Genomic DNA, 144,179 nt, shown 5'->3' on the forward strand with positions numbered 1-144,179 from the left:
GCATTTTATCTTCTTGTTTCTGTTTTGTCTAACTTCTGTGTCTGCATTCCTTTGGGGGTAAGGGCCTATTATCTGTTTGGCATGGACCTGCCACTGCACAGCACCATGGCAATATATATATATATAGCCCTATATAAGAGCAAGTCTTCATTTCTCACTCAGTCTTCCTGCAATCAGACTAGTAATGACTCCAGTTTGCATGAGTAAGAACAGTTTAGAAAGCTAAATAAAGACCCATGATTGTGCCTTAGATGATTAATTACCGCATGTGGGAGGAATGAGTTGGGTGTTCTGACACGATCTAGTGCTACTGAGCTGGTGAACAAATGGACAGGGTTACCTCAAGTAAGGAGAAGCATGCTGCACTATGCTCCTCTTCTGGAGTTTAGGAAAGGGGAGTTTTAAAACAGGGAAAATGTTTCTGTGAAGAAAAGTTGCCAAAAAAAATGGCAGATTACCAAGAAAACTTTCCAAACTGCTGGTTACCAGTGACTAAAGCTGCACACGGTACTCTGGAACCCATTAGTCAGATTCTGTTGGGTAAAGGTTTGAAATGGCTCCTCCTTAGACAGGCTTGCAAGTGTAAGAGGCCTTAAGGGCCTGAATTCACTTCAGTGGTTGCTAGTCTATGCTGGGCAGAAGTTCCTGGTCATGCAGATGACCCCTTTTGAGTTTTTTCAAAATAAGAAACTGAGCCAGGGTCTCCATCTACTTGGCCTTGAAGCTCACAAAGGCTGAAATAGTTTCTAAAGTGAAGATGACTCCATGTGTTGGACTCAGCAAGCCAGTAAAATAAATAAAAATGCAGAAGGACATTGGGAAGTTTTTGGCATAGGTGGACTCCCGCGGCAAAACTGTCCCCAAAATGGAGGGCTTAGTCATTACTTAAGTCTTGTGTTTAAGGATTTAAGCAGAAGATTGGGCCGTGTGCTGGGAGCAATTTCTCCCTTGAAGAGAGATTGAGGTAAGCAAGCATAAGCTTGATAGGGACTAACAGGACAAAAGAAAGGGTAGTCTTATTTTTAAAGTGGTGTATATCATGCTAAAACAATACTTTGCTTAAATTAGAAGAGGGCCATTGCAACTACCAGCAAAAGTCTCATTGATTTCCATGGAGCTGAATCAAGTCCTGTTGACTTAAACAAAAAAAATCGGAGTTGAACATCAAAATAAAAAATAAACAGGGGGAAGGGAGTAATATAGAGCCATCAAAGGGGTCAAACTAAAAATGAAACGACTCTGCCAGTAACAGTTGTAAGCTATTGTTTTGCTGTCAGGACAGAAGGGATGTGAAAATGAGTGAGGGAAGTTTCCCAGTGGGTCTCCCTGAAGATTTACATAACTGCTTCTAAGGAAGAGAGGCAGGGAGAAAACTACTCTGGGCCCATAGGAAGCTGAACAAACTGTAGGGGCACAAGTGAGTGTGCAGTGTAAAGAGAGGGAAATGCAGGAGTTTGGGGAATTAAGAGGTTTTTCCTAAAATTCTCAACTCTACATGCTAGCTGCAAACAATCCCTGCTCATACATACTACCCTGACATACTTACATAAGGGCAGGTTAATGCCCTAGGTAAATTATTGCCAGTCCTGCTTTACACTACCTGATTCACTTCTCCCTGGAACAGTTCATTACATCATTCCTAGGATTCTACCATGAGTCAAGTGACCATGCCTCCCAACCTATATTAACAACACAACCAATAGTTGAGTGAAGCAATAAGACATTCCCTCCCCCTCGCCTCCCCACTCCCACCAGCCAATATTGACTTGCTTGCTCTCCTTTGTCTCTTGCGGTATTACTATGTGGCGTCCATTCCTTGCTCTACTAGAGATCAAAGGGAATGAGAATAAACATCTCCATCTTTTCTTCTAACATTCTGTCTAATATCCATGGTATTTTTATTGTGGAGAGGAGCGATTTGTAAGAAGAAATGAAAATCTATAGTGTGTCAGCTCATAGAGGCTAATGATGTTTATACAGACATACCACACTGATGGAATAGTCCCAACATTCCCTACACTGTGTAGAAAAAAAGAGAAAGAGGAGTGACCCAATCCTCCCCTCCCCCGCCTCTTTCCTGCTCAGCAACCTGTACTTGACCCTCCCGAGCCTGGCTCTGCTCAGCCTCCATCCCGCCCAGCCGGAGCCAGAACACTGATACCAGGCAGCTGATGCTCTGCCTCATCCAAAACACACACTTCTTGAAAACACACACTCACTGCATACTTGGGGGGAGCGGGGGGAGGAGAAATACCCACCTTCTGTATTGCAACTTCAGTGAATTTTCACTTGCTCTTGGAAACAATTGGACAGGATGTTCTGTGCTGCTGCTGTTTGCCAAATGCTACAAGTGTTAGGAGAAACTGGTCCACTTCAGTGTGAATATTTTGAATGCCTGGGGCGGGGGGGGGAGGGGAAGGAGGATGTTTGGCCAAAAAATGTCAAGCCTAGATGTGTATGGTTAGGCACCCAAATGCCTGTTCAAGCACCTGGCCTTATTTTTCAAAGGCCCTGAGCCTTCCCAGTTCACTGAAGAAAATAGGAATTATAGGTGTTCGGCAACCTCTGAACGTCTGGCCATTGACACTATCTTCTATTATTAGACATTTGCATTACTGTAGCAGCTAGGAGCCCTAGTCATGGACTCAGGGGTGCTGGAACAATTTGTGTAGTTGGGGGTGCTGAGAGGCATTGAACCAAACTGTACACCCTGTCTATAATGGAATCAACTTCAAGCTGAGGGTGCTGCAGCACCCCCCACACCATTAGTTCCAGCACCTCTGCATGGACCATTGTGCTGGGTGCTGTACACATACAGAACAGAGATCGTTTCTTAGACTCGGGCCACAAAGAGGGCAACATTTTCACAGTTGGGTGCTTAAAGTTAGCTACAGATTTAAGTGCCTGACTTTAGGCACCTAAGTCTGAATAGGCTATCTTTTTGTTGAAGGTGTGAATGATAATGAAAAAACACTTTTATTGTGGTAGTGCCTATATGCCCACTGGCTTGGGGACCCACTGTGCTGTACAAAGATATAGTAAGTCACAGTCCCCACTCCAACGAGCTTGCAGACAACACAGTTACAGAGCAAGCAAAAGAACACGACAGCCTGCAACATGCTTTGTTCTTCTGTCAAGCAAAGGCGGCCTAGAAATCACGAGGAATTTGTGACCCTGCTTAATTTGAAGTATAAACATTTGCACCATGTTGTAATGGATGGCAATGGTCATTTTTCAGTCAACTGATATTTTTAAGCCGACCCATGCTTCCTTTCTCCTCGAATTTTCATGATGACCATCCTGAAGACTTCATACTGCTGTGTGCCCTCAACTCTCACCAATGCCAAAGGAAGCTAACAGCACCCAGCACCAGTAAAAATCGAATCTTTAATCATCAAAACTACTTTCCGAAAGCCTGGAGGCTTTTCCATGAAGATCTCCTATTCAGCTACAGATCAGGCCAGCCTCCTTAGTGTGTGAGGACTGATTAGATCACATCCAGTGATGAGAGAGCTCTCCAAGTCATGCACCAAATTCTTGAGACCCAAAATAGATTACAAGGATAATATAAAGATACTGATGTCTGCGAGAGCTTTGAAAAGCCCGCTTGTCAGGCAAGTTTTCATCTTTAAAACCAATAACGTAGCTTATTCAATGTGCTTATGATGTTTTCTAACCCCTGCTCATAGAACTACTTTTGGTATCAGAATTTAAAGTGCCTGATTACAATGGTACCTACAGTACACTGGTGATACCTTTATCCTCAACCCTTATAGTCAGAGATGTGATCATGTCACTCATGAGATATGGATTCCATTGTTTCCTGTATCTTTGAATGCAGCCATGACATAGCACTATGAGTATCTCGAGATATTTGCCAACTCTGATCTCTGAATATTTTTTATGAATTTAATGGAGAATCATCCTGCAAAACTTCATTTTTCTATGTCTGGTCCTTTCCTGCTTAGGGACTAGCTTTTAATCAACAAATACACAGTTTACACTGCTCTTCACTTGGGCCACTTTCTACATTTCTATTCAAAGTCCTCCAACATGGTCAATGCACCAGAAGAAATTTCATTCTGTACCTGAAATTGAAAGGATGAATAGAGACCTAAGTGCCAATTATTTTCTTCCCCTCCTCCCAATAAAAATGTGTTAAATCTCTGTAGACAGCTCCCCGATGTTATGATTGCACAGAAGATGGAGGACTTTCCTGCCATAAACAGATACTCTTTATTCAGTAAACCAGTCCAAGCCACTGCAAACTTGGAAGTCTCCATTAAGCTGACATCCCATAAGTTTCACCCTGTGTGAGTGGCAAACCAGTCTTTTTATGAAAGGCATTAATATGAGAGCTTTTGTGTGTGTGTGTTGGCTGGGGGGGGGGGGCGGGGGAGCATTGGACATTTACACAGAAAATTGTGGCAATGTCACCCAGACACCCTTTTTCACTCCTGTTCATTAGTTACCATGTGTCCGATTAAAATGGAGCTGCCTTCAAAATGTATTGTAACAATAATAATGTATTCCTGCTATAAGGGCTTTGATTCAAAGGGTAGCAGTCTTCTGCTTTTTCCATTCTTTTACATGTAAGTGTTAAAGATTGAAATGGTTTCCATGCGCCTGAGATAGTATAATGGTTATTTAATGTTTATCTTTCCTTCTGCTTTTGTTTAAAACAAAGGGTGCATCCTTTTTACTTTAGTTACCATTGCCCTAATGCATCTCATCATTTGAGATTCTATAGCCGACATAAGAAAGCACATTTCGCAGGCAGCACTAACCCCAGGTTGCTCTGTATATTGTTGCTGTGATGCCTGTGGTTTCCCCAGACCAGCTGTTCCGAAACTGGGGGTTCTCTAGCAACACTATATTGTTTAGTTTCTTTACAAAATTAAAAGGGAGGGAGGCAAAAATTATTCCCTGCAGGCTTTTATTGTTCTGTGTCCAAAAGAGAGAGTGGATGTCTTGAATCATATGGAAGGACAATTAAAATACTGTCGTTAAAGACTGTGCTTCCACGCAGCCACTGCTACAACCCATAGATTGAAGTATTATAGCAGTCACAGGCCACTGAATCTCAACCAAGCCAAGTATATAGCCATGAGATTTATGTAGCATCATGCATGTGGACTGCCACCTGTGTGCCTTTGTGGAGACTGCAATGCTCTGTGGCTGCTGGGGTAGAACCACCACTTTGGAATCATTGTCCTGTACCACAAAGCTACAGTAATTTCACTTCTGTGTCCATAGACTGAGCAGGATTCTGTACTGAGTGTTCAATTTGGGAATTGCAACCATTATTCACATGAGTTGTTGTCCACTGAACTCAGTGGACCTCTAGTGCCAGCACTACTTGGCCTGACTTCATGTTCTGGAGTTAGGCCCTACACTTATATTGATAATGGAAAACCTGTAAAATGTTTTGACATTTCAGGGTTGTACAGGTATCGCCCAAGTGTCAAATAACCCTATTCTAAAAACAGCCATTCATAAACTAGTTGACATTCAGCTAAGTTGAAGTACTCTGTACAAGGACTTAAAAATATATCAGTAAAGGTCCCAGTTCTTCAATCCTTACTCACATTGCGTAGCATCTACTTATATGATTAGTCCCACTGCAATCCCAAACAGGTCATAAATGAATAGTCTTGATTTTCTCACATCTATCAAACTTGATAAAATCTCTGTGCCTTTTTCCTATGTTGCAAGGCAAATTCATCCTGGACAAGGAATTAAACAAGCCACAGACACCAGACCAAAAACACCTTGTTAGAGAAAGACTCAAGTATTTCATTTCTCCCCATCCTAAAACCTTGTTAAGAAGCTGCATACTGCACAGGTTATTATGATGGCTGCATGCTCAGGTTGAGGAGAACATTATTTTTGGCCTCCCTTTCCACCCAGTTTTTCCTCATTATTACTTTTGTTTTCTCTTCCTCTCACTACAAGTTCAGAAGCTCGGTTGTAACTTACGTTGTTGACATACATTTGCCAAGTTTTGGTATTTCAGTGTTCATACGGCTCTTGTTTCATTCAGTTTCCCCCGTGTGCTTTATCCCTTTTACCTTTGGTCTTATTAATGTGATTGCCTTGTGACAGCATTTGCTGGAATACGTACAGGAGGTCTGGAACAGCTGCTGAATGCTTACTTCTGAACGATACCATAGCTCAGCAGGAGAGCGAAGAATCGCATGTTACCATCCTACTCTTACCGCATGCTCCCGAATCAGCTATTCTCCTCACCAGTGACACGGATACCTTCACCTGGACTAGCCCCAGGAATCGCCACAAAGAATTTTCGAGGTATCATAGTGAAACTGAACTCCCATCTCACTAAAGGGGTTCAAAATCCTTTTTCTTCTGTTTATTTCTCCTTTATACTACTGACAAGGAATTGTCAATGTACAGTCATGATCCAAATACACAGATAAATAGCACATCTGTAAAGATTCATTCAAACATAGGTTATGAATACACACATACCGTACTCAGGCACACTATGCTCTACATATACCCTATACTGTGGCAGACTCTTTCAAGGAGATTATAATAACTCTTTGAAATACTGCCTCTGGATTCTTCTTCCCCAACAGATTCCATCTCTAGCTTTGCACTGAGCCGTCTGCATTCTGCAAGAGAACTTGAGGAATTTAATCAGTATTGTTCTGAATACTCCTATACTGCAGCACTGATCAATAAAGCTCATACTTTATAGTGCTCTATACCTATATAGTTTTAATGCTTTGATTTAAGTAGGTCCTTGGTAACTTGGGAGATATAATTAATTATATCTGGCATAAGAGCTCAGACTCTGGGAGCCATTCAAGGCATTTCCTTTTCCACAGATTTGTTTCCTCTCAGAGAAACTTGCTGAAGTAATGCCTTCCTCCACCCCACTGCCCTCCACTTAATGTTAAAGGCGCTGTTAACCTGGGGATGCCCCTCTTAATCCTTACACGTGGAAACACAGCACAATATTAAGAAAGAGTTAAACAATTAATTTATAATTTTGAAAGTCTTCTCTAATCCAGCTTTCCAGTTTAACATCCATGTCCTCACACATTGTATACACCACTTTTCGTCCTTTATCTCTTCCCTTTCTAAATATTTTACTAGGGTTTTGTTTTATACAGCTGAGAGGAATGCTGCTTTGATAAAAAAAACAGCCACTATAATCTCCTCAGCCTGCATTTGCTGAGACCTCACTCTTCATCTGCCGCTTTTAAACAAAAATCTTTACTAGATGAAAATAAAGACGGTGAATTTCAATGGTACAATTTAATAATTCATAAATCAAATGAAGTTCAAACAGGTTCAAAGTTTAAAAGTTTAAAAGTTTTGCTGAAGCTTTAGAGTTTAAACTGTCAGACTTTGACAAAAAACTTTTCCTGTCTGGAATAGTTAAGATTGTTAAATTATATTACATACATAACTATTGCTACATCTTTCTGAACCAAAAAAAGCTGCCCAAGAAAGTCTTGGGATTATAGTTTTCCTTATACTTTATATTGCAAATGTAATATTTGTAACGTTTCAGCATAGTGGAGATCATAACTATGTAGCATGGATTTACTATAAAGGTTTTTAGAACCCAACTATATTTTCAGCAAGAAATAATGCCACTTATTACTGTTGCTATACACGGGGGGTAGGAAGGGTCTTTCTAATGGCTTGGACATTGTAAAAGAAGAGGTTTGAGGAAAACGTGGAAGAGTCTTGACTGGAGAGAGTAAGTTACATGCATTATGGTCTTTTGAAAACACCGAAGGCTTCATTCTATTCTCTGTTAGATCAACCTAAAAGTCAGGATTAACACAACTGAAGGCAATGGGTCCAAATCTGATCTCACTTACACTGATGTAATCCTGTTACCTTCATTTCAGCAACTCATGATTTACCCTGATGCAAGATCAGTCTCAAAAGACTAGAATATTTTAACTTTTCTAAATTAGATTAGTCTAATTTTTCCCCGGGGCATTAGCTAAAGAACATTGTAGCACAGAGCGATCTGATGCATACAAATAAATAGCACTTTATGCAGACTCATATCCAAATAGAGGGCCAGATCCCCAGGGGACTTCAATGAAGCTATGCCAATGTACATGAGTTGAGGATCTGGCCCGAAACGTTATATACACGCACCACAACTATTAACACAGAATTAGACACCTTCTCCTTGTCTGTCTAATACTGTCATTTTAACCAAGGTGGGTGCGGTGATACTTTCTCTCTCCAACAGAAGTTGGCCCAATAGACAAATGTTTGAGCTCATGCAGAGCTCTTCTTCAACCAGACCTGAAGAACAGGTCTGTGTAAGCTCAAACTTTTCTCTGTCTCCAACAGAACCTGGTCCAATAAAAGATTTACCTCACCCACTTTTATTTCTAATATCCTGGGACCAACACGGCTACAACACTGCATACAGTAATAGACATTACATTTGTCACTTCTAATCTTTAAAGTGACTTGTGAAAGATACTGTATTAACAGGTCTGGAAAGTTAAGTAAGCTATCTGTCATGGTATAATAATAAGTATTAATGGGTTTAAATGATGACTGTCTGTAGCATAGGTTAAGTGGAAATAGGTATTATATGTGCATTAATTCTTTGGTAAGATGGGGGTGGGATAAAGTGAAGCAGAAGAAAATGAGAGAGAATCTACACCTTTAATTATAGCATAGGCTGGAAATAAGAAGTGTAGCCATGAGTCTATTTCCATAGACATTTTTGGTTCTCAAATGAAATCTATTTTGTGGTAGTTAGAAGGCACTCTTCCACCCACAAAGAGTTCTCTGCCCCTTTGATATTGGGGTCTTGCCAATAGGTAATGGGAAGCTTTGTGCAGCTAAGTCACTTTTCTGCTATCTGGCTTACCCTAGATGAAGGCTGCAGTGCATCACAGCAAAGAACAGTTTGCTTCCATCCTACACTAGCAGAATTTTTTCCCCTGCAGGACCCATTCGAATAGCATGGAAATAAGCTGCAATATTGGCTTAAATTTTGTTGTGTTGGTGAACATTCCTGCCATTTGGAGAAAGTGAGCACAGTCAAATAAAGTCATTTAAAAAGGCAAATAGATATTGGTGGCAAATAAAAGTCATCACAATAACATTGGTTAGTAGCAAGACTTGCCTGTATTATAACCCTACCACATTTCTATGTAATTTAGCACAAGTTTCTTTTTTCTGAGTTAAAAACTTAACTCTAGCACCTTAATATTACAAGTTTCAGATGCACTAGTGGTCAAATAATAATTTTATGACAAGCTGTAGTCATCTCTGATTGAGACACAAAGCAGCCAACACAATAAGTCTATGGACCCTTTCTATCACTGGGTGCAGCCACTGCCAGATTTTCCTGTTGTTGGTTTAGTACTAAACAAACTGGCTAAACAAAAAAACAAAACAAAACCCAACCCCTTCTGGGGTAAACAGAAGTCCAATGAACTTCTAAAAACAAACGTGGCTTCCATCATGCTATTCGTTTTCCAGTCCCTCTGTAGGCCACACCTCTCCCTGGTTTGCTCCTCACCCTTCTATTTACCTGCTTCTTCATTGTCCTCTCAGTCTTTTTGTCTGGAGAGACAGAGCTTGCTGCTGCACAGGAGGAAGAGCACACAGGACTACTTAAGGAGAGGGTATGTATGTCCCCACAACAGGTCTTTACTCTTCGCAGGTCTTTCTAACCGGGGAAAAGGAAACTCACTCCTTTCCCAGCATACCTTGCTGCCCAGCCTACAGCTCTATGGTCAATCTGGATAACAAATCACAGAAAGCTTTGGTTCTTGACTGACTGGTCCAGAAAAGGTCCAGAGTTGGACTCTGAACCCCTCTTAAGGGGTCAGCTTGCCCTGTGATAGCCTAGTCCTACAAATACTTAAGCAAGTGAATAGCTTCACTTACATGAGGAGACCCAATGAAGTTACCCACATGAGGAGACCCACTTGCTTAATTGTTTGTGGCATTGGGACTGGCCCTATAACAGCATAGTAGTACCAATAAGCATAGGGTTAAATATAATCATGACAGATGGAACGCCTTCAAGAACAATAACATGAATGACTCCATCCCAACATGCAGAACTCAAAAAAACCCCAACACTATGATGGTGAGACTCATAAGAACACATTTTAAAAGAGCCTATTATGTGCTAGCCAACAGCCTGATACCAGATTAGAGAAAATAGAAAGCAAACCCCTGTCTTCTAGCCCTGGGAAGCATTTTGTTTCTTTGAAGAGTCAACTGCATCTATTGGAAGAGGATTTTGCACTCTGTGGGAGAAGGACATGACCTAGCAATAATATCGTGCTACTGTTTCAGACAACAAGGTAACCGTCAAACCTGGCAATATGAGCAGGTCCCTTTTTTTACAACATAACTATACACTTAACTCAGAGCTGTCATATTCAACCTGAACTTTAGGAGAGCTAGGAACTGAAGTGGCTCTTGAGGATAGTTGTCAGGAATTCTTCTCAGTGCTACTTTATTCAACATTGTTTCGACTGGAATGTTCTAGATACAAGGCAGGCAAAGCTTAGTTTTACTTTAGTGTCAACAAATTACACAGAGTGCTTTGAACAGAATTTAAGAGTTTAGGGTTGAGATTTTTCAAAGCTGCCTACCTAGTTTCGGCATCCAATTCCCATTCAAATCAATGCTTTCTCTTACTCTAATTTGGGACCAGACTGCTAGCTAGCACATAACTTTTTATACATGGTCTTCCAAGTCTCGTCTCATTAATGTCTATTCATACTGCACATCAGGGTGGAGTCATTCATGGGATTAAATCTATGGGAAATTAGTGTCTGAAACTCTTATCTTTGCAAAAATTTCAGCCTAGCTTTTAAAATATGCCAGTTGGATCCACTGGCTGATGAAGACAGTATCTCTCTAAGAGGCCATCAGACTTGAAGAACAACGTTGAGCTCTAAACCTTGTCTCTCTCACCAACAAAAGTTGGTCCAATAAAAGATATTAGTGCACCCACCTTGTCTGTCAAATATCTCTTCCCACATTTCTGTAATGCCCATTACTACTGGGTCTATGTACCAAATTAAAAAAAGCATCATTTCTGGGGGAGAAAAGATCACTATCATATTTACAAGATGGAGAAGAAAACCTTGGTAACATTTGTCTTATACTCATTAATACTGCACTGCAACAATATATTATTGCAGCTAAGACTTCTGGGGTGAAATCCCACATGGGAGACATGCTCAATGGGCCTGTGCAGCACATTATGGAGCGTATCAAGCTTTTGAATGAAAGGGGGCAAAGCAGTGGATTTTCCTCTCTGGATGGTACAGGCATTAGATGATAGTCAGGGAGCAGGAGGAGCTGGGGTGCAGTTCCCATTGCGTTCAAGCAGAGTTCCAAGTATAATACCCCCTAGGAGCCATTGCTGGTTTAACTGGAATCCAGTTCTGCCCATTTTAATAATCTATTGAAATCAGTGGGACTCCTTGCAAAGTAAAAGTACTATACAGCTTTAGTTAGGGTGGCAAAATCAAGCCCCATATGCAACTGCAAAACTCCTCCTGGGCATGCTAATAGCTTGGATCACATGGCTGTTCTGCTTTGAATATCAGATTTATTAGTGAAAGCCCAGATGCTCAAAGATCACTGTCCACTGATTTCAATAGACATTAGGAGCCTTAATATCTTTGAGAATCTAGGACAGTTCAAATTGCAAAGTTTTTCTGCCTTCAGTGGTGCTATGCAATGGGCTTCGGTAGGTGTTACTGAGGGCAGAATGTGAAGATAATGGATTGCACAAGTGTAAACAAAGGGAAGACTCTGGCCTGCAGAATCTTAATTATTTTTGTTGATATATATGAGCCAGAAAGAACCCAGCTTGACACTCAGATCAGGTTGAGTTTGCAGGGCTGGCAGCTAGTGGTGAGGAAAACAAAACAAAGACATCTTTTGGATTATTAGCTGAGAAAACTTTGTGGAGTTATTCCCAGTCTATCTCCACAGGGCCATTTTATAGGCCTCTCCCAGCCCACTACCCCACACTCCAGTGCCCTCCTGATTGCCGGACACAGAAGGCTTACCAGGGGTTGATTGTGAACTTGTTAATAATTAAACTATTAAAATTATATCGTTAACCATTTAACCAGGTACTTTTAAAAACCATATTTATATCCCTACTCTCCATCCTTGCAAATCACATAATTTTAAAGTGACTGAGCTGTTTTCCCACCCCCCACCTTTGGATCCAAATAGCAGATGCCCAAATCTGCAACTCTGGGTTGAGTAGTGCTGAATGCAAAATGTATCATGAGCTTTCGTAGTGCTAATGTGCATGCATAAATACTACTCATTGTAAGGGATACCTAAGGGTAGTGGTCCCCAAACTGTGGGGCATGCACCCCATAGGGGGATGTGGAGGAATGTTCAGGGGGGTGAAGCAAGGCCCAGCCCAGCCCCAAGAAGAGGTGGGGAGGGAGCACCACCCAGCCACACTCTGCCCCCAGCTCCACTCCAGCCCCCACCCACAACCCCACCCTAGCCACCACGCCACTCCCGGCCCCGCTCCCGGCTGCAGATCTGCTCCTAGCCGCAGCTCCAGGCCCCAGCCCTGACCTGCTCCTGGCCCCAAGAGTGGCCTTCCGACCATGGCTCTGGCCCCACTTCTGGCCTTGGCTCCTAACTCTGACTCCCGGGCAGAACAGGGACTGGGTAAGAGTGTGGGAGCACCACCGAAAAAGTTCAGAGACCACTGCCTATGGGTATGTCTACACTGCATCTGGGAGGGAGCCTCACATCCAAGGTCCAAAGACTTGTTAGTGGGGCTCATGCTAGTACTCTACAAGTAGCTGTGTAGACATTGCTTGGCGGTGGCATCGCAGGCTGGAGCTTGGGCTCTCAGACTAGTTCACTCCTGTTGTTTAGCTCATTTACTCAAATAGCTGTGTTAATCCAAACAAAACAAAAACCAGGAGTCTGTTAGTCCATAACTCCATTAGGTTTTGGTTTGTTGGGGTTTTTTGGCACCACAATGACAACGACTGAGCCAGCAGATGGAGCTCCTGTTAACTAATAAATGCTATTCCCAGAACTGTGCTTAGTCTGACACCAAAGATTAGCTTTATGCAGAGAAGTAAAAGGAAAAGCCATGTTGGCTTGTATTCCCCAAAGCAAAGCTCAGGTGAGGAAGTTATTCAGGGTTTGTTAGGTGGAAAGGAACAAAACTGATAGGAAATAAGTGCTATTGCCAAATCTGAGAGGATGATATGAACAATGGAAAGTATAAAGAGAAACCCTAGAGATCAGGCAGTTGAAATCCTGGCTTGAGTCCCAAGAGAAAGTGAATTTGTCAGTCTAATCTATTTCCTTCTTCTTAGGTTCTTATGTCTCCCATCACCATGACATCTAAGCAGCTTCCACTGATGCATGAAGTGACATGACTAGCCTCTTGTCTCCATTTTGCCAATTCAAAATGCCACAGACTATTTGGCATGAAGCTGCCAGTAAAAATTGGAGAGCCACCTGAGTTGTTTAATGGGTTTAATTATGTAATCAGGCCCACAAATTGAATGTGAGACAACGATGTGATGCAGTTGGGAAAGAAAGAAAAAAAGGCTAGTATCATTCTGGGCTGAATTAGCAGGAGTAGCATAAGATAGATATGGGAGGTAATTGTTCCACTCCACTCAGTCCTGGTGTGGCCTCAGCTGGAGTACTGTGTCCAGTGCTGGTTCCCACACTTTCAAGAAAGATGTGGACAAATTATAGAGTCCAGAGCAGAGCAACAAAAGTTATAAAAGGTTTAGGAAACCTGACCTATACGGAAAGATTAGAAGAACTGGACATGTTAGCCTTGGGGAGAGAAAAAAACCCCGATAACAGCAGGGGGGACCTAACATATTTGAAGACTGTCAAGGGCTGTTATAAAGAGGACAGTGATCACTTGTTCTCCATGTCCACTGAAAGTAGGAGAAGTAGTAATGGGCTTAATCTGAAGCAAGGGAGATTTAGGTTAAGATGTCAAGAAAAACTTTCTAATTGTAATGGTAGTTAAGTACCGGAATAAGTTACCAAGAAAGGTCGTATAACCCCATCCACTGGAGGTTTTAGGAACAAGTTGGACAAACCCCTGTCAGGAATGGTCTAGGTTTACTTGGTCCTTCCTCAATGCAGAGAGAATGAGGGTGGGAAGGATGGACTAGATGACCTCTCAAGGTCCCTACCACCTATGAATATTCATGTTTCTGTCCTGTATCTTTCAATGCTAGTTTGCTGGATGCACAAATAAAATTAAATAAATACATTAAATAAAATCCCTATGTTACTATGGGTAATGGGGGAAACTCCATAAAATCTTAATTCTTTGCTCTGGGTTGGCTTCATGCCTCACTACATAACGATACTGTTTTCTTCTGTGGCAACATTGCCCACACTTATTTGCCATGCAAAGCAATTTATAGAAGGTGGCAAGCTGTTGAGGTCATTAGCTGTATTTGCTTAAGAGACGCCCAGTACTGGAATTGCTCAGGGAGCATATTGCAGGTCAGGACTGTAGAGTATTGACAGAGCTGAGGGAGAACATTTGCACAGGGACATTAACCCAGTGCCATTAGCCCTACATATTTATAAGCCCCAAACTACCTCCCACAAATTTAGAAAAAGGAGAGGTGGAAAGCAAACCTATACAATGGTTACACTCAAAACAACTGGGAAAGGGGGTTGGGGAAAGATGGCTCCCGTTTCGTGGAGCCTAAATTATGCCAGCTGCTGTGCTCTCCTAGAGACAGTCATTAGTTGAAGATCAGCCAGAGCATTGCGTGCACTGGCCCAGCCTGCAAGATGCCTTCCAAGAAATGGGACAGTGAGGAACATGAAGCCAATGATGCTAGTTTTCTGCCCCTCCACTGCCCAAGAGGATTCCCTTACACCAGGGGAATCTCCAGGTGCTTCTCTAGCACAGCTCTCTGGCTGAGCAGCACAAAGTAGGATGTGAGGTTTGGGCCCGCTGCGCCCAGGTGAAAAATTATTAAAGTTGAAAGTCAGTGGAGGATTGGGCCCCTGAATCTTAAGGTCAAGGTACTAAACAGCAGACAATTGTTGTAAAATGAGTCTTCTATGAACCAGGGCCATGTCTCACAGCACATAGAGTGGACAATGGACTCGGCAAGGGGATTTTTCAGAATACTTAAGTCTCTTAAAAAGAAAAAAGAAAAGGAGTACTTGTGGCACCTTAGAGACTAACCAGTTTATTTGAGCATGAGCTTTCGTGAGCTAAAGCTCACTTCATGCATCCGATGAAGTGAGCTTTAGCTCACGAAAGCTCATGCTCAAATAAACTGGTTAGTCTCTAAGGTGCCACAAGTACTCCTTTTCTTTTTTCTTTTTACGAATACAGACTAACACGGCTGTTACTCTGAAACCTGTCATTAAGTCTCTTAGCAACACATTTCCTGGTATTTTTTTTAAAAAGGTGTGATGAATGCGGAGGGGATGAATCATATGAAAGTCCCTCTGTTTTGCTTTGACATTGCATACAGAATGCTGAGAGAATTCAGGATTTGCCTCTATTATGTTCATTGAGATCTTATATATTAATGGATTATGCAACTCTCCCCTCCCCACAAATGCATCATATGGCTGAAAAATTCTTCAAAAGAAGCCTTTGTCATCTATGTTACTTTGCTGACCCTTTTCCAGTGGTCAGGTAGTAATTTGCTGCCATAGATGCATCTTCCAAGAAACTATGTCCTGCCAAAAAAAAAAAAAATTAAGTTTAAATAAGATAGTGCACGAAAAACCAAAGAGTACAAGTGAGATTGGGGTAGAAATACCCACCTTTGTTCCCTATGAACACTATTTCATAGACAACTACATAATTAGCTTTACAAGGAAAAAAACCAAAGTATGATGATTTAAAGAGTATATTTCAATGAAAATAGAAAAGAATGAGGGAAGCTGTGCCTTAATGACAATTTGCTATTATTTTTAAGTTGCCTTTTCCCCTGCTTGTGTGACCTTTCATTTAGGAAGTGAGAGTCCTACAGCCAAAAACTTCTTAAAATCTGAGTTGGTATGGTTTTAAAGGTTCCATTTTGATGACAATTAGCATTTAATTGCAGGCGTGAGACTTTAATTGTCTTGAGCAAGGTGTACTATACAGGTCTGTCCATAACCATATGCAAATATTGTTCCACCTGTTTTGAAAGATATTTATTGACACTTAAGCAATTTAAGTGAGGTCATGGACCTTTAAAACAAGTCCCTTGCTTGAAAATTTTATTGTCCATGGTATACTGTTTGACTAAAAGAATTAGCTTCCTCTAACACCACTTAACTGACACTGTCAAATTAGCAATATCATCAAATTCTTTAAAAGAAAAAAATTCCTTCAAACTGATGAGCTGAAACAGAGCTTAATAGACAGCTAAATTAGATACTTGTATGGCCCCCACCCATCACCGTAGTATCTGAAAGCCTCACAATCCTTGATGTATTTATCTTCTATGAGATAGTATTGCCCCTTTATTCTCATTTTTCAGATAGGGAACAGGCAGAGAGACTAAGTAACATCCACAATCACACAGGAAGTCTAACAGAGCAGCAAATTGAACCCAGGTCTGCTATGTTTCAGACTAGCACCTTAACCACTGGACTATCCTTCCTCTCATGGCATAGGACTATACTAGACTACCCCAATAACCTATTCTGTGTTTCATTTATATTTCCTTTTCCTACTACATTAACTGAAAAAGAAATGTGTTTTGACACACAGCTTTGCCTGTCAGATATAATCAGCCTTCTCAGAATCCTGTGACATAATAGATGAAATGGTGGTGTCACAATCACTTGTTTGTGACATCACCCACTGGATAAACTGCTGCAAGCTAATAGGAATAGTCTACAGCAAGAAGTCAGTCAGGAGTTTTGGCTATCAGGAATGGAGAATAAATATGGTACATACACAAAAACAAGGTTGTGGAAATATATTTAAAATATGCCAACGTAAAGGTCAGTAGTCTTGAAGGAGGTCTGAAAATATTGTTCTCCCATTCCCAGCATAATAAGCCTACATCAATAAAGCTATACCTAAACTAGATTGTTATTTTAATTTTTTCATTTGTCATAACCATCTCAGCTGCATAATCCCAACCCACTCCAGTAAGAGGACTCACGCTTGGATGGTTCACCCACCATGAGTGCGCTCTGCTCCCCCTGACTTCAGTGGCATGGACATTGGAGTCACTAGGAGTTACAGGTAGCCCAGAACCATGCAAAAATTGTTCAACCATGACAGGATTGTGCTCTGATGATTACTGAGTAATAACATCCTCTCCCAATACTTCCATCAAGTTCAATTGTAGGCTTTGGACTCCTTGTCATAGATTTCGGCCATACGAGCTGGCATGTTCAATGATGATAGATGTCTTTCTATTGCACCCAGCTGACTCAGATAAAGTCATTCATTTCCGAGAAGCAAGATGAACCTGCTTGGAATTTAGTATCAATAAAGTGTACATATCTAAAATACACAGATTAATATTTGAACACAATGGCCCAAATTCTGTTATGTGTTACAGGGACTCCGGTTTGATTTCAGTGCGCTTATGTATGTGTTCCTGATAAAGAAAAGTTTACCCTAATTATTATTGAAAGTAGGCTTTGTCGTCTTCTTCTTGAAGCACGTGTGAATTTTGTCACCTTGTCCATACACATTCCCCCCCATGCTGTTGCAAGTACTTTGTCTAGGATATGTTCCTGGCTTCAGCCACTTTTAGTTTTGTCCATGTTCATAACCCTGAGAACTTTTACAAAGTGAATGTTGTTGCCTTTGACTGGACTGAAGGTTAGAGAGGATTAAATCCCAAATCAGAGGTGGACAAGAGCTCTGGCTTTAAAGTATGCTTATGAACAGGACCAAAAAATGGGGCAGTTCAGTAGATGTAAAAATGATTCCGGGGTATTCTTAGGAGGCTTCTTGCATCTCTTCCCTCCCCAGATTGTGTTCCCCTTATAATGGGAAGATTCCATCTGATGTGGATCATTTTTTTTTTTTTTGCAAAGATTGTATGTTTCCATATGCTATGTCCAAACCCTATTGAAGGAGTGCTTCGTTCAATGAATCCTGCAGAACATGTATGAGTATGTTTTCCACAGTTTTCTGTGATCAGTGTCACTTTGGCATCTGAAGTAGGTGGGGCTTTTTTGGTGGCAATGTTTGGAATAGTACCACTACCAGTTTTGTTTCTCCCATATGTAAACTCAGGGATCAAAATAAATATGAGCATAATAGTTCCCTTGTACCATTAAGCTCCTAGAGCAAATACTTGACCATTGCTTGTATTTGTGTGGGAGAAAAATTCACTTTCTCAAGGGCCTGTGCTCAATGTATGCAATTTTCCCCCCCATTCAATAAAAGAATTTTGAAGGATGAGGTTAAGGCATAAAATTATTGAACAATTTGTGTTTTGTTAAAGCCAAGGATATTAATACAAGCAGTGAGAGGGATGGCTGAAAGGGAGCTATAAGAATGTTTAATATCCTAAGGTTTTGAAGCTGAAGTGCTGATGCAGGCAAAACTCCCATTGATGACTATGGGATTTTTATCTTTGTGAGGACTGCATGATCAGGCCCTGAGTCTTGCCCAGAAACAAGTGACACTAGTTTAGCTGAGCAGCATATGCTAAAAGAGTGTCTGGCTGTCCTGACATTCAGCTGATATTTCTGCCTCAGATATCCTTACTCCTCCATAGTTCTCCAGGCATTCAGGGACAATCCTTCAAGGCGCTGAACAGCCTCAAATCACATTTAAACAGGCCCTAAAAGTGACATCAGTTCATAGGATCAGGCTCTAAGAAAAGCTCATTAGCATGTTCAAAGGACTCTAAAGGGTTAAGTGCCCCACTGCCATTGGAGTGCCTAACTGCGAGTATCTCAGCTTAATGAGACTGAGCAGAGGAAAAGCTGTGGGCTGACATTTTAATCCCTGGTATGCAACTGTATCTTTATGCTCCCCAGTGAGAGTTAGAAATTTGGCTTGTGTCAGGCTATTCCCTCATCAGGATTCTCAAGCTATATGAGACATCACATAAGACACTGAGCCAAGGACATCCCTGGTGTAATGTCACATCACAGATCAGTTTGGCCCCATTGGTTTAATTGGCCACAAAGCAAGCAAGTATATAATGCATTGGATTCTGATTGAAATATTGAGGATTTCCATGTAAGTTCATGGACTGACCTAAAGTAATAAAGTTATGACTCATGCAAGTGGCCTCTAGCCATTCAGCGAGAAGAGTACAGCATTCATAATAGCTCACTAATCGTATGCACCATGTTTTTCTTACTCCATATCACCTATACTCCCCCCCAAAGAAAATAATTTCTTGTTCAGTTTTAGTTTTGAATTAAGTCAGAAGGAGCTTGGAAGCCAATTAGCTAGGTTAGTAACTTCCTTCCGGTCTCAAGCTGTACGCACTACTGTGTAGAGTGAGGGTGTTGAGAGAATCCATCAGGCCAAGGTCACAGTGGGGAGTGATGAAGGCAGGAAAGGGGTAGCAAACTCTCTGTCCCTATGCATCCATGGGAATGTAGGAAGAGTTAATAGCTTTGAACCATTAACATATTGAAAAATAAATGTCACATAAGAACTAGCTAATACAAAGAGCATCCCAGGAGGTGCTGATTCTGTTGGAGTCTCTCAGGAGGTCTCTATGGCCCGGTTACCTCTGCCCAAGCAAGCAGCACCATTTCTTGATGTACAGAAAATAAAATTAGTTCAGTTTAGGGCACTAGTCCACATGTGATGATTATGCTCCAAGCTAACAATGCTCTGTCATATGTTAGCTCAGGAGAGTGGGGCTCTTCAGACATGGTGCTATAATGGATTAAAAATAAAAAGCAAGGGATAAAGGAGAAACCACAAAAAGATGTCTATTTCTTGGCAAGATTTTTCTTGGACAGTCACTCCTGCTTACCTAGGGTGACCACATGTCCTGAAATTAAGGGCTTTGTCATTATATATATAATTATATACACCTCCCCCACAATACCTCTCCCCTGCACCCTGAAAAAAAGTGTCCCAATTTCTCTCACTTGCTATCTGGTCACCCTATTCTTACCAGCTAGTACCCCTATTCTCTCTATCCATGGTTTAACATGGGGTCACATAGGTACAGTAAAATGAGAACCAACAAGGTTGTTGGTACAATGGATCATATGCAGTGCTACATGCATAACCAGTAGTTTCTTCATGAAGCCATAGTATCAATGTCCTACAGAAGCATGAAAATACATACCATAGTTTTGGTGGAAAGTTATTAGACTTCCAATGCTAGTATGTTAAAAAACATTGTCTACATTACTTCAAATATAAAAACTAAAGTTTTAAAAAAGGACAATGGGTCAAATCTGATAGGGTATGACTTACACCAGTTTGTCACTAGGCAGGATTCCAATATCCGTTTCATCAGCACAAATATTAAGAAAGTCCACTGAAATCAAAAGGAAATGGTTCACGTCCTGGTCCCATTGAATTCGCTGGGCCAGATTCTCATTTACACTGGGGCTGTGTGTACATTAAAAGCTGTACCATTTAAAAATGGTTTTCAAGGTAAAGATGAGGGAGAATCAAAGCAGTGGGTAGAAAGGACTAGAACAGCTTTTGGATGCCATCCCCAGGCAGTAATTTGGTTTGGGGGAGATGGAAGGGACTGAATAGCTTTTCTTCATGTATACGGTTCTCAGCTGGGATCTGAAACAATGGGAATTTTCACTTTAGGATAAATTCAGCCCCGTTGTAAGTGGGTAATTCCATTCAAGCCAACAGAGCTGCACCTGCTCATACAAGACTAACTTTGGCCTATTAGCCATACATTTGGCAATAACAATAGTGAACTTGGGCCTGCAGAATCATAGAAATGTAGGGCTGGAAGGGCCCTCGGGAGATCTAGTCCCCCCCCCCCAGGTTAATATCCCAGTATTTCATCTTGAATCTGACAAAACCCAAGATTATTTTACCAAATAGATTTACAACTTTACAGTATTTGATTCAGCTATCAAATCTCAAAAAATCTCCCTCCCCATACTCCCTCCCCTCACCAAGGTGAGCAACAGCCCTGCACTTGTTTATAATCGGCAGGGAACAATGCTAACAGTCCATCCCCTGTGGTCTCCAAAGTGGGCAAATAGATTGTTCCTGGTGAAGTGCCCTGCCACATTCGTCTTCCTGCTCATCCTCAGATAAGGATGTGGCTATACCAGGAGGAGAGATACTTCCTGTAACAGCACTACAGAGGATGGAGCTGATTATGTGAGAGCCTCTGTGTGACATAGCCTGGGAAGGAGGAAGTCTGGTTTCCTCTCAGTTACTAAAGAATTGGTGCAGTGGGCTGTGTAGAAAACATTGATGTATTTTTCAGCACATAAGCATACCCACCACATTTCTCTGTAGTACATGAATAAACATTTAAGCATTAAAACCAATATATGTACTTCTAAAAATGGGAAACCAAAAGGACATTTAAGATCAACCTACTCAGAAAGCCTGAATAAATAGATAGAGCCCATGTTTTTGACTTTTCTGGCATATTGCAAGGCCTATTTGACCAAGGGTCAGGTAGGAAGGAGAGCAAATAAGAGAGTCAAGGGCCCTCCACTGAGAACACCCTGCCCCCAGACGTACAGAACCGTGGGCTGTCAGTTTAAGCACCTGGCTTCTGAATTCAGCTTCTTGGGTTAAACTCGAACGAGAAGCAATCTGTAAAATATTCAGGACCCTAACCATAAATCGTTATGCAGAGCCAAACTGACTTGCGCTTGCAAATGAACTGTAAGACAACTTGTCTCTGGAGCACAGAAGTAGTATTAGTTGTATGACACGCTGCTATTTAAGTGCACCAGAGGAGGTCTGAGCGATCTACGGGCTTGTCTACGCTGGCAAGTTTTGTCCATGAAACTAATGTTGTCAAGGAAAAAAAAAAAACATCAACAAAAACAAAGTTGCCAAAGCATGTCTACATTTGCTCCCTCTGTCGACAGATTGTGACCACATTCAGGGCACCTTTGTGGACAGTGAGAGCAATGGACTGTGGGTATGTATCCCACAGTGCCTCGTGACACCATCCATCGCTAGGTGTTGTGGGAATGCGGAAACCGAGCACAGCACATTCTGGGATGTGCAAAATGTACCGTCGTGCACTGCTTTGTGTCCCAGCCCTCCAGTGGTTTCTGGCTTCCTTTTGTGCTATTTTTCCAACTGTCATTCTTTTGTAGTGTGCGCCAGCATCTGCAGAGAGGATGGATCCTGCACTTCTTGCCTATGTGCGGTTAGCCGTCGTGAGGACATCACGCATGGCAGCACATTTACTCAGAGCTACTCACAAAGTTAACAGAGAATGAATCGCAAGGACCCGAGTGTGATATGGATGGCAGCAACTTATCAGTGCGTTGTGCATTCACAGAGCAGCTGCTGATGGCAGACCGTTGCTTTTGGGCTAGCGAAACAAGCACTGATTGGTGGGATTGTATTGTCATGCAGGTGTGGGATGACGACCAGTGGGTACAGAACTTTAGGATGCATAAGCAACCTTCATGGAGCTACGTCCCCTGACAGCTGAGCTGTCCCCTGACCTGTGAGGCAAGGACACCAGATTGAGAGCTGCCCTTTTGGTACAGAAGTGTGTTGCAATTGTGTGGAAACTGGTGAATCCAGATTGCTACCAATCAGTTGCAAATCAATCTGGAGTAGGAAAGTCCACTATTGAGCCTGTATTACTCCATGTGTGCAGGGCAATAAATCACATCCTGCTACGGAGGACCATGACTCTGGGAAATGTGCATGAAATAGGGGATGGCTTTGCAGAGATGGGTTTCCCCTAACTGTGGCAGGGTGATTGATAGCACACACATTCCAATTTTAGTGCCAGACCACCTTGCCTCCGAATACATCAATAGGAAGGGATACTTCTCCATGGTGCTGCAGGTGCTTGTGGATCACTGGGGGCATTTCACAGACATCAATGCAGGCTGGTCTGGAAAGGTGCAGGACGCATGCATCTTCAGGAACAGTGGCTGCCACAGAAAGCGGCAGAAGGGGACTTTCTTTCCAGACCACAAGATCACAGTGGGGGATGTGGAAATGCCCATAGTAATCCTGGGAGACCCAGCTTACCCCTTACAGCCCTGGCTCATGAAACCTTACACAGGGCACCTGGACAGCAGCAAGGAGCATTTTAACAGGCTGAGCAGGTGCCGCATGGTAGTTGAATGTGCCTTTGGCTGTTTGAAAGCTCGCTGAAGGTATCTCAATGGCAGGCTAGACCTTACGGAGGATAATATTCCTGTGGTCATAGCTGTGTGCTGCACTTTGCATAATGTGTGTGAAGTTAAGGGTGAAATGTTTGTTCAGGTGTAGAGCACTGAGGCAGAGCACTTGTCTGCACAGTTTGAAGAGCCAGATGCAAGGGATGTCAGAGGACAGCTATTAATATCAGAGCAGCTTTGAGGAAGCACTTTGACAGTGAGAGGCAGTAACATGTCTGCTTTGGAGTTGGTGCATCCATGTACAATTTTGGGGCCCCAAGATCCATGCAAAAAAATGCTTTAGAAGCCTATTCCTGAGAGTGAAGGGATTGCTATACTCTTTTGTAGAACAGAATAAAAACGCTGTACCATTAAATACTTTACCCTTTTTAACAATAAATAAATGCTAAAACCTCACAACTGTGTGTAGCTCCAGCTATCGTTATGCAAGCTGTGAGACAGGGTGGAGTAATGGGGAAACTCAGGAGTGGTGTGAAGTGAAAAGGAATATGTGGGCAGAGAGGGAGGTGGGGTTGGCGAAGAACTGTGCATCTGCATGTTCTGCAGGGGAGGTCTACCAGGGATCTGCTCAGTCTGCAGCTGTATCAAAGACTTGATCATCTGTCTGATCCTCCATAACTTTTATCATCTGCTCTGTCGCTTGCCTAGCAAATGCAGCATTGGCTTCCCTGCACTCTTTGCGTTCCCTGGTCTGTCTCATCATGCTGCAGCACCTCCCGGAAGATGTCTTTGCTGCTCCTAGGGTTCTCCCTTATCTGCTGAAGCCGGTTTGCGGGGGTGCATGGTGTGTTCATCAAGGTCTGTGCTGAACAGAAGAGGGATTGTTACATTCCAGCAAATGATTGAAACATTTTAGTAACAAGGGCCTTTTGCTAGTAGAAATAACTCTGTCTGAGAGACTCTAGGCAGGCACACAGTTCTGCAAGCACCACAATTATGGTGAGTGTTGGGAGTTTGGGGGTGGGGGTGGGGGAAGGCGGTTGTGCATATGGACAAAAAGGTCACTGCTTGCAGGGAACTCATTCTAAAAAATCACACTTTTTCCCCACAGGCAGCCAACCTGCTGGCTGATATCTCACTGCTGCAGGTGACCAGAGAAACCAGAGCACAACTGCTGCATGCTTGCGACTTTCACCCTGATCTATATGCAGCTCAGCTATGTGCTGCTTTGGTCCCAGCTCCAGTGATTACTAAATGGCATGGTGTAGTTTCCTACAATGGGGGAAACTAACAAGGTTGCAATCCCTTGGAATCTGCCGCAGAGGATTAACAAGTACTTCTTGGAAGCTTTCCAGAGCCTCTCTGGAGGATTCCCTGCAGGTCTCTGTCCATCGACACCCTGCTTGGCCATGCAGATTAGCTACACAAGGCAATGTCCAGTTTACAGAAACCACTACCTGCCTCCCACTTTTCGATTCCCTACACAAGCCACAGCAATTTACCTGGTGTCTCATCTGCTTCCTGTTGACCACTTCTGGAGTGGAGAAAAGTTCCTGGCCGCCTGCCCCACTGGGAGGACCACATCCTCTTCTAGCTCAACTTCTTCATCCAGAATTTCAGCCTCCGGGTTACCCCTCTTTCTGCTGCCTGCGAAGTATCCATGGGGCTATCGGCGATCGAGGTGGGGTCACCACTGAGGATAGCGTTCCGCTCCTTATAGAAGCGGCGGATCTTAGGTGCACCACCAGCATGATGGTTCGCCTCCCGTGTCTTATGGTACGCCTGCCTCGGATCCTTTATCTTCGCTCTGCACTGCTCTTTTCGCACAAGCCTTGAGAAATTTGCTCATGTCCCAATTCCTATGGGTAACTCGCAACTGTGACTGAACAGACTCCTCTCCCCATATACTGATCAGATCCAACAACTCAGCGGTGGTCCAAGCAGGAGTGCGTTTGGTGCGATAGCCAGCCATGCTCACCTGGGAAGCCAGCAAGCATGATATGAGATTTAAAATTCCTGGGGCTTGCAAGAGCGAGGGGCCGGTTGGCTGCAGGGCAGTGGAGTTCAAACTGCTGGCCAGAGTGGCAGCATGGGAATTGTGGGACACTTTCTGGAGGCCAATTAAAAAAAAATCAAAAACAGTTGGGGTGTCTATATGGTTGTTTATGACAATAAAGGGAGGGGAAAAAGAGGGGAAAAGTCTCTCTCAGGGGTGGAAGTTTTTTGTCACCAAAACTAGGCGGTTTGTTCCCCCCCCGCCTCCCCCCCCAAAAAAGTCACATTGCAGTGTGTACCCTATTGCTGTTTTGTTGTCAAAAGGCAGTTTTTGGTGACAAAACTTGCCAGTGTAGACAAGCCCTAAGAGTAGCATCAAGATCACATTACCACAATCCAATATGGAGATTACCATAAGTAGGTAATGGAGGTAACGCTAAGGCCTGCAACCAATAGGAAAGTTACTCAGAAGATGGGGAAAAAAAAAATCAGTCTTGGCCATTGCTGACTTCTTCTGGATATTCAGGTAGCAAGGATCCAAGAGGGTTCCTAGATTGCAGACATGACTAACCAAAAGCAGCCATGCACCCTCCCCAGTTGAAGTGGTAGATATCAAATTCACAATTTCCTCTGGTTGCTTCTAACATCCAGTCAGAATTTCTTCACTCTTGTCAGAAATTAGCTAGCTGCTTAAAACTGTCATCTAAACCCTAATTTCAGCTAAACTGAACTTTAGAACCTGATTTGGAGAAACAAATGTGAAACCAAGCGCCAGTGTGATTATGGCACTGCAACAAACTGTCCTGTTTCCCTTTATGACCTTATATACATATTAGACAGGGCAGGTGGCTGAATAGATTCTTCTAGAACACAGATTTTCTGTCATGCGACCTCTGTCACCCAGTGCTACCTTCCAGATCTTTTCCAAGGAAAAGATAAGGATAGAGTTTTACTTGGTTAACATTAACAGGTCAACTATACCTCATGGTTGACAGAAGTAAGGAGGATTGACAGATCGAAGAGGATCACCTTTATCCATCACTAAAATGAGACGATAGACCATTACAATCAGCTATACCATACCCATATGCCTTGGCCTACCCAGGTCTAAAACCAGAATGAAAACGGTCAGAGAAATCAGGACTTTACTGCCAGAGCTGCCTTGCCATAAAAAACTTTTCTAAAAATTTTACTATAAAAATAAAGATAATTGGTGAGATTGCCCATATCAGAATGTGGTTTGCATAGCACAAACCTAACTGTCATTAATTTAAGAGATGCTGACCCTGTTTTGCTGAAGGAAGGCATCAACCTCCCTTAAAGTCCCAATGTTCTAACTACATTTTACAAACCAAGGGAGGCATGGTTCCAAGTCACAGGTCACAACTTAAAGCTACTGGATTATTTTCAGACATTGTACAATTAATAGAACTTGAAACAACAACTTGCTACTGAGAATTAGGAAGAAGTGGGTTATACAAATGCAGAAACAATTAAGAACCCTTTCACCAAAACACAGGGTGAAAATCTGTCTCCTTTGGCTTTTGCCATGGACTTCCAGTAGCCAGGATTTCACCCAGTTTCTAGAATTTAGATTAGTGAGATGTAAAAGGACATCTTGGTCATTTGGGAGACCACCTGTTAGCTAAATATGTATATACTACTCTTATTCAGGAATTTATCTTGCAGTCTTTTGGAGACGGACATGTTTTGATGTGAGCAAAGTTGGGGTTTATGACTCAGTCCAATCTGCACTGATCAGACCCTGAAATAAGATATTCTGAATTTACCTGTAAAGAGATGTTGGGATCCAGATCCAAACTGCAAAGCTGGCTACTCTTTCTTTGAGGATTAGGTCCATCTCACTCTTATTAGAATGATGACTGAACTCTTGAGTTATGCAGATTGTGAAAAATTGCACTGTGTACCAAGATATTAAGACTCCTTATACCCTATATTCTGCCTGCATCACTACCCACTTTTATAAGTAAGTCTCATACTCATCATACTTTTACTCTGTGCATGGAATATAGACCCCAGGCTGATCCCCCAGTAGCACAAATGTGTTTTAAAGCTGCCCAAAAGGGGCAGCTGGGGGTTCTCCTAATGGTCTAGGGAGTCAACAGGCACATGGACAAGGGGGAATCCAGTGGATATAGGTACTTAGATTTTCAGAAATCCTTTGACAAGGTCCCTCACCAAAGGGTCTTAAACAAAGTAAGCTGTCATGGGATAAGAGGGAAGGTCCCCTCATGATTGGGGACTGGTTAAAAGATGAGAAACAAAGAGCAGGAATAAATGGTCAGTTTTCAGAATGGAAAAAGGTAAATAGTGGTGTCCCCAGGGGTTTGTACTGGGACCAGTCCTATTCAACATATTCATAAATTATTGGCAAAAATTTGCTGATGATACAAACTACTCAAGATAGTTAAGTCCCAGGCAGACTGCAAAGAGCTACAAAAAGATCTCTCAAAACTGGTCAACAAAATAGCAGATGAAATTCAGTGTTGAGGGATGCAAAGTAATGCACTTTTGAAAAGATAATCCCAACTATACATATAAAATGAGGATCTAAATTGGCTGTTACCACTCAAGATAGATCTTGGAGTCATTGTGGATAGTTCTCTGAAAATATCCATTAAACGAGCAGTGGCAGTCAAAAAAGCAAACAGAATGTTGGGAATCATTAGGAAAGGGATTGATAAAGCCAAAAATATCATATTGCTCCTATACAAATCCATGGTACACCCACGTCTTGAATACTGCATGCAGATGTGGTCGCCCTATCTCAAAAAATATATATTCAAATTGGAAAACGTTCAGAAAAGGGCAACAAAAATTAGGGGTATGGAACAGCTTCCATATGAGAGATATTAATAAGACTTGGACTTTTCAGCCTGGAAAAGAGACAACTAAGAGGGGATAGGATAGAGGTCTATAAAATCCATGATTGGTGTGGAGAAAAAAAAAATAAGGAAGTGTTATTTAATCCTTCTCATAACACAAGAACTAGCGGTCAGCACATGAAATTAATAGGCAGCAGGTTTAAAAAACAAAAGGAAGTATTTCTTATACACACACACAATGCACAGTCAACCTGTGGAACTCCTTACCAGAGGCTGTTGTGAAGGCCAAGACTAACAGGCTTCAAAAAAGGACTAGATAAGTTAATGGAGGATAGGTCCATCAATGGCTATTAACCAGGATGGGCAGGGATGGTGTCCCTAGCCTCGGTTTGCCAGAAGCTGGGTATGGGTGACAGGGGTTGGATCACTTGATGATTTCCTGTTCTATTCATTCACTCTAAGGCATCTGGCACTGGCCACTTTGGTCTGACCCAGTATGGCCACACTTATGTTGTTTCCCCGATTCCTCCCGTATGTTCAAATCTTTACATATATCTGAAAATAAGTCTGCATAAAAAAATGGGAGAGCTTACATTTGTTATGGTTTGCCTTATGGAGAAAGATTAGGGTTGTTTGTCAGCCTGCATGCTTGGCTGCTCAGCAAGGAATTTTAAAACATGGAATCATATTCGCTCATTGATAAATCAATAAAACAATATGGAGCAACCACTTACCAGGTACTTTTATTCATCTTTCCAAGACACTGATCTTCCTCCCATCATGGGGATTGTCAAGATTGAATATAACTCATGGCAACATTTTATGATGGTAGGGATGCTTATTATATAAACCAATTCATGTCTTCATAATCTCATTTATTAGGATACAGAATCTAGAGAAGAATTACCTTCAGTTTATTTCCTGATGACTATTAGTCAGCTAGTGATCATTTTCATAACATGTATTTTGAGTTTAAAAATGTTTTTTCAAAATTATCTCACTAATATGGCAAATAGAACCTCAACGCTTCTGTTGATGTGGGATGTGATGGGAGTGACATTTGTCTTTTCTGAGCCTTATCAAAACATCAGAGAGAAGCTGGTCAATGTGTAATACTGTACACATGTGATTGTATGTACTTCTAAAAAGATGGACAATTCAACACCACCTCTTTCTGAGGCAAACTCACTTATGCTCCAGTGGATTGTTTCACAGGTGCAAACTATGTTAGCTGATTAACTTCCTTTGCACCATATCATTCAGAGAGACTATAAACAACTCTGCTTTGCAATACAAAATGCTACAAATGGGAAATAAAAACATAAGGGGTGGGGGGAGTAGTTTCATTTTACAACCACTTCTTCCAACCTGAAGCTATAATAAATGTGAAGGTTGTGACTGTGTGTGATGTTTTTATCTACACATCATATTTTAATATTGGTTTGTGACAGAAATACACATCAAAATTGATGGAGTGATGATGTGCCAGTAATTATGAGCAGAGTTACCACAAAGGTTTCAAGAAGTGGTTTCATAATAAATGATGAAATAAAGGGTAAAAGTACTTTTGTATAGCACACCTACTTCTCCCCTGCCAAAAGGCTAGGGCTAGCTGCTGTGCAGCAGAATAAAAACAGGTCCCATAATAAAAAAACTACACCACAATAAAGTATCATATTAGGGTTATAAATAACTTGTCTGTATAAAAAAAGGAATGTCTTTAATTTTAGACTGTGTTCCTTTCTTACAATTTTGTTCAATCCTGGGCAAAGTACAGTTTTATTGGAACAACCTTGTGCAGCAAACACACCTTTGCTCTGCTGTTTTACTGAAGCATTTATGATTAGTTTGCATTTGGGGGCAGAGGAAGGTAAGAACCCTTTAGTCTTTAGATTACGCTGCTCAAAAGATAATCTTGAAGTGACATCAATAATTCTATGAATTATTGTCAGAAGAGCTGCTAAATAAAAAAAAAATCAACTGAAGGTGATGAGGGAGAGAGGGTGTCCTCACACCTCCCACTGTAAGGGCCAGGCACTTGGATTTTGAGACCCACAAAGCCCAGTGGCTGCAAACAATACCTGTTTAAATGTAAAGAATGAAATAATGTGAATGCTGCTATTTCCCACCCCAAAATTCATCCTGATCCTAAAAAAAGGTTAAAAACCAATACAATATTTTTGTTCCTCTTTCTTTACAATGTACAGGTCAGCCCACCTTCTTTGTATGTCCACAGATGATATCCCCCGGTGTGGTGTTCAGGCTATCCCACTCCCCCTCTGTCACCATCCCTCCCTAAACAAACATGTCACACTTCAGAGACCTGAAGAAGAGCTCTGTGGAGCTCAAAAGCATCTCTTTCACCAACAGAAGTTGGTCCAATAAAAGATTACCTCACCCACCTTGTATTGAATATCTGGAACCAACCATGGCTACAACACAGCAAGTGTCACTTTTGAAATACATGTGTGTAATTGTCTTCCTGCTTTTCTCAGAGTCAGCCATGCACAAGCACTGTTTCTTTAGGGCTAGGTGTCTGGCTGATAAATACAAGAGCCCATGCAGACAGACACCTAGTCTATCTTTATACTTACTCATGGTGTCCATTTCCTTAAGTACCTTGGAACAGCAAAACAAGAAATGGACTTCAGTGGCAGATTGGCTGGATCACAGGCCAAAGTCCAGTGCTACAAGCATCGGGCCCAGTAGAGATTATTCATTCCCAGTGCAGATTTCCCTCATCAGCCTCTCAGTGCAGTCTTCTCCCGCTCCAAATTACCACTGGCCAGTCTGTACCTACTGCTGTATTAGCTTCACTGGGATTGCTTGTGTGATTAAGGAAAGCTCCATGTGAATACAGCCTTGCAGGATCAGGTCCATATATTGGAACCTGATAATAAAATGAGGAAACTAAACATATGCTTATGTACCTTGGACGAATGCCAATCTTAAATGCTTAACTGAGTTGTACCATTTTCAGACTGAACCTTTCACCTTCATTGTGTGACTGCCACAGGAGTTTAACAGTGTTAAATAACACTGCCCAACAGATGCCATATTGGTTTGAGATACCAAAAGGAAAAATATCTGTGCAACTTATATGCCAATATGATGTGGAATGATTGGAAGCATATTTGTAGGGTACCTAGTTTATAAGGCATTAGGATCACAGAAGCTAATGATGGAACAGACCAACCGGATCACTGAGTCTGTTCCCCCACAAGGGCAGGGATATCATCATGATCCTCTTAAAACGGGGAAAAAAAAAAAAAGGATGAAATCTGAGCCTTTAACTCCCTTCATATTTGTGTTACATTCAATTTCCAGCAATAAAAATCCCTCAAGGTCAGCTGCGTTATTTCGTAACACCTTATTATGGAAATTGAAACTAGCCAAAGGCGAAGGTCAGGAATCAACAGCTCTCAGCAGCACTATAGGCAAGAAAGCCAAGCACTCTGGACACTAGGATGATTTTTGTTAACAAAAGCAAAAATGTATAGCTTTACAGTGGGGCAGGCTAACCGTGGGGATGGTTGGGCCATTGCCTAGAGCCCCCAGAATGTGCTGAAACTGTACTCTGCCTAAGATTTCCACACAGAGTAATAGCCCATCAAAGATCAGATATTATGCCACAACAAATAAAGGCTCCTAAACCTCTGGGAATACCAGGGCCTCCCATTTCTTCAGTCTAGTCCTGATCATGCAACTTCAAGATACATTTTTCCTATTAAATTATGGTGCCGATTTCAAGTGCCTTGGCAGAGGCTGGAGCACCATTTATAGTTAAAGCTCCTCAGCTGGTCTCAACTCATGTATCTCCATTTAAGTCACTTTACCCCAGTTGAGAATTTTGCACCCCCCTCCTCCCAAAAAACAATTTAATGTTAGAGGCTAACTCATGTTTGATCCCATCATCACTGTGGGCTCTTTGAAAGGAGGCAAATGCAGAAGTATTTAGAGTTAGGAAAGGCCACTCGATCACAGGGATCATTATCCTCCAAGTAGAGGATACAGTCCCCTGACACAGGACACATCAGATATCAAATTGATGTTACATTTAGGGAGATGTCTGATAGTTCTTTCAGAGGCAAAACTCTTGCTGAAGTCAGTGGGAGTTTTGCCTAAGTGAAGAGTGCAGGATTTAGCCCTTGATTTTAGCCAGAAGGCTAATCTGGACAAAAGCTGCCAAGCTGATTTAAAGGCAGTGGTAGAAACCTGTGTAGTGGAAACAGTGGGCTGCTTTTCAAAGGAAAATCAGGTATATTTGTTTTACTGAAATACATGGGTTTGCACCAATCAAAAACAGAGGTTTGTTAAAAGATAATGCAGTGGCTAGGATTCTCAGGGGCAGAAGACCCGAAGAGGCAAAATAGTCAGATGCCTGCACTTGAATCACTCTAAACAATCCCTTCCATTTGTTTTCTTTAGCTACCACCTCTCCTCCCCGTAAAGTTGCCGCTCCCTCCTGCTCACAGAGGAAGAACATTAACAAGTTTTCAGCTATGTAGCATACTCATATTTCAAGATACTTTTCCTTGATCTGCTATTAACTTGACATGGGCCCAGGCCATGAAGTTTAGATCCAAAACCAGTCTTACTTTTATAGCCTGCAGATGTGCAGATCCAAGATGCGCAGATCCAAGATGCTGGCTGTGAATTTGAACTTCAAAGTTTGTGGGTGCTCAGATTGCAGGTGTTGCCATGGGGCTGTCTCTGTACGTTATGCCAATCTTATTGGTCTTTTACACTCATGGTCAAAACTCCACAATGAAAAGCAGCATTGAGATGATGCTACATTAATATAGGACAACCCTGTCTGAAGCAGCAACTGTCAGCGGCATTAGTACAAGGTCAGTGTCTAATTATTCCTTTCAGGAAAGGCCTCCTCTTACACACCCATATGCAAAACAAACACTCTTAAATACATACAGTGCAGTGTATTGCCATTTGCTGGCGTCATGAAGACTGGCAAAAATTGCCATGGCAGTAAGTGTTAGCGTGAGTTGTGAAACCAAGTCAAACTCCTAGTACAAGGGCAACTTCAAGATGACCTATCTGCCTTTTAGGTCTCCCTTCCCATGCAGGGTAGGGAAAGATCAGTGTAGGAACAGTTTTGAACGAATTTCTGACAATGCAAGAGGGCAGCAGAAATAACTGCATTAATCAGCAGCACAGAATTATTTTTGTTTCTTAACAACCTTATATATAATCTCTATTTTTCTGCAACAGAGACTTGTTTCAGAAACCAAAAGTGGTCCACGTGGTAGAACCTTCATTGTAATGCTTTATTTTAAAAAAAGTGATATTTTGAATCCTAGAAATGCAAAACAATGACACCTGAAATTCACTTTCCTTTTTCTACTTCTTTTCATCTCAAATGTTAACATTCATGACATTTGGGATGAAAGATAAGCTTCATTAAAAACACTAGCCATATCCACTAAAGATATATGGACAAATCCTGGTTCTTCTGTATGCATGCAAGACCCAAAGCAACCGGAAATCCTGAATCTCTGCTGCACTGAGTGGGAGAATAAAGGAGGCCGAGGAGAATCTCTAGAGAAGGATTTCACAAACTCTGATGTGCCAACAAGAGCTGCTCCATGAGGACTCACTAGTCTAGAGCGCAGAGAAAGCACTGCAGGCAGAGCAGGAAAAGGGCCAGCGTAGCCATATGCAGCACAGATCCACTGCACAGGGCTGTGGTTAAGGCTTCTACAGATAGGGGTCTAGTAGCCAGCTGGGCCTGGGGACTTCAGTTGTATCTTCAAGTTAGAGGGAGGATTCTGTCACCTCAACACCTACTTGATTTCCTCATGCAAAGTCCCAGCTATTCAGGCCACACCTGGGGGACCTGGAATAGTGACACTAACACCAGTACAAACCCAAGTTTTCTAATCTCACGGTACTATGAAAAGCAATACAAGACTTTTTTTATTTCCCAGGCTCAACATTCAGAGCAAGCTTATTGCTGTGATCTTTAGCAAATATGGTTTTGCTTGCACAATAATTCTGTTCCGAAATCACATATTTCCCTTCAAACACATGTACTAAGAAGTCACAGGTCAGACATATCTCCTTTGTGCCGACACTAGCATAGGCAGGGTATAACGTTCATTCATGCAAAACGCCCAGATTTTAATATCTGGGCTGTCTTATTCATCCAGATTTTATATAAGTTCCCCTTTCATTTCTTTACTGACTACATGGGAAACATGCCATAGTCTCACCCCCACCCAGGTGGTCCATGGAACAAGCTAACACTCACAACAGACTCCATGTCAGCTGAAGCAACATCGGGTGTTAGTCCAAGAGCACAGCACCTGGCAGGTAACGAGGCAGGCATCCATTGCACTGCACAGACTCCAATGAGGCCTCACTGAGTTCTTATATAGCTAGCATGGGTAGTCTCTGGTGGGCAATGACCAATAGGGGGTAAACTATACTAATTCAGTTATAAGCCCTGCGCAGGCTGCATGAATTCCTTACAAACGAGGTCAATGATAAGCCCTACACAGGTTGCATGAGTTCCTTACAATCTAGGGGCTCAGGCACTAGACTAGGACTTGGGAAGCCAGCATTCAGTTCTCTGCTCTACCACAGACTTTCTGCATGATCTTGGGCAAGTCACTTATCTTATCTGCATTGCAGTCCCCCATCTGTAAAACAAGACAATTGCTCTTCCCTACCACACCTTAAAGATAGTGAGGTGCTTATATACTACGATGACGGAGTTCGTATAAGTACCATAGACAAACACACTGGCTTTAATACATTTACATTGAAGTTTTAGTACAAATAAAGTGAGAATTTGATTTCATTGGTCTACTTGCATAAATAAGGTGCACTGGACTTGGATCCAAACTAGAATAATAGACACTGTATAATGCTTTAAATTATGAAGACAAAAGCAAGTAAGCTGTATTGGAAATGGCCACATTTAAAAAATACAGGAACATTCTATACAATTTGTGCCTGATCCTGTGCTGAAGTTCCTATTTGGCGCTTTGTTCTTATTTGCACAAATCTTTCTCTCTTCCCTGGCAGTTTTTATTAATGAAATGATGACCAGCTATTCTATTTTTATGTTTGATTTATTACTCTTATCTTAAATGATACCACTACCTGGACTCCAATAAAAAGAAGCTGCCATTTCCTTGTATTGAGGAACCTGACCGATGGAAGGGCAGAATGTCAGGAAATAGCTTTCCTCAGTGCTGTGGATTTACAGATTTACATGACCCTTTAACCTTCAAGAAATTCATGAAAGAAAGTATCCCACACTTGGGAGAAAAACAAAACAAAACAAAACACATTAGGATAGAAGAAAGAAAGAAAGAAAGAAAGAAAGAAAGAAAGAAAGAAAGAAAGAAAGAAAGAAAGAAAGAAAGAAAGAAAGAAAGAAAGGAGAGATTTAAATTCTACAACAAATGCTCTTCCATTTTCTCAGAAGCATACACAGGTCAGTACAGCATTTTGAAGCCTCTATCTTGTGAGGTGCTCAGCACCTTCAATTCCCTCTGACTTTAGTAGTTGAGGGATCTCAACACTTCGCAGGATTAATGTGTATATGTGCCTTCAATCCATTATTTAAAAAAAAATTAGCTACCAGTCATCCATGGTATCTGGCCCTCCCCACATACATACGTTCTGAGATTCCATAAAGCTACTTATTAGAATCCTCTGACTTCAAAACAAAAGGCTATATACCATTTGACCAGGGATTATAGGATCTACTAGGAGGTGAGAGGGAAGCAGGTTGGTGGCCAGACATTCACAGACAGATTTTTAAAAAACTCACAACCAGGGCCAGATTTTCAGTTAGGCTATTTTGGAGCAGGTTTTCCACAGAGCGTCCTCTGTGTAACGAGTCTGATTGAAATGCCCACACGTAGTGACTTTGCTTTCAGTAAATTTGATTTAGTCCTGTATTTCACTTTATAACTGCATGAATGACACTCATGCTGCATATGACCCACGAACATGGGAAACAATAAATATTATGGACCAGATCCTCAGCTGCTATAGATCGGCAAAGCTACCCCGAAGTCAATAGAGCTATACACCAAAATATCTAGCTTTCCACATGGAAGAGTTAACAGGAAAGACTGTTAAAAAATAATATTCCATGACATCAGTTAGTTTATGACATGCCCTTTAGTTACCCCTACCAGTATCAGAGTGTGCACTTTAGTACAACAAAATAGTGCACACATCGAAGTAAATAATGGCTTCATTAATTAGCCAATAAATGTGCTATCAGAGAATTTAAGCAGCTTTTGCTCTTACAGTTCATCTTACATAAAAAAAAAATACTGTCGGCTGTCTCAGTTCTTCTGGTGAATTTTTGGAACAATACGTGTTCTTCCACCTGCATTATTTTAATCATCTGCTAACTATTTATTAATAGAAACAAGTTGTCCTTTCCCTCAGTTGTTGTATTAATTAAGAGAAGCAGACTATACATGTACAGAAATAGAAATCCAAACATATCACTGCTCAGCCCCCCCGCCCCCTTTTGTTTCGTAAGGAGAATTGAGGAGGACTTCTCCGCTTCTTTCTTGAGAAACTCCAAGACCATCAAGAAGCAATTTAGGTGTTCATACAACAGCTGCCATTCAGGAGCAGGAAGACGGCACTGAGGAAGAAAAGAGACCTTGAGAGACAACAGCCCAGATTCTCCCCAGTGGTGTAGCTATATGGTGCCAAGCTGCCCGCTGATACGGGACTTACATTTGGTATAGTTGGCCACAGAAGGATCATCCCAATGTAATAAATACATACATACATACATAAATAATAATAACTAGCTCTTATGTAGCACTTTTCATCAGAATGTAGGAGGATCCTCTGGCACTGAAGAGGATAGCTGCTCCTACACACCTTCTCACTGAGGGAGTGTGTGATTAGACGAAAGGTGGCATGGCCAGGGATTTTGTGCACTCTGGCAATCCATGCTCCATGTTAGCCTTTTGGGGCTGTTGAAAGGCAGCACAAGTTAAAGCAGACCTCAGGCTGCCCTAACTTATGCTGGGGACTGATGTCGCACAGTGTCAGCTCAGGACTGGGGAAGCACAAAGGTGTCTTTAAAGGGCTTTGCTTTATTCTTAGCTATAGCTGAGAAGCTGGGCCACAGTGGCTGCAATTATTACATACTTTTGGACTGATGCTGCTATCAGTTACATCGCAGGCATCTCCTCCGAGGTCATTGGAGTTACATCTTTGCAGACCAGGGGCAATCAGATCAGAATTAGGCCCATTACTCTTTCTTGGATTTTTTAAAAAGTACAAGATTGCTCTTCCTGAATTCTGTAGTTCATTGTTCTCATTGTTCATCCTGAGCTAGACTGCGTCTGTTAGACACAGCCCAGCACTGGGGACAGGGCTCTCAGCCAGATAGTATTGCCAATCCCAAGCATTCAAATATCATGAGTCAAACCCTCCCCCCAGTCATGAGATCAATTTAAAACATTTTTTTTAAATAATAAATGTTGGGTTCTGTTATTTGTCTTAAGGTTTCAGAGCTTTTGGGTCGCACTCGGGTCATATTTCCAAGTTTTCCTCCTTAACTATGAGGCCTAGAAACTTTTTATTTTTATTCTAATGAAAGCCTCCACTCCTGCCATGGCCAAAAGGTCCTCTTCCCATCCCCATCTTAGGATGTAGCTACGCTGACCTGTTGCAGCCGTGACAGCTGCTCAGAAGTTGTTCACATGCCTATCTGAGTGGGCCAATCTATCCCAGGCAACAAGCACCTGCTTGGGGTAGACTAGGATGGAGGGAGAACAATAAGGCGAAAGAGGAAAAGAGACATGGGGAAGACTTTTTTTTAAAACAAACCTTTTCAACCATACATAATGTTGGAGGGAAACAAGATGAAGGAGGCCCTCTTACCAGAGGAGGGAGAGAACAAAAGATCAAGGCCCATAGGGGGCTGTAAAGACAGCATAACTGATTACCTAGGGATTTCCCACACACAGGGAAATCCCAGAGTAGTGTAGAGTTGGCATAGCCAGTCCTCCACCACCCCCAATCAGAACCTCAGTCTAGGGGTCATGGCCAGGGCAAAGAGGGTGTGGCCAGAATGCCTCTGCACTCCAGGGAGCCATGGCTGCCAGAAGAAGCAGGGCACAACTTAAGAGCAGTGTCAGGGGAGGGGGGCATAAAGTGTAGCTCAGCCAGACACTCAGATCTGGCCCCAAATGTCTTTTTACTTTGTCCTTGCCTGCTTTTTACCTTACTTGTACAAATTCTGTAGGGTGTTCAGTCAACATGGAGAGAGAGAGAGAGAGATGCTATTTTAAAACATATAGAAGACAACCAGATGGTAGCAAAGAACCGTACTTATACATGTCTTTAAAGTTAGGCACATGCTTAAGTACTTTGCTGAATTGGAGTCTGATAGCGGTACATAGTACAGTGGGTTTATATATACACAAGGACATCAGTTTTATCTCCAATCCAAAAGGCATAATTTCTACCTCTTCCCAAAGGTTCAGTGCTAACTCAAATAAAAGAGTGCCACCTACTGAATTACCATAACTATTTCCTTAAGTACATAGAGTTTCCTTTTTTTCCCCATCCAACTGCTGACAAGGCTAAAAGATGCTCAACTCATGAGATCTGGTGAACTCATAGGCCAAAGTGGCATTGCTACATTCCACATATTCCTTTACCTTATCTTCTCCCCACAAAATGAAAATCCCTCAGCTGTATGCAACTAATTTGCTGGAGAGCTACATTTTAAATAAATAATAATTCGTTGCACTTCTATACCCTCTTTCATCTGTGGGTCTCAAAGCATTTCACAGTTGCAGGACTCAAATTTGTCTTTTAGGCACAATCTGTGTTGGGGCCAACATGGAGTCATAATTCTCACGGGGCTGTCAAGTATGGATCGCCCCTTAAAATGTACCAGGATGTAGACAGAATGCTCTAGAAGTGCCACAACAATAAAGTGACCAGGAAACTATATTTTCCACAGTGGCAAAACCATCTTTTCTTTAGAGCTGGTGGAATTTTTTTCAGTCAATATGTATTTAATGAAAAATGAACATTTTTGTTTCTTTCCAAAATGTCTGTTTTTTTCCTAGCAAAAAACAGAAACTGAAAACTAGGAAATGTCCACAACTTATTTATTTATTTTGTCATTTTTGCATGGCCAACACTTACTTGTCTGACAACACTACATTTTCTGACCAGCTCTACTTTCCTTTCCTGCTGCTTCATGGAGCTGCTTTAGGTCCTCACAATTCAGATATACCCATTTTTTCCATTCTGTCAGTCCAATAATGTATTCTGTTGTTTGAACTCCATCCTCCCTTCACACTAGGAAGAAGTAGGATTAGCTTCCTCCAGGAGGTGCTGAGCATATAGGGTACGTTTCCTTTTCCAGTAAAACTACGTTGGTTCTCTTTTAAGTTGGCCGTTTTTGCTGAATAATGTCCAAACTTCCTCTGTGCATTTCTTGAGGGCTTATTTCCAATGAGTATGGTTTGGTCTAAGCAGCTACTTGAGGTGATCTCATCAATTCCAAAGGTGTCAAACATATAACTCCTTGCTCTTGTAGATAGTGCAGGCTTTAAATTGACCCATCTTATTTCTTCTGGTGAGTTACTGAGCACTACCCTAGCCTACCATCATTTAGGGCTAGGGTTCATCTCCTTAAAAGTCTCTATATAAATCAGAGTTCACCTCTTCTGCTAACTCACTGGGAGTTTTGCTCTTGGCTGCAGTGGAAGCAGCAGTGTCCCAATATCATTTGGATAAGGAAAGACCCTGTTGTAAAATTGCATAAATGGAAAAGGCAAAGTAAAAATTTCTCTGAATTTCCTGAACTTTGTGTGATTAAAATCACAGACTTAACCTTGTGGCAGCATAGCTTTGCCTGCCAATAACAAGCAATAAATTATTAGTGCACAATGCTCAGTCCATCATTTTAGTTGCTTTGAATAGGAAAAGCATTTCTTAAATAAATGTTCTACTACATTGTTTTGCACACAACGGGGCAAAATACAAATATCTTCCAACTTCATTTTTAAAATGTTTACATTGGTTTGTCCCAGAAATGCTAAACCTTTGTTTATATAATGTGATGTTTCTTAATATGATGTGTTTGACCCTGTCAGGCAGCCTTACACTAGCAGTCTTCTCTCGTGTGTGTTTCCACTGAAGTCAATGCAACTACCTGCATGAGAAATAATTACTCGCAGGAGTAGGGTCTGAAGGATCAGGACTGATTTATATTACCACAGTGGTGATATCAGCTACAGTAGAGCAGATGTGAGCATCCATGGACTTCCTCATTGCCTTAATCAGCTATGCAGAAATAATAAGATAGTGCTGTCTTGTTTACAGTGTGAGTTGGGTGGGAGCTGCACTCTAAGTTTCTTCCCTTTTGGCGAAAACTGATCACTAAGGGCTAAGCAAGACAAGCTGTTTTTCCTGAATTTCCTGCTTATACAAAGCTTTCATTTAGTCCTGTGAATTTCTTGTGATGATTAATTTGAAACCATTAGTGCTTATCACCATTCTGAGGAGAGCACAGGGTTGAGTAATAGGGCTGAAGCTATAATTTTAAAGACACCACTGGCCTGATTCCATCTAACGCTCGGTTATGCTTAACATTCCTTTGAAAGAAGCCACATTTTAAAGTTTTTAATAAGTTATCTAAATTAAAATTTGTCCAAACCATTCTGTCTGTAGGTGGAGTGCGATCTGAAAACTTGAAGGAATCAATGAATAATCAACCTGCAGTAAGTGATACTTTAAAGTTTCAAGGAGACAAAAGAGTAAACTTTATTTCCAGAACTCCTGGTTGAAGTCCTCAACTTGACCCGAAAAAACACAACTTTAGCAAATCAAAGCATATGGAAATTATGGGATGCCATTTCATTTATAAGATGTAAAAATGGCTCTCCAGGGGGGCCACATATCAGGCTACATGAAATGTTTCCTTATTCTACCTGTTAAAAACAAAAAAATGAATTGCAAAATATTTCACTTATTCAGTAAGAAAAACAGAGCATAACTGTTTTCGTCTACAGTCTACGGAAGATGCTAGGGTCAATTCTAGCCACCTTCTGGTCTTGGTATATACTCCTACAACCCTTCTTGACATGAATAACCCTTCATCAAGGCTCATTGATTTCAGTAATATTACTCACGTGTAAATGGTTACAGAAATAGACCCTTGCTTTATAATTCTACTATTTACTGTACATACACCCTTATTTTATATAAAGTCACAAATTGGCAAGGTGGCAGCTGCATTTACCAGCTTAACCAAGATTTTTGGTCATTGAAAATCTACACCTTAAAGACCAAACTACGAAGTTTCAACTCAAATATTATCTCCATCTTAACATATTTGTGTGAAAATGGAAATCTACCAATGGTACAGACATATGCCTAAATGCCTTTGAAACTAAATGCCTCAGAACAACACTAGGTATTAAATTGAATAAATGTATAACAAATGCCAAGATTCGCCAGAAAGTTCAACAACTTCTTATCTCTAACCTTTTACAGAAAAGAAGCTGGAAACATCTGGGATGTGTGTTAAGAATGAAGCCAGAGCAGGCATGCCATTGGGCAGCTGAAGGTACACGCAAAAGAGGCTGACCAAAAAGTCCCTCCATCAAACACTAGTCAGAGAGAGACTTAACAACACAAAGAACACGCAAAAAGTGGCCAAGAGCAGACAGAGATGGTGGAGCCTGGTTTGAACCCTAAACAAGGTCTGGTGGAGGGCAAAGATTCAGATTCAGAAACCTTTATTTAAGGGATTAATCATGCTCCCCTTTAAGTAAAATGGAACAAATACAGACACTGTGAAAAAGGAGCAGAGAAGAGGGAAAGCAGAAAAGTCTAATGAAAACTCTCTCTCTGTGGCAGATTCTACATCCTGACCCTGTGGGGCCAGTGGACACAGAGAGCCACTTTCAGCTCCCTGATCCTCAGCCACCCAGCCCCAGGTCAAGAGGAAGCTACACAGGAGCAGCTTTAATTTACACCACTGGCATATGGTCAGGCCAGGATGAGGTGTAGCAGAGCTCTGAGCTGCCAAGCCCCTTCCTTCCCTGCCCCCACCATGTCTCTGGAACACTCCCAGCACACCCCTTCCCTATCCTAATGCCAGGGCTAGTGCAGGGCACTGGTGTGGCAGAGCCTCCTCTGCCAGGTTTCTGCCAATGGAGAGGTCTCCTACACAGTGGGGATTCTCTCCTGGTTATCTCTGGCTGGTGTAAGGCCATTTTGTACTGCTTATGGACCAGAGCGTAGGGCACCCTCTCCTGTTGATGACCATGCTGCAGGATTGGACCTTAAGTAAACAGGAAAGCAATGGTCAAATTTTGCTTGCTTTCGTGTGGCGTACCATTGACTATAACAAGATTACTCCTGTGAACAAAGCAAGCAGGATGTGGCCCTGCCTCTGGATTTTGACACCCTAGTGCAGCCTACCCATTCTGAAGATTTCTGTTTTCAGAATCACCCAGAGCTCCCAGTTGCTCCATATCCCTCTGGTCATTCTTCACCGATTGCTCTTATATGGCACCTTCCATCCAGTAACATCCACACGCCTAACAGGCATTAATTAAGCCTCACAGCACTGCCCTGGAGCAGGTGAGGGATGTGATGTATTTGTTCACCCACCACTGAAATACATGCAACACAGGAACCATTTAACACAGCAACAGTTCACGCCCATTTTGGAGAGGGAGCAGGACATTTTAGGTAGGCAAACACTGAAGTTGAGCTGAAGTTTGGCCAGGACACTAGGCCAAGCAGTACTTTTAATAATCACCAGAATTCAGGACCTCAGTTTTAGGTCCCATCCGTGAGATTCATAGAGTTTAAGGCCACAAGGGGCCATTAGCTCTAGTCTGACCTCCTGTATATCACAGCCATTAAATTTCACCCAGTTACCCATGGATTGAGCATAATGACTGGTGTTTAACTGAAGCATGATTTTGTCTGGCTAAAGCAGATCTTCCAGAAAGGCATCCAGTTTTGATTTGAAGACATCAAAAGAGGGCGAATCCATGCCTCCCCTTTGTAGTTTGTTCCAATGATTAAGTGCCCTCATTAATTTGTGCCTTATTTCAAATTTCCATTGGTCTGGCTTCAGCTTCCAGCCAGTTGTTCTTATTAATCCTTTCTCCACTAGATTAAGCAGCCCTTTAGTACCCAGTATTTTCTCCACACTATAACCAAGTTCACGGCTCAGTTTTCTGTTTGCTAAAATAAAGAGATTGAGCTCTCTCTCACTAGAAGGCATTTTCCAGCCCTCAAATAATGTTTGTAGCTCTATACCCTCCCCAATTTTTCAGCTGCCTTTTTCATACCTGAACATCAGAACTGGATTCCAGTATCTGTCTCACCCATGTTGTATACAGAGGTAAACCCACCTTCTTACTGTGTTTATACAGCCAAAGATTGCATTAGCCCTTTTTGCAACAGCATCATACTCGCAGTTCATGCTCAGTTGCTTGTCCACTATGACTCCTAGACCCTTTTCAGAGTTACTGCTTTCCAGGATACAGTCCCCCACTCTCCATATTACCATACACTTAGAGCTTTTCAGTTGTCACTATGTGTCTTTAAGGCGGGTCAATCAGCCATACTATGATAATTTACATTTATAATGTACCTTTAACCTTCACTGATTCCAAAGTTCTTTATAAATATATAAGTGGGAGGACAGGATTAAAATTCAAAATGATCGGGACAAACTGTAGAAATGGTCTGAAGTAAATAGGATGAAATTCAATAAGGACAAACGCAAAGTACTCTAATTAGGAAGGAACAATCAGTTGCACACATACAAAATGGGAAATGACTTCCTAGGAAGGAGTCCTGTGGAGAGGAATCTGTGGGGGGCATAGTGGATCACAGGCTGAATATGAGTCAGCAGTGTAACATTGTTGCAAACATCATTCTAGGATGTATTAGCAGGAGTGTTGTAAGTAAGACACGAGAAGTAATTCTTCCGCTCTACTCCATGCTGATTAGGCCTCAACTGGAGTATTGTGTCCAGTTCTGGGAGCCACATTTCAGGAAAGATGTGGACAAATTGGAGAAAGTCCAGAGAAGAGCAACAAAAATGATTAAAGGTTTAGAAAATATGACCTCTGAGGAAAGAGTGAAAAAATTGGGTTTGTTTAGTCTGGAGAAGAAAAGATTGAGAGGGGACATGATAACAGTTTTCAGGTACATAAGAGCTTGTTCTACTAGCCATCTTCTTCCCTTAGTTACACCAGTGCCACCCCCTACCTACAACGGAGAGATGCAGGCGCAACGGAGGGAAGAATTTGGACCAGTTTGTTATCCATTCTGTTGATGTGTGAGTCAGAATAAAACCCAGCTCTCATTCCCATAGTTGTGCTGACTCTGCAGTACCAACAGAGACAAAAAGCAGTAAACTTTTATTTTGTCACAAGACAGCAGGGCTGCCAAGGCATACACACAGGGAGTGGCTCTAGGGTGTAAGAAGCTGCCATTTTACAGAGTCACTTTTCTGAATAAAACCAGACTATTGTGTTAACACAAAACCTGGTTTATATTGTCTCACCCTAAAGACACACACACAGAGTAAACTACTGTTCTATCTACCTATCTCAGCAGGAGAAAGGGATGAGTTCATGCAACCGTTGCTCCAGGGAATCAAAGTGTTTCATAAATGATGCTTTTTCCACTAAGGAATAAAGGGAGACATTCTCCCCTGTGCTATAGCCGATTTATGATGTTGTGACAGCATTTCAACTAATAAAGATTTCACATTAAAAACCTCTTTTCCATACGCAATTTCCTTTGCTTTCTCAACCCTGAATCCTATGAGACAGCCCTTTCTGCTTACTTAGAACTTGTACAGTGCTTTCACTATCATTGTACCAACATTAACTAATTCACTCATCAATCCTCACAGCATCCCTGAGAGCTAGGAAGAGAAACTTTATTAACCCCATTTTATGTGGCACGGAAAAATAGAGGCGCAGAGTTTCAGCTGGTGCAAACTGGCATAGCTTCATTGACATCAGTGGAGTTATGCCACGTCACACCAAATGAAAGTCTGGGCCCGCGGCCAAGACTCATCCAAGATCGTACAGCATATTGATAGCAGAGCTACGATTACCATTCAGGAGCTCCTGCTTCCCCGTCCCACACTACTGCTAATAGTACTGGAAGTCATATGAAATATTAGCTCCTGTTTTCATCAGCAATGTTTGGGCCCAATCCTGTAGTCTTCATACCCTTGAAACTCCAGGTGACGTCAAAAGGATTTTTAGGTGTGCAAGGGAGAATCAGGCCACTTATGGAAAGAATGTCATCACTATCTTGAGATGTGATATGAGCAAGAGAGTAATATTAAAAACTTGAGGAGTGGGTAGGGGTTCAATCTTACCGATTTTTCATCAGGTATATCTCCCTGTTTTTACATGCTACTGGGTATTACGGTGATAGGAGCTATAGAAATTTTATATATTCTATACGTAAGATACATAGACAGAATGATTAGACAGCTAGATTAGACAGCTAAATAAGAAGACATCACTGAGTTCTTCAAACACTGCAGCTGCATCATACACATTTCTATAGCTTTTAATACTGCTAAATATTTTGTAATATACCAGAGTGAAACAAAGGAGAAGTCTCATTGTACAGAAAAAAACAATACCCTTTTATTTGTAAAGCTCTGATGAAAGAACAACTTTCCAAATGACATCCCATTTAAAAAACAATGTAAACCAACCTAACTATGGGTCAGTCACACTATACAGATTGCATCCTAAATCTTAAAGATGCCTCAATATCTTATGGAGTATTTACATATGTATCAGTTAGGTAGTAACGTTTCATTGCAATTTGTATCTTTCCAGCACATACTTATTCAATGGCAAAACACTGGGGATGCGTTTGCTTTTCTGCACAAAACTTATGAGTAAATGGATAAGGGTGTTTTTCCTGAGAGAAGGTTTGTTCTTGAAAACTGTGTTTTAACAACTGGAAATACAGAAAGTGGGATGTTTTTGCTGCAATAAAAAAAAAGCATAAGGATGCCTAGTTAACTTTTTTCTTTTAAATTATTTACGTACCATTAAGTTAAAATGTTTACATTCATTCATTCATATAAAAACTGTTGTTAAATCTTATGCAAATGATTTAACACTGATTGCTGCAACGCAAATTGCACTTCTTTTTTTTAAAAAAATTATTTTATATATGGAAGAAAAATATCTGATTGCTACCCTGTTTACAAATTCTGACTGACTATATAGAGTTCAGTCACAAAATATTAACTTTCATAAACCTCAGTCACAGTGTACATTAAAAGTTATAATGCAGTCTTGCAAAGTGAGTAAATATTTTAAAACAAAAGATCTCATTAACGGACTCGACCTTGAGAGACTTGTACCAAACATTGTGATTTCCTCCATGGGTGTACTTGAACTCTGATGCAGGAAAATGACAGAGTAATGGAGGCATACTGGATACGGACAGTGCTAACAAGAGAACTGACCTGTGAGAGGGCATCAAAGGTTTAGTTCAAGATGTGTGCATTGGCACAAGCAATACGCACATTAGCGGTTTCTTAAATTTATCTCACTATCCCTTATCATCAAAGGCTTCCCTTATCTCCCTCCCAAAAGATGACTACACCAATCAAATTCTTTGGAGAAGTGAGAGAGTGAAAACAAACATACAATCAAAAAGGCAGCGTTGCTGGATTTCTTGAAGATGTATTTCTGGAACCTAACAAAAGCTCTAGGGTGCTCTTTTTGGCTGTATTCATTTTACCCTGGGAGAGATTCACTTTCCCTTGTTTTTCTTGCATAGATGAAGAGCTGGATGCTAAGGCAGAACCTCTTTGGAAAAAACACCTCTATCATTAAGGCACAAAAACAACATCAGAGGAATGTTCTAGCCAGCACTCTCCCTGCTGCTCAGACTTCCTGATAAAACAGAACAAAACAAAAACAAGTGTGGACGTCTAAAGGCTGCAGCCCAGTGCAGGTATCCAGATTCATCTTCTCTGAATCATGCTAAAGCTAGGGCACACCAGGAATCCTGTCTCACCGATGCTGTAACTTCAGCTGTGGAGGTCAGGCTGACTCCTGTGTACAGCCCTTCTTGACCTGAATACTTGAGCGTGCTGCCTTCAGGGCTGGTGCTCTCTCCTTGGCCAGACATCACTGAAGAACCCGCCTGGAGAACAGGAAAAAAAACATAAGTGTGCTTTAACTCAGTCCTATCAATTAAACAAATCGGGAGTCTGGAGAGCTGAAAAGAATTTGCCTTTGTGAAAAATGGAGCCAGAGCTCCATGAAAGCTACTAGAAGTAAGTGTTCTATGTGCAATGCTTCTAAAGCCAAGAATTCTGCAGAAATGTTATTGTCCACTGGGTGCACCAGACTCCAAGCAGAGCCGATTTGCTTGGCCTTTGTATGAAGGATCAGGATTTGACCCCATTCTGCCGCTCTTGTACCTCAAAACCTCTGATTGAAAAAAAAACCCATCAGGACAGCCAGCGCATTCTCCCCAGTATATAACGGACCCTTCTGTTGGCATCGTCCCACCTCAAGAGCTATCAGTATTTGGGAAATATTACATGATTATCTTTCAAAAGATGGAAATAATCTACCAGAAAAAGGGAGAGCTGGACAAGCCGAAAGAAATGGAAATTAGTATGATTAGATTGTAATGTGCTAGTGCGTGGGTGGGTGTGCTCTAGTGCCCCCTACTGGATGGAATCATGGGTCAAGATTTTCAAAAATGGCTACTGATTTCGGGTGCCTACATTTTTGGGTGCCTAGTTTGAGACAATTTAAGTGGCCTAACTTTCACAAAGTGGGTATTCAGAACTTTCTGAAAATTAAACTCATTTTAGATGCCTCAAAAAGTGGGCACCCAAAAACAGAGGTAGCCAAAATAATTAGTCACTTCTCACAGTCTTGGCCAGAACCACTCAAATGTATGACATCATCCCCATACTGCTGACAGCTAGCAAAGATTCATGTTTATCTCAAGTGGCAGAGGCCTATGCTTTTGAACCAAGACGGTCTTAGCTCCATCCTTGCTGTCACCATAAAGTTTGGATTGGTTATGGTGAGCTTGAACCACAAAGTTCTCAGTGGGCATGGATTTGTTACAACCCTCCTATCCACTGCAACCTACAAAGATCTAAATCAGTGAGACAAACCACAGGGAAGGTTTGGTGGATGTGACTCTGAAATCTAATAATAGTCCATTTATTTTAACAGAGAAGCTGAGAGTTCCAAAGATAAAAACAATCCACTTTTTCCATGTGACCTAGGAGATCTGCTGAAAAGGAAAACTTCAGTGCCAGATAGAGAAAGAGGCAACATTTCACCTAATAAAGGAAATGTTTAAGAGCTGACTTCATGAGAAATTAACTCTTGGATAAATTGACTTTAAAATCTTAATTTGCTTGTAAATGGATACTTGTTGGACCAAATTCCTATAAAAGGGAATAGCTGACAGTGTGACTGTGGAAATAGCCTGCCCATTATTTAAGTGGAAAGTACACATATTTAATCCAATCATTTCACACAAAAGGAAAACCTCCCTCAGGCCCATCTCTCAGATCTTCACCTGGAGCGGCGCCAAACTAGCAGTTCTCATATATAAAAAGCAGAGACTCGCCTAAATGTTTATGGAAATTTCCACTTTTGTTCAAGGGCGGCTTCCCACAATGCTTTGTGAGTCTTCATGGTGAAAGGTGGCAATATCCACCAGTAGAGATAAATTTGCCCCAGGTTAAATTTCTTTTTCCATTGAAAGAGGTATTTGTGGTCAGCTGATATTTTCTGCCTGTGGTAAACTAGGGTCCAGTTTCCCCCTCAGCAGAGCTCTTGAAAGTTAGTGAGGGTCCATTGGTGTAACCTGAAGAAGAATTGTCTCTGGAAGTACTTCAGAAAGTATCCATGTTAATAAAAAATAATTCAGAAGATCTGACTTTGACCACCAACCAGTTATATAGGTAACACAAGACAGTATGCTTATTTCTCCTGCTATCTTTATGTTTTATTTATTAGATATTATATTGCTATTCAGTAAAACAAAATTATATTACTGTTATAAATATTTGTAGGGTGATATAAATGTTATCTGATCAAAAACAGTGCACTTTATGATGCAGATTTATTGCTACTCCTGAAATTAAGTCCATTCTTAAAAGGTCCATTTACCCTGGCATCATTCAAATGTTTCACAATGTTTTATTTACATCAGAATCCCGTGCCCCCCTGAAAAGACATTTTACGGATAATTTGCAGAGCTGATCAGAAACCAGAAATTCTGTTCAGTGGAAAATTCTAACATTTCAAAATCAAAACAAAAAGCTCCAAATTTTGAAATTTTCTGTGAACCAAAAGTTTTTTTAAAAAAGTTATTTCAGGTCAATCAAAACATTTCATTTTGATTAAATCAGAATGTTTCATTTTCTTAAAAAATTGTAATACATGATCATTTTTGAAGCAAAACGTCATTTCAAACCAATAAAGCTTCCATTTCAGATGTCAAAATAGAATGTTTGGACATTATCAACATGCTTCCTCACAATTTTTTTTCTAACCAAAATGTCATTGAAATTGACACATTCCCGTGAAAAGTTTCAACCTCAGAGAAATGCCATTTTCCGATGGAAAAAATGTTTTGTATGAAAATTTTCCGTCAGCGCTAATAATTTGTTTGAATGCTGCACTGCCTTTTCACATAATAATAATAATACCATATTGCAAAACCCACTGATTTCAATAGGAGTTTGGGTGTGCAAGGAATGAATGATAGCAACCATGGCTGCTGCTATCCTTACTTCAATAGTTGTTGCAGTGTTGAGGTAGCCATGTTGCTCCCAGGATATTAGAGAGACAAGGTGGCTGAGGGAATAACCTTTTATTGGATCAACATCTGGTGGTGAGAGAGACAAGCTTTTGAGCTTACACAGCACTTACCTGAAGAAAAGCTCCATGTAAGCTTGTCTCTCTCACCAACAGAAGTTGGTCCAATAACAGATATTACCTCAACCACCTTGTCATTCTTACTTCAAGTCTCTTGTGGTAGCAGAGAGCTTATGTTATTGGTTATGGGATATAACCAATTTTACTGCACCCAGTCAAAACGCGCATTGTAATCTTTGGGAGTTTTGCTTAAGTAAAAAACTGAGTGAGTCTGGCAAGATTTGGATCACAGAGCCTTTCCCCTCTAGGTTGGTGATTCAAATCCAGTTCTGTCATTAGTGATCAAAGTTTACTAACTGATGCCTGGTCAGTGGCCCATCTGAAAAGCGTTTGATGCTCTCATTCCAATTTGAAGTGAACATCACAAAAAGCAACCAGTCTAATTGGCCTCTTTATTGGTAATCTCAGCAGAATGCTAAATGGCCTGGAGACTTAGCTAGCGCAGGGTGGAAGCCCACTGCCCTGATAAATAAAGGACAAGTAAGTTCAATATATAAAATTTAAAAGAAAGATAATGTTTTCCTTTGGTGGTGTGCTGTCAGATCCATGGGTGTCTCCTCTCCTTCCCCAGGACTTTCCTTGTATTTGTCCTGCTTTAATGGTCTTGGAGCAGCCTACACTTTGGGAAGAGGCTTTTATATCTATAATATATAACATAGGTTCCTCTTTAACCAGAAAGACATTTTTAAAAATACATTCACCCTCCCTGGGAGGAAAGAGTTTAAACTACAGGAAAACAATATTTTCAAATTTGAACAAGTTTTGCAAAGATTGTGTACACTAGAAATTAGTGTGAAAGGTTCCCATTCACCTCTCCCTGCTGCTATTATTCCTTCGGGTAAACAGCTCACCTGCTTTTTCCTTGTCTGGAAAAAGTAATTCACTCTTTCCCTGATTCAATTCTATAAGGGTGGAGCAGAGAGATCTGTTTTGTGTTCCCATTTGTGGCTTATCTGTTAACGCTCCTGCAGATACCAGAGAATGCGGAGGCACTTCCGGCTTGAAGGCTGCATATCAGTGCCTGACCCAGACTGGGTCCAGCTCCTAAAATGAGCCAGCATGAAGTGGGGGAGGAGAAAAGGTGTGGGAGGGAGGGGGATGGGCAGGGCAGCTTAGTTTAGAAACCACTCCGAGTTAATGGCATGACAAATTCAATTTGGGGAGTTCCTAAAGTGAGACATGGAAAATAATCTTTACGTGGTGAAATGCCCATGGCTGAATCATTAGGTTACGCAGGTCTGCTCGTGATTAAACATCTCTGCTATAAGTCCCCGAACTGTATTATTGTATTATTATTACATTAATTATTAATGTATTATTGTGGATTATTTCAACCCATTTCTCTGCTGGGGGTGAGCATGATGAGTTTATCAGGGGGATGAGAGTGCCTTGGGGTGGGGGTGGGGGTGGGGAGTAGGAGAAGGCTGGTCCCCGGACTCCAGCATCTTCCTGTGGGTTGGGCTGTGGGCAGGGCCTGCTGCCCCATCCTCCAGGGCATCCTGGGCGGCCCCACTTCTGACACTGGGCACAGCACAGCTGTGAGTGTGGGGGAGGGGGACTGGCAAGGGGAGGGCTCTGCTGGGGAAGCAGGGGTCAGGGCATGACGGATATGGGGTCTCTGCTGGGGGGTGACAGGCCAGCCAGGGGAGAGCTGCTCTGGGGAGCAGGGCCTGGGGAGGGAGGTGGTAGCTCTGCCGGGTGGTGGGAGACCAGGGAGATCTGCTGCTGCCAGGGCGAGTGTGGTTAGGTAGGGGAGTGCCTGAGGTTGGATCTGCTGCCCACTGAACTAGAATCCCCTCATACTCCGTGGCTCTGGTCTCCCCCTCACCCTATGGGGCTAAGAAGCTACTCTTAGGCTAAGTAGCCCTTGCCCAAAACTGACCCCAGGGGATCCATGCTTTCCCCACAGGGCCCTCCCCTTGGCCCTAGCAGCTGATCCCCCTCGGCAGGGGAGGCACCCTGCAGCTCACTAGTCACATGGGGATTTTCCCCTCTCCCCCCACCTCCTGGGCCTCTCTGACCTCACCACTATCCAAGTCCCCTCCTTTGGGCCTTTCCCCTGTACAGAGTGAGTGTACATGGGGCATGACTCTCCAAAGGTCGGTGCAGCAAAAAAATTATGGGAACCTTTGCCATAGACCAAGGAGGCGGGAGGCCTGGGGTCAAATCCCTGCTTCACATCAGGCAGGGATCTGAAACCGGGTCTTCTACATCCTGACCATGTGCTCTAACCACGGGAGACAGAGCTGACCTGGCTTAGGTGTTTGACTCCAGGAGAGGATCCAAAGTGTGACTCCTAAGTTGCTCGGAGAGGTGGTGCTTAGGTGACTCCCTCTCCTTGGCATTTCCTACTGGCTAGCTTAGACAGCTCCCTGCCCAGCGAGCTGGCTTTTTTGAATCCCCTTTTCAGGCACCTAACTCTCCCCAGGTCTTGTATAGGAAACCTGGGCACCTAATTCAGGGTAGAGAATTCCACTTGGCAGCAGGACACCTAAACGTTGGGTACTGCAACGCTCAGCCTAAGTTACCCATGTGAATTCCACCCCATGTGTAGGTCTTTGGGGACAAATTCAGAGCAGCCATGGCACAGAGAGAGAGTGTGAGACTGTGTCCAAGAGGCAGAAACTGAATAGAGTCAGGCTGGAAGAGTTGGAGAAGGAAGATCAAGGAATTTGAAGTGTCAGGGTGGGATCCCAAAGTTGTAGTGAATCCTCTGCCTAACTGGCATTGCGCTTATAGTTCTCCCCAACAATATAAGACACAGACAGATACCACTACATACATTTTTTACACTAAAGCCTAAAAATCTGCTGCCAGTTTTATCTTGTGAGAGGCAGCCTTGCCGACTAAGAGAGGCAGAATTCCTTCCCTGCTCCCACTTGTTCCAGGGGGAAGTAACCAACTATTAATACTGGCCCTGAAACCAGTGGCAGATGACTAACCCCATGCACAGACTCAGCTGTGAAGGCCATAATATCAGGGGACAGAGTCAAGCTTCCACCCACTCCCAGCGTCTTTCAATCCACTTCCTCCCAATCTGCATTGTGGTGATGGAGAGAATACTAGAGATGCAGCCTATTATCTCCCCGCCCCCATGCTGGCAGTGGAGATGCAAAGAGGCTGTGGAGGAGATTTGGGAAGGGGTGCAGGGATTAACCAAGAGCCATGAGCTGCCCCTTAGTTAATACTTTCACAGGGCTTTAAAGATCTAAAGTGCTATATCAATTCTAGGTGTTACTGGTTTATGGCTAGATCTATAGTAAGCCAGTCTCTACTGATAAATGATGTGCACCCTGTTGCATTGCCCTGGCTTGGCTCAGCTTCAGTGATAACCTTTATTTATTCAAAGCACGCTTACAAAAGTTCTTTGTTACACAAAACCTGATTTGGTAAACGTTGGGGGTTCCCTTAATTTTCCAGTGTCCGTGGCTCTCCTGTGAGCCTGCCTATCCATAGCACGTTCTCTGAATATTATTCTTCTGAATACTATTGTTTCCTTTTCTGCTGTAATCTTGTCTTAACAATGATTGACTTCAAAAAAAGTATGAATATAACAAAAATGGAATTCTGTTGATTCAGTGACATTGCCACTATGTAGAATTATATTTTTAATGCTGGTGTAATTACTCCTTTTGCTTATACTAGAAATGTGTAAGTTTACATTTACTCTAATCTCTCCTTTATATTATACCAAAATAAATCTATGGTTAATATGTCACTAATTTCCAAAAGACAGCCAATATTCCAGCCTGGCAAGACTGCTGTCCATGCTATTGTCACTCTAAGGACCCAATCCTGAAATCCTTCTAAAAGCAAAATTACAAGTGAAATCAATGGGAGTTTTTCCTCCACAAGGACTGCAGGACGAGGCCCGACATTAGACTATCACAATATTTATTTGTATGGCCCTTCTGAGAAAAATTTTGTGTTCGTTTCCGCTCATTAATAAACAAAACCAAACAAACAAAAATGTCCTTAAGATTTTAAATTACACGGCATTGACTCCATTTTTTTGCTGCACAGACTCACAAAATTGCACTGTTATGCATTAATGGACACATATATCTACATACACCCACTCAGTTACCAGATAAACAGGAATGAGCTCTTCAGTTCCAGAATATTGCTTGGGCTGTATGGGTGTAAGTGAGGGCAATATCTGGCCTGCTATGCTTAAAATTTATCATGACCAGGACAACATAGACAAAGGACCCAGTCAGTCTCTGTCCACCCATGATGCGGGCTGAACGTCAAAAGAGTGGAAGTGCTGTCCAGGAGCATAAGCTGCAACAAAATGTAGAGCACCATCATGGTCCCCGTGAAAGCAAGCCCAGGTGCTCCTCATGGACACTGGACGCACAAAGTACTGGCATGCTGCAAAAAGGGTGATCATATCTATTCCACAGGGAGCATAAGTAGGCAGAAGAAGCTCCCCTATGTGGTCTCTACTGGCCCAAAGTAAAAAAACAGATGTAAAGGACAGCACTTCTAGACACGATCCAGGCTGCTTTACAAGGCACCATTTGTGATGCACATTGGTTCCCACTGGCACATCAAGATTCCTATTCATTGCACAAATGGCAACAGGAGAAGTGGGGCCCTGGCTGCTGTGCTCTGATGTGGATTTACATCATCCAGACAGCTTGCTATATGAGTGTGCCATATTTTATGCCCAAGACACAATGGCCATAGCAATCCCAATGCCAGGTGCTGTAGTGGCTCCTCTTGCCACAGAGTTCAGGGCCTCTTTCAGCTCTTATATAGGCCCAACGCTTTACTGAAGGGAGAATTCCCTCATTGTTGCTGTATCCTCACTGACATCAGCTCTGGCTCATGGAGACTCCATCTATTGCCATAAAGAGCAGACTTTGTAACAGTCTTTACACTGTGTTTTGTCCTAATGGGGTAATGGAATACTGCTGGCAACCATGCCCACTGCAGCCTCTGCACATCTACAGAAGGGTGTGGACTGGGGCACATGCATTTTATATTAGTTTATTTCAGCATATTGTTGTGTGCAGTTTTCTCCTCTGTGCACCTAAGGGGGGGCATCAGTGGGATGACGTGTCTCAAGATATAGAGGCAGTATGTTTTGAAAGTTTCAAATATTCTTTTATAAGGATATAAAGCAACTTCATATAGCCTATAAATGGTGCTGGTCCATATTAACAATGGAGAAAACTCAGTACTTATACACAGAAATGGGCCCAAACTAAAATCCCTAGATCCAGATGTGAATTTTGCAAAGAACCCCCATCTTTATAATGGGTCATCCCAAAAGCTCAGATGCAAACACTTCCAAACATTGGGATGGTCTAAGTCTGGAGCTGGATCCAAATATTATAATTCATGCCCATTGCTATTAATCAATCATATGTTTTAATTTTTTTAACTTCTTCAACTAGGGGCATAAAATCAACATTTAAGCCATCGTCTTTTCTCAAGGCTGGCAGCCAGTAAAATTCCCTGTATGAAATGTGCAGTTTCAAAGCTGCTCAGTTGAGTAACTGCCTTTCAGAGGATAAGAACCTTCTCCCTCCACCCACCTCCCCCATTATTTTACTTTTAAAAGAAACGGAAAAGGTAGGGCTGAAAATGAATCTTGCTGAAACAAATTCTGCTGAATTTCATTCCCATTAGATTTCCACATTGCTAGGAACTCTTTTGGCAGCCTTGCAAAAGCATAACAAATTACTTTTGTACCAGCAAAGGAATTCATTTTCTCTAAATGATTCATTTAGCAATAACATTTCTATGAATTTCAGGCAATAGTTTCTAAAACTTCATATATTTTTCCCTAATGTATTTTGGTTCTTTTTTGTCAATTTAGCATTTTTCTACTCCTCAAAGAATAAGAAGTAGGGCAGTCAAAAACGTGTCAATACAGTGAGCTACATGGAATGAGTTTGTTGGAATATATAGTTCATTATAATTCCCAGTGAACAAGTGTCCACATTACAAAAACACCAAAAGCACAGTTGGCCCTAAATGACAACATTTTTGCTAGAAAAACCGAGGACTAAATAGGCATGGAGTCATCCCTATGAGCAGTTCTTCCAGCTGATACAGGTAGATCAGCAGGGGGAAGCTTGAACTGCTAATGTCTGGGCTGTACCTGTTCTAATAATAAATAGAGAATGGCCATCAATCCATCAGCTCTAAATTCTCATGAAAAAAATATCTGAATGGGTGGAGAGGGAGAAAGAGGCTTGGCATTAATATAAATTTTTTTTACATGTGATCAGATTTAGGTTCCATTGCTCTGAGATGCTGAATGCCCTTAATTCCCATTGCCTTCAACAGGTCCTGAGCATGCTCACCAACTCCTGTGATTCAGACACAGAGACCGAGCTTACTTCCACTAAAGTTAATGGTGAAGCGCCCCATGACTTCAATGGCAGCAAGATCAAGCCATAAAGACCATGACCTTCTGCTTGCATCTTCTTGCCTCTCCTGTTCCTTTCACATGTTAATTATTGACTGCCTAAAGCAAACAAGGTTATAAGATCAAGTGCGTGGACATGGGTATATATAGTACATGCCATTATTCCAACTACTTCACAGATTCAATTCTTATAATGTGCATTCATGGTTCAAAATGGACAAGTGGGAGATTACTTGCCGTTATTACTGGTTTAGGTCTCATCCAATGCCACTGAAGTTAGTGGTGAATTTAGATCTAAGTGGATTTTCTTATCAAATGTTTGGGAGAGGGGAGGGCACAGAGGGAGCCTGAAACCCAATCATTTTCCATTTTAGACCTATGTTTTAGTTTCAAATTTCCCTTCCTTTAATGTATTTTATTTATTGTTTGAACTCTCTGAATTCTTTCGTGTCACATACAGCCTTTTAATAACATCGCTTGCTGGCATCAGATACAAAAGTCCAGCATCTCTGAGCAGGATTGTTGTAAATAAGTCCACAAACAACAAAACTTGTTTTTGTTTTTGTTTTGTTTACGGTGAAACTGCATATTTCAGGAAAGAAACCACGGAAAGGAATTTGGATCGGGAAACATACCAAAAAAGAGTTATGATAAACAAGTTTCTTTTTAGTAATAAAGGAACAGTGAAAGCCATGCTAAGGGTATCTTTTAAAGTAAATGATATAGTAAATGAAGAATACAGAAGACTGCAACGGTGTGTGTGGGGGGGGGAGGTGTAGATAAATAAAAGAGGTTATAAATTAAACTACTTTTCAACTTTAACTATAGTATGTATTATCCCAAATGCTGATCTGAGGGGTGGTAAGAAGGTGTGGTGTGTAGATGAAAATAAGAGTTTGAAATAAACAATATATTGTTCAGTGGACTTCCTGGGCTCAGTCCTGTGAAGTACTGAACAGCCTCCACTCCCAGTGGGAATCTTTCCATTGATTTCCGTGGGCTTTGGATCAGGCCCTAAGTGCACATCTCAATTCATCTTGCCTGTACACAGACCTCAGGACTGAGTTTTGTTGCTTTTAGTGGGAGTTTAAATTACACTTGGGGGAGGGAGTTGTGTGTGTGTAATGCATGCACACATTTTTAAATAACTTTTGGAAAAGATGAGATGGGTGGTGCTTTGAATTATACATGCATGTTGGCCAGCATTCAAGGAATTTGTGTTATGTGCACTAATGTTATTGATGTTGTCACGATGCCGTGCATTGCTATTATGTCTAAAAAAAACAGTTTTAAGATAAAACCATTTAAACTCTTCAAAACAAAATGTTTTTGTGTAAGCTTTGGTTGATTTAATCATAAAATTTATATAGATCTTAATTAAGAGGTCTGTAAAGTACTCCAGCTTGTCGTTTTGTTTACATTTATATGTAATTTCCTCAGAAAATCTTGCTCCTGTATCAGCTAACAAAACTGAAAAGTTTGTTTAGATTATTGTACTGTTAGATAAGATAAAAGCTGAGATAACATATTGTACAGCGATCAGCTTGCTTACAAATAAAGATACTTTTTTATCACTTACCCCCGAGGCTGTAGTTTGTGTGCTAGGGGAAGCATTTTTGCTACAATCATCTGAGTTAGTAGAAGACGTGGATGTTGGAGTCATAGGAACTGCATTATTATTGTTACCTGCAACAGCAGTAACTTTGATTAGAAACAAATATTTTCCAGAATGACAAAAACCTTACATCCAAATATCCTGTCTTACAATATTTACCAGAACATGTCTTTGACTTATTTATGTTCTTTGGTTTTCGCTTTCTAGTCTGAATTCCTTCTTTTTTCATGGCAAGAGGCCGAGGAACCTGGGGGGGGGGGGGAGGTGGGGAGAATGAACACAGATCATAAAGTTTTTCATGTACAGCACTCAGCAGAAACCAAATTTTAACGTAAGATCAAATGGTGCTACCAACTAAATCAATTGAAATCAACACTTTAAAGCATTTTTATGATTATATAGACTCTACTTTCCAAAAAATACCTAATTTTTCCACTGTTCTAGCAGTGATTCCAAAAAGCCTGAAGTTTTTACTTAGGCAAAACTCTCATATACTTCAGCCAGAGATTTTCCTAAGTAAGGACAACAGGACTGGATCCTAAGGATTTAGAGGCTGATCCTGGAAAACAGATACACATGAAGGGCCCAATCCTGTTCCTACTGACTCCAGTTGTGCATGAACAGGCCTTGACCTAAGTGCTTGTAGGATGGGTCTTTAAAACGTAATATATATTCTTTTTAAGTATTTATCCATGTGAACTAATGTATTCAAGCTTATCTTTATACCAAGAAAATGCGTAAATAGCTGCTTTGGAGTCTGGGTCATTAAAGGCACAAATAACATACCTTTGAAACAGAAAATATGTATTCAAAATTAATATCACTTACCCAATTAAAAATAGCTTTGGAAAATATAATCAATTAATGTACATGATATGATCATGTTTTATAACCATCACTTAATTTCTTTTTTTAAAATGCTGGACAAAGTATTGATAAATTCTAAAATCCCAATCCTTCAAAGCCTTATACATGTGCATAACTTTAGTCACAAGATTTCCCAGAGTCTAGAGCTAAATGGATTCCATTATATTCACAGTACAGTTATTTTCTTACACCATTATTTTTCTACATTTGCTGAAAAAGTATAACCAACAATTTACTAACTAGTGCCATTCTGAATAATTTTTTTCTTATTCTTCAATTTAACATACATTTACAGAATCTTTAAGATAGCCTCATTTAGGCTCCGATCCTGCAACATTAAAGTCAAAGGGAGCTTTGCTATTGACTTCAATGAGCACAGACTCAAGCCCGTGGAGCCTGCTCCTGTTAGTGCTCAGCACACTGAAGTCAATGGATGTTCCATATGAGGACTGGGTCCTTACGAAACAGGAATCAAATGTGGACTGAAATAGCTGCCTACCCCGTGAAGTTTCATATAAAGGCCACAGGCATTGCATACTGGCTCGCCCTCTGCATTCCTACGCCACAGGGTTGTGGTTGTGGTGTGACAGTTGGCACAAGACAAACCAAGCCGTCTCGAAGAAGGCTAGGGGACAAGCACAAGTAAACAAAAACATAAACAAACAAATATAAACAAGTGTAGTTTGCCACTTAACAGCTGGAGAGAGGAATAGACTGGTAACCGGTTTACCAAAGCTATGTGTAATACAAAGTCAGTATGACAACATTCAGCTTCTGTAAGCTGCTTCACAACCTAATCTAATTAAGCCCTCCACCCACCCCAGAGTGTCTGTATTATTATCCTCATTTTATAAACAAGGAAACTTATGCAAAGAGGTAATGTGATTTTCCCAATTCTGGAGAGGTAAAATTAGAACTCAGGAGTTTCTGATCACCAGTTGTGTGTCCAGATCATGGGATATCATCACTTCCTCTGATAAGGTTGGATATGAAAGGATTTCAACAGATTTCCATCCAAATGAAAACGGGGCAGTGCACAGTGGAGCACTCTCCCTTTTCACAATGTGCTACTGTAAAGTAATAGTTTGGACGCAGCACTTTTTTGTGTTGCCTTAAATTGCCTACTTTTTAAGCATTGCCTTAAATTGGTTTGAGAAAAATCAGCTTCTTTTAATGACCTTCCTACATCAGCAGTGAAAAATGAACATTCCAGTATGGCAGGGATTCTGTTTAAAGCAAAAAGACAGCTCAATTTTCACAAGCTGAACTTCACCTGAAGGGCTGTCAGCTGCAAACTTTTGTTTTGACATGGAAAAGGAATATGGAACAGATATCAAAGGGACTTAATATGTACAACAAACAGTGTCATTTTTGTAAAAACATATTTATCACCAAGTGAAAAACAACATACTTCAGGAACATGCTTTACAGAACAGTGCTCTCTCTCTCTGTGTGAATGTTCTAGGAAGTCAGTAAATTGGTGTGCGACAGCAAGGTCCATATTATAAACAAGCCATTTATGACACTCTTCGGTGGAGTTTGGAGCCAAGATGAAGCAACCTTATATCAGAAAATACCATATAACAAAGAGCTTTATGACTGCAGACTATATATCATAAGTGAAGCCAGTCCTCATAAATATTTGAAATGAAGGTGAATGGGTTATAAAAGTTCCTGTAACAAGCGCTCTCTTTCACATTCATCACAAGCAAGGAATTCCAGCTACATCATAAATCTGTTATTTTACAAAGTATTGCAATGTCAAAAAATCTGGGACTAGCTATGTTTGCAGGCTGAAAAGATTTGCATGGAGCAGTCAGTTTCAGTGCACTGCATTCAGCCCATCATGACCATAAAGAAAGAGTCCACAACAAAAACTAATTTCTTGGGCCCTTTCCATTTGTATCATTTACTGTTGGTTTGCTCGAAATATCTGGAGACCTTTGATACCACACCTGCCACACAGAAAACACAAAATAATGTTTTCAGAATGATAAGTACTTTTCAGAGCTATAGTCAAGTCTCTTGAATTCTATCCATTTGTGTAACTAAGTAGTGAGCTGTAACTTTACATCACAGTTGTAAAGAGAATTATAAATTAAATATAATTGCTTTGACTGGGAACTTTGAATCTAAAAGTCATTACTGATTGCATACTGAAGATAATCAGCAAGCTGTGGTTTCAGTCGGTACCAATTTAAGGCAATACGGAATGTACTGTAACAAATAATTAGTACTGAAACAGAATTTGTCATATTAATTAATAAAAGAAAATGAAAGATACACACTGCTTCCAAATTCTGCTTACCTTCCTAAAGCAAAATAACTGTTGAAATCAAGAGAGTTTTGTGTGTGTGTAACGTGAACAGGATTTGGCCCCAGTGTATATGCTGCATTTTCTAAAATTTACATAGTTGGATCTTACCACAATTTTTTTGTATTTCTTCTATTTTTGTTTGCATGAAAATTAGCATAAGTTTCAATATATTTTATATTGAAAGTTTTCTATAATTTTCTGCATCGCTGTTGTAGTAAAATCTAATTTATCTAAAAAACTATTTAACTTTCAAAAAGTTTTGGCACTAAAATGGAAAAAAATCTTGGCTTTCCTGCTGCAGGAGCTTTACCACTGACTTCAGTAATAGTAGGACAAGGGCCAAAACATGCTTATCATCTTCAAACCATTTTTTATATATACTTACAGATGTATGAATATACAATCATACATAATATATAATTTGGTTGTATGTATTTGGAATCGATTATGACTATATTTTTCATAGAACACTGTAAAACTTTTGTTTCATTGAGGTGTCAGATTGAAATTGCTGCAATGCACACACACACAAAAGTGAAAACCAGGAACACCATGGACCAGATCCTCAGCTGGAGTATATCTGTTCTATGACCTTAAAGTTAGGAAAGCTATGATCATTTACACCAGCTGAGGATCTGACCCCATGTGCTGCATTTTTCCTGCTAATTAGTCTTACTTAATGAAATTTGCTAAATAACCAGTTAAGAAATTGAGCATTCAACAGTAATTAACTTTTGCTTTTAATGAATTATTTGGCTTAAGAGCAGGCATTTCACTAGATGAATGTTGACATGATGAAGAAAATGTGGCTTTTAAAAGCTTGTCAGGTGTGGTTTTTTTTCCAGTTACAGAAAATGTTGTAGTGGATGGTGATAGAATTGTTGTTTAACAAAGAATGGCATTTCTTTTTATACAATAGAAATATGAAGGAACTGCAACAGCTGGGGTGATTGAAGGGGTCTTGAAGCTTGATCAGTTTGTCACACTGTCTTCAGACACTGGGGGTCCAAGCCCTGGTTTGGATTATGTCAACATCACTTATTATAACTATCCCATTAATGGCAATTATCGAAAGGAGAATTCTCTTTCTTTTCTGTCCTCAACACAGATTTATTAAAACCTGTCTGCAGTTCCCTCTTGTTCCATTTTCTCCTTCCCTCTTCAGTGCCAGTGCTGAATTATAAAATGGGGTTCTGGTCTGTAGTGTTTGTTCCCCCCGGGGTTTCAATGTGCGTTTTTGACAAATTATGGTTCATTTTTAGGCATAAAACAAAAAAACAAAGGCTTTTATCTTGTTTAAGCAATTGGTTTTCCTTGAATTATATAAACAAAAATCCCAGAGATCCAGAGAAATGAGCTCTTCACAAACAAGGTAGATCTTTAAGAATTTCTAGCCCCCTGGACAAACAATTTTCAACACTGCGAAAAACTGAAACTTCCAGTATTTTCAGTGTGTATTTTTAAACATCTGCTTTGCTTCTTTGATGGGGGTTTATCAATTTTAAAAAAACACCCAAAGGGAGAACTCTTATTTCCCCTGTTTATGCTCCAACATAATTATGACCTAAAGATGAGCCAGGCAGCAACGCTGGACTGAAGCACTAGAAGGACAGCAAGAGGGCTGCATAGGGGGAACCTAGGTTACAGCATAACCGGCTAAGGCTAACACATCTTCTCACAGGTTAGTCTGCCACTTCACCCACGTTAAAGGGGCTTTTCCACTGTGTTGAACTCATTTTCTGCCCGTCAGGACAGGGTCACCCTGAGCCTACAAGGTGCTGAGCAATGAAAGCTGTGGGCACTGAAGGCCTGTCGCTGCATAGTTAGGTCAATGGGGGGGTCTTGCTACTGAGTTCAGTGGGAACAGGACTGAGCCCTACATTCCTGGCAGGATCAGGGACTGTGTGAGTGGGCAGAGGGAGCTAAAGGGCAAATTGTGGGAGCTAGGACTGCAGGCTCAAGCCCTAGGAACAGGGGGTCGGTATTTGAAGGCTTCTGACGTCAGCAGCCGTTCACACTCAAAAGGTGTGACTCCAGTTTCTGAGGGGGGGGGCTGGAATGTGGAATGGGGCTGGCTCCCAGCCGTCTGTGCCTGGCGCTCACTCACTCACCACTCTCTTCTGGGGTTTGATGAGGGGCCTGCTTAGGCCGTTCATTTTGGTGTACAGCCCGCAGGCGTTGCACAGATAGTTGCCGGTGCCGTCCCTTCTCCACAGAGGGGTCTGAATGGAGCCGCAGTTCACACATTCCCGGCTCTCGGACAGATCTTCCAGCAGGTCTAGGAGGGGGACACAGTCAAAGGAAGGCGAGTTAACAATACAACCATCCCCTGCTGTCAGACCCCGGGGAGCGAGCTGAAATCAGCGGGCAGAGATCGCTGGCTCTGCGGGGAGGGCTGGGGGCATTGCGCAACAAGACGGCGGCAGGAAACTTGCCCAGCCCCAGCGAGCTTTGCCCTCTGCTTCCTCCCTTTGACTCATCCTCATCAGAGCCATTTTAAAGCGAAGTCGTGCAAGGCCCGGCTGAACCGAGATACCCCGGCCGCGCTCCCCCTTCCCCCCCCCCCAACCTGCGTCGTCATTTGCTCTTCGGAGCCTAGCACACGCTCAGGTCACGGCTCTCCTGTGGCAGCAAAAGGCGCCTTGGGCAGACGAATCAAAGTGACCCGTTTACCATCTGTCCCCGGGGGCTCTCTCGCGGTCTTGAAGCCCCAGGCCAGGCTGACCCCCCCCAGTCTCCAGCCCTTAGCTCCTCCGGCCACAACGCAGCTGCAGGCGCGACTCTGAATCTCTCACCACTGAGGTCAGCGCTGTTTAAAACACCGCCTGATGATGTTTTCAGCCCGCATGGCCTTGATACAAATGTTCCTCTCGTGAGAGAGCGTGACCAAAATGCCACACAGTAAAAAAAGAATCGTGTTAACAACCCACAGGGTGGGACTTCCCCCCCACGGCCCGATCCTTCGCACGTTGATCACAACGAGAATTTTGCCATAGTGAAAACCCGCAGGACAGGGCGGTTGGGTCAGTTAAAGATGCAATCGTGAACATTTGAAACTGAAAATCACACAGTGCGATATTTACCAATTTTCGTTTAGTCTGGCAGAATTATTCGGATCTCAGAATTTTACCAACCTTTAGTATATTGCCTATATTGAACAGAATCTATTTTCAATCAGAATTGCTCGCGGTGTTTATTTAAATTATTTATTTATTGTATAGAAAGAAGCAATAAATTAAAAGGTATTTACACAGGGCAGAGATTGGTGTTCAAAACTCTTATGTTCGTTGCCAAAATATCCACCTTCCAAAGTCCACTTGGGAGTCTAACTGTAATCATAGTAAATTGGAAGTGAAGTTAGTTTTGTCAAATAATTCTCACTCACGACTGAGCAAGTGTTTGATCGTTTTAGATTCTTACTGAAAAAAATGCTTTACAACTTATTAAAACTTCAATATAAAAAAAGCCTTTGCTAACTGGATTTTACTAAATCTGTAGTTGAGACAACGATTAGTGTTGTGTGTGCGGGAGAGAAACTAAATCTCATTATTAAGAAATATACTAAGTGGAAAAATACCTAACGTTTTATCACAGGGATCTATTAATTACTAAACAGTTAATAAAGATACACGTTAGGCAATAAATAAATAAATCCCAACTATAACAACCAAACATTTCCTCCTGTGGAACCCTTTCTTTTATCTGATTCATCTCTCCATATTTTAAAGATAGAGAACAATTTATATATATTAAAACATTTTAAATTATCTCTGTACAATATATGTGTGTGTATATATATACACACACACAAATATATATATATATATTGATTTATATAATTGTGTGTGTGTGTATATACACACACGCATATATTATACAGAGATAATTTAAAATGTTTTACTTCTATATCACTTTCTTAGTTTAAGAGAGGAGGAAGCCATTGTTGCAGAAGTGTAGCTTCATAATTGATTCTCGCTCCTTTTAATGCCCTGTTCTACCTGACTTTGTTCGTCTTGAGGTTACTCTTTTATGTCTCACATATTAGCTTTGTGTTCCCTAAAGTGAAAGAGATCTTGTAAATGTCAAATAAGGGTTTGATATAACTGTTTGATTATACTAAACGTACTTCGCCTAGAAAGAAATTGTATTTCCCCCTCCCTGGTCCCCCTCCCGGCAAATTTTTCTCCTCCCTTCATTTACAAAAATTACAAGTTCAAATGAAATCAGAACATGGCAGAGTCCAGAGATCACAGTTCAAATTACACTGTCAGCTTGTAACTCTTAACACATCACTAAGATTTATTAATCTTTGCACTAAAAGCTGCCATTGAATACAGTAATCAGTAAAATGCTTAAGGCTTCAAGGACACTGGAGTTAAACAGTTATTTTTTCCAATTGTTTACTTTAAAATGTTACCTTCATACCTATGGAAAGAAATTCTGTGGAGGTAATATATCTCTAGCCTTTAGAATAGTTTTTCCTTAATCCATGCTAGATATATTTATAATTATAATAAAAGAATATAACTTTAATTGTTCAGTAAAAGCTTAGAAACTCTTACAAGTAAAGTTATGAGAATTCTGTCATTGTATTATTTATGAGAATTCTGTTTCCGTTAAATTATGAGAATTCCACGATACTCTTTGCCTTACATTTAAACAAAGAGCTTGATTACACACACTGCATGTGTTCTGAGCGCTGATCTTTTTATTTGATAAAACGTTTATAATTGGATCCATTTTAAATGCGGGAGTCTAACTTGCAGAAACAGAAAACTTTTTATCATTAGTCGGAAGTGATGTGATGGAATCGGTAGTGGGGTTTAAGGTTTTTTTTTTTTTTTTTTTTTAAACTTTGTGCAAATCTCCCCGAATCCATTATTTTCCTCTCCAACAGAGGCATTTCTCTCCTTTGAGTTCCCACCCGCGAATAAAAGAGCGTTCATGGAAATATTAGGAGACCTACACAAATCTATAGTAGATATTGTACATTTTATTTGTGATATCCGTTTATGGTTATTGTATTATACAGCAAGCACCCAGAACTTTAAGTGCCATAATTATTATAATATTACAGGCCCAAGCCAATGGGGATGTTTCTGAGTTAAAGCTAGGGGCTGGAACTCTAAGAATGGATAGCATAAGAGAACCTCAATTTGTGGAGGACTCTAATCGGTTTATTTGCTTCTATTTAAATGTTATATCAAGCATATACTAGACCCTTGACATCTTCTTAAATAAACTAGTTGATGGGGAAACCATACAGAAGGTTATTTGTGCTGAGATAATATTTCTCACACAAATATATGCAGTGTAGTTGTAGCCGTGTTGGTCCCAGGATATTAGAGAGACAAAGTGGGTGAGGGTATATCTTTTATTGGGCCAAGTCTGTTGGTGAGAGAGACACGCTTTGGAGCTTACCCAGAGTTTATCCTTACCCGGACTTGAAGGACAACTCCGTGTAAGCGGGAAAGCTTGTCTCTCTCACCAACAGAAGTGGTCCAATAAATAAAAGATATCACCTCGCTCACAAACATTATAAACAGATTGCATTCACATGCTACTCTGAATTTAGTCTAAACCTGATTGGGGGAGGAGGGGAGAAGAAAGAGATGTTGAGGTCTGGTGACTGACAGGACACCTGCGCTTTGTAGTTCGGATGCACACACACTTTGATTGTTCCTAGTCTGGATCTTGCCTACAGTCTCTTATTTCCTTCACAAGAAGACCTTAACCCCGCTCTGAAGACTGTATCTCCAGCAGCCAATGCCTCCCCCCGTCTTGCACATGCCCACACCTTTTTAGTCACAAAACTGATCTTCAGGAAAGTTTATGGGGGAATACCGTTAGAAACATTAAATTGTACCCCGTGAAATTAGCTGAGCTATTTTCCCGGCCGTTTTAAATCAGGAATTAAACATATTACACTTCGTGTAATATTATCACCGCTTTTCCAAAGACAAGGTTGTAGGGACCAGGGAGGGATATACTACCGACTTAATCGTTTTAACATTGTGTAAACGAAACAAGAATCAAATCAGTTTCTTGAGGAATACATAAGGAAAGTACATCTGGTATTTTCGAAGGAGAATCAGTGATCCAGAAAGAGATCCAGGGACAGAAATGTGTCCGCTCGCCCTTCCTTGCAGATCTAACCCTTCTTCCTTAACCTCTTTCTGTTTAGGGTTGCCCATTCCTTCCTTCCTCTTCAAACCTATCCATGAGCCTTTTCCCCTCCGCCCTCACTCGTCTATGAGCATTTCCATTCCCATAACCCTCTCCTTAGGCAGATGATACGATTGCTTCCTTGCGGGTTTGATCCAGGCCGGTTATCACCGTGTTTTACACTTCAACTTTGAAAGTCCTGACACTCAACGTTCGTGTTGCATGAGAGGAGGAGGGTTTTCTGCTTTGCTTTGCTCTTTCACTGCTATCTCTAAAAAATTAATCATCTTCATTCTCTGTGTCACGTTAGTAAACACGAGAGTGGGACTTAAAATGCCTAAATCAAATATGTTGCATTGGGGGACTGGAGAAAGATTGTTTATCGAGCGACGAAAAGATTTTTAGGTGGTTCCTTCTCTTGTTTAGAAGGAAAATTGTACTGAATCCATGTGCATAAAATATTTATTAGTAGAGTGACAGGCAAACGCAAGCGCAAAATTATAGTCCGACTGAAAGAAATTGAAGAGATTGCAATAACCAAAAATCATCGCAAAGTAACTCAGTCTTCAACCCCACAGTTAATTTAATGACGCGCATAATTTCTTTTGCTAAAAAGACGCTTCCATCCGTACATTCCGCCACTGGGAGCTTGACTGTGCCAGCGGTTTTAAAACAGAAATTCCCATTGATTTTAATTTAAAAATTGCTAACACTAACTGGCTTTGGATTTGCCTTTGGAAATCACAAAAATCCATTGACCGAGTCTCCGTAATGTGCCTGAATCGTTTATTTCGAATAGAAGATGTGATTTACACTGCATTTTTCACTATTTCTTAATCGGATTATGTTAATACGGGGAAGCACGAATATACAATAAAGAGACATCTGGAAGTGACTTACATTAACCAGTTCTTTTCTTTTCTTTCAAAAAAAAAAAAAAGACCAGGCTTAAAACGCCGATGAAAATACTTCTAATTGATGCCATTAAAAAAAAAATACAAAAAGCAAGGCAGTAACGTTTATTCCAAAAGATACTTTTGTATTACCGGCCCCCTGCCTGCCATTATCACCAAAGCCACACTATTCAAAAACACCAAAAGAAGGGGGGGGGGTCTCAAAATACTTCCACTGATCCCTTCCAAACCACTGTCCCTGCACACAACTCAGGAGAGAAAACTTATTCCAAAAGACACCTGAAGGTCCGCGGCCTTTTAGGATTCCTATTCAGCAAACTTTAGGCATATTCATTCAAAGACTGTGTTTGTGCTAATACAACGGCTCCTCCTGGCACCTTTATCCTCCCCTTTAAAAAACCCACAAACCCCACGCCCCAGGATCTTCACATTTTCTCCAAAGACACCGACCTCCTCCTCAGAGAATACACAAATAAGGACTAATAATTATACTTCAGTGCCATCTGCTTCCCTGTCACTTCCTCCCCTCTCCGCGACCACAGCTCCCAGCCTTGCAGCAGAAAAGACAGGCTGGCCACAGACAAAAAATGCCGCCCCGGCTCCCCTCCCCTGGCGGGGAAATCCTCGCTCTCGCTCCCTCGGGTTATTTCGTTCCTGTTGTAGCCCTCGAGAGCCTGGCCGGCCCTTCACCCAGCCCCAGCCCGTGGCGGGGCCTGGGCGCTCTTACCTGAGCTGGGAGCCCGCACCGGGATCGGGGTGGCTCGGCTTTGCAGACAGTGCAGCATGGAGTTCTCAAAAGGTCCCGTGGGCCAGGCCGGGGTGAGCTGGGGTCCCACATAGGAGGGGTAGTGGCCGGGGTAAGATCCGTTCAGAGGCCTGCCCAGCGGGCTGTACTGGTCCCTGGCATTGAGGCTGTTGCTGTAGCCCCCCGGCTCTCGGGAGGCCCCGTTGGCCATGGGCGGGCTGGGGGAGTAAGGGAAGCGGCCCGAGGGGTGCGAGCCGCTGCCGTTGCTGTACGAGGGGCTCTCCGAGGCCGGCTGGGGCCACACCGAGTGGCTGCTGCCCGGGTGGCTGGGCTGGGCGGCCCCGCTGCCTTGGAGGTAGGGGAGGCTGGGCAGCATGGAGCCCACGCGGGTGGTGGGCACGTAGACCGGGGAGCTGGCCGTGGAGTGCATGAAGCTGCCGGCAGATCCATCGTAAGGGGCCGGCGGCCCTTGGCTGGCCGAGATCGCCAGGGTCTGGTACATCTCCTCGGGCTGCTCGGCGCCGAAGGGGCTCAGCTTGGAGCCGCGGCTGGACCAGAGCAGCTTGTTGGTCTGGTCTAAATCCGTGAAGAGCAGGATGTCCTCCCAGCTGGGCAGGCTGGGCGCGTGGGGGGCTCCGAAGTGCACGTAGGGGGCGAGCAGGGACCTGCCCTCGGCGGCGGGAGGAGGCCGGGTCCCTTCGGGCTCGTGCTGCGGAGTCTTGGAGGAGCCGCGCTCGCCCGGGGAGCAGCAGGAGGAAGAGGCCGGAGAGGGCGGAGAGGGGCCCGGCTCCCTGGCGGGGAAGGGGCAGGAGGAGTCGCCAGCGTCCGCGCCGCACCGCTTCACCACGCACCAGCCGCCGTCAGTCAGGGCCATCCAGGTCCCCGTCTAGCCTCTGGGGAGGGGATGGGGGGGTGGGGGGGAGCCGGGGGGGGCACAAAAGAGAAGAAAAAAATCCAGTTAGCAAACAGACCCCAGCGTCTCCCTCTTTGCTGAGACCCGCTGGGGGGGGGGGGGCGAGGGGACCCTCTAATAGCTCCTGTCGCCTGGGCGGCGTTGTCTGGCTCCCGGGCAGAATAAGGATCAGCCGGCAAAGGTCATTAACACCCCGCAGCCCCCAGCCCCGCGTGCGTCCCACCCCAACCCCGCAGCCTCCTCGCAGGGCGCGCCAGCGGCCCGGGCTCAGCTGCCCCCAGCAATAGGTAGAGCAGGCAGGGAGCAGGGCACCAGGCTGTGCGTCCCCACCTTATCTTGGGTGGCAGATCGAAAACGAGAGGGGAAGGGGAGAGCCCCGTTTATTGTCGGCTACCCACGCGCCCCTTCCTTGTTTTCCGATGCGTGAGTCATCTGAATTCCTTCCACGGGGAAAGCGATTAGCAATGGCACGGGGCAGGTTCTCTATAGCTCTGGGGAAACAGACCCACGGCGTTCCATCAATCCGTGTCTTTCCCTCGGTTTTGTTTGTTTCAGACAAAAGGTCGCAAAAGGGACGGGGTGTGCAAAGCCCACCCAGGAGAGGCGATCTGCTAAGGGCGAGGGGCATGTACCTTTCGGAGGAAGCTGGTGCCAGCCTGCGCCACTTACTCCGGGCCTGTGGAGTTGCAAGTCCAAACCCACTATAGCACACCTTGGAAATGGCACCGATCCACAATCAACAAACTCAAACTGCTGCACGTCAGACCAGCCGGGCCCCCCGGCGGAGATCACACCGCGAGCGTATTAAACAGGCCACACACACCCCCAGCCCAGCCCAGTGCCAAGTCCTTGGAGGAGAGGGGTAGAAAGCGACAGAGAGAGTTTGGAGAAGGGGGAAGTGTCAGCCGCTCAAGCAACAAAAGTGGACGCGCAAGTTTCCTTCTCTGAGCTTCCCAAACCACCTCGGGGCTCTTAAGATAACCACATGAATATCAGTCCCAACACACAAACCCCCCTTGCAAACAGGCACAAAATACGTCTCTCCCTTTGCAAGATAACTAGGAGATAAGGGGCGGGTAGATAAGGCTTCCAGGCAAAGGGATCAGAAGTCTGTCCAGAGCAACTCCTCTTGCACCAGCAGAACCCTCAGCGAGCCCGGATCGTGTTTTAAATCAAGAGGTACAAGAAGAAACAAAATCAGTAAGCAAACCTCTCGTGATTGCTTCGCATTGGCTTCCTTGCTTTGGTCTCAGCAGGCTTTAATCCAGTGAGCGAGGAGAGAGGAGAGCGGCAAACTCGAGTCCAGCGGCTACTGCGAGCGGCTCATGGTATAAAAAGGAGAGAGGAGGCGCCTCTCACAGCCCTGCCGGAAAACTGCAGCCAGCAAGTCCTGATTGGATTCAGTGAGCCCTAAACAAACACTGCGCTCCGGAGGGGTGCCAGTCCCAGCGCTAGTCACAGGACAGACGCACCGCTGCTCCCAGCGCTGGCGTGAGGGGCAGCGCAGGCACAATGGGACGCGCGCTGAATGCGGGGGGAGATAGAGATCAGAAACCACTTTTCAGAGATATCCGTGTCAGGCAAATGCTTACAAAAGGGGATCAGCGACTAATCCAAAAGTTGCATGCTGATAGAACGGCAAGCTGGGGCACCATCAAAACCCCTTTGCCCAATTATATTTCCCCCCAAGATTATTCTGTCTAGCTAAGTATCCATCCATCGCTCTCTTCTCCCTGAACAGAAATAGAGAAGGTTTCAGAGGGGTAGCTGTGTTAGTCTGTATCAGCAAAAACAAGGAGGAGTCCTTGTGGCACCTTAGAGATTAACAAATTTATTTGGGCATAAACTTTGGTGGGCTAGAACCCACTTCATCAGATGCATGGAGTGGCACATACAGTAGGGAGGTATAAATACCCCGCATATGAAAAGATGGGAGTTGCCCTTACCAGGTGAAGGGTCAGGCTTTGTTTTCACTAAAAACCCATTTCACCGATCAGTTTCCCTTCCCCTAATTTTTTTTCGCAAGTTGCGGGAAATTACTTTTAAGGAGTCAAGGGCCATGATGTTCTATAGACTGAACTTCACCTAGGTCATACCGAATCGGCCCCTGTATCTTTTTGTATGAGCCACACGCTGTTTGCCTTACGTTCACATTAAGAAATCAGGTGAATAGCCATCAAAACGTCCCCAGGCTTCTTCTGGTAAAATCAAAGCTATCCTCGATTTGTTGGAGGAGGACTCAGGTAAAGTCAAAGACAGGATATGAGAACCCACTCCGTCCACTCCAGCCATTATGGCTACATTTTTAGTCTCTTTCTTTCTTATTCTTTCTCTTATCTCAGCTGTGTACAAACTGATATGGTACTTAGCAGGAAAGTGACTGGAAATTAAAATAACTTCGTTCCCCAGAGGTTATCAGCTGGATATCTGTCATCATCAGTTTGTACAGAAAGAGAGTCATCTGTAGCAAGGGGCTAGATGAAGCATGTCTCCCTCCCTGTAGCCATCAGAAACTATTCGTTCCGACAGACACAATTAAAAAACCTGCTGATAGAGAGTGTTTATCTTGGGTAGAGGGGTTTTTTTTTTCCGGGCAAGGTGAGTGGGAAGCGAACAGTTTGCATGATTGGGGATAAAATATGGGGTGTAATAGTTTGTTGAGAGCGCGGGTTCGATGCTTTGAGTTTCAATGCATTGCTTTATTTTGGTTGTGTATATGGAAGGAGGATTTCTTGTGGAGAAAAAGAGCCTGTTTTCGGAGAAACAATTTCTTTGCTGAATTGCGGGAGATTCCTTTCAGCTCCCGTCTGCCTGCCTAATACTGCTCATTATGTCCAAGTGTGAGATTTAAATGATTAGGGGGTTTCCCCCTAATTTGAGATGCAAGTTAAACAATATAATAGTAGGCAGAGAGGTCTGGACACCGGACCATTTTCTTGAATGCAGCTGCATGGCTTCCAATTGATTTACTTCAGTAACCCAGAATACGTCTCAGTCATGTTTAGATTTGCTAAAGTGAGAGACCCAAACAGACTGCCATAAGGTTTAATGATATGTAACAACGGTAATTTCGTTCCATGATGGTTGTTAGCAGTAAATGTTTCTGCTAAAGTGAGTGAAAGCAATCGGCTTGTCGTTTACATTCTCCAGCAGATCCTTAGTAAAGTAAACCAGAAAATATAACATCGGTATATGGCCAGGCACCCCGGATGGTTGATATAATGTGAGGATACTGGATTTTCACTGAGCGGAAATTTCGATGAATGCGTCTCGGATCTATCCCGACCCTCACTCAATTTCATAACAAGTTTCTTGCTTGAATGGGTGTTGTGCCCGCTAAACAGTGCTACTCTATATCCTCACGCCACTCGTCTGGGATTCCTTTCAATATTCGAGGGCAAGAACATGCCTGTATCCGAAGGCATTGCGTGTTTCTCCAGGACCTCTCTCCTGCTCCGGCTGGAGAGAAGAGGGGAGATACGGGCAGAGGCACTTTAGCCTGGCAGAGATGTGGCTCTGATGGCTCAAAGGTGACCTGCATGTTACCCTCCAGACTTCAAAACTTTTTCATCACTGATTAGCTGCCTGTTTACGGTACAGCCAGGCTACAGATTTCATTTTATTTTCTCCAGTAGACTCGGATAAGAAAATCCTGTGTACTGTGTCAGAGGCAACGTGGAAATTAACCCCCCCCCCCCCGCTTCTTTTCGTTTCAGTTTGGTTCCAAAACCACTAACCACAGGTTGGTTTAAATTGCTCATTTTAAATTGCCACTCCCCTCCCCCGCACCCCACTTCTGACGTACTTTCACCCAGCAGCGAAAATAGCGAGTTTTCTCTCGGGCTTTAAACCGTTCCTAGCCGCGTTAAGCCCCTGCTCCTTTGAGGCATGTTTTACCTCCAACTGACGGAATGAATAACTGAATTGAAATCGGGCTGGGGCTGGGGGGAAGGGGGCAGCGCTAATGATGTTGGGATGGTTGCGAAGGGGAAGAGTTGCTGAAATATACCTATACTAGCCATCACTTTTTAGCCATTCCAATATATCGGCAGTTAGATTGTTCCGGCTTATTTCGATCAATCGAGTCAAAATGCTCAAGATAGGCTCTGTGGCCGATTCAGCCGGGCTGAAGGAAAGAGTCCCTCGTTGTGTGGGTTTCTTTGACACAACACTGCAGGCGGAGAGGCTGGCTTCTCTCTTCTGTAGCGCTCTCTGTGGACTCGCGGGGTTTATTTTGGCTGGATTACATCCATCTCGATTTTAATTCAGTCATTAACTACAGTTAATTTGTGTGTGGGGGGGGGATTGTTTTCTTAGGTTATAATTCGCTTCAGTTTGCGGGTTGTGAAAGCTCCGGTGGAAAAGAGGATTAGTGAACAATAATACACAAGTTCAAACCCCCTGTAGTCTCCTTTGACAAAGCTGTTGGTTGCACAAGTGGCTTTAAAAATAGAGAAAGAGCGAGAGTACTAAAAATACAGCTGTGAAGAATATAACAAATACATTAATGTGTGTGAGAAATGTATGCCCTCTTCCTTGACTACAGATCCCTTTAACTTAAGCCGGTCCCCTCTGCAGAGGTTCACAAGCTTGTTTTCATATCCAATTGTTAACCGTTATTGCCAACTTTCGACTTGTTTCTCGCAAACGCTGGATTTAGTGTCATAAATGTCGGATCTTCTGTTCAACACAGATCTTCTGTAACCCTTTGGAAACTGTCCCTGATACTATTATCCCCAATCACCTGAAATATGTTCTGAACTTCCTCCCAAGTAACATTTAGGGCTAAGCAGGGGGATTCGAGTGCCATTTGTTTAATGAAATAAGCAGACATAGTCAATTTAGTGTGCTGCCCATTTACACAAAGCCCATGTTTAAAGCGAGTAAGTCCAGGTTCTCCCACTGTTGTTGAGTGTCAGAATGTGCATTAATTAAATCGGGCTCTAGGTGAGATACAGTAAAGGTCACTTTGGTCGCTATCAAGGGATGAAATGCATTCTTTTCCATGCCATGTTTATGTAACTTAATGTACTTTAAAACTTGCTGGTAAATTTAGGCCAGGCTGATAAGCAGAGGAGTTATTAAAGGCTACCTGCTGTGCAATTCCCCCCATGTCTCTTATCCAAGCTCCTTTAAAATATAATGTTATCAAGGCCAGCCAATGACAGGAAGTATTTCCACTCTCAAACAACTGTGACATTACACCAGACCGATTGATTGGGGCGACACGAACACGCAGTGGATTTTCAGCCTGTTTGGTAGGCTCCTTCGAGTTCCCCTTCCCTTTACAAATCCTTCTATTCAATAAGTAAAGTTAAAACCTAATATAGTCTAAAGTCTCAGCTAGGCAGATACACACACGCACACACACACACCATACTGCAAGAAGGTAAAAATCCTTAAAAAAAACCTCCCAAAAACTATCGATGTTGTCCTTCCTCCAGTGCAACACTGACCTCGGTTACAGCCAGTCAGACCGAATAAGCGACTAGGAACCGAGTTCTGCTTGGCTGGACTTCAGTGGAGCAGGTGCCAAAGATTTGACCCTGGTCGCTTTCTCTTCTTAGGATTTCTACCTCCCCCGTGAGTACCTGGAAAGACAAACGTTTCTGAGTCTATATCCCAAGAGTTGACCCCACTGGGTTACCCTATAGGAATGGGAGTCGTCCCCCCCCCTTTTTTTCCCCCTCCAATATGTTTTCAAAAAGTGCAGCGAGTTGTTGCAGACGTGGGGGTGAGAGCTCAGAAATGGGGGTGAGGGCTTTTGGATATTGACTGCCGAGGGTGAGAAAGCCGCGGGTGTGTCACCACCACACGAGCGAGGAGCTCAGGGCATCCTGACCCTCCCCCGGGACGGGGGAAAAGCCCCTTTCCAAAGGCTCAGACCTGGGTGCCTAGCCACGCCTTCAGGGGGAGGTTGGAAAGGAGAGAGGGGTTGGCTGCAAGCCGGGCTCCGGTTCTGTGGGTGGCTGGGGTTGTTTGGCTCCAGCCTTGAAATCCAGATCAAACGCTGCCCTTGAGCGAGCTGCTCAGCGGGTTCCCATTGTGCCCGTCGGCGAGTCACACTGGGCAGGAGATGGTTCCCCGCAGCAGCCGGGGGACTCGCGGGGGATGTGCTTTTGGGTGATTTCCACAGGGACGTTTCAGCCCGAGCTACACAAACAATCCATCCGCTTACAGAAACCAAACCGGCTGTGTTAGGCCAGAGAGGTTTTTCTCTTCATGGAAACTCCGGGCTCCCTTGTTTTTGAGAGGCTGGAGGTGTTTCTATGGGAAAGAGAATTCTGGAGGCTTTTTTTCTTTAAAAAAAAATAAGATTTTTTACAGTAATACACGTTGGGTTCTTTTTCCTTTTGCCTTCTGCTTTCTGAGCCTTTCCCCTGCCTGCTGGTCACTTTTCAAGCTTTTCTCCATAACCATGAGGGCAAGAAACTTTTTTTTTCCTTTTTAAGTTGAGATTCTCATGTTATTACCTGGCTCCAGGAGCTGGGACTTCAAGTAAAACAGTCCATTAAAATGACAGGTTTCAGAGTAACAGCCGTGTTAGTCTGTATTCGCAAAAAGAAAAGGAGTACTTGTGGCACCTTAGAGACTAACCAATTTATTTGAGCATAAGCTTTCGTGAGCTACAGCTGTACAGCCGATGAAGTGAGCTGTAGCTCACGAAAGCTCATGCTCAAATAAATTGGTTAGTCTCTAAGGTGCCACAAGTACTCCTTTTCTTTTTTCATTAAAATGCTGAGAGTTGCATCTAGAGGTCATTTCTAGCAGCTCTCACCCACCCACCAATCACACTGAAATCAAGGGACTTTTGCTAAATCAGGAGTGTGTTAGAAGTGCTGGATCAAGCCCGAGGAATGCAAGGCCAGCCCTGGATTGATCCAGCACAGTGACACAGCTTTAAAAATCATTGTCTTCGTTTGGTAGTTTTCCTCCCCAGTTTTTCCTCTTCTGGGCACAACTTTTTAAAAGTTATGATGTTAGCATTACTTCGTGAGCGTTGCCCTGTTTCAAAATCTCCTGTCAAAATGATTGACTAGGTCAGTTTCCAAAGCAGTGGTTTTTTTATTTTATGACAGCATTTATTTATTTTTTTTTTTTTTACACAGTCCAGATAGAAACTATAACCTTGTTTTCTCAAATCAGTTGTATGAAAAGTTGGTACAGCTATGCCTTTGTGGAGGATAAAATTGCAACGAAAGCATAAGCTCTACACATTTTGGAAAATGTAAGGGAATAGTCCTTCCCCCATGGAAGTCAAGGTAAATAAAGGGTTGATGTTGCAATTGCCTGCGGCTTTCATTCCTCCAGCACTTAGAAACCACAGTCATAGGTGCCTTATGAAATGTGAGACCTGATTCTGGCATCCTTGTACTTTATTCCACAGGCTGTCATACTGATTTCAATAAGACTGTAACAGGGTCTCCCCAAATCTGGCAGGAGACCCTGCCTCTGCCTAAACTTCCCTTTAATGTCAGTTATTCACCAGCTCCCAGTCCTATCAGGTCACTGCAGTGACTTAGCCCTCCAGCTAAGTCCCAAAGTCCACCACTTCCAGAGTTCAACTCAAAGTCCAATGTAAAGCTAAAGCCAAATCTTTCACCCAGACTCTTCCACTAGGTACAGCTCTCCCTTTTCACCTTGGCTTCAGCCTTTCCCTTTACTTTAATCCACCCCTTCCATACTTCCTCAAGGAGGAACACACACACCCTCTATTATGAGCTCCCAGCCTGAGAAACCCTAAATTTCCCTGTCTTCCTTTCCCACAGCCTCTTCCTATTCACTCCCAGCCTGGTCTCTTCACTGTCTCTCTCTTGGCTGGGCCTCCTGCTCACGACAGAGCATTCACTTGCAGATCTGCTTTCCCTGGAGTCTCCCTCAGCGTTGTCCTCCCTTTGACCATAGATTTCTCTTATATTCCAGCAGGCTTATTTTGTAAGCCTTTATTTTGATATGGTTAGCTCCTTTGAGGTGTCATCCTGAATTTCTTCTATCTAAGGCACATGTTCCCAACCATGTGGCCCTTGCACACTTTTTCTCCGCTTGGGGAGCCCATACTACACACATCACCAAAAACATCTTTTCTCATTACAGAGCAACACTTTGGGGATGCGCATAGGCCCAGATTCAGCAAAGCACTGAAGCATGTGCAGATGGATAGATCCACTGAAGTGATGAGACACCTGTTTAAAGTTTAAGATGTGCTTAAAGTACTTTCCTGATTCAGGGCCATAATCCACAGGAAATTCCCCTTGATGAGCCCTAACATACAAATCTAACTTACAGGGAAGTGTGGGTAAATCTTCCCAAAGACCCTGTTGGGAGCCTCAGCCTCATGGCCACAGACGTGCCCAACTGCTCTGCAGAGTGATATACACCTAAATATAACCTTTCAGCCCCTTGGAGCCAGCCAGGATTAACAAGGTTCAAGTCAAGTCAAGTCCCAGCAGTACACCTCTCTCTCAATACAACATGCTCAGCTATGACTTCTCGATCCCTCATTCCAAAACCTTCTGAACACAATTTTTCTCCCCTTATTGGGCTGAAGATAAAAGGGGAATCTTTTGATTGCTGCTGTATTGCTGGAAAAGCACTAGCCTTTTTCCAATGGCAATTTCAGTTAAAAAGGGGAATAATGCAAATTAGCTAAGGCTAGTGCTAATACAAAATGCTAATACCTGATCCTACTAGCACTGAGGTCAATTAGAATTTTGCCATTGACTTAAATATAGTTAAGAGCAGGCTGTAACAGAAGGAGGGGACTAATGTCCAGATCTTTGTGTTTCTGCAGAGACATGGCTTATTGTATCATCAACTCAGAGAGAAATATCTCCCAAGGTTGGAGGGGATTAAGGCTACACAACCACTGGAGACCTGTACAGACACAGCTCATCTCCCGCTCCTGCCTTTTATGATTTTCATCCCACTCCCATATGATACAGTTGTGCCATCGTTGACTTCAATGACTTCTGTATAAATGTTAATACTGATGGTCTGATATACCCCTTGGTTATCTGCAGTGCTAGAAGCAGAAGCAGCTCCTGTAACGTAGGTTGTCGAAGATGAGGAGCAGAGCACTGTCTCTGGTAGGAGTGGAATGAATATTACAGAACAGATCTAAATGTTTGAAAAGACCCTTAAATTAACTTGTCATTCTTCTGTGATTTTAAATTTAACCTCATTTCATTTTTGCATGATATTTTCTTGTTCAAGTGAAAAAGTAAGACAGTTTATCTTGCTTCCTGGGACTATGTATTATTTTTTACTGAGTCTAATAGCAGTATGCCTTGAACCTAGCAAGTCTATTGTCTTGTGATCTCTATTAATAATGTGTGGTGGTTTGTTATTACTTCTGGTTTTGTCTCTGTGTATAGTTAACACACACTATTTTCTTTGTATTTTGGTGGTGGGAGCTTTGGGGATTTTTTTAATTTCATATTTACTTCTTTGTTTTTATGGACTTTCTACTTGCATCTATTTGCTACCTCCCACAAATTTTATATATAGAAGGGGAAAATTCTGACACTCAGCTCTTGGTGGGGGTAAAAATATGCTTAGCTCCTTCAAGGCCTAATTCTGAATTTCTTCTATCTAAGGCACCCATTTGGTAATTAGTATCTGGGTACCTCATGATCTTTAACATTTATTCTCACAATGCCCTGAGGAGATAGCACTTCCTTATTATCCCCATTTTTAAAATGGGGAACTGAAGCACAGAGACTAAGGGATTTGCCCAAGTTTACACAGGAAGTCTGTGACAGACGGAGCAGGGAATTGTATGTTGGTCTCCCTAGCCCAAGGCTATCACTCTACAATCCTTTCTTTCATTCTTCCTTGAGCATCCAAAAGTCCCATTGATTCCAGGCCATTGGAATACTGGCCAGTAGCTAACTTTGGTACAGTCTAGTAGTTTGTTTCTCTTTGTAAAATAGAAAAGAACCATCTCATAGGGCCCAATCCTACATCCACAGAAGTCAATGGCAAAACTCCCACTGACTCCAATGCTGCAGGATCAGCCCCATAGTGACCTTAAATATAATGAAACTCCATTAGCAATGAAGTAGAGTGAACATCCAAAACTGGTTACCTGCATTGCAATGTACAAACCACTAATCTAGTTACAATGAACTTCAAATTAGAGAAAAAAGTCTTCTATGAAATAAATGACTTCACAATTAGACAGTTCCACAGTAGTATTATTTACAATTAAAACAGAAAACGATGACTTGCCCTCACCATCTGATTTATCCCACACGGATTTTATTTCTGTTAGTTCCCTATACAACCTGTTTATTAATGATTAGTGGAGAAGATTTTAATTCAGTCTTAATCACTTTACTAGATAAAAGCCCCAGTAGTGATATCAAAGACACATAAAATACTAAAGCTATTACAGCCCATTGCAATCCTTATCAAAATGATCAACTTATAAAGGGTGTTACATCCAGTACAGTGAGATTATATTCTTCCCCCATTCTCACAAATCATTCTCTAGAACAGGTTCTTTATTATTATTCTTGTAATAGAAGCAGATACCAAATACCCAGTAAATGCCAATCACACCTTAATTATCCTTATTGCCAAACTAATAGTTTTCTCCAAGCAAAAAGGTCACGCAGATATCATGCTCACCCCACCCCCCTCTTTTTTAAAGACTTCTAATAAGGAATATTTTCAGGACAAGTGGAAACAATTTACTGTAATTATTATACCTCACTAAGAAAAAATAGTTTGTGTAGAAACGGCTAAAGAATCATTACAGGAGCTTTTATTTCCTATTTCTCTGCTAGGAAAAAAATAAATTAGTATAGCAGGTTGAACATTTTCCAATGTAATGTTTTTCCCATTGGAAAACGCCAATTTGTCAAAATCTAAAGATCCAGCAGGGACATAACTATTTCCACAAAATTATGCTTTTGTGGGAGGGGAAGCCCAAAATGAAGCATTTGAAGCAGAAACATTATGTCAACATTTTCAGAATAAAACACTTCAATGTTTCATTTCAAAACGACTTATCAATTATAAATGCATTTTACATGATCAAATATACTGTACAATTAAAAAGTCAAAATCAAAAATAAATGTTTAGATTTTATTAAAACAAAACATTTTGATTGAACAGAAACAAAAAAAATTGCAAATTTTGTTTCACAGGAAATTGGGACATTGACTTTTTGTTCCAATTTAGGATGACATGAAATTTAAAAATATGGGAATTTCCTACACAATGGAAATTCTGAGTTTTGACCAGGTCTGGAAGTGAAAGACTTTCTGAATCTGGAATGAAAAAATCAAAACACTCAAATCACATATTAAAGGCTCCAGATTTAACAGTTCAGAATAATTGATATGGACCTCTTAATAACTCTTACCTCTCATTGCCATGAAAAGAGTAACTCTTATGTCAAAAAATCCAGATATTGTGCACAGGCGACCATGGCTGGGAATCTGATGGTCAGACTAATTACTATCTCACAACAAAGCTCTAATTACATGCCTATAATTTCTCTGAATAATATATTCAATGCATATGCTTCAACTACTGTCATATATTAAATATATTCAGAAGATTAAATCAAGCCTTTAAGACAGGAATATGGGCTGAGAAAAAAATAGGATATTCCTACAAAGGCTGCAATTTCAATTGTATGTATGCTGGTTTGACTTCCTGGACATTAGACTATGAAAAATGTGGCTCATCTCACCTGATTGGCTTCAATTTTAAAACAAATTCAGCTGTCTCCTTCTTGAATTGGCTAGTGAAACTTTCTTCTCTTTCCTTCCCTGCAATACAAGTTCATCTTTGCCCTCATTAATAAAATACTCCTGTGTTCCTGTAAAGACCTGGAAACTAGCCCAGGAAATACTGAATGTGCCATCTGGTTACCCTCTCTTATGAGCCCAAGCCAGGGAAATCCAGATTTAATTTCAGGTATCACTGATGTAAACTGTAATACTGGAAAAACATTGGGATTTTGTGTTTAACTGATGTACTGGGTCCAATTAGCATATTTCTCTCGTTTTAGCAACACATTTACAAAATCTTCCTCATTTGTAGCAATAGTCAAATACAATAACAAAAACAGAAATGTTTGTGAATACAAGTGCTGAGTTCAGATCATTAGGATTCTGATAGTGAAACCTCTTTATGGCACAGACTGTGGCTTCCTGTGTGTCTGTACAGCACCCAGAGTAGGGCCCTGATTCTGATTGGGGTGTATGGGTATTTCCGTAATACACACAAGTAAATAAAAATAAAATTAAGTGGGCCATATTATTAGTTATTTGTGGGTATTTGTACAACTGCTGGGTATTCATCAAAATGCTTGCAAATCTTGAACCTGGTTAACTTAATCATAAATTAATTCCAGAAGTGTGTTATTTGTTGTACACTATCCTCCTGTTTCAGTCATCCATTAAGAGAGCAAAAACAATACCGTGTGACTTCGGTGAGCCACCAAGCCACATGAGTTAGTAGCAGTTTTCTAACTACTATGGACTGAAAACAATTCACCCAGACTATTCAATAAATACTTATGAGTAATGAATACATTTGAGGAAAATCAGGATTGATTCACTAATGATTCAGTAACAAAACAAGGGACTCAATTTGTAATGAATAATTATTCACAGCAAATAGTTTGACCAGCACTACTTATTTGCATGCATATACAGTTAAAACATTTTTTATTAATGACAATACAAAAATTAACACAATTTAGTTTATTTGCCATCAATTTGATAGGTTTCTAGTGGGACCTCTCTATCTGATCTTGATAAATTCTTATATTGCCACTATCCCTGAATGGAAAAAGGTGAAGACCAACTGGGAGCAGGACACTGGTAAAGAAATATACATAGAAAACTATAATCGTGGAGTCTCCTGGGTTTCCAATAGTTGAGAATCTGGGCACCAATGTGGTTAAAATCTTGGGACCTGAGTCACTGCTCTGTTACACCAGATACCACTGAATTGGCATACACCTGATAGAGTGGAGCTGCAAATCAAGCCTATATTTTTATTTTTTCCCCAATTCCAGAAACAGGCCATTTAGCAAGTTGCAGGAATCTGGGTAGCAACAAAAAGGGTGCAGAGGGGTTGCTTTCCAGGAGCCACAGGGCTCCTGAGAGAGATTAAAAATAAGTCTCACTCCTTTGCTTTGTAAACTCTGCTTTTGCCTGAGTCTGTTTTTCTCCTGCTTTTGACAGCTCTGATTTTCTTTCTGTGTGATTTACGGAGTGCTGTCATTTTTCTGCTCTTTACTTTCACAATCACACATTCAAACCTGATAAAGTTCAAGACCCCAAATGCTTCTGCTCTCTTAGATTTACAGGGTCTCAGCCTCACTGCATCCCGAGCAGCAACAAGTCTGATTGAATCCTCATGGACTCTGCAAGGAGGAGTTAGCAGAGATAAACTCAAAGCCCTGAGAGAGACTGAAAAGGTAGTTTCCATCCAAGCAATTAACATCCACATCAAGACAGTCATTCACAACTAAGATCTCACAGGTGAATCACCTCTTCTGAATCACTCAGAAGGCAACTGTTAACTTCCTCTCAGTGTTCGTGGTTTCATTTACATAGCTTTGTATTGTAGTTAAATAGTACATATGTTTCTGTGCATGTAAACATATGTATTATAGGCAGATTGGTACATGAATACAGTAATATCCATTTAATTCATTCAGTCAGTGCCAATTTTTATCCTTTTAATTTAATCAAGATGCAAGCACAAACAGTTTGTAATACAAATAGTTTCCATCCTTTATATTGATCTCTTTTGGCAGGTGTTATTATGTTGCCTTATCACTAGTAATAATGAATTGTCTTTTTATTAATAAGGAACACCAGCATTTTGAATAAGAAAAGAGCCTATGGAAGGCCTTGAAGATAAAATATGGTTACAATTAACAGCATATTATTCCAATGTTACTAACATGTTAAGAACTGTCATATGCAATTGAATATCTGGGATAATTATTTCAATTAAAATGATATAGACTAGACTGAAATAGAAGACAGTGCTATATTCAAATTTATCAGAATATGTTGAATTTTTATCTTTAAGCACTTCTTATTCTGGCAAAACTCCCATTAACCTTAATGGGCTTTATGCCAACATATAAATATCAGGATCTAGCCTATAAATAGCAAGGGAGATGGAAATAACTTCAACATATATTATTTCCAGTATTGTTCATATAAATAGATTTATGCAACACTTTTCTCTGCACCAGGTTTTTAAACAAACAGACTGGTAAGCCAGACTTCAGGCAGACACGTTCAAGGACAATTATTTCCAGAAAGAATGATGCTGACAAACCAGCCAATTGTACAGATGCTGTGAATACAAGAAACCAGGAGTTTTGCAGATTATATTTTTAAATAATGATCAAGAAACTATATGCTTGTCTAATTTCAGAAACTTGTCATCCTTAGATATTCATGGAGTATACAGGCATCTTGTATATATTTTTCTTACTGATTTAATACATTAAATAGTAATTTAACTAAATTAAACTCAGTTTAAAACTACATTTTGTTAATCATTTCATGTAGCCACATACATACTGGTTTAACAAAGTTTATCTTGCACTGGTATATTTAGTTAGATTGGTGTAAAAACTGTGTAGATCAGCCCTTGAGGGAAAATAATGAATCTAAGTTAATGTAACTCCAGTGACTTTAGTGGAATCAGTCCTGACTTATACCTATATAAATGAGAAGAATCAGGCCCTCCGACTACAATGGAAAATACCTATGAGAATGATAAGTCTTGATGGTGAAGCAGTTGTGACAATAGTAGTGAGAAGTAGTCATTATCTCTCAGGCCCAGATCCACACAAGTACTTAGACTCCTAAATGCAAGACTTAGATGCCTAAGGGCTTGTCTACACTTACCGGAGGATCGACGCTGCAGCAAACAATGCATCAGCAGTGGATTTAGCGGGTCTAGTGAAGATCCACTAAATCGACCGCCAATTGCTCTCCCGTCGACTCCTCTAACTGATCGAGAAGAATCACGTAGTATGGACCTCGTGGTAAATCGCTATCAGCTACATCAATTTTAGTTAAGCTATTCACATCACTCAAATTGCGTAGTTTAGATCAACTTTTCCCTTTAGTGTAGGCCAGGCTGAGGTTTAGGTGCCTAAATCCAATTTTTAGATTCCACTGTGATCCATAAAACTCCTACCTAACCCTGTAGTCACCTAAACTCTCTCAGAGCCTAAGTTTTCAGTGTAGAAGTTCCCTAGGTTTCTGCCTCTGGGCACATGCACTGCTGCCTTATTTTAGGCATCTGGAGATTTATCTTTTGCCTAATCCCCAACAACTGGGGGAAGATAGGTGGGTAAATGTCTATCTGGAGGGGAAAGGGATGCTGATTTGGTAGGTAGGCTCAGAGGCCACTTACGAGATTAAGTCCCACGCCCGGCTAGCAGAGGAGCAGGGCATGCCCACTTCACTGCTTTTAGCCCAGTGGTTAGAGCACTCAACTGAGATATGGGAGACCCAGGTTCGATTCCCCACTCTGCTTGAGGGGAGGAAAAAGATTTCTGCAGGAGTCTCACACACCTTTGAGAAGAGTGCTCTAACCATGGAGCTATGGGATAATCTATTGTGGGGCTCCTTCGGTCTCTCTGCGGAAGCTGTTCCACTTTGGATAAGTACTCAAAGAATCACTGGACCACAGGGAGAGAGAGTGAAAGGGAATGACTGTAGTGTGGTGGTGAGGGCATCCACATTGGAGACCCAGTGTCCAGTCCCCCTGCTCCAGTGACGCTTTCATTATTTACACATCAAACAGCTTCCACAAGCGAGATTGAGGGAGCTGCACATCATCTCATAGCTCAGTGGTCAGAGCACTCTCCTGAGAAGTTTGGGAGGCCCCTGTTCATAATCCTCTCTCCCCATCAGGCAGGGAGGGGAATTAGACCTGGGTCTCCCACATCCTAGGCAAGCACTCTAACCATTAGGCTGAAAGTTACAAGGTGGGCTCCGCTTCCTACTCCTCCTGCTGCTTTGTGTGCAATGGGGGAGGCGCCCTATTCATGCCACAAGAAACAATGTAGGGCCTTAAGCTGCATAACTCCAGGAGAGGGGCTACCAGTTATAGAACAGAAGCAGAGAGAGGCACCTCCAGCAACCTGGACTTAGGTGCCTATCTCCGAGAGAGGGCTGGGACTTAGAACACATCTTTCTCATCATTTCCGTTTGGCTTGCTTAGGCAATGCGCCACCCAGTGGGCTGGCTTTTATGGATGGGATTCTAAGGCAACTCTCTTTCCCCATTCATCATATAGGGAACTTAAGTGCCTAACTCAGGCTTTGTGGATTGCAGCATGGTTCTTGTGATTTTCTAGGCAGCTGAAAGTTAAGTATTGCAATGCTCAGCATCACAGCACCTAAGACTCTTTGTGGGTCTGGGCCTAAGTGCATTAGGAACTGAAAATTCAGCTATACTCAGCTTGGTCAGATGGTGCTCTTGAGCAGAAAACCTGAAGTCCCAGCAATGATTCAGCAGATGTATCCATGGTGCATCCTCAGGCTAACTATGACAGTCAGAACACTGAGTCCCTCACCTTCTTAACACTGAATCCAGGCAACTTCCCCGTGTAGACATTTTCCTTTCTGACATACAGTGCTGCACCAAGGTAGGAGACTGAACAGGGAAGAAAAGAAAATCTGTAAAACAGTTATATTCTCTCTCTCTCTCTCCCCTATGTATGTATGTCTAAAGAGAGTACACATGATGGTACGATGTGCTATGAAGGTTTTATTGTCAGGCCTTTCCAATGGCTGTATTCTCACAAGGGATGAAGTATAGTAAGTTATGACAGTTATCTCAACAACGGAGGTAGATTAAGATTTCCTGGGGCCCTGGGCCAGAGAAAGTGGGGGGCCCCTCCCCAGCCCTGTGGTCCTGCCCCCATTCTGCCCCTTCTGCCTGTGGTCCCACCCACAGCCCCACCCCTTTCTGCCACTTCCCTGGGGCCCCACCCCTGTTTCACCCAGGGTCCCCCCCATTCTGCCCACCCCACAACTGATTTGCTCCTTTCTGCCCCCCCTCCCCCCCAGACCGGGGAAGCTCTGTCCCCGCGTCATGGCCCCAAGGCTGCAGCAGGGAGTGAAACCTCCTCCAGTCCCAGAATTGCAGTGGGGCTTCAGGTGCTGGGGCTTCTCAGACTCACAGATATTAAGGTCAGAAGGGACCATTATGATCCAGTCCGACCTTCTGCACAACGCAGGCCACAGAATCTCACCCACCCACTCCTACAATAAACCTCTCACCTATGTCTGAGCTATTGGAAGTCCTCAAATCATGGTTTAAAGACTTCAAGGTGCAGAGAATCCTCCAGCAAGTGCCCCATGCTACAGAGGAAGGCGAAAAACCTCCAGGGCCTCTTCCAATCTGCCCTGGAAGAAAATTCCTTCCCGACCCCAAATATGGTGATCAGCTGAACCCTGAGCATGTGGGCAAGATTCACCAGCCAGTTACCCAGGAAAGAATTCTCTGTAGTAACTCAGATCCCACCCCATTAACATCCCATCACAGGCCATTGGGCTTATTTACCATGAATAGTTAAAGATCAATTAATTGTCAAAATCATGTTATCCCATCATACCATCTCCTCCATAAATTTATCGAGTTTAACCTTGAAGTCAGATAGGTCTTTTGCCCCCACTACTTCCCTTGGAAGGCTGTTCCAGAACTTCACTCCTCTGATGGTTAGAAACCTTCATCTAATTTCAAGTCTAAACTTCCTGATGGCCAGTTTATATCCATTTGTTCTTGTGTCCACATTGGTACTGAGCTTAAATAATTCCTCTCCCTCACCGGTATTTATTCCTCTGATATATTAATAGAGAGCAATCATATCTCCCCTCAACCTTCTTTTGGTTAGGCTAAACAAGCCAAGCTCCTTGGGTCTCCTTTCATAAGACAGGTTTTCCATTCCTCGGATCATCCTAGTAGCCCTTCGCTGTACCTGTTCCGGTTTGAATTCATCCTTCTTAAACATGGGAGACAAGAACTGCACACAGTATTCCAGATGAGGTCTCACCAGTGCCTTGTATAACGGTACTAACACCTCCTTATCTCTACTGGAAATACCTCGCCTGATGCATCCCAAGACCGCATTAGCTTTCTTCACAGCCATATCACACTGGCAGCTCATAGTCATCCTGCGGTCAACCACTACTCTCTCCTCCTCTGTTACTTCTAACTGACGTGTCCCCAGCTTATAACTAAAATTCTTGTGATTAATCCCTAAATGCATAACCTTATACTTCTCACTATTAAATTTCATCCTATTACTATTACTCCAGTTTACAAGGTCATCCAGATCCTCCTGTATGATATCCCGGTCCTTCTCTAAATTGGCAAAACCTCCCAGCTTTGTACTATCTGCAAACTTTATTAGCATACACCCACTGTTTGTGCCGAGGTCAGTAATAAAAAGATTAAATAAGATTGGTCCCAAAACTGATCCCTGAGGAACTCCACTAGTAACCTCCCTCCAGTCTGACAGTTCACCTTTCAGTATGACCTGCTGTAGTCTCCCTTTTAACCAATTCCTTATTCACCTTTCAATTTTCATATTGATCCCCATCTTTTCCAATTTAACTAATAATTCCCAATGTGGCACCATATGAGATGCCTTACTGAAGTCTAGGTAAATTAGATCCACTGCGTTTCCTTTGTCTAAAAAATCTGTTACTTTCTCAAAGGAGATCAGGTTGGTTTGGCACAATGTACCTTTTGTAAAACCATGTTGTATTTTGTCCCATTTACCATTGACCTCAATGTCCTTAACTACTTTCTCCTTCAAAATTTTTCCCAAGACCTTTTCTCCCACCTACCCTGCGCTTCTGCAGGGGACCAGGGTCATGGTGCTGGAGCTTCTCCCGCCCTGCCCACCCAGTGCTTCTGCTGCAGAGCAGGGTTGGGTGCAGGGGCTTCCCCTGCCACCCCATGGCTTCTGCTGGGGATGGGATGGGTTGCTGTGGGGGGGCTTCCCCCACCCCACCGCTTTTGCCTGGGATGGGGTGGGGGGCGGCTCGGAGGGGCTTCCCGCACCCCACTCACTGGGCAGTGGAAGCCAGGGACCCCCAACTTGGCTGGGGCCTCTGGACATGGGCCCTGTGGGCCCAGTGCCTAATCCGCCACTGCTCAAGAAGTCTCAATAAAAGTTTTATGCAGTATTCTACCTGCCGCACACACATACACCAAGTATCAGATATTCTGTTCTTCTTCGTCTTTGCCTTATCTTGTCAATTGGTGTCAGCAGCCCTTGTTCTTCAATTCCACAAGCACATCTTCCAAGCTGAAGCCAACCTTCTTCATATCCTCCTGTAACATCTCAAACCACTCCCTGTACTCTTTGGCCAACCTATTCTGCATCTCACATGATCCAGCCATCTCTGCCAATGCTCCCTCAGCTTTTCCATGATGGACGCCACCTGCATCATGGCTCATACAATTTCACCGCATAGCCTAACAGCTTTCGTCTCACCCAGCGTCCACCTGAGCATTCTCATTTTGGCAGTGTCAAGTAATTGTTCGCTCTTCCTCCAAGGTGAGCATTCTAACCTGCACATCATAGCTGGCCTAATCATGGGTTTATACACTTTTCTATTTAGTTTCCTTGGCATATGCTTATAGCAGAGAATTCCCATCAACTCCCTTCATTTGCACCAAGTGCACTTCATGCAGCTTCTAACATTCACATCCACATCCCCATCATAGCTCAACATTGAAGTCAGGTATTTGAATTGTTGCACAGACTTTAACACTACGCTGTCTAGTTTTACTGGCATCTCATTACCTCTCTATGAAGCATTATATGTATTCCATCATTTGTAGACTGTTTGGTAAACTGCTTTCTTCTAATGCAGCCCTCCAACATTCTAGATCCCTTTCCAGTTTGTATTTATCTGTGCAGCACAACATCACGTCATCAGTGAAAAGCATGCTTCCATGGAGCCTCTCCCTTAACTGCTTGTGTGCGGGTGTCCATTACAATCACAAATAGGAATGAGTTTTCAGCTGATCCTTGGTGTAGACCAGTGGTTCGCAACCTGTTTATCATTGTGGGCCACATATGCGGCGCACAATGTGTTACGTGGGCCACAGGTTGAAAACCACAGTGCCCCCCCCAAAAACCACCCATAGTCCCCTATGCCCAGTGCCCCCACCCAGAGCGGGGCTAGGAGCAGAGCCCTGGGCACAGGCCAGGCAGCAGGCGGCTGGACCACAGGACCCCGCCATGCAGGGCCGGGCAGAAGCCAGACCTGGACCCTGCTGTATGGGGCAGGGCAGCAACGGGATCCAGACTCCTCCCCGTGGGGCTGGGCAGCCAGGACCCAAGTGCTGCAGCACGTGGATGGGCAGCCAGGACCCCTGGCACTGCACCAGGAGCAGAGCCCCACCTGAAACCTGGGGGTGCTGCAGCACCCCAGCAAACCACTAGTTCCCAGTGTCCCCCACCCCCTCACTGCCCAGAGCCCACAAACCTATCCACAGACCTACTCTCCCACCCCCCTGCGGTACTCACCAGCCCCCTGCTGGCGGGAGCGCTAGTGCAGGCTCCAAGCCTCTGTCTCCGCCTCAGCCAGCCCTGCCCGAGTTTTTTTTAAGCACACAGCTGCAGTCCAGCTGTGTGCTAATTGGGCCACATGCAGCCCACAGGCCATGGGCTGAGAACATCTGGTCTAGACCTACCCTCTCAATGAATGACTCACTGGAACTGCAGTAGTTTCTCACTACTGTTGTGATACCCTCCTGCATGTCAATAGTCTGAACATATGTCTCTGGCAGATTGCACAATCGTAAGTACCACCATATTATTTCTCTAGGAACTCTGTCATAAGCCTTCTCTAAATCTACAAACAATAATGCAGGTCCTTGTGTTTTCCCCTATACTCCTGCAATATTTACGCTACAAACACTGCATTATTTGTTGGCCTTCCAGTCAGAAACCAGAACTGATTGTCACTTAGTTTATGCTCCAGTTCCCCAAGGAGTCTTATCCTGATAATTCTTTCAGGTATTACCACCCTGAAATAATATCAAATATCCTATTTTTACCCCATGTTAAATGGAAAACTGAATGCAGAAAGGTTGTCTTCAAGGGCAGAGAAAAAATATAATTAGGACATTTTAAAACCATCTAAATATTATATAGAATACATTTTCCCTTCATAAAGATGCCATTTTAAAGTCAAGTGTCCTGAGATTTTCTAGGGCTACTAGCCAGTGGATGCAAGTAAACTAGAAATTTTCTTTGCTAATGGTAAAAAGCTCCTATTTGTAACCCTGAGAAGTTATGAGATATCACATTTTTAGCTAGTTCAGGAGTGACTATTGGACCTCAGAGCAATGTAGTTTTAGGTGAGTGAAATTCCACATTTGGGAGAGAAAGGAGAAAACATTTGTCTGGCAGGTAGATTTTTTTCCTTCTTTTTTAAGTGATGGATGTTTGCAGCTCACAGCTTTGGAATGCTAGTAGCCAGGACAGAGGTGGCTCACTGGGCAGCATGCAGATAAAGTGATCAAGGTGCATTGTTAGAATTTCACAGGTAAATTCTCCAAACATTCTTTCTGTACTGAGCATGTTCCATTCTGGGGATGCTGGGGCTGATCAGGACTTTCCCTGAAATTGCTCCTCCCAGCAGCCATATGTCATTGTGCTGCTGCACAAAGGAACGGAGGGCAGAGAAACTGTCTCTCCTGTGCTCTCAATGTTCCTCCTGCTGGTGTCCAGACAGCAAGGAGGAAACAACCTGACATGAATGTATCGTGATGAGGAGCTAGTCCAATGTGTGTGGGGATGTGGGCCTGGGATGGGGAGTTTAGACTGGATTGGGATGAGGACAGGCCGGAGGGGCCAAGGATAGAAGAGGTCAGGATTGGGAAGATGCGTGGGAACAGGGGCAGGAGGGTCTGTAACCACGAATGTACAACTCCCCCCAGAATCTGGAATAGAACAAAGGATTTTTGAGTCTCAACACTCCTCTGCTGTCAGCAAATAGTTGTGAAACCCAAAGTGTGTGCCTCATCTCCTTCAAGAGGCTTGCTCATGTTAAGATGACAACCTACTACTGCTATGAGTTAGCTCAAGTGACGGAGGTCTGTCCTTTAGATCTAAAGTTTCTAACCCTGTTGAACTATGTGGGAGTCCATAAGATTCTACAGGATGGAATTTGTTTTTTCCGTTTGCTTTTTTAAAAACTAGGGAACTGAAGAATGAGGCAGGAGTCCTGTGCAAATGATAGTATGTGATCATGTAATTAAAGACTGTACCATAAAGCACACACACAAGGGGACTGAATTAAGGTTTCATGGACAACTTTAATTCTGACATTTCCTAACTTTTGAGTGGTTAATTTTGCAGTCTTAATGTTCTTTTAAAAAAGTTTTTGGTATGTAACATATATACAAAATTGTGTGGGTGTGTATGTATATAAGAGATCATGATAAGATAATTCCATTTCCCAGATATTTGATGTGGGTCAGGCAGGAATAAGCATTGGCTCTTAAATGTGATTGTGGATAAGTCTACATTGCAATTAGAAGACATCAGCGAATGGCCTGTCCCAGCAGACTTAGGTTTGCGGGGCTTGGGCTAAGGGGCTGTTTAACTGTGGTGTAAACGTTTGGGCTCGGACTGTAGCCAAGATGTGGGACTCTCCCACCTTTCAGATTCTTAGATCCCGGGTTCCAGCCGAAGCCTGAAGGTCGACACTGCAATTAAACAGCCTCTTAGCCTGAGCCCCACAACCCTGAGGCAGCTGGTACAGCTGCTACATTTTCATTGCAATGTAGACATACCCTCTGAGTCCAAAAAGGGAACTTCAGCTCTGTTCTGATTTTCACTCTAACTGCCCTTAATATGTGACTGTCATTCTTATAATTCTTGTCTATGGCCTATGCGAAGTTTTTAAACTGGAAATAAGTATTTGAAATCCTTACTTTTGATACCTTTCACAGAATGACTGAATGACTCTTCCTTTAGGATACGGCTACACTGCATATAAACACCCACAGCTGGTCCACATCAGCTGACTTGAGCTCACGGGGCTTGGGCTACTGATTGTAAAATTGTGGTGGAGGTGTTTGGGCTTGGACTGGAGCCTGGCCTCCGGGGCCCTTCCCGCCTCAAGGGGTCCCAGAGCTCGGGGTCCAACATGAGCTTGAACATCTACGTGGCAGTTCTGCAGCCCGAGCCCCATGAGCCCAAGTCAGCTGACGTGGGCCAGCTGCACATGTTTAATTGCAGTGTAGACATACCATAAGAGGGCGTTTTCAAAACCAATTCATTTTCACCGTGCAGGGGTAATTGCTTTCAAAGAGCGGGAAAACATACTTTGTTTGCTCCTGTGAACCTCCTGGGTTTCCAAAAACTGGCATATCATATGCAAGTGTTTACTGTAACAAAAAGCTTAGTGAATAAGCAATTAGTCATGAGCTGTGATTGCTGCACTAGAAGTTTTCTAAAAACGTCGGAAACAATGATTCAACAATAGCAAATCTTAGCTGCTGTGGAAGATAAAACACATTGGGCATGAATCTATAGAAGATAAAGAATCAGAACGTATAGAGCTAAATAATAATGGGCCAGAAATCATGTTCTCTTTACTTACACAAATAGGCTCATTGACTTCAGTGGGACGACTCACCAAAGTGAGCAGCTTTGGCTCTATAAAAGCTTAGCTCAACATTAAGAGTATTTGTGCTACACCAGCTGTCTTTAATTGTATTCAAGTGTTAATATTACAACTAGCTAAATCACAGGTAAAGTATAAAGTGGTCTTCATACATTAGTACTTAAGGTAGAATTATTTTACTGCAAAAAGGAAATTATTGCAGACATATTTTGATCGTGAAACATTACTTATGGTTCCCAGTATTTTAAAATCTGAATGCTACAATCTTACTGTACAATGGACTAAGTTATTTTATAACTTCTGTGCTATTTGGAAAACAAAATACTACAGTGTTTGGCACACAAAGTTCTAACAAGTGGGTATCAAATTCCAATGGGAGTTTTGCTGGAGAAAGGGCTGCAGGATTTTACCTAATGAATTTAAATGCTATGATAAAATACCTTATCCTTTGCTTTATAACACATCAGTGTCAGACTCAGATTCATGAAAACATTCTAAGTAGAGCAAGTTGGTAGTTATATAGTTACATCTTAGTAAAAATGTGAAAGATGTGTTTCTGGAAACGTGTTAATTAAAAATACACTTACCATCTAAATGCACAATATCTACAGTACTTAGAAACAGCAAGGGCTTAATTACTTCTGTTGATGTCAGTTATTCATTTGTGGTTCATCAAGCTGTAAAATAGTATAACTTATTGACGGCAATATAAACTGGATTTGTGCCCATATTATTCAATAAAAACAGTACACTGCAAAAACAATACAGAGACGAGATCAATTGCCTGGAGTTCATGAGATAGTTATATCATCTATGAAACGGAATCAATATATCCTAGCTGCTGTTCATTAAAAGAGAGCTCAGTTACTTGCTTGGAACTCATGGTGGATTCACAAAGGGCACTTAAAACCCTAAGTTAGGCTCCACTGCAATTCACAAAACTCCCACCAAACTCTGTAGGCACCTAAACTCACTTGGTGCCTAAATAGTCAGGGTAAAAGTTTCCTAGGGACCTAAGTTCCTGCCTCCAGGTATGCACACTGCTGCTTCATTTAAGTGTCCTCTTCCCTGCCTGATCCCTAGAGCGATTCACAACCTGGGGCAAGAGAACACCTGTTTACCTGCAAGGTCATATCTGGTAGGTGTGCTCAGATCGTGTCCCATTGAAAATGGCCACCCTTATAACTTTCACCTCAGTAGTGAGCATTCACCTGGCATGTGGGAGACCAAGTTTCAATTCCCCCCCTCTGCTTAAGCAGTGGGTGGATTTGAACAGGGGTCTCCTACCTTTCAGGAGCATACACTAACCACTGGGGATATGGGATATTCAGATCTGGGGCTCCCTCAGTCTCTGCTGTGGAAGCTGTTCCACTGTGGATAAATAATGAAGAGTCATTAGAGCAGGGGAGCTGGACTCTGAGTATCCCACATGGATGTCCTAACCACCAGCTACACAGTCATTCTCATACTTGCTCTCTTGCTGGCCCAATGACTATTTAATTATTAATAATTATCTAAAATTAAAGTGTCATTGGGCCAGAGATTTTCCAGGCACCTAAGTCCCTTTGTGAATCTAGCCCCTAAGTTTTAATTGGAATCTTATGGCTATGTATATTAAAATATTCAGTGTGATCCTACCGATGAAATAGGAGACTGACAAGAGTACTCCATGGTTCTAACCTCAGCTCAGTCATTTACGGGCTGTGACATGTTGGGCAAGTTACTTCACCATTCTGTGCCTTAGTTTACACATCTATAAAATGGAAATAACACAACTTCCTCAATCCCAGAAGGGCATTTAGCAGTTTAATTAATCTATTAAAAATGCTTTGAGGATCTTGGGAAAAATATGCAACAGAAGGTTTTATTAACTACCTATTATATTATTATTAATATTACCATAATTCTGAAAAATGCCAGCACTTCCAATGCTACATTGATAATCCTCATGGTACTGTGTCTCCTTGTACTCATCAAACAGAGCAATATTTGTGTGTGTATGCCTGCATGTTACCTCTGAACCGAGGTCAAATGTTAAGGTGTTTCAGCTGTAGCACTAATTTTTAGTCAGAGCTTTGAGTGCACTCTACAGATTCTCATTGTGTAGCACATAGAATCAGAGAGGTGACCAAGACCAGAAAGAAAACAAATTGAATTATTTTCATACTGCCAAATCATATCTGTACTGCTGCCAGCAACGTTTTGAACTGTTTTCAAATGTTCTTTGAACATTAGCTGTTGTCTAAAGAATGTAAAAATATTTTCTTTGTCTGGAATCTAATAAAACTTAACGTAATAAAGTCTTGTGTTGCATCAGTTATGATCTTTTTATTTTATTTATTTTTGACTTTTTATCGTTTGATATTATTTACATTTAGTATTTAAATATATTTTGACTGGTGGCATCTAACTTACCATGTAGTAAAACGAGTAGTAACAGATGACCAACAATCTGTGTTCAGAGAGTTATTATGCAAATGTTCATTTATGAATCTGGACAAACAAATGCCTGCTACACCTTTCTTGTGAATGACACTTGTTCTTATATGGCACCTTTAAAAAAGAGGCACACAGTGAGGCTTAATAGAGTATGCACAAGACTGGGAGCCAGGAACTCCTGAGTTCTAATCTTGGCCCAGCCACTGACTTACAATATAAATGTTGACCTTGTCTGCATTGAGTATTTTTACATCAGTGCAAACTCCTAGCACAGATGTTCTGCACTGGTGTAAAAATGTTTCAAACCAAAGTAAGTCACTTTTTCCTTAGTCAAGTCACTAAGGCCCTGTCTATACTAGGAATTGAAAGGTGCATTGTTAGCATATATTAACCAACACATTCTAAATGTGAAGGCAACATATACCTTAACAAATGCTAAAATACCTGAGTTAAAGTCTACACTCCTTCCTAGGCTTTAACTTGATCAGTATAGCACATGTTAAAGGCAGTGTTGTTTGCATGTGATAGTCTGTGCCTTTAAATTCTAATCTAGGACCCAATCCAAAATGCATTGAAGTCAATGGAAAATGTCCATTGATGTCAATGAGCTTTGGATCACTCCCTGAATCTCTCAAGATAGCTCACGTCATACATAACCTTTGGTTTTTGAGACTATTACTTCCATCAGCCATTACTTTTCCACGCCACCTTGCTGTAGAATACTGTCCCAGAACATGTGAATCTCCCTGATGTATATACCCTGCAGCTTTGGCAGGTATAAGACTTCGGTGCTAAACCCCTCACCTGAAACCCTATATTTTAACCGCACTATTTGTATTTCTTTTCTGCTCTGGGGAGAGGGGTTCCAGTCTCAGCTGGGGTTTCTAGGCTCCACTGTAATGCAAATAAATAATAAATAAAATAATAATGTTAGTAGTTTTATTTTCCTCTGTTCTAACTGAGCGCCTCCATAGCACTTGAACATCTCTTCATGACATGACCAATATCATAGAATCATAGAGTTGGAAGGGACCTCTGGAGGTCATCTAGTCCAACCCCCTGCTCAAAGCAGGACCAATCCCCAATTTTTGCCCCAGATCCCTAAATGGCCCCCTCAAGGACTGAACTCACAACCCTGGGTTTAGCAGGCCAACGCTCAAACCACTGAGCCAGTATCGCAATATCTAACAGCTTGGGCAGGGATTTATCCATGAAACTCATGGGGCCTGTATCTTTCACTACTCTGGGGACCTTAAACCCTTTCAAATTCTCAGCTCTTCTCTAAACTTCTTTCCATACTCCAATGACGACAGACAGAAAGTCTCTCATTGTTTTCTTGATTTCAATAACTTGAGCTTCATTTTTACCTACTTGTCCTTCAAAGAACTTCTGTCAGCAGCCTAACTCATAACTTTCCTGGCCCTAGTCACCAGACAAGACACAGAATACAATGCTGTGGAAGGCATATAGGGAGTCTACAGTTCTTTCTACAACCAGTCAGGGTCCCTGATGAAAACAAGAGGGTGCACATTCTAAGATCTGCAATATTGAAGTTGTTGAAATCCATTGTTTTAAAGTAATGTATTTTTTCCTCTCCTAATTTGCCTAATTCCCCTAAGGCATATCTCCAACAGGTTGGTGGTTACCACACAGATGACTCACACTATTTATAAAAAGCAGCTGCCATACATAGGAAAAATACAGGAACAGACAAGTGATTCATCCATTTTCAGGCACATCAGCCTCTGACCTGATCTTGTACATAGTTGTGAGGCAAATTCCCATCCCAATCAAGGGACCATATAGTAGCCTAAATACAGAGATCAAAATTCCATCCTTGGATGAATATACAGCTCCCATTCAATTGTTTCTGCACATGGAGTTTGGTCCAGAAGGGGGTCTCTGTGGGCCAGAGCCTCGGCTATGGCTGATGTGCATAGGGAGTAAATTGTGAGAGAAGCAAAGCTGGGTTTGGGCTCACATTTGTGCTCCCCTATTCCTGGTACTACTTGGTGAAGGGCTGTAGTGTAGGTAGGATGGTAGAACTGGTGGAAGTCCAGAGCAGGGTTGGATGGCACAGTAATAAATAGACCTGAGCAGTGTCTACACTGCATCTTTCATCATTACTACCCCACACTGAGCTGACCTGGTGGATCCTGGTGGTGAATCAAAGATTTCATTTTTGCCAGCGTAGAAGGAGAGATTTAGACCTAGTTCTGCAAAGCCTTTAAGAGCAGGGCTAATTTGAAATATGAGCTTAAGTCCTTCTGAAAGGAAGTCAACTTTAAGCATTTCCAGCTATAAAACTTTATGGTGCCTGTGACATGGTTAAGGCCCTGTCTGGTGTGGGGTGAGTGTGCCTGCCTTTCTCGAGGAGTAGGGGTTGGCGCACGAGCCTTACATGCCTATCTCCCTCAGCTCAAGTTCGCACATCTGGGCTTAGCTGTGGGGTAGAGTGGCCTAGTGGCCAGAGTTTATACAAAATGCCATGCTCATTTGGGGTAGTACGGCCTAGTGGCCGGAGTCTATGAAACTTGCCCCTCCTGTCAGGGCAGTGGGGCCCAATGGCCAGAATCTATGGGGGCCATCAGCTGGGGGGTTGGGGACCCAGGCCCACCTGACGCCACTGGGCCCCAACCCAGGGCCCTAGTAGTGGTGGTATGACCAGCTACTAGCTCCGTGGGGAGTCCCACCAAAACACGCCAAGCTTACCTCAGTGGGAGATACCACTCCAACACCGTAGTCTCAGGTGTTGTAGTCCAGGAGGCATTGGGATCTCTTAGTTCCCCAGCACTGGTCGCTCTCTGGGGCTCCATGGGCTGCTGGGGTCCGAGGCTGTGGTCCATGTTGCCGCTCTCTTCTGGCACAGGCTGGAGGCCATCCTCAGCAGGAGCTCCTGGCACACATCCTTTCCCACCAGCATCTCCTCTAGACTGAGCTGGGCTGCTCTCCTTTATACTGGTACAGCTGGAGCATGCCCAGTAGGGAGGTGGGGGCATGGCTTCCTCAGCCCACAATGTGGCGTTAACCCTTTCCTGTAAAGGGGCACTGTGCGCCCCGTCACAGTGCCCCTTTAAACCACACAAAACTGCGGGCAGAAACGAGCCCTGAAAGTGCCATATCGGGCATAGGAAGGATTCCTCCAGCATAGATACAGCAGAAGACAGCCGTCAGACTGCCTCTTTGGGATCCCCTCAGAAGCCCTGGCATGGGGGTGGGGGACACACTGGGGGCAAAAGCAATGTCTCAGGTGCAAGGCCATACAGCACACAGTGCTGTGGAAAACCTGGCAGCACTGGGCCCATGGAACAACCCAGGGAGGCTGCTGTAACTTAGATACCTGGGGCTGTCTTTAATATGACAGGAGCTGGTGCAACTCAGGATTAAGAGAGTGCAAATGCGGTTTAACCCCCTCTCCTCCTGGGCTGCACATTCTGTGCGGCACCTCTTAGAAATAGAGCACAGAATCTCTCCCTTCATATTTAAAGTATCCTGAGAGACTTTACAAAGCACAGTGAGTTAGACACTGGTGGTGCAGTAACTACGTAGGTAAACATAGCAGCAGTTACGAATCCAGAAGTAATAGGTCTCTCTCTCACACACACACACAGAGCCATGAACATGCAATCCTGTTTTAGAGCGAGCGAGAGAACATGGCCAAACCACTAGTGTTATCAGTATTTCTTTTTGCAAAGAGCCACATGAAATCTTTCATTTCCACTTGGACAGACAGCAGAGCTTTATTCTTCTGCCATTAACGTGACACAGTGTGAATCTTGTGAAAACAGTTCCTGTACCCGAGCATTGTGTGACCCTCATAAAAACAGCTGCGTTTTTTAGAAGGTGTGTAGCAGTGTCAGCTTGTATCTGAAGACCCTTGAGCAGCAGAAAGTCAGTGTGTACCATCTACAGCCAGGAGAAACCTCCTCGTAACAATGTCATGAGCCTTCAGCGCTGACCAGGAGAACTATTACGATATACACCTCCTCTCTAGTAGCTGGCCAATTTGCTAAACTGGTTGCATTGATACAGGTTCTGTATGAGTTATGTATTTATAGCAGGGTACTTGTGCAAAAGCACCTAAATTATCCCCAGCCCAGTCAGCTTCAATCAGGCGAAGCAGATTGGGACTGATGGAAAAGGCCTGATGCCGGCCTGAGGATTGGCAACACCTGCTGGCCTGACAAGCCAAGGGCTGTAAAGACTGGGAGGGAGCCAGATGGCTGGGGGGCAGCCAGGGAACTGGAGGCCTCCTAGCTGAAGGCTGACTCTGTCTGTAAAGGAAGAGATTAATCCTGTAAAGCTGTATGTAGATGGACACTGGTGGTGCGATGAAGTTAAGTAAATAAAGACACTGGTGTTGCACAACCCTGAAGCCTCTCTGAGCCTTATTGGGGAGGGCAAGCAGGCCCCAGGAAGAGGGGTGGGTTGTGAGCCCTGTTACAGTACTTCATTGGCAAATGCCTACATAAGAGAGTCAGATCGGTTCTATGCCACACACTACACCAAGGAACAAGTGTGATAATATTAATAATGTCTTGCAGTAGCATTTCTAGAAACTGGTAGTAAACAATTTTTCCACGAGCATGGGACTCACCTACTCACTGAAGAGAGTTTTTATTTAAAGCATTAATGATTATGTAATTTGGGTACATTTTAGAGATGCCTTTTTGTATTATTCCCAAAATAATATTAGTATATAGGCAGATATAGGCCATCTATGCCACTGTACGAAGAGTTTCCTAGGGATTATTCCTTACGGTGGCCAGAAGAATGGAAAGAATCTGCACCAGGACTTTCATAAACACACTGCTAGATGTCTTTGTCTACCTTCCCCCACAGTGTAAGCATTCCTATTTTATTCGACTTGGGGGGAACCGTGGGTAGGGAAGGCAATGGTACGGTCAATGTGTGTATGTGCAAATTCCAAATTGCTAGCTATGCCCCTCATTAACAATAGCTAAATATACTGACAAGGGGTGCAGCACACTTTGCCTCTGCTGTCCCCGGACAGCTGCCACTATTTCATGATAGAGTATCTCAGTGGGAATAGCTCAACTGTCCTGTGAGGGGGTATCTACCCTCCATGTCATCCCAGTGGACAAATCCTTGCCTATGGTTTAAGGTGTTATCAACTTTAAAGGGAAAGTCTGTGGGTTTCTGTGTTGATAAATTGTTGATAAATTCACAATGAAGTGCCCTCTGTTCCTCCATCATACACAGTCCTACTAATAAGCTGACAAACTAGGAAATGTTAGCACTGCGAGCTACTCACTCTGGAATCTATGAATAGGATCGCCTATTTGCCATTGTTTTTCCATTACCCATGTGGAAAATAAAGGCAGGTTGTAATAATATTATTATTGAAAGGCTTGAGCTGATGCCTAATTAATGTTCCTGAATGTTATGCCCTTTTTGTAAGATCTCTGGCACCACAACTGAGCAGAGCAATAGATGAAAGGACACAGGACACAATCCTGCTCTCATTTAAGTCAATGGGAGTTTTGCCGGTACTTGATTTTTAAATCTAGTACTTCTGAAAGTTTCCTCAATTCAGTTCAACTCACAGTGTAACATTATCATCACCAAAAAGGAAAATACAACTCTGAGCAGATATCTTTCCCAAAGTGTCCTAAAACAACATCTACACACTGCCTAGAGTCAAAATCTTTTTACTTTCCTTGGGGTTTGGGCTTTATTAACAATTCGGCAACAAAGTTCGGCTCAGACTTTCTCCCCAAGCTTGGCTGCTGGTAGGGTTCCTGCCTCAGGACTGTCTAGATCCTTTCACTACAGGCTCTTCTGTTTTCCTTTTAACTCAGCAAAGTAACAAGCCACCCGCTTCATTGAGCCAGCAGAGCCACTTAACCCTTTCGCAGTAAGACCAAAACCAACAAACGGGGTCAGAGTTTCAGGCAAACACCGCCAGCTTGTTACAACATAATAAAAGCTTTATAGAAATCAGGAGAAAACCATTCCCTTCTGGGTGCTTTGTCTGTAGACAGGTCCTGTAGAGACCTGTCGGTTTTATGCCACATGAGCATGTTGCACAGTAACAAAAAACAACCTAATAGTCACAGTTAGAACCAGGTAAATACTGCAGCCAATCTATTCACAAATGTCTGTTCAAATAAAGACTGCATATTAGCCTTGATGACATTCATGTTCCCTTTTCACTAGTTTATGGTGAACGACCATCCATGGCGGAGCAATTCTATTTACTGGAAAGTCAACAGAAAGTGAAAGTGTTATGAATGCTCATCTGATTAGGTATTCACACCTGAATACACATACAGGAGCCTACCTGCAGAAATATTTGCACCAGAAGGGATTGCGTGGCCATCTTTAAAACTGCAGGTCTGGGAGTCAGCCAATCAGGAAGCAGAAACAATACCATGTGATTTAGGTGACTATTTACACCATGCAAATAGCAAGCAATCCATAAACTGACTGATGTTCGCATAAACCCATTCACTTAGTAATTACAAACAGCAAACAAAATAAGCAAATGTCAAAGCCTGTTCACAGATAATTTGCACACAAAAAGAAGTATTAAATTAATCAAACTAACTGAAAATAGTTGACCAGCTCTAGAAGCAATTCTTTATAACTGTTTTGCCTCAGATTGGCATAACATTAAAAGGAGATTAAAAATAACTACAAGAGATTAACAATTCAAACCTACGAGTGACTATTGGGCAGTGCTAACTAGGGGCTTTATTCTAGAAATAACGTCAGCTTTGGAAAATAGCAACTATGTCTTCTCTGTGGACGCAGTCAAAACTAATCAAAACACTCCTGGTAACACAGAGAAAATATCTCAACACTGTGATAAGGAAAGTAAGTGTAGCTCTTTAGTTTCTCAAATAGTTAACAGTGATATGATGGTACAATACTCAGCACAGGAATTAATAGTCAAGAGGAATTTAGCAGAAGAAAGTACACTTTCAGTTTTCTTGCCTACAATTAATTAAAAAATCCCATATCTGAAAGGAAACATTGTGGAAATGGGAGTTATTTGGATGTGTATTAGGCCATACGCTATCATTCTGCTCTGTGAAGAATGCTTTATTAATGCTAATCTGATCCCTATGCTTTGACAGAAGTTACAGTTTCCTTCCTCTGCAGTTCCTAAAGCTGAATTCTATTATGGGGTTTTTTTTAATGGGGGGACATTATTATTTCACTAAATTACCTCATCTTCTGGGAACAAACTTACCCTTGAACTAGGAAACTAAATGGCTTTTTTAAGGATTCACGTCTATTTGGAAATTGTGCATTGATGACTGCTATTTTTTCTGCTTCATTCTGCTTTTTTTGAAATAAACACAATCTGCTGGCTCATTTCTGAAATCTTTTAAAACCAATCTATTCTGACAGCTAGCACTGATGCAAGTGGAAACAGGTATTCTGAATTATATTCAGACATCCCAAGGAACCTCTTTGTTAAATTAAACACCCTATTTTAGTGGCCGAGGAAACTGTATCAATAACATTCTGAAATTCAATACCATTCATATTAGAAGAGCTCTGAGATGGGGCCTCTTCTGCTCCCATTGTAATCAATTGGAAATCTTCTTTTGAAGTAAATGGGACTGTGATTGGGCCCATGGTTTTCCTGGCCTTTGTAGACAGAGCCCTGTTAGTGTGGTTTTATAGACTGGTTTATGGCATGGGCATGCCTTGTAAACACTGCCTAGAGAAACTAGCCTCTCTGGGTATGTCTACACAGCAATAAAACACCCACGGCTGGCCCTGTCAGCTGACTCAGACTCACAGGGCTATAAAATTGCAACATGGACCCTTCCCCCTAGCGGAATCACAGAGCTCAGGCTCCATCCCGAACCTGAATGTCTTACACAGATGAGCTGATCTTCTGATAGAATCTCTGCAAGGTTCTCTAAAGTAAACTTTTCATCCTTTCTCTGAACTTTCCCTTGAAAATTACCTCTCATTCACTTGCTGAGACCCTTCACACGGAGATGGTTTTGAGTCTCCTGTTTACCTCTACAAAAATCTTTTTAAGTAAAATAAACTAACTATAAAGTGACTAAATGAAGCCTTCTACTTCTCCTTATTCCCTGTAGTGCTCCCATTTACACAATAATCTTGGACCCCACTTCCCTGTTCTTATGAGTTTTGTGTGTGAATTCTAATAACCTAAGCTATTTTTATCATCTCTAGTCCAACCAGAATGCACCTGGTAGGAAATCACAGGAAGCAAAATTGTTATTTTCACCACATTCCTTGGAATTGCAAAGGATGGATGAGCTACCATTATGGTTATCAGTTTTGCAATTTCTTGGTTTTCATTTTAGTTAGATTTGACTGAAAAAATGTTAATCAGAATATTTTTTTAATGGAAAATGTCTTTTTGAACAAAACAAAAATGTTTGTGGCCATTTTTTTTTAGTCACAATTTTCTAGTTTTTCAACAAAAAGCTGAACAGTGAACATTTTTGGTTTTAGGAAAAATTATTTGATTTTTGGTTTTAAACCCTGAATTTTACAGAAAACTGTTACATTTCCCTCTAAACAGTTTTCAAAAACTCTCCCCTACCCGCAAATTTTGGTTTTCGTGTTTTAATTGAAACAGTACACCCTTGTGAGAATTTTTTCAGTGAAAACTTTTTGAAATGTCCCATGAAAAATAATTAGCATTTTTCAACCAGCTCTAATTGTAGTGACCAGTAGAGCAGGAAAGGGGACTGGTGAATGTGATCCCAGGTGGTGGAACATTGAATAACCTGAAGGCAACGAAAAAGAAAATGTGGGAAGATCTTTTTCTGCACATAGGGAAAGAGATGAAAAGTGACCTGGACCAAATGTTCCTGTATGAGGAAGAGAGAATCACTGCAGGTGGACAAGTCACTTATGCAGAACTACTGCAGGAACAAGAGGGAAATGTGAGTATGAAGAGAGAGAGTTCCAAAGAGAATATTTTAATGAGTAGCTAAGGGCTCAAGAAAAGATAACAGCACAGCTGTCTCAGGAAGCAGCCCTTGCACCTGTGCTCTACCACCTGCTCAGAATAACTTTACTCCCCTCCCTTCTGCCTCCCTCTCTTCCCTACTCTTCTGGAAGCCAAGCTGGCTGCGCTTCACATCCTCTTTTCTCCTTATCCCTCCCACATCCTGATGGGAATGTTTGGCCCAATCACCTCTTCCCTATCTCCCTTATCCAGCTGTTTGGGCATGCTATAGGATTTATTTGACATATTGTACACACAGAGTCCAATTTCCATGAAGTATAGCCATCATTTTGATTACATGTCTATTCATGCTGCAACTGTTCTTTTCTCTTGACCACTTTTTGCAATATGTTTAATAGTTATTTGATCCCTTAGACACCAAATGGTTTTCTGGCTTGTTTTTTAAAATTAAAGTATAATGCTGAAGAGCTATAAAGGTCTAACATAATTTTAAGTAGCTGGACTCAGAATTTCTGATTTTAATTCCCAGCTCTGTCCCAGACATCCTTAAGTAAGTCTTTGCTCTTTTCCTCAGTTTCTCTTCTGTGAAATGGGTATAATACTTCCTTTCTTCTTGTCTTTGTCAGTCTTGTCTATTTAACTGCTACTGTGATGTAAATGATAACAAATAATAATAATAAACATTTATAGTTTCTTGATCTGTCTCTTTATAATTCAAATATTAAGGTATTAGAAAAAGAAATTTCACTTTTTCATATAACTCCCATACCATGTGGGACTCCACAAGTCTCCTCCAAACTTTACATTTGAATTATCCCCTCCACTAGAAGAATTTTAAGATTCTGAATTCTCACATTTGCCGCCTTCTTGTGTGCTTTTCCCAACCCTTTCCTAGCACTCTGTGTAAGCATGTCATATCAGGGGACAATACCATGCCACGATGGGTCAAATAATTAGCCAGCTCTGCGGAAGTCAACAAAACAGTGCACAAAGTCCAGGTTGAAAATGTCATTTTGGTCTCATCGTAGGATGATAAAGCAAACAGTTTAGAATTAAACAAATTCTCCTTTTCACAGGCTGGTAAGCAAAAAAATCTCTCTTTCTTCCTGTAAACAGTGTTAATCAGGGCTCCGCTTTTGCTGTTAAAGGTCAGAGCCAATGTGGTAAGCACAACCCCACATCCACCTTGCCTAAGAGGAAATCTTCTCCCGCTTCCATTTCTATCCAGGTCATCTCACCTGAGCCCAGAAGATTCCCAAATTGCTAGCTCAAGTTCATCTACTCTCTCATCTGGAGCCAGACAGCACTCTGATGTTTGTGTGTGGAGGGAGAGGGTAGGAAATTCTATGTCTTGGATTAAAAATGTAGTAGATCTATTTAGATTCCTTAGCTACTTCTCCCTTCAGTGAAGAAGGAGAGTTACGCACACACGCTTACTGGAGAAAAGACCCCCTCCCCCAAAGGAGCTTATGCTGTTTTGTTGTTAGTTACACAATACTAAACTGTGAGGTGTTGAACCTATATCATTACTAACAAACTGGAAGCCAGAATGTCGCTTTTAAGCCATGGTCGGAGCAAATGGGAGCTGCTCATGCTCTGAAAATTAGGCCACTTTTATTTCGTTGGCTAAATATGGATTCAGGAGCCTAACTTTAGGCACGGAGGTTTGAAAATTTTGGTCTCGATGCCTGTAGGCCTCGGAACATCTTAAATGGCCAAGATTTTCAAACGGGACTAGTGGTTTCTGGTGCCTCAATTTTTGGATACCCAACCTGAGGCAACTTCAGGTGTTCAACACTTTCTGAAAATTGTGTTTCTTAAAGTTGTCTTAAGCTGAGAACTGCAAAATTTGAGACACCCAAGATATCTAGTCAATTTTGAAAATCTTGGCCAACGAGACTAAGCCTTACCTCATTCAAGTGAATGAGAATTTTGCTGTTAATTTCAGTGGCAGCAGGCTTGGGATCTGTACTTTCACATTTTTGTTGCAGTTCCCAGAGATACTATGTAATCAGTTGCTTGGCAGTGTAGGTTTTCTAAACTTCAGGCCTTACCTTGATGGGCAAAAAGGGTGCACTTACGTTAGCACCATCAAGTTAGCTCAACATGATTGAAAAGCCCTGTTAAGATGCAGGCTAATACATTTTGAAGCCATGTTTGCTACCCACATTTTTGCTTAGTGGGGAGCCCAAACTACAACATGGCAAGCTAACAAGTGCATCAAGAAAAGGCCCAAGTTACAGCAAGTTAACTGGACCTGCTGATAAACCAAACACTAGTGCTATTGACTACTCAACCACCTAAACAAATGCGGCCACAAATCCTGTCTGTTTCTCTTCTGGAAGCAGCCTCTCTAATCTCGTGCTGCATGCACACACAAAGAATACTCTGGACTGATGACAGATGTGAGGTAATGTAAATAATCTATTCCAGCAGGACGGCCGTCTTCTATGTTTTCCATGACTGGCAGTATACAGAGGATATTTATAGGCTCTCCAGAATCTGTTCTCACGACAACAGTGCCTGGCTATATCAGCTGTCATCTTTTTTATTGTTTAAATTTTGTAACAGTTTTCTTTCAGTTTACATAAATTAGGTAAGATGATATGTCTCAGGTAATATGAAATAAGACAAATATGAGAGTGGAATGCTGCAAATATGAGCAGATTGAATCATAAAAGGGAAGACATTGCTGTGCTTATCAATTAAGCAACGCAGACCACAGTCAGTCAAAGATACCTAATTTATCAGGAAAAGTCATACACACACTGATTCTTCAGTCAAAAAACAGAGATGTCGGAGGATTTCCACTTTGTCAGAATAATGCATTTTTATGAGGAAGGTTTAAAACATGGGGCCAGGTTTCTTAATATACAAAAATGTGATCAGTGTTGTTTGTTGTGATAGGCGTTGTACTAATTCCCAATAACATCATCCTGAAGAATCTAGGGAGACTGGAAGTTCTTTGGGGCTAGGAGAGTCATTTATAATGCAGTGCTCAGCACAACAGGGTACAGGGTACCATGCTTAGCACAACAGGGACCCAATCCTGATTGTACCTGGTAGGTGCTACCACAATACTACTAACAACAACAACAACAGGCAGTCCAGCACAATCTCACTTCATCAACTGAGTTCAGAATTACAGCTCTAGAACTTATCTGAAATTGAGAGTCCCACCAAGAATAAGTCATTATAACTATATTATAGATACTTTATTGGGTCTAAAAACTGAGTGAAGACCTCCTGATGTTTTCCCCAGATGGCAGAACTATGGAATTTGAGTGCTCATTACCCTGCTTTCTATTTCCCGAAACCTATCAGAAGTGGTAACAACACAATAGTCATCAAATAGTGGTAGATTGTGTCAGCTGAAGAGCTAGCCTGACCTAGAAAGTTTAGGTGATTGAGGAACTTCTCTACAGAAAGACCCTAGTTTGACCCATTAGGTACCTCACCTGATGATAGCTCTGAAACTTGGAGTGGTCCAGCTAAAACTTTTTTTTCCAAGAACCCTTATCCAATTTTTAAGCTCTTTTTTCTCCAATAGCCAATGGCAGAATTCATGATCTCAGTAAACAAACAAACCTCGTTTTAAAACCTGAACTTCATAATTCTCCATTGGCATGATCAATGATACCAAGGAGGATGTCAAAGGAAATGACATAGAAACATGTAGAGCACTGTCTTCACTATACCTAATTCCCTAGCACAATAGTTATGACAAAGGTCACCAATGGACATAACTCTGGAACCAGGGTTGATTTCAGAGGGCTGAAAGGTGTAGAATGTGTTTCAGAGACTTGGTCACCAAGCATTTTTGAGGAAAAAGAAATATGAATTTCATTACCGTTGGTATTAGACCAACAGGATTATTATTATTATTATTACAGTAGCACCTAGAGGATGCAACCTAAATGATGGTCCCATTGTGCTAGGCGCGGGGCAAATGCTTGGGAAGAAAGCTTCAAGGGCTTACAATCTACATAACATACATTATGCATACACAGAACACACATGCAGCAATTATACAAATATATATGATTAATTCCTTACCATTTCATAGATTGAAAGCTGCTTTGGGAACAGACAGTGTCTCCTCAGTGTTCTGTGCCAAAATGCATATAATGTCACCATTCAGTAAATATTCACTCTGATTAGAGATGGACCTGAACTGGAATTCTTGAACTTTGGGGTTGCTAGGGTCCATCTTCTCAGTTTCGGATGTAATCATATTCAACATTTAGAAATGGACCATTTCTGCCTCTAGGATTTGGAAGTGGAAGTTGGGTTCCACTCCAAGCCCTGCTCATGTCGCAGCCTCAGCCCACTCACTCCCTCTGGCTTCCCCTTCTTGTCTCCACCACTCTGCTCCTCTGGAAAATGAAGCATTCTCCAGCTGGTCCCTCAACACTTCCCTCCTCAGAAATAACCATTGGCTCTTGGACAGCCAGGCTCCCTCCTTCAGTGCCTGCTCCTTTTAGGGGCAAGGGGAAGGAGAGAGGAGCAGAGGGCTCAGCTGTGGGAGGAGAAGCAGCAGCTATGGGACCACGGACCATCTGTATACCAGGTGGGCAGTGTGGGTGGGAGCAGTAGCCACAGAGCCTTCCAAAAAAGTAGGGCCTAGCCTAAGTTAATTGAACTGAGGGAGCTTTAATTCCCCCCTCCCCGCAAATCTACTCCCCTTCCCCAGCCAGAAACCATGTCCAAATTTCAACACAATCTGCTAAACACTGCAGCTCTGTCTCCAATTGAAGGGATAAACTTACTCTCAAGTACAGCAAACACTACAAGATACCTTGCCTCAGAAAGCAGATATTAAACGTACTCTACTGGATATTTTGTGAAAATGATCTTTTGCTGAATTTCACACAACTTTCCAGGGAATGATATCAGATAGGTAAATAAATTGGAAACATAAAAGCATTTAAGAAGTGGGAAGACGTCATTTGGCCAAGAAGCTTTAACTCATTTAGACAAACTAATTTTGCATTGATTCCTTAGATCTCCATTCATGAGAAACCTGCACCATAGGCTGTTAGGGGGACTGCATCATCCAAGCCAACTCCAGGGCCAGTAGAGTGGGCATATGTAGCAGGGAGGAAACACAGCACCTTCACACATCAGAGCTGCTCACAATGACTTTTGTTGCTGATTGCGCATGTTTGGTTCTACTTGTTAAATCTTGTTAAACAGGAAACAGGTTTTGAGGCAAGAGGGTCCCTTGGAGTTCAAACTCCTGCTTTCAAATGTTCTTACAAGATGCACAATTGGCACAGACTTACAGGAAATATTTAATTGGAATCGGAAGGCACTGGCTCCACCAACCTTGTATTATATTCTCTGTGTGCTCCCGTTACAGTGATTTTTGCCAGTAGCTTAAATTGGTGATTTGTTTATATCAATCAGTGGAGAGTTCAACAAAATCAAGGATATAAGTGGACTGTGGTGATGCAGTGGGTGGAGGGGAGGGGTGAGCACTAAGGAATATTCTTATGAAGTAGAAGGGCAGCGACTAAACTGAGAGTGACATATTTATGAGTCCAGTATCGGTTGCCTACACTGATAAGCCATGGTCATTAAAGGAAGGAAAAGTCACCTTTGTGTATATAAAATATACAAGATTCATAGCCTGAAAAGACTGGACAGGAAAGCATTAGGTAAATAAAGGATATCCCATAAAGCATAATGTGAATATTAAGTTACCTCATAAGGGAGGAAGGTTGTCTGTGTCTGCAGTAAGAATGAAGAAAAATTAAATTCCTTTATTTCATCCCAAGGTTAATTGGCCTTTTGTGGTTCAGCGGGAAGGCCGACCTTCTTGTTGTTTTTTGAAGAATATATTCAATGTCCATCCCATTTGAATGGAATCTCCCTGTGTCCCCTAAAGTGTTCACCATAGGCCCACATGAGAGGCTCTGAATGAGCATCCCATCCATTGTTAGAGTGGATAGAAAAATGGAAACCCAATATCACAGAACTCTGACATTTCAAAGTTGTTTCTGTTTTGCAGGGTTCACAGGGGAACCATTTTTTTTTAAATTCTTGCAAAACAATTTGAAATTTCATTTTTCTCCCGTCTTCCCCTTTTTTGCCGCAGAGTGCAATAAAATGAACATCCAAGGTCTGTCTGTTTCATTTTTCCTTTTGCCACTCTGTAACTTTCCAAAGTTACAGAAGTTTTGAAAATTTACAAAGCAGCCAAAAAACAAACAAAAAAAGGAACGAAAGAAAGAAAAACTGGGGGAAACCTAGACAACATTCATTTTATTACATTCAGTAGCAAAAAGGAACAAAGGAAAAAGGGAAAGAGGGGGAGAAAGAAAAAAATATAAGCAATTCAACATTTTGAAAAATTTTGACAGATTCAGGTAGACAAACATTTTATGAACTTGTGTTGATCTGGGTGAATTGTTTCAGATAAAATGAAAACATAAAAATGTTGTTTTGACATTATTAAAATGAAACTTTGATTTTTTTTTAGCTAGACTCACAAGGGGACTTAGGCACTATTCACAAACTGAGGTGCCCCCACTTAGACTCAATAACTTAGTAGTTAGTGCAATTGACTGGCAGGAGGGAAACCTAGGTCAAAATCCCTACTTTCGACTTGAATCCAGATCTGCCCATTGCTAGTCAGCGCCCTCATCACAAGGCTATAGGTTACTCTTATGAGTTAGGGGGTTGACCTCAATATCTCCTGTTCCATGTTGTATAAATACTTAAATATTAATTGGAGCTGGGCCTGGAACCGAGCTGGTGTCCTGTCTACAGGACTAATAAGTATAAGAGATGCACAAACCAACCAACACGGCCTCTGTTTTGTGGATCTAGATCCTTCATTTCCTTTGCTTTGACTAAAATGGTTAAAAATGCCCAAAACATTTAGTTGGACCCAAAACATTTTCCCAACTTTTTCAATTCACCAATTTTTTTTTTTTAAAAATCAGTTTTAGTTCAGGATGAATGGAAAAATCAATTATGTGTACAGCACTATTTCAGACTGACAAAATAATACGGAAATAGTACGAGTGATGGTTTTCAGTAAGAAACAAGGAGCAAGGCATATTAGACCAGTGGTTCTCAAACTTTTGTACTGGTGGCCCCTTTCACATAGCAAGCCTCTGAGTGCGACCCCCTCCTTATACATTAAAAACACATTTTTATATATTTAACACCATTATAAATGCTGGAGGAAAAGTGGGGTTTGGGGTGGAGGTGACAGCTCAGGACCCCCCATGCAGGGCCGGCTCTAGGTTTTTTGCCACCCCAAGCAAACCACCCAAGCAAAAAAAAAAAAGGGGGTGGCCAGAACGCCGCCCCTGGGATGTGCTGCCCCAACCACGTGCTTGCTTTGCTGGAGCCTAGAGCCCGTCCTGCCCCCATGTAATAACCTCCCAATCCCCTGAGGGGTCCCAACCCCCAGTTTGAGAACCCCTGTATTGGACCTTGCTCAGGCAAATTTTAACGGAATGACATGAATGACAGTGAATGTTACTTGGCTGGCTAGCTATTGACATTACTTTGGCATGTTAACATGTCACAGTGAACTAGAGCTCAAAAGAGAGGAAGCTAGTAAATATTTCCCCCCCAGAATCACTTTGTAGGCTCACTGCATTAAAGAAGTATTTTCTTCTTTCAAGCACATGTATCCAAATAAATACACAGGGCTAGTTCCTCAGCTGATGTAGATCAGCAGAGCTCCATTGACTTCAGTGGACCTATGCCAGTTTACACCAACTCAGGATCTGGTCCACATGGACTGCCTTTAAATTTATGGAAAGATGTTTATTTTTATCATACCTATTACACTTTAAAGATATCCTTTAGTCCTGCAATCAGTATGCAGCTAAGAAGCTGTGCGGGTTTAAGAAACAATCAAGCAGTGATCTGTCACCTCTGGAAGTACAGTTGAGTCCAGCGTGGGACTAACTCTCCCCTTTAACCACAGCCCTCGGGGGGGGGGAGGGGTTCCTTTATTTTTTGTGGTTTGCTTTTAACATGTTGCACACGGTTCACTTTTAAATGCAATATTGTACAATTCAGAAGACGAGGGAAACAGAACATCATTTGCACAAGCCACCTTCTAGGCAATGCAGCTTCACTTCCTTTGGATTTTTGACTCCTGCTTTTCTCCCTTTGCTAGTGTCCCAGCTCTGTGTCTAATAAAAAACTAGTCCACATCACTAAACTATGGCACATAACTCAGAGCAATTTGTTACTGTTGGCAATGTCTGTATAGTAGAGGCCCAGGAATAGGCCGGCATGGAAGCAGCATTACCTCCCACTCTTAAAGAGCATGATTTCTGCCTGATTACAAAAGGGGTCATTGGTAGGACAATGTAGGGAAGGTCAGACATATTGACTTGCAGAGTAACTGCCTGGGCTGAATTCTCCTTTCCGTGAGGACTTACTCCAGATTTACCCTGGAGTATCTGAGAGCAGAATTCGGTTCCACCTTTTCAGTACTGCAAGTATAATGGTACATTTTAAATCTTTATATTTTTTTTTAATTACTGATTTTTTTTTAAATGTCTTAAGCAAATACAGTCTCATGCTCAGAAGTTCATTTAAAATATATATATAAATACTTCTAAAAGTAATGACACAACAACAACACCACTAAGCCTGTGGCCTTTCCAAAGCACTGCTCCCTGTGTGTGGTTAAAAAAACCAATGCATTTGTATAATTTCAAAGGAAACTGGAAAGGAGAACGACCTCCTGAGGTCTCTTCCAACCCTAATCTTCTATGATTCTATGTTTTGCATTGATTCCTCCTTGGCTTATGTGATCTTCAACTCAGGGGCATGTCCAGTGGGTGTCATGGGAGGAGACAGTAATGCCCCCGTGGAAGAGCCCATGGCAGGGTAAATATTTTCTTTGTGTTTGTCCCATGAAATAACTAATTGGGAATCAGGGATGGAAGGAAACTGGAATTTTCAGGGTTCAGCATAGAAATTTGGCAACCATTAGCCCTCCTAATAATAAAAAATAAAGGTTCGATTGTTTTCTGTCTAAAAGGGGAGGAGAGGGAGCTAAGGGCTGCTGAAGATGGGAGCTTCCCTTGAGGAAATTTAGAAATGCATAGGGAGAAGGAGTAGCAGTTGCCATAGGCATCGACTTCCCCTCTGCCCGGTGGGTGCTCGACTCCCCTCCGCCCCTGCCCCCGCCTCTTTCTGTTCCTGCACCACCCTCACCCCGCCCCCATTCCACCCCTTCCCACCCCCATTCCACCCCTTTCCCCCAAGTCCCCGCCTCTTCTCCGCCTCCTCCCCTGAGTGCACTGCATCCCTGCTCCTCTCCCTCCCTCCCGGAAAGTCCTAAGCACCACCAAATAGCTGTTAGGTGGCGGGGGGGGGAGGGGGCGGGGACGCAGCACACTCTGGGGGAGAAGGAGGCAAGGAGCGGGAGCTTGGCTGCTGCTGGGTGCAGAGCACCCCCTAATTTTTCCCCGTGGGTGCTCCAGCCCCAGAACACCCACGGAGTCCGCACCTGTGGCAGTTGCTGCCTCCTATTCAAAGAAAGGTTGTTTTCTTGTGAGATACTTGGTCATACTCAGAGGTGATGATCAGTCTCAGCTTTTCTTCTGTGTTTATTGGTAAACACTTGCCAACGTGTTCCTCCCATCTGTTCTTTTCCTTGTAGCCATCTTCCTTCAGACAGCTTGAATACACCACCCTGGTAAGGTACAACATCCTCTGGATATAAACAAAGAGTATCTTATCTACAAGCCACATTTTTAGGAGCTGGTAAGTAACTGGTCTTATCAAGTGCCAGGATTCTTTGAGCGAGTCTGCAAAATATTGGGACCCATCAGAATATAGTCAGATGGCAGGTGAATCCTGATACTGTAGTAGGTCAGGAGGAGCAGCAATGTGATGGACAGCCATAGTTAAAAAAGCTGGCTTGTTATGGCTGTCACATCCAGAGCTTGGATATAGTTTGTGCTCTAGAGATGGTCAAAAAAATTTATTTGAAACTTTTTTTTGTGACAAAAATTGTTTTTTAAAATGGGAAACTTTCAGAAAAAGCTTTCTTAAAATTTTCAATGTTTTCATCAAAACCAAACATTTCTAAATTTTGCTATTTCAGAGTTTCAAAATGTTGGTTGTCAGGTTTTATGTTTTTTTCCCTCTTTCTCTCTTTTTGCCATGGAATGCAACAGAATGAACAATGTCCAGGGTTTGGTTGGTTGGGTGCTGGGGTGGGGGATGCTGGAGGGATTTTTTTAGTTTTTGCCACTCTGTAACTTCTGAAAATGTCCTCAAATATGTAAAACTTAGAGAGTGGCAAAAAAGAAACTTGAAAACGAAAAACGAAAAAGTGAAAAAAGCCAAAAAAACCCAAACCGTAGATATCATCCATTCTACTGCATTCTTTGAGACAAAGGAAAAAGTGAAGTGGGGTGGGAAAGAAGGGAAGAGAAATTTTGGAGTTTTTCCAAAAAAATGTGATGAAAAATTTCAAGGAAACAAAAAATTGTTTCATTTTGGAACAAAGATGACAAACGTTTTCATAATTTGTTTTATTTTTCTTCTGCCAAACTGTTCTTGTGTGTTGCAAACAGGATGCGACAAGAAAGAACCAGTCAGGCACCCACCAGCCTTCAGCATAAAACCAAGATGATTATGCTTGCTCTGGTACTGGGTGTAGTACAGTGTTATGTTCATTTAACAGAGGGAATCCCAAGAGCTTTGTATAAAAGCCTCCAGAATCGTCCATGACATTCGCTTGGGCCCAGAGAGCTCTCTGTGAGAAGTGCCTCATTTCCAGGTAGACTAGTGAGATCTGAAGAGGCGGATAATATAGTCCAAGCAGTGGGTAAGGAAATTATTTTGGCTGCTGCATGCTGGATATACTGAAAGGGACCAAGATGGGGAAAGGCAGCCATTTTGAAGGAGGCTGCAGGAGTAAAGGGGAGATAAACAAGGCAGTAAGGAGAAAGCCAATGGGCAGATGCTCCCCAGCCTCCTGAAGCCAGGCTGCCCAGAGAGAATAGCAGATTTTACCACTCAAAAAGCCACAGCTTAACTGGAGTTCCACAATAACAATAACATAAAAGGTAACCATGCCGATGACTAAAAATGTCTACCTCAGTAATCTAAGGAGGAGAACAATGGAAAGTGACCTATTATCTTCAACACCAAGCAGGAAGATAAACTTAATAGCCTAAAGGACCAGCAAATGATAGCCTCTTTCCCCATCTTCCTTAAGACTTATCTTGGTAGGTTGATGATTAATATCAACGTGCGGGTGCCCCAAAATATTCTATAAGCCCCACCACACTCTGCTGGTTACTAATTGATAGTCTTAAACCAACAACAAACTATTCCTAAAGGGAAACATTAAAATACATTTACCAGTTCTAATTGCATCATCCACAATAGTTACATCTTATTGGAAAAGAGAGGATACAAATCTCTTACAGCTACAATTTGGGGGTTCACTTCAGTTTGGATGTTTCAGTTTCACAGAAGTAAGGGACTGACTCAGCAAGGTACTGAAACGTGTGTAATGTGAGCTCTAACTATGAGTCCATAAGTCATCCCCTGGAAGTCAACGGAGCTACTCACACACTCAGAGTTAAACACCAGCTCATGTACCTTGCTGAGTCAGGACCTAAATTTCTGACGTCTCCAGAACTGGGCAAGAAATCTCTCAAGAATTTTCACATGACTTCCAGTACTTACGGTTTCTGGCTGGACTGCAAATCTTGCAAGAACATTCCTCAATACTCCAACTTCATTTTGGGCACTGTAATTCTAGCCAGAATCAGGAAATGCAGAGTTTCATGAAAAATTAAAAATAGCTTAATTTGTCCAAATGCATTCAAAACTCAAAAAGATTCAGTTTGGTTCAATTTTGGGCATACAGTTCAGCTCCACTTATTTATTTTTAATCAGAATTAAATTTGCCTGTTAACATCTTTTCCATGATCTCTTTCCCTGACTCAGTCTTTTCCAACACTGCCAGAACTGCTAAATCTACACCCCTAGCCCACTTATTTAGCCCCTTATATCCCATTGTAACTAACATCCATCACTGTATCAGCACCTGTCTGAACAGCACTAGAGAAGGTTCAAAGTACTATTTCTTACTCTTCATAGGGGTACAGCAGTGGTTCTCAAACTTTTTTTTTACTGGTTACCCCTTTCACATAGCAAACCTCTGAGTGCAACCCTCCCACCCCCTTATAAATTAAATTATAAATAAATTAAAAATTTATAAATTTTATAAATTAAAACCACTTCTTAATATTTTTAACACCATTATAAATGCTGGAGGTAAAGCGGGATTGGGGTGGAGATTGACAGCTCACGACCCCCCTGAGGGGTCCCAATCCCCAGTTTGAGAACCCCTGTGTTATAGCAACACTAAACCATCCTAAACTTATAAAAGTTTCCATTTAAAACATTTGTAAACATACTTTTTCTGCCTGCTATTCCTTCTTCCCCACGGATGCCTCAGCTCCACTGGTGTGAAGGGTGAATGCCTTTTACACTTGCACAAAAGCAAAGGGAGGGACAGATTTTCCCTTTACTGTATAGCAAGACTCATTACTAAGAAACAGCAAATCTGTGGACTCAGTTGCATAACTGTATGAACTGTAGGCACACTAAAAACAGGAACTGCCACTCCTAACATCAGTCACTGCCTAACACTCTGTGATGGGAAATCTGCTGCTTAGTATGGTTAGATTCAGACAAACTGTAGCACTAGCTAACCAAAATAATCCCTGATCTAGAAAACACATAAATATAGGCATGAAACCAAACAGATATTAATTCTTAATTTTATAAAGATTTCTATATACACTTTATAAACTTTATTTATTATTTCTATTATAGTAGGGTATAAGAACCCCAATCAAGAATCAGGACCCAGTTGTGCTAGACATGGTAAAGACACGTTCCTTACCCCAGAGAGTATAAAATTTAGATGTCTGTGAGGATGCAGCTGTTGGACAAAACAGAGAAGCAGGGTAGAGGTGTTTGGGAAGGATAAGATAAACAGTTTTAGAAGAGAAGTAGAAGTGTGTATATAACACTGATATATTATTAGATTCCCTTTTTTTCTCTGCATTTCTCAATTTTCATTTTTGCTCCCTCTACATATGTTTGTGTGTGCATATGTATGGGGGAGCAAAACACACACACACACAAAGTATTTGCTATAGTTCCATTATCTTGCAGCATTCTCTCTTTACCATGCTGTTGTTTTGTTCTGCATTTTATTTTCCAGTTTGTGATTTGCCATTTTATTGAGAAGAGTCCAATAAGGGTTTTTAATAAGGACAGGTGGAACCTTTGTAGCTAGGTTGGAGTAACAGCCACAGTGTGAAAAGTTTAAAAACAAAACTCACTGCCAGTGCCAAACAATGTGAGAGAAGTGATAATATATGGGAGACTAGCTTATTCTCACACTGTTGAAAGATGTCGTCTATCTTCACCCCACACATTTCTCATTTATTAGACGTTCATCAGACGATGCAACCAGTGTCTTATCCAAGGAAAAAGTCAAGGCCTTGGAGAGTTTGGCTTTTGGGACTCAAAACTCTGATTGTTCTAGACATCCTCTCCCCGCTGGGCCTAAGTTCATGCTAGTCAGCAAAGTGCCACAGAAAACAACAATTTCCTGAACTCCAATGTTATAACTGTATTCTTCCCTGTGGTACTCCAGGAAATGTGAAGGGATTTGTATATCTGGATAATCGTGTGGGCTGGGGGGTTATTGCTATGGTTGTTAATACATATTTAGAGCATCCGCCAACAAGAGAACATCTACCATTCGAAAATGTCATCCCCAGAAAAACAACAAGGAGTCTGGTAGAAGAAGTGGTGTTTTACCCATGAAAGCTTATGCCCAAATAAATCGGTTAGTCTTTAAAGTGCCACCAGACTCCTTGTTGTTTTTGTGGATACAGACTAACACGGCTACCCCATGATACTTGATCCCCAGAAAGTGTTCCTCTGGAGGAATAAGCATGACATGTGACTTTCACTTGCTGGTGATCACTGTTGAGAAGTCGGAAGTTTACTGCCTCGCAAGTATTTGACTAGTAGAAGGTTCACTGGATACTTTCAAAGGTGGGTTTAAGAAACCTTTACCTCTCTTCCCATCCTGGGGCATCCAGATCATAGCATGAAGCAGAGCAGGCTCAAGGCTACTTCTACTTTACAGTGGCTGCTCACAGTCCCAAGGTTGGGGAACACTATAGGAGCCACTACGATGGCTCTATGCCACACAAGGAATCCTCACAGGGCAGGCTTACCACCTAATTAATGATTTAATGAATCTAATTAGAGGATAAATAATAATCAAAGCTGAAGTATTTATTCACCAAAACCACGCAACTTCTGAACTAACATAACTGATCCAGAAGCTCTTAAATTATTTGCAAAAGTATATTCAAACTGTAGTGCTCTGAAGTCCAGAAAAACAAACTGCAAAAACAAATGAGGGTAATAAAATAATACACTATGTAAAGGATAAAGAAAAAGGTTAAAGTCAGCATTTTATCTGATAGGCCTTCTTCAGGAAATGCCTGTGAAAACAGCTTTGGAAAGTAATAATTCGCTTTATGGATTCCTCTGCAGATATTCCTTGAAGCAAATAAGGCACAAAGTTCTAGTGCTTTTTTTTCAAACTGAAAACAAAATAGCTTTCAGTGGAAGCAGAGAGGCATCTGCCACTGCTTGTAAAAGGCAGGCTGGGTTATTAAAAGTCAAAAATTAGAAGATACCAAACTGCTAGGAGACAGATTCAAATTTCTGAGATCAGAGCAAAAGAAAACACATCCACGCTGAAAAGAAACAAACAGAAAGTGATGGCCAAACACAAGGAGAGACCTGTGGGGTGGTTTCAAGTAGTTACCTAGCTAACTTCTCTCCAAGTCTGTGGGTGCTATCATCTTGCCTTTCCTGGAATGTTTGATGTTATTTTATTGACAGACAGTTATACAAGTGAAAACCATGGAATTTTCTAATTCACAGCACACATTTCCTTTAATCACAAGAGATGTATTCTTCCAAGAAAAAAGATAGATGAGAAAGATGATAGGGGCCATGTTACTATCAAAAATTACATAATACAATAAGGAAGACACTTTCATTATTATAACAGCATCGTAGCCAAAAAAGCACTATAACTATCACATCTAAAAACCAGTGTATCTCTACTGATATCACTGGACTTACACCTGGTTTACATTGGTGTAAATGAAGAAGAATATGGCTCATTCTCTCACTTGCTTCAAAATCTTTTCATAAGGGCCGAACTTCACCAACACTCAACAGCTCATCCACTAACCAAGTTGTATCTTGAAGATACCACAGAAAAGTTCATTCGGAATATATCTCATCCAGACAGATCTTTCTTGGAAGTACCATCCTGAAATGCAATAGTTCTATGAATATTACTGGACACCAGTAACTGGATGACATCTCTAGGTTATCTCTGGAAGTATAGCCTTTGGAAGGTGATATTTCTGGGAGCGTAACAAAATATGCTGGCCACCTCCAGACTGAGGCATAAGCGGACATATGTCTATATTTTATACTCTCCGTTTCAAAAAGACTCTCTCTTTCTTTGAGGGTATTGGCCTACATGTAACTGGAGGCTTTTGAGGATTGGAGCATGAACAGCTATGTGACTGCCCAGAGCTCCAGCAGTGTTGATGAGACATGTGTTCTGGTCTATTTGGCTAATGTGAGGGACAGGGCCCAAATGTCTTCCTCAGTTCTGGTATGTAGTTTGTGGAGAGGGACAGAGTTGACACTATAGAACAGGGAAAGGTCAAATGCCTGTTCTATTTACATGCTACAAAACTGACAGAATCAGAGTCCCAGCTGTTACCTGAATGAAAACGGAAAGCAACAGCACCAAACAATGGCAGCTATATGGATTTCTGTTTAGAAATTGCTAACACAAACTACAGCACAACTCAGGACAGCAACCTAATCCATTTTTAAAAACATGATGCTCCAGCAACAGCAGCATATGGAAGACAATAACCATCCTTTTATGCTAGCTGTAGTCCTCCAGGACTGGAGAGAAAAAAGCAAGTGAAGGATCAAATGGATTCCAAGTCAAGTAAAGCACTGTGCAGACTGAAGATGTTTGAAGCCAAACTACCGGACACATTTGTCAAACTCTTAAAAAAATAGCAATGTGGGATCAAAGCAGAAACACTTGACAAATATCAACATTTGTCACCTACTTTTACTTTTGATGTACTTCATTTTGAAGACTTCTTTTTAAAAAAAAAACAGGACAGTCTAATCTTTCAGCACACATAGTTGGCTCCTTCAAAAAGAAATGCAAAGACAATATTGCTGAAACATGGAAGTTTTTAATGAGGGAAGATTAAAAGAATCAGTGCATGAAAAACAAGTAACCCGTGAAACTGTGTTAAGCAACAGTGAAGAGCTCATTTCTTGGAGATGTCATCAAGATGTATAAGTGTTTGGCTAGTTCTCCCCCAAAAAACCAAACATGAAACAATAACACATTGTCTTATTTCAAATTTAAGTAAGGGGTCATGGAGCACTTGAGTCAACAAAAATAGAGAGTTATTTTATACCTGGACAGTGGGAAAGAGCCATCCTTGATAGATGTCCATTCATTTCAGGGGAGGTGTGGCAGTGATGAATCCAGATCAATAAATTTACTCTCTGATCCAATATGTGGACAGAAAAGAAAAAAGAGTTAGAAACCTTTGTCCTGACCACTTTCGTTTGTGTGTTTATCTCAAGCTTTGTGAACTGTGCAGTCCATATTCTTCAGACAGAAAGAGACAGAGAAAGTAAGTCAAGTCCTTGGGTTAGTCATGTTAACGTTTCTACAGGCCTGGGCGCCAGTTCTGTTTTCCTCACCCTTCCATCAGATGCTTTTCTTATCTGCACTGACATCTAGAGCAGCAAAATTCCAGTTTGAATCTGAGGACCTTTAACTTGTTTTATGAGTGACCTTCTCCATGCTGAAAGATTTACAATTCTGTGGTCAAGGTATTTCTCTGCATAATGTGAAATACATAATAACAATAATTTAGGAAATTCAGTAATTGTTAAGTGTGGTAAATCATCTTTAAAGCAAACACTCTTAAAGTCTTAGAGATAAAGTTCATTCCCCCATGAAGAGGTGATAGCATGGAATGCCATGAGGTTCTGGGCAGGGTTTCAAAGCAGTTAAGTCACATTAGGTGAGATATAGTTGCCTATTGCTGCTGGGATTTCTGGGAATGCTGGCATCTGGGTGACATGCCGGATAATCTTTAACAGGGGAAGTCTGTCTGGTGCCTGTCTTTTGTTCCAACTTCACTTTCATATTTGAGAACCCTTATGATATACTTGCTGTTCACAGCAATGCTTTAGCCAGTCACAAGTGTGGCCCTGGTGATTAGAGTTAGGCAAATAAGGAGAGAACCCACACATGTTTAAGTCCTTCAGAGTATCTTTTTTGTTCGGTTTCCATTTGTTAATATTTTACCGAGCCTGTGGTTTGAACAAGTACTTCCCAAATATATTTCAGCTTTTTTGAAAAAAAAAATAATTATAAGGTGCTAAGAGCATTTATGGATAGAACTAGTTTTACAGGTTTAGCCATCTGTCCCTTCCTTGCACAGTGCTACTCTTGTAAAACTCTGTCATATAACTCGTGAACTCACAATGCCCCCATGGCATTACATTCATTTCCTGGATGTCTAATCAAGATAATTTCTTAGAGATTGTAAAGCAGGAGATCTAGGAAGATGTGGCTCAAAATACTTACTGCTGCAATGGGGAAAGCTGGCATTCAAACATTGAAGGAAATATTTGAAACTTTGCTTCACTTTGCAAATGATATTGTAATCAAAACTCCTTAGAAAGGTGCTCATGACCCTGGTTACACTAAAACAAACTATTACCATAATGAAAATTATGACTGGAGCAAAATGATTATCACTCAGGTTATTAGTTACCTGGGGGCTAGACTAGATGACCCTTGAGGTCCCGTCTAACCCTATAATTCTGTGATTACAGTAGAACCTCAGAGTTACGAACACCAGAGTTATGAACCGACCAGTCAACCACACACCTCATGTCATAAATATAAAGGGAAGGGTAAACACCTTTAAATCCCTCCTGGCCAGAGGAAAAACCCTTTCACCTGTAAAGGGTTAAGAAGCTAGGATAACCTCGCTGTCACCTGACCAAAATGACCAATGAGGAGACAAGATACTTTCAAAGCTGGAGAGGGGGAGAAACAAAGCCTCTCTCTGTCTGTGTGATGCTTTTGCTGGGAACAGAAAAGGAATGGAGTCTTAGAACTTAGTAAGTAATCTAGCTAGATATGCGTTAGATTCTGTTTTGTTCAAATGGCTGATAAAATAAGTTGTGCTGAATGGAATGTATATTCCTGTTTTGTGTCTTTTGTAACTTAAGGTTTTGCCGAGAGGGATTCTCTATGTTTTGAATCTGATTACCCTGTAAGGTATTTACCATCCTGATTTTACAGAGGTGATTCTTTTATTTTTTCTTCAATTAAAATTCTTCTTTTAAGAACCTGATTGCTTTTTCATTGTTCTTAAGATCCAAGAGTTTGGGTCTGTGTTCACCTATGCAAATTGGTGAGGATTTTTATCAAACCTTCCCCAGGAAAGGGGGTGTAGGGTTTGGGGAGGATTTTGGGGGGAAAGACGTTTCCAAGCGGGCTCTTTCCCGGTTATATATTTGTTAGACACTTGGTGGTGGCAGCAATAAAGTCCAAGGGCAAAAGGTAAAATAGTTTGTACCTTGGGGAAGTTTTAACCTAAGCTGGTAAAAATAAGCTTAGGGGGTTTTTCATGCATGTCCCCACATTTGTACCCTAGAGTTCAGAGTGGGGAAGGAACCTCGGCACCTCATTTGGAACCAGAAATATGCAATCAGGCAGCAACAGGCGCAGGCGCACGCACACACACACACACACAGAAAAAGCAAACACAGTACAGTACTGTGTTAAACGTAAACTACTAAAGATAATAAAGGGAATGTTTAAAAAAAAGATCTGACAAGGTAAAGAAACTGTTTCTGTGCTTGTTTCATTTAAATAAAGATGGTTAAAAGCAGCATTTTTCTTCTGCATAGGGAAGTTTCAAAGCTGTTTTAAGTCAATGTTCAGTTGTAAACTTTTGAAAGAACCACCATAACGTTTTGTTCAGAGTTCTGAACATTTCAGAGTTATGACCAACCTCCATTTCCGTAACTCATTCTTGTAACTCTGAGCTTCTACTGTATACCTGAATTCCGCTTCTGTTATGCACACAAGGAATTTCAAATATTTGTTCCATACATGTGGGCCACGCTCTGTCCTATCACTAAAGTTGCATGTATAAATGAGGGCAGAAATGTCCCATGATTGAGAAGATTTCTGTTCCCTCACTTTTTTTGTAAAGAACACTCAGTTTTGGCTTTCGTGTACTGATATTATCGAATATTTACATTATGGTAGTGCCCAGAGGCCCTATCGTTACTATTTATCATTAGCACACCAACTGTACATGATGCTTTACAAAAGTTGGAATAGAAGAGGTCCTATCCCTAAAGAGCTAGGAGCTGCTATTCCAAATATTTATTAGTGGAATGGATATTTGTAAAGATGCTATGTAATCACAATACAGGCAGCCTGATTCTCATTTACACTAAATCCCCTTCACGCCACCACTGGCACAGTCAAAAGCCTCAAAGTGGGTATAAATTATATCAATTATATAGTATTTATGTAAATTACATATTTACACTCACCTTAAATCCCCTGTACACTGCCAAGGTAATACAATGGAGTGTTACTGTAAATGAGAATCTGGCCCAGAATTTTTTCCTACAAAGCATGTATGAGAATTCTGATGTCTATTTTTGCAAGCACCAAAATGTTGTTTACACACTATATAAAGTGGTGAAAGGGGGAGGTTGTAATATTAACCAATGAAGGAATTTCAAAAAGAAATGTTAATGTTTCAGTTCAAGGCATCATGATGGAATTCAACACAGGGACAATGATGTTGTCTTAAAAAACAGTGGCATTTTGCTAACTTTTTTATCAGATTGTATTGCATTATCATAGTAAAGTAAACATTAATAATGGATATGCCTCAAAGGTTGGCTTTGGACAGTGCTTAACACAATGGGGGCTCCACTCTTGGTTAGCTCTTAGCTGCCCCCAAAATAAACATGATTATTAATAAGAAGAAGAATTGTTCCCTGCCAAGCTCACCTCCTATTTCCCCACTGGAAGATCCTGGATAAACCAAATTTCTTCTAATTACTTACAATCTCCTACAAGCCCTAGTGGGAAAATAGACAACCTGCATGTTCTTGTTTGCAGAAGTTCAGAGCGCTGTTGAACAACTCCCCTTTAGCTTTGTAAACTAAGCCACTGAATAGTTCATGTTTTCAAAGCATAAATCAGGCTTGTATCTTGGATGCAACTGGTACAGTTACAACAGGGTCTGTTTAAATCAGCTCAGAAAGTGAAAACCAAATAATGAATGAGCACAGAATATTAGGTTGGCAAAACTCCATCATGATGATTTGTTTTAGAAGTTGTAGCTGATTTACAGGTTTGGGGCCTTCACTGGTGCTCTGTAGGTTTAAGGCAAAATAGTTCCATAAAAATTATAGCTAACCACAGTTCTGCTGATCCAGGAAATATTCTAAGGATGACAGTATATGACAGAGATACATGAAACAGCGTTATATTCTAGCCAGTTCCATTATACTTTTGAACAATACATTTTACTGGAATTCCTAAAGTTCTGGGACATATTCTTAGCCCCACTACAGGCCCTTTGCAGTGCTGTAGTGGCACAAAGGGGTCCTAAAGCAGGTTTAGCAAAATTTTTATGGATTCCCTGGTGGAATCCATACAGGGGCAATCTCTGGGTAGTGTCGACAGGGCCAGCTCCAGGCACCAGCGTTCCAAGCAGGTGCTTCGGGCAGCAGTCAAAAAGGGGAGGCAGAGTTTCCACGACGGTGGCAATTCGGCGGCAGCTTCCTCTCTCTTCTGCCATCTGCGGCAGCAATTCAGCGGCAACCGGTTTTTTCACTGCTTGGGGCGGCAAAAACGGTAGAGCCGGCCCTGGGTGTCGAGCTAGAGTAGTGGCTTTACATCCCACCAGCCCCTGAAAGACAGGAAGAAAGGAAGAATGGCCAGGTCATCTCTACTTCCCAGCTATCCCCAACCACTGGAGTGGACCTTGGTGACCAGACTTTATGATGCTTTAAGTTGTGCAGGGTGCAAAACTGTCCGCCCCCTCCCCCCCACACTCCAGCCCCAGGAATAAGGGTATTTAAGGTGGTATAAAATCACCTTTCTCCCACACACCCTGGTCTTGTACCAGCAAACTTAGGCCAGACCAGGAAATCTGAGCCTCTGATTTTAAACTGACCTCTCCCCCCAATGATTTTCCTTGGTGCGTCACCCCTTCCACATCAAGGAGAACAACATAAAGAGCCTTGAAAAGATAATATTGCAGAGAACATAGCCTTTGAAAAGTTGCTGTCTTGGGCCTAGTGTAATGTTTCTTTCATTGGGAATGAGAGGATCACTGCTTTCCCCTGCAGTATAATTGTAATATGTTTTATTTTTGTAGTATCACCTTTTAACATCAAACACGCATCCTTCAGAAATAGCTCCCATCCTCACCCCTGACATGAAGGACAGGCCATTTTCATATGATTAAAGGGACACAACCAAAGTATTTTTCAGCATTAGTAAAACCTTTCCCCCTCAGTGCTGATTATAATAAACTGGAATCTGTTTCTTATCCTTTTGTTAGAGATACTGATGGCTGGGATAGAAGTGATTCATATACCTGAATTCATCAGTTTCTTCTATAGGACACTGTCTACATGCATTAACAGGTTGTATTAAATAAAGCACATTTTTCTCTTGTACCTTGCTGTGAGACAATGGAAATAGAAACTTAAGCTATGTTAAGGCAAGACAATATGCCAAATTCAGAGCTGCTGTAAGCAGGTTGCAACTCCACTAAGTTCAGTGCTGGGAAGCAGGGCTGTTTTTAGCCATTCCAATTTTTTATTTTTTTAATGAAAACAAATACAAACTCAAGGGGCCAAATTTTGCCCTCAGTTAAACCCATGCCACAAAGCTCGAGTCAACTGCGCTTTACAGTGTGACAAAGAGCAGAATTTGGCCTACAAAGAACAAAATGTAATGGCCAGGAAGCCAATACCGAGCTTTGGCTAAGGTATTGGCTTAGCCAAAGCTAAGATTCTCCTGTAAAATCAAACAAAAACAGAGGTCTCGTTAGGCAAATCAAAAAGAGGCAACAACAGAACATTATTTCAACTAGTACATGAGAAACAAAGAGAGGGAGGATCTCAAAAGATCCAGGATAAAGGCTGATTTATTTTTCCCAACCACTGGAAACTAAACACATGAAACAATAAGCTAGAGGCAATAACATTTCAAGACTGTTCTTCTCCCTTGGTGATCTGAAAAATGAAAATAAAATGCTGTCTCAAAATATGCGCATTTTAGAAATACTATCAGCGACCAAATTATCCCGTAATGAAGGGATAGAGCTCTTGTGCCAATGGCTTTCTGGTTAAAATTAGGAGAGTAGATACACTTGACCTGGGGAACATGTATGGAGTTAGTCATACAAACAAGTAATGGGTTTAATCTGCAGCAAGGGAGAGTTAGGTTAGATATTAGGGAAAACTTTCTAACTAGAAGGGTTGTTGAACTCTGGAATAGGCATCCAAGGGAGGTTGTGGAATCCCCATCACTGGAGGTTTTTAAGAGCAGCTGACACCTGTCAGGGATGGTCTAGGTTTACTTGGTCCTGCCTTAGCACAGGGGGCTGGACTTGATGACCTCTTGCGGTCCCTTCCAGCCCTACAGTTCTATGACTCTATAAAATTATAGGCAACAACTTAATACACAGTAAAATATCCAAGGTTGATATGAAAGCATCTTAAGGCTTGAGTAAATTTTAGTAGATTTTACAGAGCTTCATAGATTGGGACTGGAATACTCCAGATTTTGTTAGTATTGCTTGATGTCTGCTGGTTCCTGGATATTGTATGTCTGTTTTGGTCTAATGGGAAAACACCTTTGATTAAGAAAAATGTATACAAAAGTTGGTCATTAACAGAACAATACCATTCTGCATGCATGGGGCCCAATTATTCAACAGCATCTCCTGTGATGCTCCATTGATTTCAAAGGAGACTATGGGTCCAGGGATCCATGCAGCAGATCCAACTGCAGGATCAGAGTAGAGCAGGTCACACTGTGCTTGATCCTTTAATGTACCCTGCGTTTGGGCCCCAATCCAACAAAGTATTTAAGGAATGATTTTTCATTAGTTCAATATTTCATTACTTTCAACATCTTGAAAGTTTTTATTGAAAATTTTTGGTTTTGAACATTTTCATTTTTGAATTTATTTATTTTTCTGTCATTTTCCTTTTTCCTTCTCCACTCTCCCCATTTTCCCTTATTATTCCCCTTTTCCATTCTGCCACCGAAAATGGAGGGGAGGAGAAAAAAGGTGGAGAGAGAAAAGGAAAAGGAAAAACAATAAATCAGAAAGCCGAAACATCAAACTAGCTTTTTGTGTTGGGCTTTTTTTTTTATATACTTTCTGATTTTATTTTTTAAAAAATTGAAAAACAAGAGGATTTTTCAAGAAAACTTTGTATTTTGAAATATAGCACATTTTTGATAAAAACATTTTCATACAAAAAATGTCAACCAGCTTTACTCAATTTCTACATCTATAAAGTGGTTCTAATTAGGGCTGTCAAGCGACTAAAAAAATTAATCACGATTAATCACGCTTTTAAAAAAAATAATCATGATTAATCACACGATTAATCACACTGTTGAACAATAATAGAATACCATTCATTTAAATATTTTGAATGTTTTCTACATTTTCAATATATTGATTTCAATTACAACACAAAATATAAAGTGTACAGTGCTCACTTTATATTTATTTTTCATTACAAGTATTTGCACTGTAAAAAAACAAAAGAATTAGTATTTTTCAATTCACCTAATGCAAGTACTGTAGTGCAATCTCTTTATTATGAAAGTTGAACTTACAAATGTAGAATCATGTTAAAAAAAACTGCATTCAAAAATAAAACAACGTAAAATTTTAGAGCCTGCAAGTCCACTCAGTCCTACTTCTTGTTCAGCCAATCTCTCCAACAAGTTTGTTTACATTTGCAGGAGATAATGCTGCCCGTTTCAGGTTTACAATGTCACCTGAAAGTGAGAACAGGCATTCAAATGGCACTGTTGTAGCCAGCGTCGCAAGATATTTACATGCCAGATGCGCTAAAGATTTATATGTCCCTTCATGCTTCAACCACCATTCCAGGGGTCATGCGTCCATGCTGATTACAGGTCCTGCTCGATAACAATCCAAAGCCGTGCAGACCGATGCATATTCATTTTCATTAACTGAGTCAGATACCACCAGCAGAAGGTTGATTTTCTTTTTTGGTGGTTCAGGTTCTGTAGTTTCCGCATTAGTGTGTTGCTCTTTTAAGACTTCTGAAAGCATGCTCCACACCTTGTCCCTCTCAGATTTTGGAAGGCACTTCAGATTCTTAAACCTTGGGTCGAGTGCTGTAGCTATCTTTAGAAATCTCACAGTGGTACCTTCTTTGCGTTTTGTCAAATCTGAAGTGAAAGTGTTCTTAAAATGAACAACATGTGCTGGGTCATCATCCGAGACTGCTATAACATGAAATATATGGCAGAATGCAGGTAAAACAGAGCAGGGGACATACAATCTCCCACAAGGAGTTCAGTCACAAATTTAATTTACGCATTATTTTTTTAATGAGCATCATCAGCATGTCCTCTGGAATGGTGCCCAAAGCATGAAGGGGCATATGAATGTTTAGCATATCTGGCATGTAAATACCTTGCAATGCCAGCTACTAAAAAAGTGCCATGCAAATGCCTGTTCTCACTTTCTGGTGACATTGTAAATAAGAAGCAGGAAGCACTATCTCCTGTAAATGTAAACAAACTTGTTTGTCTTAGCGATTGGCTGAACAAGAAATAGGTCTGAGTGGACTTGTAGGCTCTGAAGTTTTACATTGTTTTGGCTTTGATTGCAGTTATGTAACAAAATAAATCTATGTTTGTAAGTTGTACTTTCACGACAAAGAGATTGCTCTACAGTACTTGTATGAGGTGAATTGAAAAATAGTATTTCTTTTGTTTATCATTTTTACAGTACAAATATTTGTAACAAAATATATATACTTTGATTTCAACTACAACACAGAATACAATATATATGAAAATGTAGAAAACCATCTAAAATATTTAATACATTTCAATGGTATTCTATTGTTTAACAGGGCAATCAAAACTGTGATTAATAGCGATTCATTTTTTTTGAGTTAATCACATGAGTTAACTGTGATTAATTGACAGCCCTAGTTATAATAAAAACTTATCTAGCTCACAGTGGGTTTGAGAATAAATTCACTGATGTTCATCATGTACTTTGAGATCCTCAAACAGAAGGCGTTAAAAGACATGCAAAGTATTATTGCTTCCTCTTATTCGGACATAAGCATCCAACTGAACATTCATCTGATTCAGAGTGCAGCATCTAGGAAAGAAGAAGACTGGGAGCTAAACTTGAAGCTGAATTCATGCTGGCTACCAGAGAAAAACGGTAATATTGCCCTTCTGTCTGCTGTGTGAGCTATTTAATATATTCTGCTACTATATATTAAAGGACAATTCAATTTTATAATATGTCATTCATGTAGAGTGGAAATGATGTTGGCAGCTGCAGGATATTTTTCTGCACGTGTTTCACATTTTTCCGAGAAATATGGGACAAAGTTTTGTGTAATTTTCAAAGTGACCTTGATTATGCAATTCAGTATAACTGCAACTCCAGACTACCTCAAAGCCTCCAGTAATTTTGTCAGGCACTAAGGAGGAACTGAGAAGAAACATTCAGTGTGCATATGGCTATATACCATGTGCCTTGCTTCCCTATTCAATGGCCATATAAGAATGAGTGAATGCAGAGGAAGGAAAGATCTAAAAAGCTTCCACAGTTTGGGTTCCTTTGGGCGATATACCCGAAGAAGCAGCATGTAGATGATGATCTATTGCAAAGAATCCTAGCCTAAATTTATTTTTGTTAGAAAGATAAATATAGAGGGGTCCCAGTTCAACAAAGCACTTTAGTACATGCTTAACTTTAAGCAGAGGCTTACGTTCTATTAAAGGCAAAGGGTGAAATCCTGGCCCCATTGGAGTAAATGGCAAACCAGTGCTTTAATATAGAACTGAACTGCAAAATCTTTTCTTTCTTAGAGAACCTTTCATGTAGTCAGTGGCTTTAGTTTGTAATGCTTTCAAGTTTGAAGCCAATACAGGGTAGGGGCCAGACGTATTTACTCACATGAATAGTCACAGAAATGAATGGGAAATCTTGCATGGGTAAAGCCTTGTAAGGTCAAAACCCTGCTCCCCTCATCAAACTTGGTCAATCATCATAACATTTAATGTCACTGACCTGTGTTGAGGAGACAAGCAAAAGGAACGAGAAATAACTTTTCACAAAGTGCCCTTTGCCATCATAGTAACTGATGTAGCTTAATAAAACTGCTCTCCTATCCTGTTACCACTGTATGTGAGCAACTCCCACTAACGTCAGTGGGAGATGTGCAGGCAACAGATCCAGATTAGGATACCTGGTGCCATTTTTGCACTGAAAAATATCTAACAAGTTATCAGAAATGACAACTGGGTTATCTTTAGATTCGATCATGATTTAAACATACAAAGATGTAAGCCATCTACCCTCAACATCACAAATTCCCAACAGAACGACAAAAAAAGGAACCTAAAAGAGGCTTCTTCACTGGGCATTTCTCTCATTTCCTTGACATCTTTCTCTTCTGTCTTAAAACCTGGTGGTAGCTTTTCCCACCCAGGTGACATGCCTTCCAAGTCTTGTTGACTTGGTGAGGCAAAGGCGGCTAGAAGAAAGATTTTCCATTAATCACTGGTTTCCTAAAGACTGGGAGTGCCATGTTTCTTGCTAAATTGGACAAGAATTTCCCAGTCATTGCAGGTTCCTTCCTAAAGCATCTCCAAAAAGATCAACTCTGGTCAATCAAACCCCAGTTCTCTTGTCTCTAGCTTGTGATATGTTTTATGATCTGAGACGCAACAGATTGCTAGCCTGCAATGTTTGGAAATAGTAGATCATTAAACACTCTGGCCAGGTGTAAATGCAACCTTTGTCTTCTGAATGCTGTGTGAGAATTACCTTCCTGCTCGAAGTCCTCAGCTGGCACTGCTTGCATTCAGTATTATAAATGTTCCCTATTGCAGTTACAGCCAAGATGACCTCCCACTTTCTAATCTATGAATGAAGCAATGAAATATGTATCACTAGATTTTCCTGAGTTACTGCAAAAATGCTGAGCAAGCGACAAAAAATTTGAAAGAATGTGGTCTGGGAGTTGTGTGGGGGTTTTTTTCCCCCTCCCTTCCCCTGGGGGATTTTGTACCAGGTAAATAATAAAAAATGTGTAATGATTTACTAGGCTTTTAAACCTGAACTGAAGGTAAGTTTGCATTGCTGTTCCAGATAAATATTCTCACTGGCTCCTTTTTTGCCTTTTCCATGATTGTCACACCACAGAGTCCCCCAATCCTGATTTATCCTTTATTCTTCAGCGGTTTGGGCAACATTCAGATCTGACCTTTAGAGTCATAAACTGTTTCGCAATGAAATAACAAGAAACAATATTGAATAGCTAGGTTTCCATTGGGTTTCTGCTGAAAGAAAAAGACTCCACAGTATAGCGAGAGAGAGAGAAAGCATGCAAATAATGTGGATGTTTCACTGTGCAATTAAATTGCTAAACTGAGGGGCAGACAGCCCTGTGTCCACACTAACCAGCATCAGCAGAGTAAGCCCTTTGAGAATCATTCTCCGAAGCCCTTTTATTTACTTTTTAAGATAGAGCTCTCACCAAGAGGCATATGCTGTAGCAAGATTATTACTGAACAAATACCAGGCAGTAAGAGCACTCTTGTATTTTCTCAATACACTGGGTCTGGCTACTGTTCAAGGTGAAATTAAAGGTAGCTAAATCAGTCTCCAAGTATCTTTATTTAACTAAAACCATTTCCCCCCTATGCTTTTTGTTTATTTGAACTTTGCCTGCCTATAATCCACACTACACGCACACACACACACACACAAATCCACCTCTGTTTTTGGTCCTGTTGACATGCCTTGAGGGGCAGGACTGCGTCACCTGCTATTGACTCCCCTGAACAGATCTTTGGAAGTGGAGTGACTATACCAGAATCAAGTCATTTTTATTCTGGCATGGTATCCACGTGAGGTGGTAAAACACCATAGTTATAACGACGTAATTATACCACTATAGTTCTGCCAGCCAATATCCCTGTGTAGACAAGCCCTTTTGAGTAAGATGCTGAGACTTCAGTAGCTTTACCACAGAAAATTGGAATGTAAAGACTTTGGGTCAGATGCCCAGCCCTCATAAGGTTGCTCAGCGTCCTTAAAGCCATGGTGAAGTAACCAGGTGGGGATTCCTGGAATAGGGGAATCACCAGATGGCATAGAGCAAACTCTAGCTGCCACAACAGGCCCTTGGTGGTTAAAAGTTAAATCCCGAAAGTAAAGTTACCTTTGCCTTCAAGTTCTTCTCAAGTCCTGCTTGGGCAGATCAGAGGATGGTGGCCATTGTTCAACTACCCCCACCACAACATCCTATCAAGGCTATGTAAAAGCAGAACCCACAGTTTGGCTCATAAAATATCAACTCCCCCTCATTACAAGGGAATCCCCTGATTTTAGACCCAAATTTCACTCCTGCTCATTACAAAGCTCTTTATAGTTTGTAAATGTTCTGTTTTGAGACTTTTAAATAAAAGAGCCACACAGACAAAGGAAACAAAATTGTGAAAACACCATGCTTTGCTTCTGACATGGAGTACAGTTAGCCACATATGGAATGCAGGGTCAGCAGAAACACATTTGCAGGTACAAAATGTGCAACTGCATGTATATCTGTCTATTTGTACAAGCAACCGTCCATTTCATATGTACTAATACCCACCAGCGCACAACAATATGCTGATTTGCAGGTGTCACCGTTGTGTGCACATTTTTGCAGATCCGTCAGTGTTTCATCTTTGAGAAATTTGGTCCAATACATTGTTCTTATTAAAAATGCAAGTGTCATGTAATAGTCTGAGAAAGATTTGAAGGTCAAACTCAGTGGATTTTTATTTGGTGAGAAGGACACTATTAATATATATGTATATGTTAGATGCAGGGCCTGATTTTCACACAGATGAGGCATACAATTGTGAGCACACTAACACGTCTAATTTATCTGCGCAGTTGTCGTGACCGGGTACACAAAGCAGGTAATTTCAAGCCCAATGCATCTAATTACCCATTTGCTCATGAAATTCACAATTACACAAAGTCTTGGTTGCAAATTACAAACATTTGCCTTCTTAAATTAATTCAATTTTTAAATGAAAATCAGGGCTATAATCTAAACTTGTTTTATTTCCATAAATCCTTTTACATCAGAATTATGAAGCTATGAATCTTTCTAAATGTTTATACTACATTCATGAGCATGGTATCTGAGCACCTTAAAATCTATATATATATATATTCTGTATAATCCATTACTTACCTATTCCCTGTACTGTTTAAAAATGGAAATACACATCATTAAATCCTTCTCCCTGCCTAATTTTTGTTGTGCACTTTGGAATACCATTCCATAGTTTAAACATCAATCAAATGTACCCCTTTCTCACCCACTTATCTGTAACATCCTGGTTGTCCCACCTTCAGTGTAAATTTCACTAGTTTACCTCTCAACTTTGCAAGACATCATTGAGGTTAACAGGATACAAAATAGGTTTAGACATTTACATGGTTAATGTGAACATACAGAGTTACTGTAGCAATGATTAAAACACCAAAACTTACTACTGGGAATAAGGAACCAAAGTTTTATTTCTATCAGGTTATTCCATAATTTTCCACTATAGGGCTTTCATAGAAACATAAAACCATAGGCTTAGAAGGGACCGCAAGGGTCATCTAGTCTAACCCCCTGCCAAGATGCAGGTTTTGTTGTGTCTAAACCATCCAAGACAGACGGCGATCCAGCCTCCTTTTGAAAACCTCCTGTGAAGGAGATTCCACAACTTCCCTCGGCAGTCTGTTCCACTGTCCTACTGTTCTTACAGTTAGGAAGTTTCTGCAGCTTCCTATAAAGCATTTGTACTGCCTGTGGTTGGAGACAGGATACCGGACTACATGGGTGGACTTCTGATCCAATGAGGCAACTTCTAAATTCTGATAGCTCTGCTGAATTAGAACAATTCCTAGTCCTATCTGCATGCTCATCTGAACAATGGAGCTTAAGCCAGAGAGTTTTAGTGTAGGGGAGATGATAGTGCTAGAAAATGGCAGTAGCAGGAGTCCTCACAGCATCAGTAGGGACTAGAGGAGTGTGAAAATTCTAATCATTGGAAAACAATGATCCCAAATGATATTTTTTCACTATTTGTGAAAAATAATAATTTTGTGAATTTTGAAGAGGAGGGGGCCCTTATATGTAGCAAAAGCAATTTTCACAAGTAAAAACATTCTTCTGCTGAGGATCTTCTACCTTATTCTGTGGGAAAAGATTGTTGAGGCTGCAAACAAAACTGGTGGACGGTGGGAGCTCTAGTGCATTTGGATTAACAATATAAGCAAATAGACAGGGCTTTTTCCCCCTGTCAGAGTCCTGTTTTCCTTGATGTACACTGCTTACCCTGAACCCTCCTGAGACCCTCATTATGGCCACTGACCTCAGGGCCAGACACAGCCAAACAGGATTCCCTTCAGCATCCATCAGCACCACACCTCACTTTCCTGGCCCTCTCTTCCATCCCACAGAGCCAGAGAAAACTACCAAGACTTGAATCATGAGCTCATACATGGCAGCACAGACTAGATTACTACTGCTAGGCCCCTGAGCTAGCCTGAACGTAACCATTTTACATTGTTTCTTTCTTGCATCTGCTTCTTAGCTAATAAAATATACATTCAGGGGCACAGGGGAACATTCTCCCGCATCTATGCCAGACTTGGGTTTGCCATACCCAGTGTTGAGCTGGCTTCCACAGTGAAGCCTGCTCACATGAAGTGGCACTGCCACACCTTTCTATCTAGCTTACTCATCACGGCCTCATGTAAGCCCCTACCCTGTGTAAGAACAATTACAAGGATAGTTCTCTCTTCCTACCAGCAAGAATCAGGCTTGAGTTTTGATTTGGTTTATTAATATTTATGCTTTTGTTTTGTTTTCTGAGCACCCCAGATGGCTTTGCTGCCTTTTATTGTATCAGGAAGAGTGGTCAAAGCCTTTGGGGAGGCATTCATGGTACTGCAGGAGGGGAGTTATGAATGATAATCAGGTCCAGGAGTTCTGAGGCCAGAGACATCAGAGATGATTCAAACTAGCAGAGGGCTGAGGATGGGAAGCAGAGGCTGTAAGGAAACTACAATCCATCGGTGATCTTCCTGATAACACCATCCTGGCTACTATGGATGTAGAAGCCCTCTACACCAACATTCCACACAAAGATGGACTACAAGCCGTCAAGAACACTATCCCCGATAATGTCACGGCTAACCTGGTGGCTGGACTTTGTCCTTACCCATAACTATTTTACATTTGGGGACAATGTATACCTTCAAATCAGCGGCACTGCTATGGGTACCCGCATGGCCCCACAGTATGCCAACATTTTTATGGCTGACTTAGAACAATGCTTCCTCAGCTCTCGTCCCCTAACGCCCCTACTCTACTTGCGCTATATTGATGACATCTTCATCATCTGGACCCATGGAAAAGAAGCCCTTGAGGAATTCCACCATGATTTCAACAATTTCCATCCCACCATCAACCTCAGCCTGGTCCAGTCCACACAAGAGATCCACTTCCTGGACACTAGAGTGCTAATAAACGATGGTCACATAAACACCACCCTATACCGGAAACCTACTGACCACTATTCCTACCTACATGCCTCCAGCTTTCACCCTGACTACACCACACGATCCATTGTCTACAGCCAAGCTCTGCAATACAACCGCATTTGCTCCAACCCCTCAGACAGAGACAAACACCTACAAGATCTCTATCAAGCATTCTTACAACTACAATACCCACCTGCGGAAGTGAAGAAACAGATTGATAGAGCCAGAAGAGTTCCCAGAAGTCACCTACTACAGGACAGGCCTAACAAAGAAAATAACAGAACGCCACTAGCCGTCACCTTCAGCCCCCAACTAAAACCCCTCCAACGCATTATTAAGGATCTACAACCTTTCCTGAAGGATGACCCAACACTCTCACAAATCTTGGGAGACAGGCCAGTCCTTGCCTACAGACAGCCCCCCAACTTAAAGCAAATACTCACCAGCAACCACATACCACACAACAGAACCACTAATCCAGGAACCTATCCTTGCAACAAAGCCCGTTGCCAACTGTGCCCACATATCTATTCAGGGGACACCATCACAGGGCCTAATAACATCAGCCACACTATCAGAGGCTCGTTCACCTGCACATCCACCAATGTGATATATGCCATCATGTGCAAGCAATGCCCCTCTGCCATGTACATTGGTCAAACTGGACAGTCTCTACGTAAAAGAATAAATGGACACAAATCAGATGTCAAGAATTATAACATTCATAAACCAGTCGGAGAACACTTCAATCTCTCTGGTCACGCGATTACAGACATGAAAGTTGCGATATTACAACAGAAAAACTTCAAAACCAGACTCCAGCGAGAGATTGTTGAATTGGAATTCATTTGCAAATTGGATACAATTAACTTAGGCTTGAATAGAGACTGGGAGTGGCTAAGTCATTATGCAAGGTAACCTATTTCCCCTTGTTTTTTCCTACCCCCCCACCCCCCGACGTTCTTTTTAAACCCTGGATTTGTGCTGGAAATGGCCCACCTGGATTATCATACACATTGTAAGGAGAGTGATCACTTTAGATAAGCTATTACCAACAGGAGAGTGGGTTTGTGTGTGGGGGGGGAAACCTGGATTTGTGCTGGAAATGGCCCAACTTGATTATCATACACATTGTAAGGAGAGTGATCACTTTAGATAAGCTATTACCAGCAGGAGAGTGGGATGGGGGGAGAGAAAACCTTTTGTAGTGGTAAACACCCATTTTTTCATGCTTTGTGTGTATAAAAAGATCTTCTGCACTTTCCACAGTATGCATCCGATGAAGTGAGCTGTAGCTCACGAAAGCTTATGCTCAAATAAATTGGTTAGTCTCTAGTGTACCACAAGTACTCCTTTTCTTTTTGCGAATACAGACTAACACGGCTGTTACTCTGAAAGCTGTAAGGAAAGGGATTTGTTGTCTCTGGATGTGATGGTAAAATGATCCTATGGGACAAGTAGCAGCAATTGGGGATAGATGACTTGTTTCAGGTGCATTCTCACGCTTACAAATGAATCACTGCTGGAAAATTTCCTCCTGATTATTCTCTGGTATATAATGGAAACTCTGATTACTATGGCAGCGCCTCATAAACTGTTTCATCCACCTTCTCTTACCCAGGTCTTTTGAAATTACTGCCAGATTATGCCTTCTTGCTTTGTTAATTTCTTTTCCAGGGTGAAAATTCTTCCCAAATCACACCCCCCCACACACACACAAGCACACTTTTTAGAAAGTGTTTACTTATGTGGGGGCAATAGTTGAAAAGATAAATGGAAAAGAGGATGTAACCTGGATGGCTTAGCAACACAAACAGTGTCAGAGGGGAAAGAACCTGTGCCTGTTCTTTCCCAGCCCAGAATTGTTCTAACATGACACCCCTTATAATTAATTGTACAGCACATGATTAGTCTTTATTGACAGACCTAGAGCCAATTGACTTTTTTTATCTGGCTGAGGAGAAAACATGAAGTGTCTGCAGCCATGCATACAATATGCCTTCTCATGATTATACCAGCTAGCTGAGCAATTAGAATCAGGTGTACTAGCTCATATGTTAGAGGCAGAAGCAGCAGGATTACTGTCTAACTTTTGCCTTTAAGATGAAAATGAAGAAGGTAGCAACAAATTCAATAAACCATAAAAGCCAAACAAAGTCCACTTGCCAATAAACTGAAAGGCTCAGAGGAAAAATGCAGTTGATGAAGGTGCTCATGGTTCTCCAGGGGCTGATAGGATCAAATACACAAGAGAAAACAGGCACCAATGGGGGGAAACCAAAACCAAAAACAAATGGCAGAAAAATGTGTCCCGTTCATTTTCAGGAGACCAAAGTTGAAATGGATTTGCTTATAGCACCTTTTACATTCCAGGCATCCAGGAGTGCTTTGCAAAGCAAATGAGAGTGCTGGTTGTGCAGTGACTGGACGGGCTGTTTTCCACATAGAGAGAGAAGAACAGGGACTTTCCGTTTAGAGGGTTTTATTTTAGATTAAGGAAAACAATAAGCAGAGACAATTAAAACAAAATCTCCATGACAGAGAAAGCAGAGTGGCCCTTTCTCCCTTCAAGATCCTCTGTCTTGAATCGTTAAGCAATTTGGCCCCTCAACAGACAGGCTGACTTCTTAGGCCTCATCTACACAAGAAAATTGTATGAATTTAACTACATCATTTTGGAAGCCCTGGGTAATCAAATTGGTGCAACCCACTTGCGTGGACGCTCTCATTTCAGTTTAAATCAGAGCACCTTATATCCACTTAGCTAATGTCTACACACAGAAGCTGCACCAGTTTCATTTCAATTGGTTTTAAAACAATGTTAAAAAAAAATGGGTTAAAACCCCTGATTGGGGTCCCTTAAACTTATTTAAATCAGGCTCATATCAGCTTAGCTTACACTTGAATTTACAAAGCCAGGTTTAAAGCAATATAAAAGAGTTCACATAAGGGCTTGCACCAATTTCAATAGATCTGTTGTTTTTTTTTAAATCACATCTTTACCTAACCAGCGCAATCTGTGTGTAGGCCAAGCCTTAGGAACTGATCTAAGCTAAATCAAGGTAGAACACGCTTAAACCAAGATAAGTGCCTCTATGCAAGAGAGTTGCACTAGTTTAACTTAATCAGTTTAGAAGATGATTAAGTTGAATTAGTATAATTTTCTCAGTTTAGGTAAGGCTTTACCTTAGCAGGAGCAGTACGTAGGAAAAAAGAATCATAGCTCCATACACACGTTACGAGTCCAGTTTTCCCTTCCACTCTATGGCTGCAGCCTCCCACTGAAGTCACGGGGACTTGTACCCTCCTCGTCTGAAAGCAGAACTGAGGTCTTCATGTCCAGCAGTTGCTCACATGCAGCGTTGGATATTTGGCTCTGTTTTACTGAGCAAAGGAATGTTGCCAGGGCCTTCGAAGAAATTAAATGAGGCCTCTCCTAAAACTCAAACCAAAACTTTGTTTTATAACCTAAAACCATAGTCGTTTTCATGATTATGTTGTACTGTACTCAAAAGCATGCTAGGTCCTTTATATGATGTAGAGAAACAGGCCCTACCCAAAAAGCTTACCATTTAAAGCCCAGTTCTTCCAAGAAATCTGGTATGGGAGTAACTTTTTGCACGTGAGTAGCACCACGGAATTCACACCCTTGCGTACTTGCCTATACAGCAAGTTAATGTGCAGTAAGCTGAGGTGTAAATCAACAGCACTCCACTGTGCTACACACTAACTGTCCACATGGCCTTTGCTGTTGAACACTAAAAGTTCCCTAATGCACTTTGACCAAGTATGCAAAGCGCACTAAGGAAATGTAAGTGTACAACTGCAGGGACCACACAGATAGTTAAGAGCGTGGCACTCTGGAGAGTGTAGGTTTACACCCCAGCTTGCCACACACTAACTTGCCGTATAGACATGTTTGCACAATTGGTGTCTTAATAGGGACATGCCGTAGCAAATGGTTTCATGAAAACTAAAGGGAATGGAGAAAGTGAAAGGAGAACATGAAAGGAGAACAGGGATTATATTATTCAGAATAATGCATGCATCTTGATTTTTGATTTTTTTCCTTTTGGCTCATTTTTGTAGGCAATCAGACATCTTTAGCTATTGTTTTATTTCTTAGTTTCAAGGGAGAATTTTTTATCTTTTTTTTTTATTATTTGTGGGTGCATCCTATCCAGAGGCTTTGTGATACCACAGGAAAGCCTGCTGTCTGTGTTTTCCATTACAGACAGCCGTTATTCAATTACTACTACAAAAATTATATCCAGAAATCACATTTTGGATTCGATTCTGCTCCCACTGAAGCCAATAGTAAAAATCTCATCCCAGAAAGGGGATTCATAATCTGCATATATTTTACATCATATTTTGAAACATGGGCACCTAAACTACATCTGCAAATAATGTGTGTATATTTTATGTACATAATAGAGGTACTATACTATGAATATTCAAAAATTATTTTACTCATATTTAGCTGTGGTGATAAATGCACTGTCTAACGCTGGCTCTCAAGGAAAGAGACTCCAAAAGTTGTTATACAAACCCCTTCAACAGAACAATTTCCAAAACACTGAGGTTCAGAAATTTACAGCCAGTTTCTTACTTCTTCTGACCCACTACCAGACTATTCAGTAATACTTAAGTTGCACTTATATCTCCAGAGGGAACTTCTAGAGCTCACTAAAGGACACAGTCCAGTCAACTCTTGCTTTTGGATGGCTTGCCTCAGCTCTGTCGAATGTTACCTCTTTGCTTTTCGTGAATGGTGTGCACCTTTGGCTGCAAAACAGCTTCCTAGTACCCCTAAACCTATACCACTGCCTGGATGCGGGCCCCTGGTGGCAGAACAGAATCTCCTCCAATGTTGAATTCTACTCAGACTGAGGTTGAAAAGAGAAGTAGAGGGACTCTGTCGGGTAATTTTTGTGACTGATTGCTGCTCTCTCACTAACACTATCTCCTGTATAATTTCAAAACCCTTATAATATATCGCCTAGCAATTTTCCTTCTCTATTTCTTTAGAGAAATGTAACTTAACACTCAAATGTTAACCTTCTGGCTTGAAATTAGTTCCCCAGCCATAGCCAAACTTCTTTTCCTCCTCCCTCACCCTTTTCCAGCGGCTTTTCTGTCAGATTCAAACAGCTGCTTCTCTTTTACTAGACCTGTCTTCCCACAGCTGCACTAACAAGCCTTTCCAGGATTCTGCCCAGTCTCCAAGGTTTTCTTTTGGCTCTCCATCTGGCCTATGTCGGTAGGTTAGTCCCAGCACACAAAGCAAGCAGCTCTCATGAAACTTCTTGATAGCCCCCTTAGCTGTATTTCATTCAGTCCTGGTCTTATGTATTGCTAGAGGAAGTGCAAGAATCTCTTAGGAAGGATCCAGTTTCTTCAGTGTCCTGCTGACCTTCCCCCAAGAGGGACTCACTGCTGAACCCTGTTCTCATAAGATTCCTGATGCTCCCCGCTCCCAATGAGTCTTCTTGTTCTTCTCGCCTCTTCCACCTCCTTTCTATCGGAAAGCAAAAACCGCACTTTATGGCTGCAGTTCCAACTCCCAGCACTTTGGTTGCCGAGTGGGCAACAGCTGCAAGGGAAAGCTATGTGATCCAGGTCTAGGGCACCAGCTTGTAAATCAGGGAGCCTGGGTTCTATTTCTAGTTCTGACACTACTGTACCTTGAGCTCCTGTTTCCCATCCCTAAATAGGGACAATGATGTTTGCGCACCTTACAGACACGTGACACAGATGAAAAGTGTTATATCAAGGGTTAAGCATTATTCCAAAGGGGATGCCAAATGCAGCCATGCTGTTTGCCCATCCCCAGAACTGGCTCCTGCGTCACTGGACTAAAGAATTAAGGATATTTTACTGTCAGACACAAAAATGTGAATAAGCCCTGGTCTACACTATGGGGTTAGGTCGAATTTAGGCACGTTAGGTCGATTTAAAAATGACTGCGTCCACACAACCAACCCCGTTCCGTCAACCTAAAGGGTTCTTAAAATCGACTTCTGTACTCCTCCCTGACAAGGGGAGTAGCACTAAAATCGACCTTGCTGGGTCGAATTTGGGGTAGCGCAGATGAAAATCGACGGCATTGGCCTCCGGGAGCTATCCCAGAGTGCTCCAATGTGACTGCTCTGGACAAAGCTTTGAACGCCGATGCACTAGCCAGGTACACAGGAAAAGCGCCGGGAACTTTTAAATTTCATTTCCTGTTTGGTCAGCATGGCGAACTCAGCAGCACAGGTGACCATGCAGTCCCCCCAGAATCGTAGAGTGTAGAATGTTTCTACACTCCCCTCCATCTCCGTCCCTGAAGTTATCGCAGATTAGAAGGCAAAAAAACCATACCGGGATGACATGTTTTCCAAGCTCATGTAGTCCTCCCGCACTGATTGGGCGCAGCTTAATGCATGGAGGCATTCAATGGCAGAGGCTAGGAAAGAATTAAGTGAGCGTGAAGAGCGGAGGCAGGACGCGATGAAGCGTCTGTTGAGGGAGCAAACGGACATGATGAAGCATCTGTGGGAGCTGCAGGAAAGGCAACAAGAGCACAGATCCCCCTGCTGCATCCACTGTATAACCGCCTGCCCTCCTCCCCATGTTCCATAGCCTCCTCACCCAGACGCCCAAGAACGGGAGGGGGGAGGCTCCGGGCACCCTGCCACTCCACTCCAGAGGATGGCCCAAGCAACAGAAGGCTGTCATTCAAAACACTTTGATTTTAGTGTGGCTACAATAAGCAATGTGGCCTTTGTCCTTCCCTCCTCCCCCACCCCACCCGGGCTACCTTGTCCGTTATCTCATTTTTTTTAATTAATAAAGAAAGAATGCATGGTTTCAAAACAATAGTTACTTAATTTCGAAAGGGGGATGGTGGTTGGCTTACAGGGAATTAAAATCAACAAAGGGGGTGGGCTTGCATCAAAGAGAAACACACACAACTGTTACACCGAAGCCTGGCCAGTCATGAAACTGGTTTTCGAAGACTCTCTGATGTGCAGCGCACCTTGCTGTGCTCTTCTAATCGCCCTGGTGTCTGGCTGCTCAAAAT

At 41.8% G+C, this 144,179-nt stretch overlaps 1 protein-coding gene and 2 long non-coding RNA genes across 5 annotated transcripts; 1 reads left to right on the forward strand and 2 right to left on the reverse strand.

Annotated features, from left to right (window-relative positions):
- Window positions 1–45,760: 45,760 nt before the first annotated feature.
- GATA6 (GATA binding protein 6) lies at window positions 45,761–71,287 on the reverse strand. The gene is made up of 7 exons (XM_074944510.1): window positions 71,191–71,287; window positions 69,050–69,960; window positions 63,355–63,521; window positions 59,426–59,551; window positions 58,219–58,306; window positions 58,024–58,130; window positions 45,761–47,285 (listed from the first exon to the last, which is right to left on the reverse strand). Exons 2-7 carry the CDS (start codon window positions 69,939–69,941, stop codon window positions 47,118–47,120), a joined length of 1,548 nt encoding a protein of 515 aa, XP_074800611.1. The 5' UTR covers window positions 69,942–69,960; window positions 71,191–71,287; the 3' UTR covers window positions 45,761–47,117.
- A 3,225-nt stretch (window positions 71,288–74,512) lies between these two features.
- LOC141982439 (uncharacterized) lies at window positions 74,513–84,363 on the forward strand. Of its 2 annotated transcripts, XR_012638077.1 has the most exons (5): window positions 74,513–75,238; window positions 75,425–75,563; window positions 78,772–79,066; window positions 83,307–83,489; window positions 84,218–84,363. It is a non-coding gene; the product is annotated as an uncharacterized LOC141982439 (long non-coding RNA). The 2 variants fall into 2 exon arrangements; XR_012638076.1 differs by having other exon boundaries at window positions 74,513–75,563.
- Window positions 84,364–114,641: 30,278 nt separating this feature from the next.
- On the reverse strand, window positions 114,642–117,540 carry LOC141981448 (uncharacterized). 2 transcript variants are annotated; one of them, XR_012637780.1, is made up of 3 exons: window positions 117,449–117,540; window positions 116,712–116,783; window positions 114,642–114,719 (listed from the first exon to the last, which is right to left on the reverse strand). It is a non-coding gene; the product is annotated as an uncharacterized LOC141981448 (long non-coding RNA). The 2 variants fall into 2 exon arrangements; XR_012637781.1 differs by having other exon boundaries at window positions 114,651–114,699.
- Between the last annotated feature and the right edge of the window lie 26,639 nt (window positions 117,541–144,179).

Source organism: Natator depressus, chromosome 2, assembly GCF_965152275.1.
Source record: "Natator depressus isolate rNatDep1 chromosome 2, rNatDep2.hap1, whole genome shotgun sequence".
Taxonomy (NCBI): Eukaryota; Metazoa; Chordata; order Testudines; family Cheloniidae; genus Natator; species Natator depressus.

What these genes read in the sequence shown, in the direction of transcription:
- GATA6 (XM_074944510.1), bottom strand. Translation starts at nt 69,941, where the DNA reads ATGGCCCTGACTGACGGCGGCTGGTGCGTGGTGAAGCGGTGCGGCGCG. An exon ending in TTTATATGAAACTTCACGGG is followed by an intron (nt 58,307 to 59,425) that starts GTAGGCAGCTAT and finishes CCCCCCCCCCAG; the next exon opens with GTTCCTCGGCCTCTTGCCAT. An exon ending in CACAAACTACAGCCTCGGGG is followed by an intron (nt 47,286 to 58,023) that starts GTAAGTGATAAA and finishes CCTGTTCTCCAG; the next exon opens with GCGGGTTCTTCAGTGATGTC.